Genomic DNA, 144,179 nt, shown 5'->3' with positions numbered 1-144,179 from the left:
TTGGAATAGTATTTCTGCCTTTGTAGTTGCTCCATGTGAATCAACATCACAGTTACATGTGAGGTGGTTTCCTCTGACTGGATCACAGTCCATTCTCAAAGCATCTCAAAGCATCTACCAACTGTAATATCATATTGTCAAACTCTAACTGATTCCAGTCGGATCTCCCAGAATGCATTTCAATGTCTGTGTAAATGGGGTATTCCATTCTCTTCCCACATATTCAGTTAGATGAATTGAAAGGCGCTACAAGTTTCAGAGCTGGATAATAATCCAAACATGATGATAATGAGTTATGATTACTACAGGAACACAACCCGGAAGTTGGACTCTGGCTGTGTGTGAGTTAATCAGTCCACAGGTATGCAGTGATCTCATTCAAGTTTCTCACTAACACTACTTATCGCCAGGTATCATTTCGCATTTAAGTACTTACGGTACGCATTTACGGTAAGAGTCCTGTGATAATGAATAATAATAAAAAAGGTTTCTGGTCAGATCAATAAATATCTGATCAAAAAATAAATTTTACGGTAAGAGTCCTGTGATAATGAATAATAATAAAAAAGGTTTCTGGTCAGATCAATAAATATCTGATCAAAAAATAAAAGACAAGTCTTCATTTCCAGCTGTTGAGACTTGACAGTTATTTATACTTCGTATCATTGACACATTTCAGGAAGGAAGTTTGCTACAAAGCTCCCAACTATGAAATAGCCTTTGAAACAATCTGAGGTACATGGAAAGGACTGTAGTGAGCAGTCAGGTAATAATAGATACAACTGTAAAATGCCTTCATCAACACATGACTCCAGTTGTAGAAACTATGCTGTTTATTCACAGTATTTGGTTATTAATAAAATAATTCCCTGTGAACTGTCACTCAACCCTGTATGGTTACAGCTTTGTCTTGTATGTGACTGAATTAATGAAATCATATCAAAGCTGAAATAGTCTTACATCAGAAGTTATTTTCATGTGGAACCACACTGTCTTTTCATTTGTTCTTGTTTAATAAATGTCGTCTCAGAATGAACAGAACAAGGTGGTTTTGTGTTCATTAAACATAAGTTCAGGTTCCGTCTTGTTATGAGGGCAGATCAGAGTGCAGTAGGTATAACTGAGGGCCGAGTTGCAGGTGTCGCAGCAGTGTGTGTGTTCCTCAGCGAGCGGTGGGAGTGCGGAGCTCCCGGCTGATGGATTACTCTGACATCTGCTTCATTCACTCCTCGACAACGTTGCTACAACAACCACACTGTGCCCCCCAAAAATGCTCCCCGTCTCATCGAGAGGCCAGGCTGCCCATTAACAAAATGGTAACCATGCAAAACCCAGATAAAATTTGGATGCTATTTATTTTGTGCAAATGGCAAATGAGAGGCGGGAAAGGAGGGGGGGGTCTTCACAATTGCAAGGGGATGATGTCAAGAAGGATTTCAGTCTGAGCAATAGAAAAGGTCTTAACTCCCGGAATAATCGGCAACAAAACATCCCGCGGCCAAACTCTGCCTCAATAGGGTGATGCTTTGAGAAGGCAGCTGGCCAAACAGCCCTGGTCAGAGCCACAGCAAGGCTCTGTCACTGAGAACTCAACAACATTCTGGCTCAGTCTCAGGCAGCACTGGCTCCTTACACTTCAAATCCCTCATGATACGGGTTTAAAGTTATTCTGTCGACATGGAGAACATATATATAAACAAATGTATAATATATTAATTCTGTGTCTAATCGTCCACTTCACTAACAGTTAGCTGAGTTAGCTCCATTTTTTAAGAATAAGCATTTGTGACTACAACAGTGTCATCTTAAAGGGATGGTTCACCTAAAATTGAAAATGTACTCATTATCTACTCAACACTATGCCGATGGAGGGTTGGGTGAAGTTTATAAGTGTGAACGCGCACCTATGGCATACCCTTGGAAAAGTGTGTGGCTAGAAGATAGAGGCTATCAGAGGACATTTAGGATGATGTACATGATGTAAATGATGCTGTTTCGAGTCAAATATGGATGCTTGCGGACACTTGGATGACACCACCCAAGCAGAATGGAGGCATGCTACGTTTTAGTTAAGGGGTCCATTCAATTGTATTGGATTCTGCTGCAACACTGCTTATCCCTGAGACTCCAAAAGTGTTTTGGCATAGTGGTGAGTAGTGAATTTAAATTTTTCGGTGAACTATCCCTTTAATGTCCGTTTAATAGTGATTAATAGTGGAGCTTATTCTGTTTATATAACAGTATATGTAGAGCAGTAACATCAATTACGATTCAATATTATAATGAGAATTTGGCTCTGATGGTTCCCTTAGAAGTGCAAAACTACTAGTACGCTAACTCTAACCATACTAGTACTTTTCAAATATCATAGTAATTGTCCTGTTATTCCAAAAGTACTGTGTGAATTCCTGTGTTATTCCTTTATTACCCTCACATATAGCTCAATAATTTCATAGGTACCTGCCTAATTACCACAGTACCTCATTTGGAACTACAATACTAAAGTAAATTTTTTCATCTTTATATGGTTTATAACTTGTTTTTTTTTGCTGAGTTTAAATCATAAACTATATAAACATAGACAACATGACGGCTCCCTAACAATGAATCCAAAGGCTTTTGATTGCCCCCTGGGGGTTGGCTGCAATATATGTCATAAACCCCCCCTCCTCCATGTTTACAGATTGGACATGGAAGTATTTGTTAAATTCACTTTTCCCAAAGATGGTTTCTGTCATTTGAGTAAATTCTTATCACAATGATGCATGATCAGTTTGGTTTTAAAAAGTGATTTGATCACAAGAAAATGAGTTGAAACATTATGATCAACAGCTGATACCTAGTTGCTATAAGTCAAATGCATTTATAGTTGGGACTTCTTGCATGTATTAAGAATTAGTTTACACTAAAAATTGCAAAATAGCATTGTACTATCGGAAAAACACTTTAAAATAAGTACATTTTTTAAATTGCAGAACACCTGCTAACATGTGCTGATGGCTCATTACAGTCAGATACCCATGTTTAAATTTTATTTCTGTATTAATAAAATGTCACAACAGTATCAATTCAAATTTTCCGAAGATCGAGGTAAGAAATTCAAAAAGCCACTTCAGTCTAACAATTGGTCCCAAAAAAATGCACATGAACAATTGTCATGTTTAGGCTTTCAAATCTTTTTTTGACAATTAACAGAATTACTCGATCTGCCAATTCACTTTTTTCAAGTCCGACTATGCAATAATGCACAGAATCTCACACTCTTTAACTCTCTATTAAACTCAAAGAACGAGAGTGACTCATCCTTCAGCAGCACCCACAGCAGATCATTGAAGCACTAATGATGTGCGTCATGGTGTTCTTCCTATAAATACTAGTGTGGAACTGCCAAGGTCCCTGGGGTTGAACGCCTCTGCTTGTTGTACGGAGCTGCTGGTGCCAGCCTCCGTCTGTCTGTGGGAAGTGCACCTGTGAACACCTGCACTGAGGTGGTACTCAGAGACCTACGACCATGCTGCTCGCTGCGTGAGCCGACTGCCACCCCTTCCCCTGTTCCTCGTGCGAGCAGCCTCCCACACCCTCTTCTGCGATCCAAAGTCAGCACCTAATTTATGCAACGCCTAATTCTTTAATGCCGAAAACATTGAGTGCAGTTATATTTCTTTCAGCATGAAGAAAAATGCTGGTTCCTTACGGCAAACAGCGCTGGAAGGCGTCATGCTTGGCTTGTGCAGGGGAGAGTCTTTGTCAGAGCACTGATTATTTAAGACAGGGGCTGCTTAATAACTACAATTATGGCAGGGAGGGCCAATCATGGTCCAAACTGTGCCAACGATGACATCATAGCCAAGGAATGCACCAGACACAAGGTACACATACTCTGGAAAACTAAACGCTGTTATGAAGATTTTAATTGAACAATCCATAAATCAAACGTTTCATATCTGGCACTTTAGACACTGTACAATAAATCTGAATTTGGCTGAGAAGTGATTGAATGAATGATGTGTTATTTGTTGGTGAAATCGGCCGAGGTTGGAGCATGCCAGATAATGATAAACCTACAGCCCTGAGGTAAACTTCTGCTGTCTGATCGTAAAATGCTTTTGAGTGCTGAGAAGGTCTTACCGGTAAAACAGATGCAATAAAATTGTCTGTGAGGATGCTTTGGCTGAATTGCATATGCATGGATTAAGGGATTTTAAAAGGTATGTCCATAGATCTTTTAATTGACAGGATGGGCTCAATAGACCAAAAAAACTTAATAAAAGAATCTCCTTGCTTACCTCCAGTGGTATCGAGCCAAGCACATAGTTTTGTTTTTATTTGATCAGGTTTTGAGATATGTTTCCGTGTAATTACTGGTTCCACCCAAACACATTTGAGGTTAATGGAATGTTGTTGGTACTCGCAAGATTAATAATGAAACTCAAGACTGAACTTCTCTGAGAATCAGTTGCTCTAACACAGAACACAATAGGTTCTTCGTTTTGTAGAAAGTATTTTTCAATCTATTACTGTAAATTCCCTGGTCAAAAACTCTAAAGGTGATCATAAACCAGCACTCACATGCCCAGATGTACATTTCAAATGGTACCACTGCATCACCGTACTAATCCCTGTTCATGGTCAGGTTCTTGGTTTGAATCCCAGTTTGGCCAGGAGTTTGTATGTTCTCACCCTATCTGCGTGGGTACTCCAGCTTCCTCCCACAATACAAAAACATTCAGATTGGGGTTAGGTTATCTAGAGACTCTTAATTGACCGTAGGTGTGAATGTGAGTGTCAATGGTTGTCTGTCTGCCCTGCGAGACAATGACAATTGGCTCCTTATGGATGGATTGCTTGTCTGCAATTATACTCTTTACATACTTTCTGTAGTTTTGAACAGAGACATTGCCATAATTGTTTTTTAATCAATACTTGAGCACAAACATGACCGTACCATGCATGTAACTGGAGTATACTTCTAGAGGAAACACCATACAGGGCTACTGAATTCACATCATGCAAACAATAAGCATGGTAACACCCCAGAGCGACAGCTGGGCTACCTCCATGTGAGGCCCCTAAATCAAGCATGTTGTGACAATGGTAAGGGTGTTTTCATCCTCCCACTGCAATTCAATTTTATTTGTATTGCGGCAAATTACAACATGCATTATCTCAAGGCACTTTACATAAAAGTCTCTAGAGCCTATAATTCTTATAGAGAACCCCAACAGTTCCCACAATGAGCCAACACTTGAGCACAGTGTTGATGAAGGCAAAAATACACTTTGTGTTTAGTCGGGATATAATTTGTTTCTGTCAACTAACCCACCAGTGACTATCAGACAATATTCATCTGTTCGCACACAGTCTGTGAGACTGTGAAGGGTAAATCGTCTGTATTTATTTATCACTTTTCTAGTCCTGATGACCTCTCAAAACAGTTTATAGTACTGTTTTGCCATTCAACCATTCTTTCATTCAGTGCCTCTATGGGCAACACTGTCTATCACTATGTCTATCACTCAAACACTGTCTGTAAAGCCCTCAGGGGAAAATTGGGGGTCAGTTCAGTTCTTGCCCAAAGACCGTGAACGGCGCAGAATAAGATTCAACCGTCTACCTCCTGTCTACCTCCATTTTGTAGGGTTAGGGTTTATTCAACCCGTCTTACACAAAGGAGTCGATCTTGAGGTGTGAGTTCAGAATTGACAACTCTTTAAATGCACATAATGTACAGAGAGCCAACAATATCTCCTGAACTTAATCAGTAAAAGTGTCACAATGTGGACATGATGTGCCTGTGATATTCGTGACAAAACAAATTCTGTAAACACTTCATAGAACTCTATATTTAAAGGATTACATGGGTTTTTAATTTTGTAGTCATGGCAACCATCTCCTAACTGGGATCAGTGGCTGCTGGAGGTCCCGGCCCCCCTTTGTTTCCTCATGTGATTGACAGAGCGCTCAATCCCAGAGAAGCCAAAGGAAATAACATCAAGATGCACTTAATTACACTTTTTTTCTCCTGCAGGCCTTTTTGCCACATGTGTGGCGTGTATCTGAAATTATACTCCACGTATTAAAAGGATTGGAAACGATTCTCGAGCTTGTGTTAGCTTGCAGCTCATACCAATTTGTGGAGTATATGGCGGAGGATCACGCTGTTATTAGAGCTTACAATGTGGGGCAAACCAAATTATGAGTTGTCCCTACACAGGTTTATATCAGACTGTTACACCCTCTGCTCCCTTGACTGTAAAAATGTGTGAAGAATGCAGTAATGACACATGGCGTGCACCGTATGAACCACTGTACTGACAGGACATGGGAGGTATGTCCCTGTGGCCATGCTGACATGAAAAAACAAATAAGCAATCATCATCTACACAAACGACTTCCTGCTTTACGCCCAGCAAGCTATAATTTTTTCTCCAAATAAAAGGATGCAAAAAGTTCTTGAAGCATATTGAGCCATTAAACGATGAGAAAACTCTCATGCCTAAAGCAACGTGGGTCCTGTTTCAGCTGAGTGCATGACCAGCTCTGGTTAGTAACAGCAGAGATGAGTCTTTATATATAGAGAGAGAGAGCAGGAACGCTCTCAGTGACGCAAAGATTCCTGTATAGAATTTGCTCATTCTTGATGGTTTCATCACCTCACACCTTTCTCAGTTGATTTAAGCTGAGGAATGTGGCGGATCATCCCGCAGCAGAGAGGGCAGCTGGAGGAACCTGCAAACAGTTGTGACAGTCATGCTAAAATAAGTTTGAGTAATGAACAGCCTGATGATAGACCAACACCACATCAGCCCAATATCCAAAACAACCCTCTTCAAATGCTGTGACTGGTGAATGAGAAGCATGTCTATGAACTTTTATTCACAATCCTTGTGCACGACTATTGAACTTCATCCATTGTTTATAGTTGTGTTCTCTGTTGCTGTTTCTGATTCACTCCTCCAGCATAATGAGTAAGACCAGGTCAACTGTTCGTGTTGGGTCGATGTGCCTATTAAGGATTTATTATACTGTTGTGGAATGCCAGTACATCAGATAACATGGTTATGATGTCATCACATTGTGTTTGCATTCTGCCATGGTATCAGCCTGTCTCAGCCCTTTATCTATTTGTTATTTATATATTGGCTCAAACAGAATTCATGCAAACTCTATTTGGCAGCTGGCAGAGTAAATGTCCGGTTCACCTGATTCAAACAAATTTCTCCAGGTGTCTTGAAAGGTTTAGGGGTTCAGTGCAGTGTGAAAGCAGTTCATCTGTCACAGCTTCCAATTGGGTAACCAACTGCTGCTCCACCTCTCCTACTCACTAAGCAGAGTAATGATCATAAAATTATAATACATTTTATTTACCAAGCACCTTTCATTCATAAAATGTAGCTCAAAGTGCTTTGCAATTAAATCAAAGACATGTAATAAAATTGAACAATAAAAACACGATAGCAGTAAAACAAAAAAAACCCCCATAAAACTAGGAAAAAGAATCAAATAAAGACAATGGCGTTAAAAGAAATTGCATAGCAAGAGAGAGCTGCGTCCCCAAACTTTTTGATGTTAATTTCTGGATATTGAGCAGACCGCGGTAGAAGACCAGAGGGAACGGTTTGGAACATATTCCGATAATCAGTCAGAGATTTATGAGGTTGCTGTATCATTAAGAGAAAACTTTTCTAAAATCAATCCTCAGTGATACTGGAAGCCGGTGTCAAGACGCTAAAACCAGATTAATGTGATTTATTTTCCTATTTTTCATTAAAACCCTGGCTGCTGAATTTTGAAAAGGTTGGAGCCGATCAATGGACTTTTTTTCGGTAATCCTGAATATAGTGCATTACAGTAGTCCAGACGAAAGAAATTACAAAAACATGAGTCAACTTTTTGGCATCTTCCAGAGTGAGGTACAGTCTTACTCTTGCAATATTTTTTTCATATGATAAAAGGCAATAAAGTAAGTAGACACAGAAACATAATGCTGCTCCCTGTCATCTACATGACAAAGTCAAAATTGGTCCAAAAGTACATTTTTCACTTTTGAAATAAAGTACTGAAGGGGTACGCCAATAGAAACGTTTGAAAGGTCTCTCAAGGACAGTAAGAGATTTGTCCTGCAGACACATTAGTGTTGCCCTGGTGTTTATACCTGGTGTTCTTCAGACAAAGTTTTTGGAGTTCTGCCCAAAGCTTTTTTTAGAGCAGAAAGCAATTTTTCCTTGTGCTCTCAAAATCCTTTTTATTGCCTTCAAGTCATCTCCAAGCAAACACTAATTTGTCTTTTACTCAAAGATTCCATCTATCCTCTTTACCATAATGATCCGATTGATGAAGAGCTGTTAGGATTGTCATCCTTTTGGAGTGTTTCCGAAGCTCTGTTAACATGACCACTTGGTTCTTGATCAGCTGCCTGTCCAAGGCTCTTGCTTGTTCACTCAGTTTGGCTTGAGGGTCAACTCTAGAAAGGGTGCTGGTACCGAAACACTCACAGTTTTAGAAATGGTTTTATATCCTCGCTCTGATCTTCAGTCTACCTCATCACAGTTTTCTCACTGAGGTTTACAGAGTTTCTTGGACGTCATGGTTTGTTTTTTGTCCTCACATAAAGTGTGAACTGTAGGACCTTATACACACAGGTGTGTGCTTCTCTAAACTATGTCCTGTAAATAAAGTTTGCCACAGGTAGACTACAGTCAGATTGTAGGCAAATCTCAACCATATTTGAAGGGAACAGGATGATCCTGACCACAGTTTGATTACTTGACCTTGATGAGTATAGATTAATGGACAAAAGTATACATTTGATCTATTTATCATTAGATATACGAAACAATAATGTGAGCAAAAATGTAATGGGTAAGAATATTTTTATGTAGCTACTGTAGGAGAGCGCAAATTGTTTAATTCCACAAGGCCTCAGTGGACCTCTTGTCACCTCTCGACCTTCTTCTCCTGAGAATCCGAAGCAGACAAGACGTCTGAACTTTGTTTTCCTCTCGGAGCTTGGGTGTGCTTACCTGTGCAGGACCTGGCCACATGTTATCTTTACTTCCAGACAGTCACTGGTATGTTTTCATGATTGCATTGCTTCAGTTAGGAAACTATTCTGCTCGCATTCATCGAGTACATATCTTTACGAGCTTCATGAGGAATTACTGAGATAAGACACTCTCATATTGTAAACGTGCATGACTCAGGAGTTTGCACCAAAACTGCATGCTTCAACAACCTCTGTGATAGAGCTCCAAATCACTGTTGAAGAAACTTAGTTTTTTTTGCCCAGATGTTGACTGTAGACGCAAATTTAACTCTGCATTATAAAAAATGTCTTTTGAGGTTTGGAGGTTCACAGTGAGGTCACTACAATGGCACAGCCCCATAAACTATGGAAACTTGAGGATTAGAATGATAATGATGAATGCAGGGCTTAGTCATTTGTGCTGGCAACATTAGCCCAGGATTGAATTGGTGAGCTCTCTGCTGTGTTGCTTTAAAACAACAAGTTTCAACAAGTGACAAGACATGGATTCTGAAGGGGAAAGAAGAAAAAAAGATCTCAGCTCTCTTCTGTGCCAGATGTCATGCTTTGGAGGCAGAATCAGCCCAGACTACTAGCTGTCTGGGAAAATTATGCTGATCCTATTCCAGGCACTATGATAGGTAGTGGGTTTATGTGACACATTAAAAGTCAGCTTGCATGTCAGCTGTCAGGATAATGATACTGCAAAGAAAACAATAGTGACAACAACATTACTGTACCTGTGGTGACCTTTCATCTGCAGCCTCTGATGTTCAGACAAAGTCTGGCAGAGGTAAAAAGAGAAATAGAGATCAAAACCCCTCTGAAGATCTGTAATGCAATTACACTCAGAAACATCTTTTTCAAGCTGAAAGAGGTTCCCTTGTAGTTTGTATGGGCCTCTGTACAAGAGACCTGCAACCAGTGATGCTAGTGTAGGCCCACTGCTTGTTATTGTTGAAAGAGCAATTACATAAATCTCTTAAGAAGAGTTGGACTCGGAGCCACGCTCGCTGTTCAACGCACCAGCTGCTCAGTTTACCAAGGAATTAATGTCAATGTGTAGCACATCCTTCAACTAGTGAGGTGGAAAAGAAAACACAAGGTGTGGAGGTCGCAATGACATTGAGATGAACTTGAAGGTGCCTTTGGAATTTTCTTGTAAAACTTGATATTCTTTATTATCGCAACACATTGAGTATCCATCTGTCATTTCCTTCCTCATAAAACATTTGCAGGGCTTATGTTTGAAAGTCATTTATCCAGCATAGCCAACATCTATGTTTTCACACTTTTCTTCTGTCTTTGTTGGGGCATTGCAGGATAATTTGACACGTTATTCTCACCTGTAGGTGGATAATAAACAACTCATGTGTATACACGTGCATGTGCATTCTTATGAAAAAATGGGGACCCATTTGAAAATAAATGACTCATTGGGCGCTACAAGATGTCTAAGGACATTTTCACAACTGAAAGTCTGATCAAAGGTCTGATCCAAATGTAAAAGTGGGACACTAGGACCCAGGCACAATTTGTCAAATCAAGGGAGAGCATCTCAGCAGTTAAAAGGCCGATCGAGCACAGGTGTGTGTCAGCATTCATTCTTGCTCTGGTGATCACGCCTGTGCACATGTCCTTGGTAAGCAAACAAACTTTTGTTTCAATCACAAAAGTGTGATTGTTGGGGGAATGTAAGGGTGCAAGTGCACCCTGAGGTATTGGAATTTTAATGTAAATATTGAATGTGTTGAGCATTTGCTATTTATATTATTGTTTTGCTTGTAAAGGGTCATAAAGGTGCAGAATTAGTGACAGTGCAGGTATGAAACTAAATTTTACTTTTAAACTGTGTTCAGCAATTAGACTGAAAATAACTTGCTGTTTATTTTATATTTCCTCTATTTTAAGCATATTGATCTGCCTTTTTGTGTTTCTGTGCTACAGCTGTTGTTTGCCCTCAGTCACAGGAGTGGCTGGTGCAGTGGAAGTTCACTTGTTGATTTGTGGTTTGGTGTGGCACTGGTATTAGTTTTGGTGTGTTTTCTGTTTGGGAAAAGGGTTTAATGTGTTTTATAGTTTGTTACTCATGAATGATAGCATACTTCCAGTGCACCAGCCTGCTGACTGGTGGGCCACACCACTGTAGCAACTTTTCACTAACTCTTGAATAAACCAGCCTGTTATGGCACTTTGACCCACACCGACTGTTGGCTTTATCATTGAAGTTCACCTGTACTGACATTTAACTGACTAAACAAGAGTCAAACAAAGTAAATGTTTGGTGATCTGGTTTCATATTGAGTTTTGGTTTCACATTGTAATTCAAGGAGCACACTCTGTATGACATGCGTACGATCTGATGGTAATATAAACTGTTCAACTTGCAGTCTATTAGTGTTTCCACACTGCAAATGAACCAAACCAAGGTTCAGTTCAATTCGGCTCCAGACCTCTGTTAGGTGGACAACATTTTGGTCCAAGGCACCTTTCACACCTGTTATGCTGAATAATCTGTTATCAGTGTACTTGTCTGACATCGGACTTAACATTTCTATACCAGGGCGGACTTTAAAATCTCAGCTGAACAGATGCATCTATTAATCACACAATCAATAGTCAGAACTGAGCTGATGATGAGTGTTAAATGAAAGTCAGGTGGTGACTTTAGTGACAGAATCACTTCTGAAATCCTTCAATTGCACACATTGCTACCGTCAAACCTCACCACTACAAACATCACAGGTTGTCTTCATTTTAATGTGGCTTATGGCAGTGTGTGTACATGTAAATAACACAATGTAGTGAGTCAGAGAAGCTCTGCACCTGGTGACTATAAAAAGTTGAGCAACCACATGTGGGACCTAAGTTCATATTTATCGGAATAAGAAAAATAAAGGCAGAGTCTTCCTCCTGCTCCCTAAGATGTGCGTCCTGCTTTCCCATGGCTGCCTCATGTTGCTTGTTGCTGTCCCCCCTCAGTCATTGTTTAGACAGCTTGAGGCCTCCTCCAGAAGGGAAAGTTGATATTTATGTTGAGGCCTTCAGGCTGACCATAGGCAGGAGGACTCTTTGTCAGGACACAGGCAGCCTGCCACTGATACATACTTTTCTTCATAGCAAATGGACAGGCTCATCCAGTGGCCCTCACATTTAACAGGTGAGGTCTTTAGTATCCCATGAGCACTGGCAGGTTGCATCAGCAGACACTCCACCAACACATATTTTCCATGGAGCTCCTTTGGATGCTCCTCCTTTTTTTTCCTATTGATCTGGATGGAAGTTCCATCTGGAGTTTAGCCCTCGGAGTTCTAGCTAACGGCAGGAGCGGACCTCTGCTGCCGCCTGATTGGCTGAGAGACTAGTTCAGCGTGAGGTCAGAGGTGTCTGTTGGTGTCATCCTCTGCTCAGAAAAACACAGCTGGCCAGACCAGTGATGTCAGAGAGGATGATAATTCAATAACTGATGCTGATTGACATGGGGCTTATATAAGGACAGGGAGTGAGTATGAAGAAGAGCTACATGAGAGGGTATCTCTCATTCACTTAAATTAACTGTTGGCCCTGATCAGTCAAAGGTCAAGGTCAACAATAATACACTCAGCAAAACTTATATTCTAAGATATCTTTACAACAAGAAACACATTTTTAAACTTCTCATCTTATTGGCGTCACACTTGGCATGTGTGTTGTTAGAGGCACAGGGAAGTGCAGTGTGAAATCTTGAATCAGTGATATGTTAAATATTAATCAACATTTAATAATCAGGTCCCGGGGCTCCTGTAGCAGTCAGTGGGGGCGGGGCCTTCATTCTGCGGATTGAGTAAAAACATTTCTTCTTCTACCTCCTCACATAAATTCCAGCAACTGCAGGTTCAGATCATTATCATCCACTCATTCCTTTTTCTTCACCATAACGGACTGACACAGATTTCACAGGTGTTGCTGGTTCTGATATCCATCATGACAAAGAACAATTTGTTTGAGTAGTAAATCACAACATTTGTTATGTTGCATCAATACTTTATATCCAGCTGAAACCTCTGAAACTGCTCACATGCAATGTATGAAAAAAACTGTAGTTAAGTAAATCACATGTAAATACTAATAAAGCAAATACTGTTTCATTTGTATGAAGAACATCAACAATAATATCTTTATTGCAGATAAACCAGGTAGGATAAACATGAAGTTTCTTTTCAGGGTTTCACAGTCTGCAACATAGAATTTTAATAAAACACATCATCCAGCACAGAAAGTGTCAGTATATTGTGGAACTGTTGAGGATGACTCTCTGAAAGCAAAGAAACATTCTGAAGTAGCTCCCGAGCATTAACACAGGTCAACAGAACATTTCATTACAAATGGGCAGGTTTAAAAATGGCACTACACTAGTTAAAACAATGAGGCTGCCAAACCAAACATGACCTTACAAATGCTAAAACTGCTACTTTCACGTCACACCTTGTCATTTGCTCTATTATTTTTGATAAAAGGTTTACACAAGCATTTATTTATAGATTTAGTCAGTTTAAAAGTTTGGTACAAAACTTAAATATCATCTCAGAATACTAAAATAGCATTTTATAAATTCAATATGGACATCTGTCTCCAGATCTCCTGTCTGGATTATCCTTCTCAGACTGGATAGATTACAAACCTCACAACAAACAGCTTTCATAGAAAAGAAAAGAGCTGCGCTGATCATACTGTGGGTCTCATTCTATTTGTTGGACCAGACACCTCCAGTGGTAAATGAGAACACATCTCCTGATAATGTGAAAGGTTTGGTGCAGTACATCACAATACTCCTGCAGATAAGGCCATCTAATCAAAGGTTGTATAATAAATTGTCCCATAAACACACTTCCATGCCATTGTGAGATTAGACCGTCTAACTACAAAACAAACTGTACACCTGCAAGAATGTTATCCCCGGTGGGTACCTGACTTGAAAGAGAGAATCAGATCAAATCCAGCCATTTACCAACTCATCCTTAATTCCTGGGCCACATGATAGGCTGACCTAACAGAGACACAATGGCCAGTCCTCCCTCCGGAATACTGTAGCGCTGCTCTGGAATGCTCTGCCAGTTCCTGGAGGCCATTCCCCATTCAGCAAACAATCACTGCCAGGTAATAAAAGGAGCATTTGTGTTTTATGTCAGCAGTGTGTGCGAGGCTTAAAAGCAGAGAGATGGTGTGGCGAGATTGCATTCGCTTCTTTCTCCCAAAGGGGAAAGCTATACTATTATTACCAGTGGCCACTGACACAACTACAGTACTTCACTGAAACAAAATGTGGCAAGGGCACTGTCAGATGATACTTGTGCGATCACAACCACAGTAAATTGCCGTTCCTGAGGTCCAGTGACTCTCTGGTTACAGGTGGAGGTACAACAAAGGATTTTCCCCAGTCGAAATCCTTCCTGGGTCTTAACAGCAACAATAACACAGAAAACCAGACAGAGAAAAATACATAATTCAGCCATTAAATCTTATTTGACAGCAAACTGTCTCTTTCAGAACTACAGAAGTCCAATTGATCTAAAACTTTATGAACCCAGTCGCAGCGCACACACTTTCAACAAGAAATGTGGTATGAAGAACAGGCTTCTCCTCGTTTGAACCACCATCACAGGCAGCCAGTGCAGAGACAGCCAGGGCTAAACCCTGTCTACAGAGCGCAGTGGTCCCAAGCCGCTCGAACCACGGGTGTCTGTCTCAGCCAGGGGTTCAAACAGTGTGTTGGACAGCCAAGTGGCAGGAGAGCATGTGGGGTGGTCTCTGAATGTTAAATAACGTGCTGGTTAAGGAGTTTAGTTTCAATATTGATCTGAATTTGAGTAGAGGTTTCCAGATTCACACTCACAAGTGGTTGCTGCTGGTCGGGGAGACATCCACCTTTGATTAGAGGGTGTTAACTTTTTCACACACACACACACACACACACACACACACACACACACACACACACACACACACACACACACACACACACACACACACACACACACACACACACACACACACACACACACACACATGTTTATATATACATGTGTATGTATATATATATATATGTTTATATACTTGTGTGTGTATCTGTAAAATTGAAAGATTTTCACTGATTTCTCAAAGACTTTTGATAGAATTTAGGCAGACAGTTGATACTTGGTGGAGGTATGCACCATTCTTCTTGCTGTTGTTTGTCCATTGCCCTTTCCATAAATCATCTGACTTTGGTTTTCTTTCTTGATATCGTTGGAGTTTTTGTAGTTTCTGTTATTTTTCTTTCTAGCCATGGTGACCATTGCTGTTTATGCTTATGCTTACTGCTGTTGTTAAGGCGTCTCAATGGATTTCTTGCGAAAAAAGTGACACTTGCTTCTCTGATTTATTATTCACTTATTATTTATTATGATATAAAGCAGCTGGTAAATTCTGAATACAATCTCTTAGCATCATAAGTTTATGTGAGACCTTGAAGTTCACAGGCTTGGGATCCATGAGTAGTCTGAGCAGACAGAAGAGCCATAAAGCCAGTCTGTGCATGTGTGTTTTCTCCATGCTCTTCAAAACACATAGAAACACATGTTTGTTTTGTCTCATCTGCCTGTGGTGTAACCGTGAGGTGAAACCTTATTAAAGCCATTCATCATTTCACCCAGTGCAGCCTGTCACAGCCAAGTGGTAGCTGGAGGACAGCACCAACGCAGATGTGGTTTGGAACAATCAGCGCTTGTTGATATTTCCTTTTATTCCGCCGTGATTCAGGTGAACATGTTAATCATTCTGCTGACTTCTCTCCATGAGCTGCTCTCGCACGTGACCTTTCCCTCCTCAAACAAGTGTTTCCACTGCTTAGGAAGTACTGTATATTTGAATGTGTTGAAATGTACACAACGTAATGAAACTCTTAAGCTGCTCTGTAGATCTTTTGGGATTTAAGCTTCTTGAGGAAGAACTCTTCATCTCAGAGATAACAGGGAAGGCGCATAATATATACATATATATACTGTATATATATACACATACTGTAGAGTTATTAGTCCACTGCATCACAATTTACTACTGAGCCTCCACATCTCCTAATGCCCTCATCACTCGGTCGGTATGCATTGTGTGTTTGGGAGATAAATGGTCAAATGTTATTGTGTTTATAACACACTCCTGATTTTCTTTACAGTTAAGTTTGACAAAGCTGTTTTCAGGCTCATATACTGTTATCAGTGGAACAAGCACATGCAGTGATTTATAGGCTGCAGCCAAATAAGGATGTAGAGGTGTAGAGCAGCAGAAATTCCTCCGACACTGTTGAAAATGGTCTTGAAACATCTCTACAAGGGTCGATTATTTACAGAATTGTGTTGAGATGTGCAACACAATGTTATTTTCCTATTTTTATTCAAAAGCGTGGTGTTCTGGTTTTTTTTCCCATACTTACCCCGTGCTTCCACTCAAATATAGATTTCCTGCGATCTAGTTTCAGCTTTTCTCCTGTGGAAGATATACATTGAAGATCCACATAATGCACCTCAACTCGGTCTGGATCTCTGGCATTCTATTGGTTGGGTAATTTTTATCAACTTGTTTCACAAAATAAATCCCAAGCCCAGAAGAAGAAAGGGGAAAACCAAGAGCAGACATTTCATGTGCTCACAGAATCAAAGGTGAGTGTGAGGAAGAGAGTTGAAGCTGCAGGCAGGAAATCTAAACTCTCAAAAATTTGAGTGTGAGCGCAGGGTTTTACAAAATCTGAATATGAAACCAATAAGTAATTTTCTCAAACTGAAAGACCACATCCAAATCTTAATCAAACATCTTTACATCATGTAACCCGGTTATTTCACTTACAGTATTCCACAGGGACAACTGTCCGGTTATTAAGGTTATAAAAGTTTTATATGAATGAATGTATGCACCTGTCGACTACTGGATTGTTGAAGTTAATCCTTTTCCTTAGCTATGTTTAACACTGACAATGAGTCTTCCTAATGGGGCTATCAGGAGCAATCGCATGGCTGTGGAGATGCTAAACAGCCTGCTGTGTTGGGTTAGGCCCCCAAAAGCAGAGCGCGCCTTGAAAGAGGCAATATTTTTCAAATTGTCTGGCTGGTGAGCAAATGATAGAGCTGCCTGTCACATTTTTCTCCTTGACTACAGGGGTTCCCTTTCAGAGGAGCTCACAGGCCCTCCGATGTGACACACAAGCACCCTTCCGGCCTTGTTTGCATTCAAATGTGATAAAACTAAGAGGTGACTTTCCCCCACAGCTGGGCCGAAAGCGGATTAGGTCAAAGTGACAGGCTTCTTGGAGATCCTGCCTCGTCGGCTCGTCACACTAAGGAAGAAAAGAGGCCTCACTAAGCTCGGCTTTGGAAGCCAATTGAGAGGCTTTGCTATCCCTTTCACACTTCCAGTGTTCCCAGTGGCAGCTCGCCAGCCATGGTGAGCGGCTCACAGACAAGGTTAGTCATTCAGTACAATCTGCTCCCAGCGCCAGGGTGCAAACCCTCCACAGCCCCGCGGTTTGACTGCACTGAATCAAGCTTTGATTTTTAGAAAAGCTATTGCTAATGCGATTGCTTTTGCATTCCATGTCTGTCTAGTTGCTACAGTCAAAATATAATGCTTCATCGGCAAGTCGGAATAGGTTCCTGTTGTTTCCATATGTTCCAAAAACTCTATGAACAACATCATATAGATGAGCTGCTGTTTTATTTTATATTGCACTGTTTATGTTTGCCAATGTAAAACTTTTCAAGGTGTCAAATATAATACGGTCAGGGCAGAATACTACAGAAATACTGCACTTGATTTTGATGCAGTCTCAAATATGTCAAGCAGCTGAGTAAATTTTAGTAGAAGTGTGACTACTCTGCTCTGTATGTGTTTGGTCCAAACTTTTCAAGTGTGAGGAGGGTTGGAGCTCTTCTATCAACAAAACTCTTTCTATGGAGATTCAAAGATTTTCTGCTCTACTAGGGATTTCAACAGATTTTCACCAAGTTTAGAACATGGTTTAAATTCATAGATATGTGTTAAGTTTTAACTCCCTCAGCATTGTTCTATTACCTGTCACCACTTTATTTTTATGGAAATTGGATTTGGCTCTTGGCTTCTTTGCAGCCAACTTTATATGGCACATAATATTGATATATATATATATATTGCTATATACATAGAAACACACACACACACACACACACACACACACACACTCACACTCACACTCACACTCACACTCACACTCACACTCACACACACACATATATATAGGGCCAACGTTTTTTCCCTCCACTGTTTCTATTAGTTACTCATTGTGTAATCTATTCCATTTACATTTTATAACAGATCCAGGTTCAAATGTAGCATTTGAGTAACAAATCTTTTCCTATGTTATGTTGTTTTCTCAATTAGTGAGACATGTAATAATATGACCGATCGCCACTCAGTGAGTAAGCATTTGTTTTCTAATAGACCGAACTCTACGGCTGTTGGTCCCAGATTAGAAGCAGTTGACTGTCCCTAAAGCAGAGTTTGTTTAAAGCTTAGCTCTCTGTTGACATTGGCTTAATCCACTGCAACACACAGGATGCTTCAATTTGAAAACAAGCAAACACAGTTAAATTTACATGCTATGGTCAGAAGTTCACATCACCACATGAACATCATTATTTTGTGTATTTCTTTTGTAACCATGTCAAATTCTATACAAATATTTACCTGAAGCCAGTAATAATGTTCTGACTGCAAATGTTGAAACGAACTATGATTTTAACAAGAACTTCTGGGTAAATGAATATATCAATCTGTGTGGTAGAACAAGACCAGACTTAAATGATCAGGTCTCTATGATGCCAGTATATGTTAATGTTTACAAGCTCCTCAGCACTGAAGAGCTCAGGAGCTGCAGCACCACCTGCAGGCTCATCCTATCTGACAGCATATGTTTGGACTGATGTGGGGTTTATAATAAGAACTTTCATTTGTTGTGTCAGTGCCTGATGGGTATGAAATGTGTGATATGCTCATTGATCATATTTTATTTTAATTGATCTCAGAAACCATGAAGACAAGTGAAGAGGATACAGCAGTGATTAGACAAGAGCTCTTCAAAAGGTTGATTTGTTAATCAACTGATCAATGATGAATCAGCTGATGAATTAATATTTTTGTTCATAAACCAAATTAAAATTCTCACCACATGTCGTTGATGTTGTTCTGTTTGTAGAGTTGTTTAATGACACCATCAAGCCAAGTGAAAAGTGTAATCTCAATCTCAACAATCTCCCAGATTAATTATGATGGTGTCTTTTTTATGAGGCTTCAAAAGCCTAATTAAACATTATTTAGTGCTGCTATTCAGGTGACATTAAATCTTAAGGGACAATCACACTGAGTTAACTCTCCATAGGGCATGATACTATAATCTGATATAATGATTAAGATAAATAAATAAAACATTGGACCACGACTGAAGGAAACACTATTCTCCATTAACCTTTGAGGCTGGAGGAGTTTGGCCTGTGTTTATTTGGGGCAGATGATGACATAAGTCTGTGTGTGAGTGTGTGTGTGTGTGTGTGTGTGTGTGTGTGTGTGTGTGAGATGACTAGGGCTATATAAACAAGAGCTCTTCAGTTTCCTCTTTCTTCTTCATTAAGTACATTGAGGAGGAGCATTTTGTCATTCAGACACTTACGCACATGTTTGTGAGTGAGCCATAAACCTTTATCCTCTGTGAACCATGTTTAAAGGTCTTAATTATTATCATGAGTGGAAGAAAGAAAACCTTAATAGGTGATTAAATAAAACACAGAAGATAGGTTTCAATCAATTTGTGCTTAACAATACATAAGTTAATAGATGATCGAATCATGCAGTCAAGGTTTGAATGTTCATTGTGTGTCTTTCAGCTTGGAGTTGTAGGTTATGAATTTATAAAACCTTAAACACCTGCTATAACACCAAACCTGCCAAATGTGTTGAAGTCAAAGCATTGTGATCACCAACTGCTGGCTGCCTGCAGTATCTATCATAAATTCCACCTCCACCATGTTAATTGATGGGACATTGGACCAAACTAACGAGAAATACCACACTCCTGTTGAATGCCCCCTGGAACCTGGGCAGATTTCTGATCAAAGGTTGAACAAATTCCTTCAAGGTGGTCTTGAGATATTATGTTCAAGGTGCCCTTGACCTTTTAACACCAAGATTCAATCAATAAACATGCCAGTTCAAGTAAGCATTTGTGCAAAATGTTAAAGAATTCCCTTGAGGTGTTCCTGAGATATCACGTTCAAAAGGCAAAACGTGTGTTTTGAGAGGTCACAGTGACCTTTGACCACCAAAGAGCCATTTTCAACACTAAACACCTTAGTGGTCGACTTCCAGATTTGGTGAATTTTATGTTACAATTCATCCAACAAGTTCCTTCTGTGATGTAATAAACCGTATAAGTGAATATTAGCGCATGTTAAAACCTGTTAAAGTGAAGTTTGAAATTTACCAGGCTATAATTGGCTGTCTCTGATCATGTTATTACTTCACCGTTTGCACCATAGCAAATATTAAGTCAATATAAAAACAAGGAGCGTTCTGAGAGATCAAGGTCACAGTTCACATCTGCACCTGGAGGAATTAATGACATAAATGAGGTGAATTATAGGGCAAGAGTTGTATCTATTCTATCATCACCTGCATATTGCTGCACCTTGAAGCTAAAATGTTGTCTTTATTATTGCATGTGCTGAGAGAAGGAAGCTCACAGGTGAACGCTGTTTAAAAGGAGTGACGCACCAAATAAAGAGCTTCACATCATCCCATCCACAACAATGAGGTGTTCCTCCACACCTGCTGTTCAAAGAGCAGTTAAAAGATGACATGTTTGTGGTGAGTGTCACAGTTTAAAACCAGTGTTTGCCCTTCATCTGATATCTATTAAGTTAATGATGTCTTCTTGTTCTCTGATGACTCAGGCAGCAGAACTGTCCCGTCTGGGTGTGACGCTAAACCACAGCTAACTGAGACGGACTTGGAGCACAGGCCCTCCTCCCGCTCCCTGCCAGGGGGCTGATGAAAGAACTGTCACTTTCCTAAAGCTTCTGGAAGAACAGTGGCTGAGAGATAAGTGATAGCAAAGACAGCGAGATAAACAGTTAGCACATCAGAGCTGCGTTACACTTCATGCAGACAGCAGACGAGATAAAGGCCAAGAGTTGATCTCAATCATCAGGCATTTAGAGGAAGGTGGAGGTTTCTCTTTGAAAACAGACACTTTCACGAAGATGTAGAAGGGTGATAATTAATAAGAGTGGTGAACACCAAGCAGTGGTTCACCACAAATGAACAACACAACAGATACAGCTGGGTTTGGGCTTGGAATCTGGGAGACTGTATGTTGCAGCACGGTAGCAGACAGAGGCAACCGTCTGTATGGAAGAAGTTTACATCCAGAGACAATACCTGTAATGGATGGTGGATTAGAGTTTATATTTCAGCCAAAACAAGGATTGAGTGTAAATAGTGGTGGAGGAAATATCTCAGCATTTTATTCAAAGTACAAAACCAATACACAAAAATGTATTAAAACAAATGAAAAGTAAAGGTACTTGAAGAGAGTAGCCTATTCCCTCATGCAACGATATACAACATCATAAACAGTATTCACTGTGTTTTTTGTTTAATACAAGGATTTTTCAGACGTAGGTATATATATATATATATATAAGTATCTGTATTACATACAATGAGCTATATCTAATGTCTGAGTCGTGGCCTCTTCTGAATCAATTTCAGATATTTGATTACAAGTAATGCTGCTGCTGCAGGAGGCGGGGCCGACTTTGCCTGCTCTCATTGAATCAGTGGACCAATTCCCTTGTTATTGATAACTTTTTAAAAATGTTGAAAAAAAACAATGAACATGTAATGCATTGTAAAATATAGTGGAGTAGAAAGTACAGATCACTGATATATGAAGTGGAGTAAAGGGGAAAAGTACACAGAAATTAATCAACTTTAGTGTTCTTAATTACAGTAACTAAGTAAACATACTTCATCACATCCCACCACTGGATAGAGATAATTCTGCTACAGGAATTTAAGACATGGTGGTGCAGTGGTTACCACTGCCTCCATATTCTCCTTTGACAAGGATTTTCTCTGCATGCCACTGACAACTTCCAAAACTGAAGCAGTAATGATATACTTCATAAAGAAGATAAATTAAATGAGGACTAATTTGTGTTTGATACATTTGGTATTGTATTGAGTTTGATTCAGGCAAATATAGTATATAGAATTTAGTTGAGACTGTTTGGTTGAGATTGATTAATTGAGGCTGCACTTACAAAGCATGTGACCTTAAAGTTGTGGTTTATGTTTTGTTCTGTGTCCTCTAACCATGAAGATTATTTCTAGACCCTAACCAGGTACCTACCTTTCAATAAACTTGACTATACCTCAAAGGTATAAAAATACACACTGTCAACAAAATACAGCTAACAGTGTAATTGGGAAATGATTTATCAATCAATCAAATAATCAATCAAAGTTTATTTGTATAGCCCATATTCACAAATCACAATTTGTCTCATAGGGCTTTAACAAGGTGTGACATCTTCTGTCCTTAACCCTCAAACTACTAAAAACCCTTTTAACAGGGTAAAGAATAACGTAGAAACCTCAGAGAGAGCCACACGTGAGGGATCCCTCTCCCAGGACGGACAGAAGTGCAATAGATGTCAAGTGTAAAGGAGAACATCATCAAGATAAAGGTTTATATTATATTTTATATGATACATTGAATAATTGCAGCTTAAGCTACTGGGAAATCAGATGTTTTAGATGCTCCGTGATGCTTCAGACTTGGAAAAAAGAGCTTCCAACAATTTCAATCACTACAAAGGAGACGTGAGCAGTTAAGTGCTCCCTGATCAGTTCACCAGGTGAATCATTTGTATGGATGAGGCACGTTTGATGCACAAAGCTCATAATCCAACTCACCATGTGTTGGTTTATGGATTGTCAGCCGGCAGGTAACTTGCTAACTCTGCATCTGGCAGTTTTAGGAGTTACCACAGGTGTGTTTGTGCCATGCTCTGGACTGGCCAACTCTGATTTGCACACAGTGGTAACAACACAGCTGTATATATGTGTCTCCACCTCTGGCTGGCCGGGCTAACCTGGAGGAGGTATTTGTGGGTAATGAGAGGGAGGGTGACGGCTGTTTCACAAGCATGCTGAGTGTCTCTATTCAGGAAGTTCAACACCTGTTCTCTGCAGTTCATTGCCACAGTGAGATCATGCAGACGACCTCCCTAAATGAACATGTCTTCAGAGACGTCACCTCACTGATCCAACCGACCTCCACATGAAGTCACTGAGGTCTTAACCTCTCCCAATGAGGTTATTAATAGACATAATTTGGACTTAATGACAGGTTTATAATTCAGCAGTAATGATAGGAAGCGCTGAGCCTCTCTTTGAAGTCAGATCCCAGTTTTCTAGAAGATGGATCCGCAGCAGCCCTCCAGATCAAGCTGATAGCTTCATGTCAGCAGCCGCAGCCATCATCAAGAGAAACGTCTGTTAATCTGTTCGCTGCTCCTTCAGTTTGTAAGATCACAGAGCAGCAAATATAGAAGAAACGGATATATTGCAAATAGCACTTTTATGTTCCTGTCCTTAGATCTTTGTTGGTCTTGGCATGCAGAGCCTTAAACTGACAAACCATGTTTGAACAATGCCTGGTATACATAATTCTTATTTTTTGATTTTAGATTTGCTGCATGTTTGAGCGGTTCAAAACGTCTCTATGTGTAAGACAGAGCAGTTTCATACACTTCAGGGAGGCTCAGAAGCTGTATTTCCACTGTCACCAGTTCATTTATAAACACAGATATACAATATGAGTGGCTGATTCGGAGGAACAATGTTCCCTTTATGTGTCCCCTCCTGTGATCATCTGTCAGCGCCCCCCCTCCCTCCCTCTCGTGTGGGTTTCCCAGCACTCAGACAGCCCCAGGTCAGTCTGTCAGGTAAGTTTTACCTGCAGCTGAACTCTGCACCACCTCCACCTGTAGCCAGCAGCACCGGCAGTGCTCTCTTATCCACTAAACAAATGGTGAATTCCAGGTTCATGTCCTCAGGCAGTAATATTTCCACCACACATACACTTAATATGTTTTTACACGAAGCTCCTAATAGTGACAAGGGAGGATTTGCTGCCGTGCTGCAGCTCATTTCTAGGAAAAGATCAGGCTGCTGGATGATTGTTTTTTTTGCTTAAAAAGGACATTTACATTCTTTTATTCACTGTTTCACACAACTGAAAATCACTGGTCATAGGATTCAATGTAATTTAACATTTAAGACAACTAAGCAAATTCATATTTCTGTAAAAAATATATAAATTTCATTTTATAATTTATATTACTTAGTTTAGAAACAAGTTAAATAATACTGTAAAGTTCTGTGAAACTTTTTTAACTGTTCTTTTAGCTGTCCATAAATGGTGAATTATATATAGTGATATAGAAATCTAATGGTTATTAAAAGAAGATCTCTGTTTAAAGGCCCTAAACAATTTTTTATGTAAATTTACAAAGATTAACAAGTGTGAGGACACTCAAATAAGTTTATTTATTTAATCTAATTTATCTATTTTATTTATTTATTTTATTAAATGTATCTTATTAAGCTTTTGACAGTGAGAATAAATTTACAAATAAAATAATCCAATGGGATTCTGATTCATATGTTGCTAAATTCTGAATGGTGCACTCCAAAGCAATGTGAGGCACTGAGAGAAAAACATAAAAATACTAATTGTAAAATCTTTCTTTTGAAGTAACGTTTTGTATTATTATTATTTATAATTTGGACGTGTATACGTAGAGGGTAAAGGAGATGTTGTTTTGCATTTATTATTAAGATTTTTGATGCTCTTTTTTGAACACTAATTCTGAGTGCTCAATATTTCAACTCAGTACATAAATATTAAAGTGACAACAATAACATTAGCAATAGTATAATAGTACAATATTAAAGTATTCTTTTGTTTATTCATTTGGGATTGTCTGACAAGTGTTCACTAAATCAAATACCTTTGCACCTAAAAGCTTTTGAAGGCATTTTCCATTAATCAAAATATCACAGACAGCACAAGGTTGACACCACAGTAATCCAAGGGAACAATTTCTGCTTGGTTGGCTTCCAGATATTTCATACATCAAATCATTGGCAGACATTCCTTTGACTGGGATTCATGAATGCTCCTCATCTTCATACAAACATCTAGACATGTCTGTTTACACAGTTTACAAGAGGGTATGTACACACCTGAACATTTAAGCTGCAGGTCATTTCAGTCTAGAATATGTCTATATCTCAGACCTAGGTCATGTTTATTTAAAGTTCAGACATGGGCTCAGTACATTGTCTGCATTATGCAAGAGTCAGATGACTGCTTCACATGATAGTAACTTAAAGTGCTCACTGATGGATTTTATACATTGATCTTCAAGGCCCTTCATTTCACATCTGGAATAAAGTGATGATGCAAGGGATAATAGATCTGTTATCCTGGAAACTATTAGCCTGGATGCCAGACAAACTTAGCCCCGCCCACAACATTTTTTGGTCGGGAAGTTCGGTCTGGAGTCGCTCCATTGGGGAGAAATTATGCTCCGAATAGAAGCTGTTCGGACCAATCGACCATAAGATTATGGACAGATGATCAACCATAGATATGTGATCAACAGTTACGTAATCAACTACATCACTAAAGAGCGCTTGGGTTGACTTTGCTTTCCACAGACATGCCTGCTGCTGGAGAGCTGAGATGTGTAGATGCTGCCATTGAGTCTGTTTTAGGAGACATCGACAGCGCAATAATTTTGAAAGAGGAACAGAGAAACGCGATCAAGGCATTTTTAGATGGAAAAGATGTTTTTGCCGTCCTTCCTATGGGATTCGGGAAAAGTTTATTTTATCAGCTGGCCCCGATGCGTCGCTCAACATACGTCACATACTACATTGCTCTGATTGGTTGTAGGTCTATCCAATTGAGTGAGGAGGCATTTTTTTTCCTAGTGCGGTTGAAACACGCCCCATAATCACAGCCCAATGGAACGGTCTCAGACTCATATTCTGACTAGAATTGAGTATGACAACGTCAGGCTAGGAAACTACACCAACCAGCGAGCTCATGTTCAATACCTCTCACAGACAAGTCTAACCCCCCTCGACACATTCAGACAAGTTTCCATTTGTTTTGAAACTGTCGGGGCCAATCACAGCCATTCATATGATCATATGGGCAGGTTTGGTAGGTGACAGAAGACAGATCAAAGCCTTTTTGTCACAACCAAGATGGCTGCCTCGGATGAGGAGATCTGTTGGATCAGCGATGAAGTCCGTAAACCTATAAAAAAAAGTGATGATATATTTTTTCTACAAGATGAGTAAAAAACTGCTCGCAAAATTAGTTCAAGACATTTTTCTGTCACTGTTAGTCAATGCATGACACGTAATTCATTCGTGGATTGAAGAGTTTGAACAATTGATGTTGCTCCGCTGGTCTGTGGAGCCTCCTCCTCTGTTGCAAACAGGTGAACCCACATATTTGTGAGTAAAGTAGATATATGGTACAAAGAAAAAAAGTGTGCTAGTGTCCATCATCAGCAAAACAACTTAACATTACTGACTTCCTTTACAGGTCAAGAAGAAATGGACTGGGTCAAGCTGACAATAAGCGCCCCGGCTCAACATGAATTGAGTTTGGCAACCAACTGTGTGCTGCTGTTTTCGAATTTGGTATTTTGTCCAGCGCTATCTTGTTTGTGACCATATTTGGAGCAGCTGGGGGTGCAGACTGACTGAAACCTGCATTCCATCCATGGTACTAGCTCTCCACCACACGGTCTCAATGCCCCAATCTATACAGTACTTTATCCACTATTTGACTGTAAATGGAACTGTAATTTAAAAAATAGACATCATGCTGTATTGAAGAAGACTTCAAACTACAGATTGAGACTATAAACTCAAATAACAGCAACCAGTAGTGCCGTTTTCTGCAGGTCATTCGAGAGAACAAGCACTTCCAATATGGATTCCCTTTTCAGATAATTCAGATCCACAGTTTACGTACATTTGTATGAAGCTAAAGTCTATGCTCTGAAGAGGCCTTTGACTTCAACCTTTTTATGCTTTTTATGACATCCAGAAACGAGAAGATTCCTTGGTTTTAATATCAAATAAATGGGCTGCATTTTTGTATAATTTTTCTCATTTTGTGACCACTTAAAGGGTTTTACCAAACAAGTTACATTCACCCATTCATACACAGCTCTTTCTCTATCACCCTTGAACAGTACAAGGATCAGTTTAGGGTTCAGTGTCTTGTGGTTTTGAACCATCAACCTTCCGGTTGGTGTACAACCTGCCCTACTTCCTGAACCACAGCCACCCATATAGGATAGTGCCCACCTCTGTACACAGAGTTTAACTGAACAGTCTTGGCACACACATAGGGACTCTTTCACGCAGAACCATTGTTACACACTGTAGGATTAAATTGCTCTGAACTGGCTGAGACCATAAAGTGTAGAGTTACGGTTGTGACACAGTTACCCAGTATGCCACACACAATGACAGGATTCATTATATTTACTCAGACAGGGTGGCATGACAATGAAAGGAGACCAAGAGCAATTTTTGAACCCTCACAAATGATCAGCAGGTAATTATCCATATTTAAAACGCAACACAAGGTGAAGAGATGGATACCATTTTTTCCAAACTGTCCTTCCACAAACTCTGACCTTTAAAAGCAACATTTCACTATCACGTGATGAATCATCAGCATGGAATCCTGTAACTGTCTGCAAAGCCTCTAGATTTCTACCAACTACTCCTGCAGTTGCATTTTGCTTTTTCCGAATTGACCCAGCCGGGGGAAGAGCACCTAGATCATGTGACAGTTGGAGAAAAAGAAGATGCTTGTGCTTTGCAGGCTCCTTCCACAGACAATTAAACACATGGCTGTTTGGAGCAGAGCACACAAGCAGGTTTTACTAGTGAAGACAGGACCGCACTGGAATTCCTGAGGTGTGCACTAAGTAGGCAGTAAAAACACTCCATGTATCTATCCCGGACTCCCACACACAGTCGGCCTAGTGTAAAGTGGTCATGCATCCCGACTGATCTGTCACCAGATGCTTAGTGTGCCCCACAGCCGCTGACGGCCGTGGCCCGGCTCTTTGTCTGTTTGACTGCTCCACAACAGAGCGAGTTCACATTCCCCACATCCACAGGCAGCACTCTGCACCGCTCTGTGGGAGAAGACTTTATGACGACCTGACACACATTTTGTCTCCTCAATTTGTCATCCAGTGAAAGGATGTTCATTAGCTGTGGATGGGAGCCATTTCCAGTCTGCAAAAGCAGAGGCAAGGAGCGTTTGGCCTTTGTGGTTTGGTCAAGTGCAGCCAGAAACCGCTCAGCGCCAGGTCAGGCTACATTTAGCCGCACTACCTGTTCATTTAGAGGGTTTTGTCTGCCGCACTCTGTGCCGGGGCCAGTGGAGGTGTAAATCACAGCAAGACAGAGCCATCAGCACAGCCTGGAGCTCCAGAAGAAATGCACTGTGTCTCTCAAGGTGGGAGCCAATTCTTCATCACTACGAAGATTGTCTATTACTTTGTTTTTGGAAAATTACTATTCCTAAATCCATTTTAAAAAGACAACTGCATTCCAGAGCTGATTTGTTACTTGACTTCAATAACTCATTAAAAAGATGACAGACTGAGGGGAAAACAGAGTTAGATACACCAATAGAGAGGGAGAGAGAAGGATGTGTAGGATGCTCAAAATGCAACTGTGGAATTCATAGAAGTGATGAGGATAAAGGATCCTTCTGTTTTTGTACACCATAATTTTAACCTCATTTTCACATATTCACATTCCAATTGTCTACCTGAATCAAAACAAGCTGCTTCAAATTGCACAAAATCAGAGGTAAGAGTCCCCTTAATGTGCCAGATTTTTTTCATTGAAGATCCATGAGATGATATCAGCGATGATGTCTCAATATCAAAGGGACAGAAGATTCCTGGATCTGTACCTTGTTTGGATCCGCCCAGACACTTAATGGGTTCTTTCTTGGCCCATTTCTTGGCCCATGTCCCATCCCACTACTAAGTTATGTGGGAATCTTCTCAGTATTTTTTTCGTGTAAACCCACTACACAGAAACAAACTAGACAACCAACAGACCTACCGACAGGGACGGAAATGTAGCCTTGTCTCAACTGTCCGCAAACCAAGCCTCTTTGGAACAGGGCTTTACTACAGTGGACATGGTGTTTGTGTGAAAAATACAGATCTGTAGGATTCCTTCAAAGTTCAGCTGGTCTGTGACAGGTCCATTAAGAAGTTCACCAAACATGACTCCAAAAACGTGTGAGGCTTCAAAAATCTTTCTGTATTAAATGGGGGTGTGGTCGTAAACATCCATTACAATTAAGACTATACTCATTGAAGCAGTGCCCACAATACTCACTAATTGTTTTACCTCCAGACTAAGTGTTTTAGTTCAAAGGTTCAAAAACTTTTCAGCCCCAACCTCCAAAACATTACCCCTTATTATAATATTTGGGCAACAATTCAAGAAATTCAAAACAAGGACCAAAAGACTTTATTTTTAGTCAAGCTTTGGCTGAGCCACAAAGTTGAGTGTATTTTAACCATGTATAAAATTAATTTTACTTGGACCAATGCTTGAATGTGGGAGAAAATGTCAGAGTATTCCCCAACTATCGATTTAAAAAGTTTTAAAATTGTTTGGGAATTCGCGTAAATGTGTACATAGAGTGGATGTGTTGCCAGGATATATTCAAGGCATCAGAAATGTATTCTAAGAGCCACTGACAAAATCGACTAGTAAAGCCATGAGAAACGTCTGATACTCAAATTAAACATTGGATGAATATTGTGAACACATACGTTTTTAATGTTTTGTCTGTCTGAAAAATGGAGGAGCTTCAAGTGCTGATGTGCAAAATGTGACATGTTGCACAGAAATTTCCCTATTATGATTCAAATTCCCAAAAATGCATTCTGCAACTATGAGTAACCGAGCCTGCCATTGCTTGCTGGTTTTCCTTGTGCATGTACGCACTTGGGCAAAACCCAAGCAAGTGTGATTCACTTGTTATCCATGGAGTCTGATAGAAGCCTTTTCACAGCCTAAATAAATCACCTTGAAACTGAGCTGATTTTGGCAGAGCCCAACAAGTAGCTTTGATGAGGCCTTAAAGAAGTGTTTGTGTGTGTGTGTGTGTGTGTGCATGTGCGTGTGTGTGTGCGTGTGTGCGTGTGTGTGGGTGGTGTCACAGAAGCAGCACAGGAGCAGACTGCATGCCACACAGTGAGACAGCACTGGGATCAGTCATCGGAACCATTATCCTTTGTTGTAGCCAGACCCACCTACGTCAGGCGATGAAAGTTCAGGTTAAAGTGCACTCGCTGGAGAAAAGCTCCCTGCTCTCTGCCTTCTCAAATCCCCACGTTGATGTGGCTTGATAGGACGGAGATGTTTGCCTCCAGTCCATGACTGTGTGACTCACTGTGCAGGGATCCTAATGAAGAGCTCATTAAAATACTTGCACAAGAGCTCAGGTTCATTCCCAGTTGCCGATTCCACTGCTTACACATTATTTGAAAGTAATTCAAAATGTTGCATTGGTCTTTAAATATATATTTTTCAATTCTATGTTTCAGAGAAAATGTATTGTGCATCATCATTTTTAAAGAGAAAGGAATCATGGAGCTCTATCTCCAAGAAGGAAGCACCATGGTTAACAGGAATTAACTATCCGTGGACAGAGGCATGGATTGAATACACTCAATTTACTCTCTCTCTCTCTCTCTCTCTCTCTCTCCATATAATTATTCTCGGATCAAATTCACTGCTTTAGATTCAGCAGCTGGCGAGATCATTTATTTCATGATTTTACAGAACTGTTGGATTGGTAACAAGGTCAATAACCTACTGATCTTATGTCTTCTAACTCTCTGGATTATACAACCCAGCTAATAAACTACACTTACTTTCTTGATTTGCACTCTGCAGATCTGTTCCCAGAAATGAAAGTCCAAGTCATTTCATGCATAAATCATTGTTCATTCACCCAAAGCTATTTATCATTCTTGTTTCCTGTCAGTGGGGTTTTTGCTTCTTGCAATATTGTGTTAAGTCTCTAAATTTTTTTAGACAGATTTTTAAAGTATTATTTCATTGCAGGGACAAAGAGCAGACGAGAACCTTGCACTTTCAAACACAATCTCTAGGTCTATTTTATTTATGGACTATATTATTTATTCCCTTACAACAACAGGATCTAAATTCACAGGAGGCTTCAGATAATTCCCTCCAAGCCTTGCAGCCTAACCACAAACACAGGAGAGGCCACCCACAAAAATGTTTCTAATAACAGCTCCAATCTGCACTGATAAGCCCAAAGCCAAGATAAATAAGAACACGCTCCTCTGCCAGCCTCCTAGTTTACACTGCAAATACTGCAGGAGTGTGCAAGGCAGTTGGTCAACACTTCCTCTTTTGAATCAGCACCACAGCAAATACAGGTTACAGGTTCTGATCTGCAGGGCTCGTCGAAGCTGCAGGTAAATATCCTGCTCTTGGAGTGTTTCATAAACCTGGTCCAGTGATTAGTTCAAACACCTCCTCTGAATAATGCTGTTCTTTACACTGATGAAGTCTTCATTCAGTTTGAGAAAAGGGTTTCTTTTTAAAAATTGCAGTCCTCTCTCAACTCTCCAAAGGGAAAAGTAATGACCGATTCAACTTTAAAATCTAAGTATCACCAATTCTTAACCACCTGTCTGTTAGATCTCCTAAAACTGCTTTCTCCTTGAATTTTGAAGTGTTTGAACTGACTGTGCACGTGCTAACACCCTAAATTCATTATCACCTATGATTTGTACTTGTTGAACGGATGAAACAGATCCTTGAACCCGTTTTGTTTATCAAACACAGAGCTTGGTAAAATATCTGCCACATCAGAGGGGGGAAAAAAACGTCTGGCCAGTCTGAGAGAGGAATTAACAGGAAACACAAAGTCGCGTGTCGAAAGACAACTGATGGAACGGAAGCAGAGCTGTGCTTTGTTGGCCGGTCAGGTGTCATCTCTCCCCTGACCCCTGGTTAAGCTTTAAGACAGCACACACCTTAACGTGGCCGATTAGAGAACATGTTCACACACACAGACACACACAGACATACACACACAAACACACCTGTTTCATTTGTTTGAAACATTGGCACTTAAGACAGACAACATTGTGTCTTCATAAATTAAAAATAATAAAATGTCTCTGTGAAGCTGAAAGACTCTTTGGATCATGTGGATTGAGTGTGTAGCCACACTGATGCAGTAGGTCTCCTGGTTTTACTTTGTTGGATAAATTGCCATATAGGTTTTCCAGACATTTATTGTCTCCTGAAGATGAATCCGACAGACTTTAGAGTAAATTTCATCCATCACCAGGTCAAAATGTCTCGTCCACTTGTATGTTAACATGCTAACATGTAGATCCTAAGCAGATCAGATCAAGTGCTTCTTCATTGTTTTAGGTCCAATTATGGTCCCTTTATATAACCTTATAGCTATGACCTTAAACAGAAAGAAGGATTTTAGACATCAGATGTATATTTATCAAGCCTTTTTTACCAGGTCCATTTTTCGTAGAGGAGTTGTCTTTACATTAAGTCGCCTCAACGATGAAAACTGAAGGAATGCTAACTGAAAAACGAGTTTAGTCCCTTAAAAACAAGCTGAGCCACTCTCCTAGGGTTGGGTATGTTTTTTTTTTTTTAAATAACGAACTGATATGTTTTTCTTTACAAAAAAGCACAAAAGGACAGTTGACGATAAAAAGCGCCTTTTTAATGCTAAGGCAAATTGGAAGTTTAACATATTAACAATTAACAGTTTGAAATATACTTAGATACTGTATATGAATAAGTGCATACCTCTTGATAAATTTAAATAACAAAATCTCATAAAAAATAACCCAACTACAATAATTTAACACTAAATAACAGTTTCAGTGCTTTACTCAGTCAAATACTCCAGCTCCAAACTCCCCATCGATTCTCTCCCCCAGCCGGGACCAGGGACGCCCACACTGTGTCGATGTGCTCGACATGGGGTCATGCAATCAGTCAAACAAGAAGCAACCCTCTGCTTTCATATGTTTACCGTGTGTCGGAAAATGCTTCATCAAATTTCTCGTGTTTCTCTTTTCACAGGGTATTGTTTTCAAACACTTACTTGACATCTCAGTGTCAGAATTCTTTCCCAGCCACACATTCGACTGTGTAGCTTTGGCATTTTGTTCTTGTGTCGACTGCAGTTTGAGGTAGCTACTAGCTGTAGGCTAATTTGACATGCTGCCAGAGCCATGTAGAGAGTATCATGCCACCAGAGTTGAGTGTTTAACTTGGCATGTGCATTTATGTTGCCTGTAAGCAGGAGCTATTTCAGCAAAGAGCTCAGACACCGAGATCTGTGCTATGATTAAGTCCAACTCGTACCAGCCTTGGAGGAACCTGTACATTGGATTTCCACACCCAGCCTTACTTCTGGTGTCTGCTGAAGAGAGTAGCCCTACTTCAATTTGAAATGCTACATAAAAAGTTAGACAAAATGTAAATGGAATAAGAAAAAAAAAAAGTCCTCTGAAGTGATGATAGACAACTCTGCGTGGTAGCACTTCAATCGGATTTGTTGAGTGATAAACTAAAGAATAAATAGAATCAAACAGATTATTTCAAACATATGGCAGACGTGCTACACCATGATAAGTAGTTTCAAACCCTAGAGACGTAATATCAAGTAAGCACAAGCAGGAGCATAAGCTCCCAAGAAGAAGCCCTTCATCTTTTCTGTATGCAGAGATAATGATCTGCAGAATCTTCGCATCAACGCAACAATGAGTCCCGGGAATGCCCAGACTTTCCAACACAGCATCGCATGTAAGAATCAATATGAAGTTTCTCTACGGTCTGTAGCTCACTACCTGTTTATCCCCCATCACACAGCACAGTCACTTTCATGATGGGACCCCTACCTTTGTGTCCCACAGCCACTCAACCATACACCTGACTGAGTATTCCACAACCTCTGGAGAACGCCGAGTGAAAACAACTCAGCTGGACAGAATCCCACATGTGATGAATTACATTTTGCTTTGCTCAAAGTATTTCATGGGAAAACAAATCCATCCATCTAGTTTCCTGCCTTAAAGAAACAAGCAACAGCTATAACAAAACACATCGACTGGGCTCTTTTAAAGGTTAAATGGCAGTTACCAACATGGGGGCTAATGCTGAAATTAGCCTGAAATAGGGAAAGTTCACTAGGTCTAGCTTTAGAAATGAATGTCTGACACACAGTTTAGCTGCAGATAAGTGAAAGAGAAAAAATAGGCTCGCCCCATTGTGATCTAAATGACCACTAGGGTTGCAAAATTCCGGGAATATTCAAACTTGGAAACTTTCCATGTGAATATACGGGAATTAACGGGAATTAACGGGAATAAACTGGAAATGTTGTTGGTAATTTATACTAACTGTATTTACCTTGTCATATACATAAATATAAACATTTTGTTTTGTAATAGGCTGATTTGAGCCCTGAGGAAACTTTGGGCACTTGACTATATGCTTCTGCATCGTTGTGTCATTCTTAACATAGGTCTTTGCACAGTATTTGCTAATGTACACAGCGTTTCCTTCTACATTGGATGGGGTGAAATGCCTCCACACATGAGATAGTGCACGTGGCATTGTTCTGTAGAATAAGATGAGAAAAAAGTTTGTAAAAAAACACTAATGCAATGCCAGAGATATAAATAGTTAGCCAAACAATTGGAATCGTCTGTAAAAATATTTTACAATTGATGGATAAATGTATGGAAATAGGCTAGATGAACAGATGAACAATCCTCAATCAGCATGCTAATATATTTTCCCCAGTAATATCATCGAAACTTACCTGACTAGTCCTGCACTCTACAGCAGGCCTCAATAGCCCTGCTGTAGTGTGAAGGATGCTGGGAATTATCTGTGCATGTGATGGAAGAATGCACAGTGGAGGGTTGAAACTCAACATGCAGCGTGTGCTGCATTCCATACATCTTTAAAATAGAGTTTTGAATGACGTCTTTATTGCTCAGCGTTTTAATTCGCTTATTTTTTTTCAAAATTCCCCAAATTTACTGGAAACTTGCCGCCCCTTTGTAACCCTAATGACCACACAACAAAATGAAGAGCTACAATATGATGATGTAATGTGTGAATTCTTTGTATTTATTTAGGTGTAAGGACAGAAATCAGGATTATTAGTGTTAGGATGTCTTGTGCTTTTTGTCACTGACTACGATTACATGGACACCAATATTCCTACAGTTGACTTATACCACCAGTTTTAAAACCCCACCCTGAATAATTTAAAGTAGGATGTTACTACATATATATATATATTTATTGCAATAGCTATAACCCTGAATAGTATGAAAACAGTCACTCCGCGGCAGGGGAGGTCTTTGACAATTATTCAGGCCGGGAATTCGACTCGTTTCCGGGCCACACTTCACGCAAAGGACCAGAAAAATATGATATTTCTAAACGCTTTTACTTTCAAAATTTAGATTGTCCTGATATTGTCTGGGTAAAAATCTGAGTTGGTGAACCATCATTGTGAAGTGAAATTAGTCTGTGAAAACAGGTCGTTTCTCAAATTCACATTGTTACACAAAAGATTCTGTGAGATCTTCAAGGTTTACAAAACAAATGGTTGTCTAATGTCGTGATTTTTAGCAAATAGTTCAGATAAATATGAAGACTAACTGATGACAAGGTAATTTGTTGTTATTGTTATTGTATTATTGTCATATTTAATATGTAAATAAAAGCAATCATAAAAACTTTAAGAAACATTGTTTGTCTTCTGTTGCTGTGTTGTGGGATTGGTAGCAAACTAAAACATTCACACTGATGTATTTCACTCAAACACTCTGATAATTGATCAGAGCCATGAATCCTGTATCTATATTCAGAAATACATACACAGGTAGATACTACTTTACTTGTTATATTTATTTACAAGATTTACCATATTTATAATATTTACGTCATTCAAATATTTATAATATTTACATGTGTTCAAAGAGCGATCGGGGTGAGGGGTTTGTTTTGAGATAAGTGAAAGAGAAAAAATAGGCTCGCCCCATTGTGATCTAAATGACCACTAGGGTTGCAAAATTCCGGGAATATTCAAACTTGGAAACTTTCCATGGGAATATACGGGAATTAACGGGAATTAACGGGAATAAACTGGAAATGTTGTTGGTAATTTATACTAACTGTATTTACCTTGTCATATACATAAATATAAACATTTTGTTTTGTAATAGGCTGATTTGAGCCCTGAGGAAACTTTGGGCACTTGACTATATGCTTCTGCATCGTTGTGTCATTCTTAACATAGGTCTTTGCACAGTATTTGCTAATGTACACAGCGTTTCCTTCTACATTGGATGGGGTGAAATGCCTCCACACATGAGATAGTGCACGTGGCATTGTTCTGTAGAATAAGATGAGAAAAAAGTTTGTAAAAAAACACTAATGCAATGCCAGAGATATAAATAGTTAGCCAAACAATTGGAATCGTCTGTAAAAATATTTTACAATTGATGGATAAATGTATGGAAATAGGCTAGATGAACAGATGAACAATCCTCAATCAGCATGCTAATATATTTTCCCCAGTAATATCATCGAAACTTACCTGACTAGTCCTGCACTCTACAGCAGGCCTCAATAGCCCTGCTGTAGTGTGAAGGATGCTGGGAATTATCTGTGCATGTGATGGAAGAATGCACAGTGGAGGGTTGAAACTCAACATGCAGCGTGTGCTGCATTCCATACATCTTTAAAATAGAGTTTTGAATGACGTCTTTATTGCTCAGCGTTTTAATTCGCTTATTTTTTTTCAAAATTCCCCAAATTTACCGGAAACTTGCCGCCCCTTTGTAACCCTAATGACCACACAACAAAATGAAGAGCTACAATATGATGATGTAATGTGTGAATTCTTTGTATTTATTTAGGTGTAAGGACAGAAATCAGGATTATTAGTGTTAGGATGTCTTGTGCTTTTTGTCACTGACTACGATTACATGGACACCAATATTCCTACAGTTGACTTATACCACCAGTTTTAAAACCCCACCCTGAATAATTTAAAGTAGGATGTTACTACATATATATATATATTTATTGCAATAGCTATAACCCTGAATAGTATGAAAACAGTCACTCCGCGGCAGGGGAGGTCTTTGACAATTATTCAGGCCGGGAATTCGACTCGTTTCCGGGCCACACTTCACGCAAAGGACCAGAAAAATATGATATTTCTAAACGCTTTTACTTTCAAAATTTAGATTGTCCTGATATTGTCTGGGTAAAAATCTGAGTTGGTGAACCATCATTGTGAAGTGAAATTAGTCTGTGAAAACAGGTCGTTTCTCAAATTCACATTGTTACACAAAAGATTCTGTGAGATCTTCAAGGTTTACAAAACAAATGGTTGTCTAATGTCGTGATTTTTAGCAAATAGTTCAGATAAATATGAAGACTAACTGATGACAAGGTAATTTGTTGTTATTGTTATTGTATTATTGTCATATTTAATATGTAAATAAAAGCAATCATAAAAACTTTAAGAAACATTGTTTGTCTTCTGTTGCTGTGTTGTGGGATTGGTAGCAAACTAAAACATTCACACTGATGTATTTCACTCAAACACTCTGATAATTGATCAGAGCCATGAATCCTGTATCTATATTCAGAAATACATACACAGGTAGATACTACTTTACTTGTTATATTTATTTACAAGATTTACCATATTTATAATATTTACGTCATTCAAATATTTGTAATATTTACATGTGTTCAAAGAGCGATCGGGGTGAGGGGTTTGTTTTGAGGAGGAGGTAAAGGGTGAGGGAGATGTGGGAGTGGGAGGCAGGGGCAAGGAGGGGAGGAGCTGGTGAGGTAAGAATGGGTGAAGGGAAAAGGTTGAGAGGTTTCAGAACAAACTACTCTCTCCACATCCCTCTATTCTTTGTACAATGATTGTCTGCTGGTTCAGGAGTTTGTCTTTGTTCAAGACCTTCACTGTCGCCAGCTGCTGCTCCTCTCTCCTCCACATCCGCACAACAGGATTTGGTGGACGCTTGTTTCTTCTTTGTTTCAATCTTTATCAGGTCGTCCTTCTGTCTCACTACCTCCTGGAGCTTCGTCCATTCACCTTTCAGTTGGGGAACCAGATCCTTTTCTTTGGCGGTGAGCACGGCCAGTCAGTCGTTGTAGACGTTGGTACGAGCTCTCTTTTTATTAGTTTCACTTATTATTAGCCGGTTCTTTTGTGAGCTCATCCTCCAGCCTCCTCGGTCCGACCTTCAGCAGGTTGACCTTCTCCTTCAGAGCCTGGTTCTCCTTCTCCACCTCCACCTCTCTGCTCCAGCTTGTCTAGGGCTAAGGTGGCTACTGGTGCAGACTTTCCTCCAGAGTCTGACACATGGGCTGACACTCAGTGAGCTCGACCAGGCAGTTCATGTAGGCTTTGCAAGGAGCAAGCCGTTTCTTGGTCTCTTTTTTTATGAGAGCATCTTTGTCTTTTAGCTGGTCCTGCAACTGCCCCACCTGCTCCTTCAGAGACGAGTTTCCATCTTTAAGAGTCTTAATCTCCCCCATGGCTCGGAGGAGTTCAGCTTTGAGGGTCATCACAAGGTCTTGTTGCTGCATGGTTCACAAAGGAGTCAAGATCTACTTCTTGATGAAGCTCTATAGAAACTCAAGCTCAAACAGTTGATGCATAGTTTTCTCTCGTCTGCTCAGTTGTTTGTTGTCTTCTTGGCGGTCGGTGGTTGTTGAGGATTTGTTCTCTCAAGAAACTTTTGCTCTCCTCTGGATCTTGGAGTCAAATGACGGTTGTCTGCAGGTGACAACATGAAATAGTGTGTAAGATTTTCATGAAATTCATCTATTGACAGACATTCAAGAGAGAGAGAGAGAGAGAGATATTTACTCAAATAAACGTCCCTCATCAGTAGCAACGTCCCTCATCAGTAGCAACCAGATGCTTTGATTTGAATTTGCATCTGAATTTGATTGACAGTGATAGCTGTTATCTTTTTGACTTTGCCTTAAATACTGTAGTAAGATACAACGGTTAATCTTCCCACTGTTACAAAAAAAACACTCACATTGAAGTCTGGTCGAAGTAAACCCTTAATCCATCCGGTAGTAAAGGGAGTTTTTCCACACTGCCTCACTCTGCCTTGCCTAGGCGAGCTGACACTGCTTAGCATCACGCTATCACGTATCACTCATTCATTTAAATAGGAACATAAAATGACAAGAGACCACATGAATCAAAGATAAGCAGCAGAAAAAACACAAGACAAGCCATCAGCAAATGTGTCATGAAAGCAACCACCCTCCTGAAAACGAGTTGGTGCAACTCAAGGGTTTTTCCCATTTGAATTAATACATTTCACAACAACCAGCACAGAAACCAGCACACTATCAATCCACATTTAACAGCAGCAGGAAACAGCAGCAGCTTCAAACTTTAAAGTAGCTTCATTTCAAATTTAAATTAGGAGCCTGAATTGTATAGGTTAGCATGCTGGATAAATACAGACTTCAAGAGAGTGAGACATCACTTACCTCACACACGGTCTGAGTGGAATAACACATTTTAACAGTATTTAAGGCAAAGTCAAAAAGACAACAGCCAATCAGAGGTCTCTTTCTGAAGATGTCCAATCAGATTCGTCCTGTTGTCACAGCCACAGTAGATTTATGATGGAATGTCACTGTCTATCAAAATCAAATTCAAATTCAAATTCAAATCTTAGCATCTGGTTGCTATGATGATGGAAACACCTACTGATGAAGGAAGTTTTCTCAATCATTTATTTCAGTTATTACTTTCTTTTACACTAACTCATGAAGATATTTTGATGACTACATTTGACTTACATTTGTAATAATAATAATAATGTTGTAAATAATGTTATTTATTACCATTTAATAATATATTTAAAACTCTTTAAAACACTTGTATTTGCTTTTGTATTTGTGTGTGTAAAATAATCCTTTATTAGCCCTTAGTCCCACAATTTGCCAGTTGCCATGAAGACAGTGTAACTTACTGTTCAGAAACATAACAGCTGGGTAGATGTGGCTGGTCTTCTACAGCTGTATCCAAACATAACAACGTGACTTTCAGCTGTGTTTACCAGAGAGATCGTCGCTGCACCTGAATCAGACCAATGAAAGGCCTGGTCGCTTGTCACTCAAAGTTCAGTCAGCCAATCAAAAGGAGGGGCTCAGAAATAATTAATGTGGTTGGCGAAAAACAACCCTTTTTGGTCTGGAGGGCCAGAGAGAGACAGAAGAGAAGACATGGAAATACATATTGCAGCAGTTTTTGGGACTTTAAACCACGGATATATCATCTTAGGGCTACCAATACCTCAAATTAACGCAAAGAAAGGTGTCAAATATGGGCCATTTAATGTCATTCATCAGAAACACCAGCCTCTTATAGACCTCTAGGTGAATCAGTGTCAGGGACCACTTAATAATTAATCTGCTCCCTTAATTGACTGAAATAGTCAATAAACCAAATGACCATGCCCCCTGAGTACTGAAGGCACTGGAGACTGACCAAACCCCAGAGTAGCATTTTAAGTGTCAACACTCATAAAGCCTAAGGCATCTCACAGAGTAAACACGGTTTTTAGTGGGGAGATCATCCATCATAGCAATTGGAAAACTGGGTCAGGAGAACCACTCTGATGGTCGATCAAATGACACAAACCTGCACAGAATATTGAGAACAACATTTAAAGTTATATTGCACATATAAGTCCTCAGCCATTAAGTCAGATATGAGAGACTAAAACCATACCTGGTCAATACACTCTCATTTTTGAGAGGATCTGCAACATTTGACCTTTTAGAGTAAATGATAAATCTTGGGCAGTTTAAAGGTGTTCAGAGAAATCAAACGACTGTTATTGCCATCGCTCTAAAGTCATATTTCGTACATCCTGTAAACTAAGAGATTCTGAAAAAGGAGCAGAGGGAATTACCACAGCGCCCCGGGGGCTAAGACAGAGCTGATAATAGCTGCGCTGCACTCATCATGGCATGCAGTGAGTAATTAAAAAGCTACCTGTAGTTTCTTGCTGCCGTACAAAAGGAATGAACCAGTCTGACGGTCAAGGTGAGGAGCTGTTAACCACTTCCAGTTTTTTTCTTTTTAAGAGATTAATACATTAAAATCTCCACTTTCAGAAGTTGCAAAAATGTTAGGATATGACACTGGGCATATTAGTAATGGGTTTATCACTAGTTAAACAGATAAACAGTCTGATGTGTGTGTTTCTCAGCGAGTTTCATATTTATTATGTCCTCAACTAAAATCAATCAGTGTCCCTTTAAAGCTTGAAGGATTTTAAAATGAATGGCTCCTTCTGGTAAATGACAAAAACAGATATATTGGTATAGACAACATATTTGTCACCCTCAGACTCAGAAATGTCAAGATGTGGAGGTTTTGAAGTTTAATGCTGAGATTTGACATGTGAACTATTGACCGTCTGATGCTGAGGTGAGACCTAACTCCCTGCATGGAGTATAGTGGCACACATCATGTATTACTTGTATTGTTCACTAAGTGGCGCTGGAGAACATACATCAAACAATAATTATGACTCTGCACATCAAGTGTAGACCACAACATGAAAACTTAATGCACATCAAATGATGATTGTCACACAAAGTTTGCTTCCTGTTCCCAGAGGGTGGCAGTATAACTATGACTGAATATTTGTATGCAAATGTCTTCTGGTTTGGGGCACAATGTTATCAAACATGACAGTATTTAGTTGTATTGCTGTAATTTCCTGTTTCATGATGGTACATGAAATTCCTCCACGCTACCTGGGCTGCACTGGGCAATGAAAACTCATAATTTTCAGAATAATGCATCATCTATGGCTTGACCAAATCAGAGGTGGAGCAGGTCAACCCACTACATCTAAGTATCATTATGATAATAGGGCATTTCCTGTTGCCACTAGGTTGAGCTATAGTTGTAACCGAATCTTAGCATTGATGTCTTCAGGCCATAAATCTTAATACAAATATGTGGTTTGGGGCAACAAGTACCTGTGTCAAGTCAAAATCCTGGAAATTTGCTATATCACCACAGACTGTGGTCAGCTGGTCAACAATAACTCAGAGACATCATAGTTTAGCACTGCAGAGGTCATATCATTAGAATTTTCCAATTTGCTTTAATTGTCTAGGAGGAGTTTGTTATAGTACAGCACCTGTAAATGGCAAAAACTGCATCAATATTGCATAGATAATAAAAAATGTCTGACTTCCTGTTTGATTCAGGGTATATATTATATTATCTTTAAAGTTATCAGGAATTGTGGTATCTTAAGAGAAGCTGTGATAAATTAAACTACAAGTAAAATGATGCCAACTCCATAATGCAATACAAAGAATCCAAAAGTCAATTTCTTGGCAGATGTGGACGCTTTGTTCCTGAAGACTGAAACATATCATGGTGAGTCCAGCTTTGAGCTTTCTAATCGCAGCTCTGGAGTGACCTGTGGCTGGTTCCGCTGACCTGAGGATCAAAGCAGCTCAGTGTACCTGCGTGAGCATCACTTGTTGAGTACAAAGGCCCACGCTGTCAGCCCGACCCTCGGTGGAGCTGACCTGAGGCATCCGAGCCGACTCAGACGTGAACCCACCCAGCCTCAACAAACACACTGTTGGGTAACTTCAAACACAGCTCTCAGTTCTGAACTTCATTACCTCACATGAAAGACAAAGATTTGTCTTCCCTTTGAGCCAGACACTCTGTTTGATGCAATGCACTGAACTATAAGGGCACAGTGCAGGTTTGATTCTTGACAATCCGACCCAGGTCTGTCACATTACATTATGTTATGTGTTTGTACAGTATGACACAATTTCAGTAAGCTCAGAATATTAATGATGCTCTTTCTGAAGAGATTTCTTTGGCTCCTGCAGGGATGTAGCTTTTATAAAGCCATCTGACAAAGGTAATGTCCTCATTACACACCGCTGTGGATATAAATGGGGGAGCCCACCTCCTGATGTTCCTGTTACAGCAGCTCTTACGAAGCAGTTACTCCTCAGTGAACGTGGGAAGCAAAACATTTCAGAGTTGGGCGGGAGGTCATTTTTCTCACTTAGCCAGAGGAGCAGTGCAGATCTGTGTGAAGCAGGATGGGGGTTTGAAAATGACCTGTCAAGCTACTAAAATCCAAAATAACACTTTTTGTTTGGACGTCATTGGAATGCACCATTCCCAGTCCTTTAGCTTCAAGACGTGGCTCTCACAAACACAATAACATGACATTCTGCATTCTGATAAAACAGAAGAAGGTTCCAAAGGCAAATGGCTCACAGCTTGATTTGCCAGCTTTCTTGATCCCTGTCTAATAGAACCTAAAGAAGAAAGCTTCAGGCTTCTAGACCCAGATATCTTCATCACAAATGTCCTGAAACCAAGGAGCTTCAACACTTTTGAATTTTCCTCTTTCTCTTGATGTTCGTCATCAACCTGGTTCAGCTTTAGAATGTACAAATTGATTATTCTCGAGTATTTTACTTTTTTCATGAGGCGATCTCTTTGACTTGTTTTCGGTTCATGTGATTTAAAAAAGGAAAAAGCTGCAATCCTAGGCATAAAACATTAGCATGACATCAGTGAAACGTCTTACCTACTTCGGGGTTAGTGGAACAAGCTGCAATTTACACACACACAAATGACATATAAAGTTGTTGTGCGGCAAATATGTTAGTTTCCAGCAGAAACAGAGCAATGTGAACAGTTCATATTTCTGCCCACATAATAAACTTTTAGCTCTGATTTGAAACTCCTGAGAAAGTTGTCGGCAGAAATATCTTTAGCAGCTGAATGCTTCACCAGGTTTCGTGGCTGGTCACCAAAGCTGCCATTCAGTCCGTCTGCTGCTGGAAACACGTTTTGATTAGAGCTGCAAGACTGAATCAAAACAAATGGTTGCAGGATGCAAATTTCAAAACAATGAGCTGAATTTCACTTAAGTCCTGCAGACCTCAGGGCAACTGCAGGTTCATTCACAGCAAGCAACTGACTTTCACATTACAGCTAGTAATTTAAAGCTAGGGTTGGTAATCCTGGAAAAGTTAGCAAGAGCAGGCTACACTTTTGAAATCATGCAACTGATCCCGTCCCCTCCCAGCATCGAAGCTACGACCCCAAAACACATAACTAAAAACTGCAGAAGAAGACTTTTCTGTGACTCACTCGCTGGTGTATCTCTGGCTGGACCCTCTAGCCACGCCTGTGGGAGCACGTGTCGTTTAGTGTTAGACATGTACACCGACCAGTCATTTCAATTGGTACGAATTAATGATTGGTCATGTTTATTAAAGTCCTGTGATGACGAAAGACATATTTTTTGAATATGGTTTCAACAAATAAGATGAAATGAAAAGTATTTCAAAAACAATTTACCAAACCTGCATTAAATCCCTTTTGACATGCAGTGATAACTGCAGCTTTAAAGAAAAATGAAAGTCTGCCACACACATTCCACTGAAACAGTTCACTTCAGGATAACTTCTCTTGTTTATGTCTGTAAGAGTTCTGTAAGTAAAGTGTCAGAATTAAATCTTCATCTGAGTTTTTTTCTCTCAACAGTCTCCAGAATGCTGCTCATTGTGGGAACTGTTGGGTTTCTCTATACATTTTAAGGTCTTGACCTTATTATTATTAATTTGGACCTTTTATTTTAGTTAACACTTTTTAACCTTGTTTTGATACTTGCTATACAAATAAAGTTACTATTATTATTATTATTATTAAATTATTATTATTCATTCTAACTAGCAAAATCGTTTTTATTTGTATTTTATCTGAGTTGTGATTCATACTCCTTTGGCATACTTTACCAATGTATATGGGAGGTTTTTGTGGTTTATACAGTTCATTTGAACAGCCCCGTTCATGTTGAAAACATGAAACTGAACCTAACAGTGATAAGCTACATGTCAGCCACATTCCCTTAAGGCCGGAAACAAGTATGTTAAGGAATGATGAAGTGAGCTTTCAAGTCTCTCGCCCTCTCTTTACTGTCAGTGCCGCAGGGAAAGTTAGTGCTTGGTATGTCAGGGAAAGTCTCTCCCTTCCTCTGGTCATATATCCATGTACATAATGTGTTGGCACTCATTCCTCTTGGTAACCAAAGCAGTTAACAGACAGGGATTTACATGTTTGACTCTTTTCAGCACAAACCACAAAGCCTCCACAATGTTTCATAGTTAAAGGTGCACTCAGTAATATTTTCTTGGTTCCCTGCACATGATGACCATAATCATCAGCGAGATTTTGCAAGTGTTGCCGATTGTAATCACTCCTCTATTTCCTCAAATTTTGGTCATTATATAAGAAGAAATGTATGTTTTTTTTCAAATTGACCGCCAGTGTGTTGTAACTGGGAATGGTCCAGTCGCCCATGCCCACTCAGTTCACTTAATACTCTCGAACCAAAAGAAACATTTGTGTTACAAAGTGGAGGGTTTTCAAAAATATCTGTAGCATTGTGGAGTTGGACTACAGAGTTGGCTACAGTGCAGCCGTGCCTCCACTTTGTCCCAGTAGTGAAGTACGGGACTGCAAAAACTAAAAATCTTCCCTGGTGCTCCCAAATATTCCAAAATGAGCAACACAAGGCAGCAACTTTCTCTCTGTTATGAACCCAGTAGAAAAGTCATTGTGATGGTGTCTACTTTTCTCTGAACATCAATTAGGTGGATATGTAAGCAATAAATGATGCAGCCGATGTTCCATGAGCCAGACACACAGACAGCTATGCCCGAACTTTTGCGGTTCTGTCAAAACCCTCAAGCCGCTGCACGGATTGTTAGTCATGTTTGTCACGATACAAGGTGCAAGCTGCTGCAACTGTCTACACAGGAGGTCAAAATGTGAGCATCATTATCCTGGCCCCTGTCTCCCCCCTCCCCGTACCTTCCCTCTCTTCCTCTGCCAGAGGTTTCTTCCACCTTCACAAAAGTGCTTGCTCATTGTGGAAACTGTTGGGTTTCTCTATAATTTTGTCTTTCTCAACCTTACTATGTGCCTTGAGATGGTGTATGCTGTGATTTAGCGCTCTACAAATAAGATTGAATTTGTCAAAAGTCTAAGCGAGCTCTAGAAAAATTAGTTCCGAACATGATCAGGAAGTCTGTTTTTGTAGCAATTCTTCTCATGTCAAGTCATTGTGCTTATTGTGATAATGAAAGTGATTCACAACCATTGCTGTTGGTAATTCTTACCATTAATGAAATTACAGTGATAGATTGCAGATGGTAGGCTATATCCTGGACTGATAAGGGAAGCATGTTTTACTTGATTTATTTCTTTATTTTATTGAACATCCAGGTAGATCCAGGTACAACTTGTGTTGTTACAGTTTATTCTCATAGCAGTTAGCTTACTGTTGTGCTTTTCTTTTCAATGCAGTTCTTTGAGTGAAAGACGATTCTCTTTTCACATTTTATGTTGATTTGTCAGCATTTTATTTAAAAAAGTGAACTTCCTCCCACTACGCAAATTTGAAGCCAATATATCCCTGATTGATCAATGACATCGTTGGAGCACAAGTTATCGGGGGAGAAACATCGGTCTCACCACTTGCAAATTAATCTCAGCTGTCATCTTACTACCTGACCTTCATTTTAAGGCATCAAATAACAAATTGAAGCCAAACTTATTGGAAACATAACAAAATGTCATCCACTAACATGGAGAGGGCAATCCGGATGTTTTAACTTCACTCCTGGGGAGCTGTCCATCTTAGTGTACTCTGAGATTACACATTCAAACCTTATTGTGATCTCTGTTATAACTTGTGTATGATGAATTTCCTCAAAATATAACAATGTTAGGCCTCTGTTGTGATATATTGAACATTTCCCATCTGGCAATTCTGTCAAGTTACCTGCAAGTTGGCACATCTCAGCAGTCACAAAGTTGCAAGCAGTTCAAATGGAAGTAAATAGACCTCCCTTGATTTTCATCATGTAAAAGTGAGAACATGATATATTATGTATATATATGTGAGCCATTACGGGGCATGTGTAGACAACTGGATTAATGAAAATAAGTGCATATCTGATCCATCAGATTCATAGGAGATGGATGTTTTTCAATCTGTGCACCTTTCCACCTACACTGAATAATTACGGAGAGCAGTGAGGAGTACTTATTATAAAAAATGAGGATAGGAACAGGCCTATCCAAGAAAAACACATTGGCACTTCAAATAGTATTTTATCATGATTGCAGTTATGACAGAGGGGAGTTAATCAAAATGAGGCGCTGCTTGTCACATCAAGGAATATTCCAAAGCACATATTTACCTGGGAAGACTCAGATAAGTATGACTAATCGTGAGTGTGCAGACAATTACGAGGTATGCCGCGCAGTAAACAAAAGTGGGATCTTGCGCAAACAGAAGCCGTTTGATTTCTGAGTTTGTTTTATAGACAAACACGGGCCTCACACACTGGCACGGTGCGATAAAAGAGGACTTGCGTGGCTCTATGATTAGACAGAGGTAGAACATCATATAATCAGCCAATGAGAGGATTCATTTAACTTCAGACAAGCCCTGGTGGCACAGAGGGAGTTCTCTTCTATGGAAGAAACACATCACACCTATCCATGGAAAAGCTGACTCATGATTTCACACTGAGTCTGCATGATAACCATCAAATAATAACTTGGACTGACAGCACTACAGTGTGTGTTGGGATTAGAGCGGGCATGGAATCAGTGGCGTGGCTGTGTGGTGAGGAAGCCCCTGTGAGAAGATGGGGAATGTGTTTGCTCTCACGTGCTGGAATGGAAAAAGTGGCCATGTATTTGATGTGCTGACGCTCAGACAGGTTACGCAAGTGTGTTGAGCAAGTGAACATTCTTTCAGCAGCACACTGTGGCTGCAGGATTCGTGCAGTGTGCTGCCCCCTGTTGTCAACCTGCAGCTCAATGGTGTCAGAGCAGAGAAAGATAACCTGAGGGGCCGTTGCATTAAGGGGCCAAACTGGGGCTAACAAATGAAAAATGAAAAACAAGTATTAAATGATATCGGTATATAGCTGCAATTTGTATCTCCTGATAGTCCACAGCCATCGAGATATTGTGACACATTAAACCACTGAACATTAAAACCTCCACCCCTCCTATATTATAGCAAGAGGCACTATCTGACAGAAACTCTGTTTATCTCTTCCATTCGTCTTTTTTGTAGTTTTAGTTTGTTCGCGTATCTTTGTCATTGTTTTGCACCTATTTCCTTGCACCTATATCATTTTAAATCTAATTGAAGTAATTTAGGATCCTTATTTAGTTGTTTTGCAGCACTTTATGGCCACAGTGCATATCAGTGGTGGTTTTGTGTGTTTTAGTGGTTGTTTGTTTTTCTCTTAATGCTCAGTTTGCATCAGATATGTTGTCACATATCATCCTTTTGTAGATTTTTCACTTCTTTTGATGTTCATCATGCATCTCTGTTGTCATTTCGGGTCTCATTTTGGTCACTAAGGTTTACTACAGTTACCTGTCACCCTCTGTTACGTGTGGCCAGGAGGTGGGGCTCTGTGTGAGAATGTGTGTTTGTGCCTCTCTCCACCTTTCTCTCTCTCTCCACGCAGCCAGTCCTCAGGTGAGACTCATCACCTCGTCAGCTGGAGCTGACTTAAGGAGGCTGTGAATTTCTTTCTCTCTCTCTATTCTTCCATGCAGGTGAACGGGTGAGGAGACCGAGGCTCCGTTTTCCCCCATGCCAGAAGTCCTTTTGAGCTTTTGTTATGTTGGTAGTTGGTTCGGGGGTTCCCGGTAGTCCTGTTTTCGGATAACCTTTTTCTTTCATTTAGGTAGTGGGTTATTTAGGCAGACTTAGTTCGGGGGTGAACACTGACTTCGACGGCCGATGGCTGGCTCAGTGTTCCCCTCTCTTTTGTTTGTTTTGGCCGGGAACCTCCAACCCTTTTGGTTTGTTGCCTTTCTAAATATTTGTTTGTTTCAACCAATAAACATTTGTTATTATTTAGTGGCAACAGTTGTTTCTGATTCGTTTATTTGATGTGTTCCGGGCCTCACGAGCCATTTCTTATAGGTCCGTAACACCCTCCGACTTTGGACTTGCATCCATGACTCAAGTGTTTCTGTTTTGTTATTGTGAGATTCAGGTCTGTTAAAGTCACAATACAAATACAAAGGGGTGAATCATATTTATAAAGAGACACCATAATATTCATAATGAGATCATTTATTTTCAGGCTTAATGATTGTTTATCTGAGTTTCTCTTACCAGAACTGAACAAACAAACTCCATCCACACTGAATGACTTGACTTACTGAGAAGAGAGAGGTAGTTTCAGCTGCGGCTCTGGTTGTTGGTGTGACATATGCAGGTTGTGATGTCAGAGCACGGTACACCAGAGTTACATAGTGCAGTACCAGGCCTCCAGAGGTTGTGTGACATCACAAGGATTTCAAAGCTGTTACCCCTATTTTAAGATATAACTCTGGGTCTTGTTCTCGTGGTTTCTTCCAGTTGATGAGGGAGTTTTGTGGCAACCCTACCCTTTTTCTATTGGCTCACAGATGTTGTCTACAGTGAGGGCCACAGTCAGTCCACTCTTCAACCAACAGCAGTCAGCACTGCACAATGGAAGCGAAATGAGCAAGAATAACAACACACTGCACCCCCCAGCCACAGCAGGTGCTGTCAGCATGCAGCTATGATGCTGAGATGTGTGGATTTTTGAGCCTGAAGCAGATTGAAGTTTGTCCACAGCACAGTGCTGCTGCTCCGAGCCACGTCTCCATCTACGAGTCAGAGCTGAGCTCCACTGTCTTCATGTCCATTTACAATCAAAGCACAGGACTGAATGCACAACTTCAAGGTAAATTATCACTTTGTGTAATGCACTGCTTTCATTTCATTGCCTAAGCTCTGATGTTTCTTTTCTCATTCCAGTTTTACTGATGTTTTACTTTTGATGGTCATCATGATATATTTGTAATAGAGCTGCCATGATTCTACAAGGAATCTGTCTATTGGTTTGTCTTTTGCACCTTAAGGCGATAAAATGTTCAGTTGACATTTATATTTCACGTATACCTTAATGGTCACCTTGAGATACTGCACTGAAACCCTCCAGTGAAATCAGACCAATTCAACTCTTTTTTAAAGGTTGGCAGCTCTATAAAGACGGATAACCTCATTGTACATTACATATTTGTTGGCAGATATTACCACTGTTTTATTCTTGTTGTTATTGTGAAACCAACAACACAGGGTGGTGCAGTACCAGTTAACTTAGACTGTGTATCAATGTAACCATCTAGATTGTCTGTCTGTCTGCGATACATCAGAAATGCCAGGAATCATTTTCTGAAAATTTCGCACAAAAAACAAATTAGATTTGAGGATTATCTTATACGAAAACACATCTTTGCCCATAAGTTCCAACTCACACACTCAGTATGACACACTGTTAAATACATGTCTAGTAGGATAAGTGTCTGCACTTTTGTCAAAAGGTCAACTTTATTGTGACAACACAGTGTTCTGCAGTCAGACGTTTCTGTTCCTGATTCAACACCATATCTCAGAAACAGAAGAGGAGAGTGTGACATGGCTATAATAATGATTATTAACCTGAAAAGGGGTAATATTGTTTGTAATATTGTGAGAAATAATTTAGCATCTGGACATTTCTGGACATTCTCATGCCGAGATTATAAAATTGGAAACTTAAAAAAAAAAAATCAGCAATTCAAAGTACAAATATACCTCTTGTGTTGTGAGAGAAAAACGACACTAATATGTTTTATATATTCATGGCTCTTCTGGTTTGAAACCTAACATCAAAATATTCTGAAGTAGTCGCTCTTTGGTGGATGTGGTGAAGTGAACCCAGGGCGTTAGCAGCACAATGTTCCCGGAGGCCTGCTTGTTCTCCTGTTACAGTGACGTGGTGGGACCTCCTTACATATATCTAGTTGTCTTGATAACCTTTTAAAGCTAAGACACCTAATCAGAGATCACACCCCAACATGCGTGGGATGCCCCCTCAATCACCGGATGTGTTTGGGCTTCAGCAGAGAGGGAGGGGGCCACCCAGTGCAGACCAGTGTCCCCACTGTCCTCGCTGAGCAGTTTCCTGGGCAAGCTCTGTATCATAAAACACAGCAGGCCACACCATCCACCGACTCCTGTGATAAATACCCCTCACAATGCTTCTGTACCGTCTGTTGAGGTAAACCGGTGATGATCATTTAAATATGTTCAGTTTCATTAATTGGTTAAAGTCTGACTGGGACTGGGAATCTGGTAGATCCCACAGGAAGTGCTGTGTTGGTTTGTAATAAAACAGAAAAACCTTGCATCAGCAGCACAAAGACAGAGCTGAGCAACACTGACACATGATCCTAAAAGGAGCTGCCATTGGCTCTGAGAAGGAAATGTCTTTTTTTTTTCTTGAAACATTTGAGTTATGTTACATTTTTTAGAATTTTGGATTTTCATCATCCCAGCCCAGTAAAACTCTAATGAGGAGGCAGTGCATGGAGACAAAACCAGAGCTAAAAGAAGAGTGAAAGAATCGCAGTGTTGTAAAAAAGACAAAGAAACAACAGGTATCATAATATATAGGCTAAATATTTAGTTTGGTCCACTGATTACAGACGGACATAAATATAAAAGTAGCTTAAAACAGGAGGCATTTTTTGTTATTGTTTTTCCATTTCAGTGATATTCAATCTTTTTAGGGGCTTTCTCCATTAAAACCTAACCCTCACAGTTAATGTTGAACACCAAACAATGGATGACAAACCTAAAACAACAGTTTGAAGAAAATAACAAGAGGGGGTGAAAGTGGAAGTGAAAACCAATGACATTGTGGAGCAGCCTTTCAGACAGCACTCTCCATCCTCAAAATCAAGTATCGGAATTCTCTTTGAATCATGGTGTCCATCCCTCCACTAGAGGAATGTGTCCTGTAAACTGCTGGTGGTGGAGAAGTAATTTATTAAGAAACTTAATTTACCCATTAATTTGTCACCCAGTAGCTTCTGCCCAAAAATATCTGCGCTAATAGTGTCTCACCAAACCTTGTATCACTCCGACTGTGGTGTTTATTTACACGGTGACCTGGGAGTGATTCAATCGGCCTACACTTTCCATCTGTTGGGATGTATTAATAGGCTGAGGTGGTGAAGCACACACACTTTCCGGGTGGGAATGTTGGAGGGTGTAACGCACACTAAATGTTCCTTGTGGAGCAGTGGAATCTGTGATAAATTAGGGTAAACACAGTAAAGATAAGAGGTGCTCAGACTTACTGTGAGCAGGTTATTTTTAAAATAACATCTAAATTCAACTTGTTGCAACACTGAGGGGAAAAATAGTGAGTATTGTTTTTTTTACAGTGTGGTGTATTAAAGGGATAGTTCACATAAAAATAAAATTCACACTTTATCTACTTTCTAATAAAACAGAAAAAACCCAACATGCCTCCAAACTGCTCATGTGTTGTCATCCGAGTGTCTGCAAGCCCCAATTTATATTCCATTGGAAACATGTTGTGTTTCTTCTGTTGTTTTATTATGTCTGAAAAAGTGGTCTTAATTGACTTCAATTGTATTGGATTCTGCTGCAACGCTGTTTACCCCTGTAACTCCAGAAGTGTATTGTGGACTCAGACACTTCACCCACCCCTCTGTCGGCATAGTGGTGAGTAGATAATGAGTGAATTTCAATTTTTCTGTGAACTACCCCTTTAGCTGACACTCTGACCACTAGATGGAGATGTTTCCTTATTGTTCAGAACAGAGATGAAAAGAACAGTACACCAGCAAGCAGCATTGATGTACGTATCTGTACTTAGACTGAGCCAGTGGCAACAGTTTGATCATGATTTATTGATTGGTTTATGGATATACATGTCATGGTACAGCTGAAACAGTACGTGTTGTGTGGGGCCAGTCTGGAGTTACAACAGCTGACTGAGTTCATTTCTGCACACGACACAGGAAATAGATCGCATGATTTTCACCCTGAGATAATCACAACATAGTAAAATAGAAAGATATGATATGTTCAGTAATACAGTAAGGAATATGACAGGTAACACTACAATGATCATCAGTATCACTACGTTGATACTCTCAGTGCTGAAGAGCACTTACAACACTTACATTTCATCAGGTCACATAACAAAAATAATATTTTATTACTATTATACTGATCAGCTACATTCTTCTAACCACATGAAAAGTGGGTGTTGATTGCTGAGGTTCAGCATTGACGAAAGTGAATCACAAGTCTGGTAGTATTGAAGTATTACATCAATAATGACTGAAATCATGTAAATGGAGATCTATAATGTTCCTTTCATCGCTGATCATTTGGTAATATTACTTTAAATTGTATACATTTCATTTAAAGTAAATAGAACGTATTTCACTTCCGTATTTAGCACCCACCTGCCCACAAGCACGCACACGCACACACACACACGCACACACACACACACACACACACACCTTTCCTTAGATAGATGAAAGTCAGATAGATACAGTTTTGGGGCTACACTGTGACAAGTGCCCTTAACTTCTAGTGCTGCAGAAATCATCGTAATGAAAACTGAGATTTACAAAGGGAGGTCAAAGAGTGGGGGGGTTTATAGACACTAGAGCAGAGCACAAACCACCAGCCCAGACCTGTGCAGCGACCTGTGCAGCACCATGCCGACAAACAACTCCAGCAGACCATAACAACACTGGTGCATTGTGGCGTGAGCAAGAGTTGAGCTGAAAATGACTTTGGTTTATCAGGAAACTATGATCGTCAGAGAAATTCTGCAGAAAAGCTATTTTACAAGATACTTGAACAAGTTTGAATATGGGGAGGCATTATAAAAAGAGTCTGCACATACATTTTTTCAAGCACCATACGAAATTGTCTGTGTCATGTTGGTGTTACATAGTGCTGGTTGTGATGAACACGTATATCCTGGCTAGGAAGGAGGTGTGCGTCCCCTGCCTCAGCAGCTTCATCTCCACATCTATTAGAAAGTCTTTGGGCTCTCGCACTTGCCTCTGCAGGTAGACGGCGCCCATGAAGCTGTTTAGCTTCCTGGTGCCGAAATAGCCCTCCCCGTTGCCCTTGGTGACGCTTATGGCAATTTGGTCGCCGGAGTAGGCGGGCGAGGGTCCAATTCGAAAGATCTGTGCTGGGATGATGATGTTGGTCTGGAAGCTGAGCTGGTAGTACGTGATCCGCACAGGAGTGTTCTGACAATCCAAGGAGTTGCTGGCACAGCTGGTCCGCTCACAGCGTCTGAGGACGAGAGAGAGGAATAGTAACAATAATTAGAGCTTGGTATTTCTGGAACATTAAGACTAAACATGTTTGTAAGTGCATTTCATTGACAACTAGAGTAACCACCATGTGGTTTTATGCCTCCGTCAACCAGTGCAGTTTCAGTGGACATACATTTTAATTCCAGGCTCCTATGAGGTCACCATGACCTTTGACCACTAAAATCCTATCAATTAATTCTTGAGTCCAAGCGACAATATCAATTTCAATCTGATCTTTCTTGAGTCAGAGTGAATGTTTGTGGCAGATATAATGACATTCCCTATCGGTCACCGTGACCTTGATCTTTGACCACCAAAATATAATCCGTTGGTCTTTTAAATTTTATGAAATTCCTTGAAGGTGATCCTCAGTATTGGTCGCCCTGGACTAAAACATGGGTTTGTAAGGTCACTGGAACCTTAACCTTTCACCACCAAACCATAAGTTCATCCTCTAGTCAAAATGAACATTTGTTTCAAATTTGAAGAACTTCCTTCAAACCGCTCTTGATATATTATGTTCACAAGAACAGGGCAGACGGACAAATGTCGCTCCGCACTAGCCCCAGCAAGTATTTAGCTTCTATCTACTCTTTGTGAGCCCTGCTACCTGCTGACCCACATGTGCTGTGTGTTTTCTCATGATGCTGGACTGATATGTGGATAGTTGACAAATAATGGTGAAACAGTACTTTTTTAATAAAGTTCCAATGAGGATTACAGTTGTATGAAATTATAATGTTCAAATGCAGAATTTTTTTAAACTGCTAGTTTTCCGTGGATTTTTTGCTGTCCTGTGGTGTGACGGGACGGACGTCACACCACAGGACATTTTCATCCTTGTGAGTCATTGCTATACAAGACTGACCTTAGCTATTATGCTAACTGAAGAATAACACAGTTTAACGTTAATATGTTTAATTAAATTAAAAAAAAAAAAATAATTGAAATTTTTTTTTACACTTTTTTTAAACAATTTTTTAACTACAGCCGTCACACTACAGGACTCTCAAAAAATCACACATTCATTGTCTGACAGAAAGAGTGACATTTATTAAATTAATCAGAGGTTAACAGTCACCTTTCAACATACACAGTACATTCCAACATCTGGGGGGCTTCCTGGTAGTGGGATAAACTGAGGGCCCCTATAGTTGTCCATGTAACTGCCATTTAAAAAATCTGATTTTCCATGTCACGCCACAGGACAGCATTTGTGTTACGAAAGTTATTTTGCTGTAAATACTAATATACTAGTTTTGTGCATATTAAAACCTAATATTAATAAAGTCATTATATACTATATAATGCCAAGGCAGTTAATACCTGCTCCAGATATTTCTGGTTTATTTTGTTAATATGTAAGTTTAATGCTTCACCTATGTTACGGTCACACCGCAGGACATTTTGCGTATTCAGCTTAAAATATAATCAAAACATAACAGATATTTCATACAAAATCATAAGTTTAAAACAAAGTACCATAATATGCATCACATCCATGTGTTGTTTAAGTGGTTAAATGCATCTAAATAAACATTCACACTTAATTACAGAAAAATCATGCGTCATGTCATCCACCCATATATATACATATATATATATATATAATATATATAATATATACACGTATATATGAGATACCATGAAATACCATGTTTCGGTATAAAACAAACACACAACTGGTATCATATGTGTGAAATATAATTAAATGGGCTTAAACTATTTGCATCATGATGCAATAACTCACATAACTACAGCCAAATCATCTTGATCGCCCCCTGGTGTAAGGTACAGGCCATATATTGGGAAAAAGTTTTTGAAAAGTTTTTTCTGTCAGTTACGGTAGTTCTATCACACTGATGTTTTAATGGTTTATTAGTTATTATGTGTTGTAAAACCAGGGTCAAATGGGCATATTGGCAGGACCTCTGCACAGCTTCTCCATGCTATGACCACTACCGGCAGACTCTGGGATATTTTCACTTCATTTTCATACAGTGAGAGGAAGTGGAGCTGCGTCGTCCATCTTTACACATGGTCATTGATCACTGCTGCCTGCTGTGAGGACTCAGTGAAAACTTTGCTGATGCAGACAGGGAGCATCCTGCTGTGTGCAGGACTGTTCCAATCTGTCTTCCAATGCACTGTGACTGCTTATCCATTGCAGATCAGAATTTACAGCCTGGACTCCAACTTGATAAAGTGCACTGTGAAATCTGCCAAACATGTTCTGATGAATTACATGAGTGGCAACTAAGGGGAGAGCAGGAGACGTTCTAATTCAGCCCCATGTCTCCGTGGCTGTCAGGTCCACTTACTTCATGAGAGAAAGATGTCTCTCTGAACTTGGCCAGGCCACGTCACATCACACCGAGGTTAATAAGGTGTCTCTTGATAATTCGGTTAAAAAATAACCTTTAACTGAGGGGAAGGCTGTGTGTGTGTGTGTGTGTGTGTGTGTGTGTGTGTGTGTGTGTGTGTGTGTGTGTGTGTGTGTGTGTGTGTGTGTGTGTGTGTGTGTGTGTGTGTGTGTGTGTGTGTGTGTGTGTGTGTGTGTGTGTGTGTGTGTGTGTGTGTGTGTGTGTGTGTGTGTGTGTGTGTGTGTGTGTGTGTGTCCACTGGAGCGCAGAGCGGGCAGCCCTGCAGACACAGCCCGAGGAAGCACCAGTCTGATCAAAGCCACCTGACTTCATCGCACAGCTCGATGGGAGTCATGTTCATTTACCGGCCAGCTTCTAAAGCTGCCACAGGTTCCCAACTAACAAGCCCTTCTGCAGTATGCTGCACTGTAACCACGTGGATGTACAGTTGTTCTAATAGGAAGTGAGGGGGAACCCAACGAAATAAAACCCTCCACAGATTCACGATGGTGCTTAAAGTGGAGGAATGTCAAGTTTTTCAATGCACAGGATATTGCTAATAATAATAATAATAATAATAATACACTACAGACTATTCCTCCTTATGAAAATATTTAACTTAATCTTACGCCAGGGTCTGATCATAGACTGTGAATAAAATTGATTGACGTGTCTCCACTTCCTCCCACTATCCACAAATGAAGCCAAAACATCCTGTATAAGAATGCTGCCATCTTGCGCAGATGATGTCATTTGGAGCCAGAGTCTGGGCAGTAGCAAGCTCCCACTGATACACACTCTCACCACTTCATAGTCAGTCTTAACCCCTTGTAGACGAATGTCGCGAATTTGCCTCAAACCCCATTCCGGTCTTTTTATCCCACTAATGCCTGATGGTGCAGATACTACACATACCATGAAGGTATTGGAAGTACTCTTCTTCTATCTAGTGGTCGGAGTGGGAAATACATACTAGCCCCTTGGTACTGTGCAGCAAAGTTATTTTGAAATACTGTGATGATGGAACAGCAATGATTGTACAGAAACATATGTGCTTATTCAATTTCAAGCAAAAGCAGCATTAGTATAATAATCTACATACCAGAGACTGGAAAATCTGATAAATTACGGTTATGCCCCATTCTGCCTAATGTCGCTAATTTGCCTCATACCTAAATTTTCTATCTATTGTATATGCAATATTGAAATCAACAATATCCACTTAATTTAGCATCTGTATGACAGCCAAAAACACAAATAATATTTTTTTATATATATTGGAAATTAATTCAGGCAATAAGGGGTTAAATGTCAATCATGATGTTTCGCCCCAAATCAAAATCGTAAACTGCAGCCACCCACTAGGGGGCGATCAAGATGCCTTGGCTTCACATTTGTGGAGCCATCATGTCGTCTATCTCTGCATATGGTCTATGGGTCCGACTTGTTTCTGCAGTGACAACATAACTCAGACAGGAAACAGGCACTTTTTATGCTTTTGAAGTAATTAAAAGAGAAATGAGACTCACGTGTCTGAAACCTTCTTGTAATTCGGAGGACAGCTGAAGGAGAGACATCTGAAGCCTCCCTGCAGGTTGTAGCAGGTCTGTGCATGTGAACAGTTGTTGGTTCCAGTTGTACATTCATCAATGTCTGGAAATAAAAAAAAGAGGAAAAATAAAAACTACATCAGTTATGTTTTTTTATTTAGGTTATTTTGATTCTGAACCCCCCCCCCCTTTTTTTTGGTTGAAATTCAATCATATAATTGAGTGTAGCTCATGATGCACTTCATTTGTGCAAACAGGGAAATTTGTGTTTCACTTATGAGAGAAGAGGGGTGTTCACTAACCTACAATCGTACCACCAGATGCCACTAAATCCTACACACAGTTGTTAAATAGCTCAGGTAAGTCGATATTTTTTAAAGTGGGTCAGACCGAGGGGAACTTCCCCTCTCCCTCCGGTGTCTGTGTTGAACCAAGCTAAGATAATAACCTCGTAGCTCGCCTGTAGTATAACTTGAAACCTACAGATATAGAGGGGCTTCAATCTCCTCATTTAACGGTAAGGTAGCTTCTCTTCTCAAAATGTCAAACCTTTCCTCCAGAGCGTTAATGTTAATTGCTTGGATGAAATTGAGGAACTTGAACTTTGCCTGAACATGAACAGATCCATCTCGTTTCCACTGAGGCATCTGCTAATCGAGACTGTGTGACATGACTCTGTCAAACCAAAACTTTAGACCTGACTCGACTTCCTTCATTATCAACCCAGAGTTGACAGATATAAAGTAAGGTTTCTTTAGTTTAATCCTCTGTTTCTTTTAACAAGCTTCAGGGCCATTTGAAATGATTTTTCACAGACACACGAAACATGAGAGGGCCTGAAGAAGGTCGAACTTCCTCTGGCAGACACAATAATCAGCTACGTACTGCATTTTTACCAGAGTTCTATTTAGTTTTTATTCCAAATAGAAGCAGGAATGACATACTGCAGGAGTTCATGATATCACAAATGAATCAGGTTTACACTTTACATTTTTAATTTGATCAATTACGAGTTGCTTTTAACCCTTACTCTCCAGTTTCCAAGTCGTGGCAAAATACAAGTGTTACCTCATAGCAATAGTGTTCCTAGTTTGAATCCCAGTTTGGCTGGGATCTTTCTCCAGGCCCACAGTCCAAAGATATGCAGATTGGGATGAGGGTTAAACGGAGACTCTGAATTGACCGTAGATGTGAATGTGAGAGAAAATGGTTGTTTGTCTCTGTATGTTGGCTCTACGATACTAATGTGACCTGTACTTGGTGTACCCGCCTCGCACCTTCAGTCAACCGGGATTGGATCCAGCAGGCCCCCCCCTCCATGACCCTCAAAGGATAATGGAGGGATGGTTGCCATGGACATTGAATTATGGGAGTTAAAATCTCTCAAGAAATGGGTTCAGTTTTCTCAGTTTTATTCAGGTATGTATATAAATGTTCATTGAAGCCTCACCTTTGCAGGTGCGTCCATTGGCCGACATGGTGTATCCAGTAGGAGGACAGGAACACTGATAACTGCCAGCAACATTAACACACTTGAAAGAGCAGAGGTTCCCAATGCTCTGAGAGCACTCATCAATGTCTGTTAAAACACACACACACACACACACACACACACACACACACACACACACACACACACACACACACACACACACACACACACACACACACACACACGTCAGATAGGAGCCCTGTGTAGAATCAAAGCCATGTTCAAATTAGCACTTTATGTGAGTTCTCTACACTTGTGTCCAGTCTGGGGGAAGAATGAAACAAGGCCCTGTTACCCCAGACTGAATACAACTTGAGAATCAAATGACATTTTATTATATTTGTATATTACCAAATCATAACATACATTGTCTCAAGGTACTTTACATAGAAGGTCAAGACCTTAAAAACTATAGAGAAACCCAAAAATTCCTATAATGAGAAGCAGTTTGTCAACTCTGGAGAGAAAAACTCCCTCATTTCCTGGAAGAAACCTCTAGAAGCAGACTCAATGTGGGCGGCCACCTGCCTCGACAGGTTGGGGTGAGAAGAAAAAACAATAAAAGTGATAATTATGGATGTAAGGATGTTATGAAAGATAGCAGCAACAATTCATATGATAATGATAATAATAACAATGAATGTTAGAACGTTCATTAAAATAATGTGACAAGTATTTTTAATATAACAACTTGAAGCTGAACTTCATACAAGATGTCCTGTTTTCTCTAAATCCGAAGGGTACACAGTAATGGATGCCACCAGACTACTAGCATATTTAGTTCACCCATAAATGAGCCAATAGTACTTACACATTGTTCCTCAATTACTGATGGAGATTTTGCATCAATACTGGGCCACAGACTTCAGGGTGACACAACTACATGATAATGCATTTTGAGTCATGGGCCAGTAGTGTCTTTCATAAATTGTCACTTACATCAGTTGATTTGCAATACACAGTGTAGGCCAGAGTGGGCCCCCATTATAAAATGATTATGATGTGTTATGGGGAAGTTTGCAAATATTACTGCATACATATTAATATATTAAATACAATTTTCAAATATCACTAATATTACTATATGAATAACTACACTACAGGGTATTCACATTATAAGCTTCTGCCATTACAAAGTTTTTCCTGGAGTTATACAAGAATGAGAATCCTTGTCGCCATCAGCATCTTCTCTGAGGAGGACGTGAGGGACGTTGAGGACATGGGGGACGGACGGAGCATGTACTGGTTCTGGGTCTGAACTACCATCACTAACCGAGCTGCACCGAGGAAGCAGCACAAGGTCGTTTCTGATGAAGTTTTTGTTTGGGGGGTTCGCTTCATGTTTGATAGGTGATATTTTTTTCCCAGGGAGACAAACACAGCAAAGCCACGCCCTACTCTGCTTCTGATTGGCTTACTCAGATAGTGTTATCCAACTAACCAATTACCACTCCTCATACCTGAACCAACCAAACCACCCAACAGCTTCCACTGTCCTAGGCAAAAAGGCTTGCAGGACACTACTGAATGATGCACACAATTTCCACCTGGTCACTGTAAGGCCATTATTTAATAGATCCCACTTCAATCTGTTCTGGTCTGCACCAGCAGTGCTGTGTAACCTTGGAAAATACCTTCACAGGTGTGTCCGTCCTCTTTCAGGTGGTAGCCTTGGCGACAGTAGCACTGGTAAGAGCCGTACATGTTGGCACACTCCTGGCCACAGGGATTTTTGTCGCATTCATTCACATCTAAGCACAGAAGAGAAAAGACACGATTGAATATTATCCGATGTCCTACAGACAAGGGTAGAGATGTCAGATAGTTTAGAGAACTCTCAGCCACAGGCCCATTGGTTTCTAATAAAGATTATGTACAGTACCTCATTTGATGGCAATTTTGTTAAATAGCAGGGCAGAGGAAGAAATAGTGCATTTGACTCTTAAGGAGTGGATTAGTGTGATATACTATTTCCTTGCAGCAATGTGTGTGCATTTGTGTGTGTGTGTGCGTGTGTGTGTGTGTGTGTGTGCGTGTGTGTTACTCTACGTATATCTTTGAGAGGACCATTTTAGGCACCTTGTTTTAGGGTTAGAATTAGGTTTAGAGTTAGGGTAAGGCATTAAGTTTTGATGGTTATGTTTAGGGTAAGGGGCTAGGGAATGAATTATGTAAATGAGTGTTCTCCCTAGGATAGAAGTACAAACTTACAAACAAAAATATATCATACAAGATTGTCACACATGCACATTTGAGTCTTTTTGACATTACAAAGATGATTTCCTGATGCCATCTGTTAATAAACTGCTTCAAGTGTCCGGAACAAATTAAACTGAAAAGCACGTCAGCACCTAATCATGCTGCTCAGACAAACTTTCATAATAAACCGTGAGAAATCTAAAGCTTCACCTTTGGATCGTGAATAGACACATTCACACCTTGATTAAGATCCCTGGATAATAGCTGTGACAAGCTTAACTAATGTGAATCATGCTCCTTGGTCGGCTGGGCTCCTTTAAGCCAGATGACAGACAGCACCTGAACCTGGACACCATTATGCAAGCACTGTCTGACAAAGTGACATTCCACCAGAAACCAGGTTTTTACTGATAACAAAGACTTCCAACGACTCATAAACACTTTTCCATCATTATATGATCCCAAAAAGTCTATGCCAAGCCTGCTTTTGTTCTCCCCACCCAAGTTCAAGGAAAGTACAACAGTCCATCTGAACAAGGTGGCATTTAAATCAATGTAAAACAAAAAAGGAAGAAGAAAAAAAACAGCTTACCTTCACAGTTCTTGCCATCGAATGCTAGCGAGAAGCCAGCCGTGCATGAGCAGTGGTAGGAGCCTGGGGTGTTTTCACAGGTCTGGGCACACAGCCTGCCGGGATAGCGCCAGCATTCATTCACGTCTGTCAGTGCAGGAGTAAGAGCTATTAGACAGCAGGCAGACCTCCGGGCCACCGAGGACTCTACGCCACTTCTCATTCAGACACAAACTCAGTGATGTGAGTGGAGACTTTTTCAACTGGTAGAAAATTTCTCATATTCCTAGTGTAATTGTGTGGGAATCCTTTACTTTGACACACAGCTGAAACCTCCTCAAGGTTTGATTGGCCAAGCCCTTCTCTTTTTAAATAATTCATAGACGATTACATTGTTTATTAATGATAATTAATAATCTGCACATCCATCAATAATCTAAAAACTATTACAGGCGTATTAATGTGGTGCATTTTTCATGTAGTGTTGTAAAGCCATCAGTCTGCCACGTCCTCTCCACCCCTGTCATCACACTATATAATGGATGCTTCCTCTTCACCAGTTTCTGCGCATCACCACCCACTTCCTTATTGAAATTACCAGATCTGTTTATACTAATGATGCCCCCTGAGCTAGTAGGAGTGTTTCTTATGTTGGATCATGAACATTTTTCGACTTAACATTTGCCATTAGTGTGGTTAATAGAACAAAAAGGACTTTGTATGTTGATCTAATTTATAATGTCACCATTCAAGTTTGTTTTTTCCTCCTGCACTATCTCGATGGACTTTCTCTTCCTCCTCCATGGTGATGGAGACCCACCCACAACTGAGTTTATTGCAATAAGAAATGTCAGTGAAGATTTTAGGATATGGTAATTATTAATGAGTGAAGGCGGGGCAGAAAAAACAAGCTGTAAACACAACACTGACCTGATGTCACCGGCAACATTATCATTCATTCGGATTCGATTTTCTTTCAACATGATGAATGTTACTCCATTACTCTCTCTGCTTTTAGCTCCGTTTTGGTCATCACCAACTCAATTTGACAGGTTGCTGCTAAATGCACCTCTTAGTTTACCAGTTCGTTGCTAATCTGATCTGTGTGCTGTTGTGAACAGGTGAGTGTGAAGCGGGTTTATCAGAGCTTTTAGCGGAGCTGTCCAAAGTGACCAGTAATTGTGTTGATGAGAGCAGAGACACTGACCCAAACAACAAAGCTGTGGTCCTTAAAGCTAAAAACAATGATCTGAAAAGGTGAGGAACATGAATTCTCCAGTTAAATCATGAAGACTTTCATAATGACTCATCTATTAACAACTCTATCACCTACTCCTCATCTCTTTTGCTATTCAACTCTCTGTGGGTGTATCACAATCAGATTTTGGCACAATATCAATAAGACAATCATGTTGTTGCTGTCGAACATTAAATCTGTTCACTCATTCCCTGTCAGCTGTCATTTAAGTCATTAGCTACAACCCTCCTCCACCCCGACCACTTCCACACTTAATATTCAGAGCCCAGCTGAGTCCACTCATCATCATATTCAGATCACATATTGTATAAAAAGATGGACCATGCATTTCCACTGCCTCTAGTAACTTAAGTATTAAGCTAAAATATCCTGTATACGTGTGCCACCATCTCGTACTCTTAAAGTAATTTCAAAACTTGTGTGGTAGCTATCGGGGGGTTGAGCTGTGGTACTGAAGTCTCGCCAATACACAGGCTCAACCAATCACGAGTTGGTCTTAGCTGTCAATCATTACGTTTCTAAATTACTTCTGCCTCACCCCCCTCAATCAACGGGGGTCTAATCACCTACAAGTCTTTAATATCTCATCACTTTCTCCTCTTGCTGTGCCTGGCAATAACAATTTGTTTAATTGTCAGCTGAAGTCTTTCCTGATTGAACTGCACATTTGGGTGATAATTGCTTTTGGGTCTGTCACTACAACTGTCATCTGTCACAAAAGACCAACTGAAGTTATTTTATTGATTGTTAATGTAACAAATTTGGTCATGCAGCTTTCATTTGGCCTGATGGTATTTTTCACTTGCTTACAATTATAGGACTATTGCTTTTTTGCAGGGTTGTAGTTCACCCACTGCTCTGCTTATTACCAAGACAAAGAGGCATGGCTACCTCATCCCTGTGCTTGCCTCTCTACATTAAGTCCCTGTTAGATTAGACTTTTAGGCCTTAGATGGCCCCACTCCTAAATAGTTCTCAGATTGATTGACCTGCTATGTGCCCTCTTGCTTGCTGAGATCGATGGGGGAGCCCTGCTGGTTACTCCCAGGTCACAGCTTGTGACAAAGGGTGACCAGGATTTTGCCATTAGAGCCCCAACACAATGGAGCTCTCTGCCTGCTATATATAAACACTGAGTCCCAAGTTGTTAAAATGTTTGACATAAGCTTTTATTCACGATAATTGTTTATATTGATTTCATCTTCTTCACAGTTTCTTCTGTTCGTTTAGGCACTCTGTAACATTGTTTCAATGCCGTATAATATAGTTTTTTATGATGATAATATTAATTACCATACCTATTCTAAAGTCCTTATTCTCTTTTGTTTTTTGGGGATTATTCTTTGTGAATGGAGTTTACTCAGGTGACAAAAGTTGAAATAGTGAGACCTGAGCAGAAGGAAGCTGTATGATAAATAGCTCGAGAAAAGCTAGGTTCGAAAGTGAACCTGGACTTTATATTTATCAAGAATAAGCCACCAATTCTAAAATACTTTCTTTATAAATAATATTAAATATATTTGACCAATACTTGGAATTAAATAGCACAGGATCAATAACCCCCATTTTAACTGATATGATTTTCAGAGCTAAATCTTACATTGTTATTACTCTGTCTACTGAAGTTGAACTTAGGAATTTAGATGTTTTTTGCATCCGCAGCATTTTGGCTTCAAAAACTGTTTAGACAACTGAACCTCCAATCTGTTTTTCATCATTTCCTAGACTTGACATTGGTATACGTACCACTGCAGACTTTGTGGAGCGCATCATACTGGTAGCCCGTCTGACAGTCACAGCGGTAGCTGCCAGGAAGGTTGTGACAGATCTGGCCCACTCCACAGCGGTGCGTCCCCATCTGACACTCATCAGTGTCTAGACAGGCAGAGAAAGAGAGAAAGCACTTCAGCAATGGCCCACTCTGCAGCCTTCTGGGTCTGGAGCCCAGGTAAACTCCCCTGCTCACTGCTCACCCTCCCTCTCTCTCTCTCACACACACACACACACTCTCTCTCTCAGAGCCATCTCAGTTTTAACTTAAGATGCCACCTTTGGACCTGGTAAATTGTAATGGGTTATTTTTTTGTAGTTTGTAGTATTCAAGATCAATTATGTACTAAACGGGTTTGACTTGGTTAAAGAGATCTAAATCTAAACTATTAAATACCTTAGGACAGACCTTCTTTTTGTATTTGGTGTTGTGAGAAGTTATGCCAAGCGATATGAGGCTTTTCTTCATTACTGAGTCTCTGGAAAGAAATCACATAAAAATGGTCGCTAAGGGCTCCAGCACATGAGCCAAGTAAACTTATGTGACACATTGTTCTAACTTAGCATTGTCTGAGAAGAGGCCCAGTCTCAGACACTAAAACCCTCTGGACTAAACAAGTGGTTGATCAGTCTAAAAAGACAAGAGTCTCCAGTCACATGTTACCATCTCTTTGAAGGCTATACGCAGGCAAGGCAGGGTTTTGTGTTAAAAACTAACATCAGCATTCTAGTGGTATGGTCTGACCCAACTGAAAGAAACTCCTTCCTTCGGTGTGATCACATATAAAACCAATGCATCGACACACATATCCACAGCAGATGATGCAAACAGAGCAAATGTATAAATGTCTATGCAAGTTGACAATGTTCAGCAAAAAAGTTGCGTGATGCTCTGTTTATCAGGGTTGAGAACCAGAAACGGAGGACAAACTTAGTCTACATATGTACATGTGGTCACCTGGAGTCAGAAAATACAATACAAATTCTGAAGCCAACTTTATATAAACAGAACAAACTAGGAAAGGGCTTGGAGCAAAATCGGTGGAACCAGTTAGCCAGTTAGCTATTCAGTTTCTAAATAAATCCAAAAACAGTCCAGCATCTGAAATTGGACCAGAAATTTGACTTTCTGTGGTATGTTCAGTCAATAAGATGAGCTCTATGACAACATTATCACTGATAAAGGAAAGCAACACACTCACTCACCGACACACTTGGCTCCATCGGGGCTGGCGTGGTATCCGTGGCTGCACATGATGAGCTTCTGCTGGCACGTGAAGGAGCCCACAGTGTTGATACAGTTAGAGCCGGAGCTGCACGGCTCACTCAGGCTCTTACACTCATTTATGTCTGCAGGAACAGGGTGAGAGGTAAACCTTACGACTGCTCAACATTATTACAGCTCCACAGGAGAGTGATTGAGGAGGTTTAATCCTGACTGACAGGTCTGAGTCTATTTCCTCACAGTTACTTCGACAGGACGACTATGGAGTTGTGTATTTACTTGTTGGTGGCAATTATGCCTTCTCAGTATGTAGTGGTTCCAATACTCTAGAAGGAGATTAAGAACTGTAGAAGTGTGGATGCTTGTAGTCATGGGGTTCCAAAAAACTGATCTCACTAAAAAAGCATTTGGACTTTTAAAGGCCCCTTAAAATTAAAAAATCTTATTCTCAGTTTTAATTCTGTGTAACAATAAAAGTAAAAAAGCAAACAAACAAAAACAGAATTTCTGTCGCTTCTCTTCCTTTAAAGTGACTCATCCTGCCCTTAGGGGCACTAAATATTTTTGCGTCTAACGGTAATGCTTTCTGGAATTTTGAACTCCCTCCATTTGACCACAAATTCTGCCAGTTAGCGACCGGAGCACACTTTCCGATTCATCTGTTAAATCTGCAGGCGCAGACTGTCATGGCCGACATGACTTTACATGTTGAGCTGTTAGTTACCTGTCAACTCCTGCCACCTGAAGCACATTCAGCGCTATTGACTACTGTAAACATCAATCAATTTCCACTACAGGTCCCTCCACAGGTTTGTGTTCTTACAGGACACATGTAGATTAAGTAGAGCTCTGACGTCTGTTTCACAAGGTCATTAAATAACTAAAGAAGAACCACAAAGACAGGAAGGTTGAATTACAGTTAGTGATGTCCTTCAGCCTTTAAGCAGCACTAAGAGTCGCAGACACATCTAAATGTTGATCTGGAAAAACAAGATGATTTACAGAACCTTTGTAGAAAGACTGATCAGTGCAGTTTCCAGAGCAATACATGCAGGGAGTCATTCAGACATATTCTATCTATACCTCAGACACATTATTTCCCTATTCCCAGATCAAAATGTTTCTACAAACACTGCAAGTCTTTTTAGGAACAGTGAGGTCTGAGTCTTTTAAAATATATGTATAAAAAAGGGTGAAAAAAGTGAAAAAAAGGAACTTCCTGGAGTCTGGTGACCAGGCAACTACTGAAAAAATCCATCACATCCATCTGTTATTTTTACATCCAAAATGTATAACATTAAAAAGGAAATCACAAAAGCCTGTAACAATTAATTTAATACAATTCAAATAACCTATTATCTTTGATGATAACATATCCCTGAACTATTAAAGCACATGAAATCTTTAAAAAAATAATAATAATAACAATATATCAAAAGGCAATTTGACAACATTTGCAAAGACAAAGAGAGTAAATCCTGGACCCAGACACATTGCTCCAGTCATGCTGCTCCATGTCTGCAGGCTGTTCCTGAAAAACAACCTCACAATGGAATGGAGGTGTTCAAAGAGGCAAAGCAGGACAAGGTGCACTGAATCTCCTCTGAAGATAATTTATTTTACTCCACTCTCTATTAGCTCTTTAATGGTCAAGTGTAATGAGTTTCTTTTAGCCAGAGGAGAGCAGCTCAGACAGTCTCTTACCAATGCAGTTTCCATGCGAGTCCTGTGTGAAGCCGCTGATGCACTTGTGTTTGGCATTGCACAGGAAGGAGCCCACTGTGTTCTCACACACGAAGCCCTTCCCACAGTTATGGGTCCGCAGCACACATTCATCAGTGTCTAAAAGAAAGAAAGAATAAACATGGCTGAAAAAAAACAGGAACCAAAACAATCCACATTCTATTCCACTGTAAGAGTTTCACATGAGCCCTCAGCTCACCAAGCTTCAGCCTCAGCTCCTGAGTTTTTAACAGGACAGTAGGTGGCACTGTGGCTCAAGCAGAGAATGAACACACGCAGCATTCCAGAAATTCAAACTTCCACTCTGTCAGTGTTTAACTCCAGGAAAAATACCCCTCCCATAAAAAGTATCGCTTGTTCCAACTCGGCAAATAACAGAAGTTGAAGCAAACTTCTTAAGTGACAGTTATTGGATCTTATGAGCGATGGATGGAGTTTAAATGGAAGATTCTTGCTTTTGTGCCGGGAGCCTATTTCTCTGCCGTTCATGTTATATTAGGTCCTGTGAGATTTGTCCCGAGGTGCAAAAGGCAGAGGGGCATTCATTAGGAACCTCTTTTACCAATCATCATCAGAGAGACACATCGCAACAGAGAGCTCTCCTTTCTTTTATGCAGCTAATTAGGTTCTTTTGCATGTTGGATGGTCGACTAAATATTACCTTCATTATCCAGCTACATTGATTAGTCCTCCCCTGGTGCAGAGAACTGAAGACACAAGTCAGAGAGTTGGAACGCACTTTCCTGCCTCTCTGAGAGATTATCTTGTCATGTGCTGAACCTGGAGCATCTGCTGAAACACTAACAGCGCCAGAAAAATATTGATCTTAATGAAGCTGAGGTTGTCATGGCTGCAGACATACAAGTGACACAGTATGGCAGGAATTGCAAAATTAAAACGAATGGAAATAGTGCGTATGATTGTCCATTTTCTTTCATTTCTACAGGCTATTTCACAGGTTTTTGTAGTTTTCTGTAACTCATGTTGATTACATTCATCTGAAAAATAGACTGAGGGGGGAATTGAGCCTCTTTGAAATCAACTTTGTTATCAACGATGCCACTGCTATTCATGATGTGCTACATGGTGATCATGTCCTCAGGGTTTGGTGAGTCATCAGGAGGCCTGTTCAGGACAAATTATTTGGGGTTTGCAGCGATACAATTAGAAAGGGCGACAGAGGGGACGTGATGATAAACGTTAGGACCAGAACAGCATGTGTCTGCGTACGTGAACATTTATTACACACAGCCTCAGTGACTTGTGTACTGTTCCCTGCTTTATCCTCTATAAACATTTGATAATCTGGCAACTATAAGAGAGACACTCCAACACAACGAGCTTCGGCCAAATGTAAATGTTGTGTGTAAGTGGTGTCATGAACTTGAAGATTGTGACCACGACTTAATATAAACGAATATCATGAGTTTTAACTTTATGTACTGCAGCCAAGTACCACCAGGAACGTGTATAGGAGGAGGGTATATATTGGACTAATTTCGTTCACTTCCAACCTTCAGTGTCAATGAAAGTAGGAGCTTAATGCACCCGTCATATATCTCAGGGGAAATTAAAGTGTGGAGGTCGAGGATGGTGTGTAGGCATGTAGCAAGTCTGTGTCATTGAATTTAACTGTTGCCATTTCACCATTGCGCTCATTTTCTAGCCTTAATCAAGTATTAAATCTAACTTTGAAAGTATAATCCCTCAAGATTAAAAGGCCTAGCTTTTGATGCAATCAGCATTTATCCAGCATCTGCCATTTAATAAACTGTATGTACATCCTGCAACTTCCTGTCTATTTGCTACTTAAGTAAGAGATGGGAATAGCATTCACATTTATTTAAATATTTAAAGGATGTGGGTTCAACAAAACATCACATAACGTTTAAAAAAGAGCAAAAATCTAATACTACCAGCAGGGCCCCCCCATCGATCTCGTTAAAGGATTTATTTGCCGGTGACATTTAAAGCACAAGGCTGTTCCTCAGAGTTCTGATTAAGAACAGTCGCCATTTTAAATACCCAGAATCCACTGGTAAGAGTAAGACCTGACACATATTTTTACTGATAACTACACAAAGTTAATAGTTAGTATTTATGACAACTATCTAGCCTGAACCTGTTATGGGATAACAACATGAGTTATAAATGTTGATGTTAATATATATATATATATACATACACATGTGGGTAATGATGACAGTATATATGATAACTTATGATATGATTTGCTCAAAATGTATTTTGGGTATTTAAGACTCCGTTCTTCATTAGAAGTCTGAGGAAGAGTTTTGTGCTAAAAACATCAATGGCAAATAAATCCTTGAACGGGAGCTTTAGGTGTGTGAATTATCACTTTTTCAACTATGATCGAGGCTGAGCACAAAGCGTTTCAGCATTGCTTATTCAGCAGGATTGTTTGTCATGTTCTCTTCATGTTCTTCTTCTCTCTTGCTGTTCACCACTTCCTTCAGCTGTGTCACAGCTGGTTCTTGATGACTGTTGATCATCATAAATGTGCCTTAAGATCATAAAACTGTCATTTTCTTTATTGAAACATCAGCAGTTTGTGAACAAACCAGTCAGCCTTTGGTTGTTTATCTGACTACTGTAGAATTCCACAACCTGCAGGAGGCCATTAAAGCACACTTGCTGTTACCAAGGTAACTATGGATACAGCCAAATTAACCCTAATTGAGATTGAATGATTATTAAGGCATACTTTAACCATATTCAATTTGCTTACTATGATTAATGATTAATACCTAACTAACCATGAGCAATTCATCCAAAAAGCAAGAGTTAGAAAAACAAAACTTTCTTTCTTATTTTTTGTTGTTTTACTTGTCTACTCAAAGAAAAACACAAATCTGTACTTCACCTCAAGAAAGACATCATCAGTATTTCCGCTGACTACCTTAGTGGCTCTGGAAATGACTGCTGGGTAAATTGTCTTAATGAAATATGTCGGGAACAATAAACTCACCCTCGCAAACACCGCTCCTCAGCTGGTAGCCTGCAGGACAAGTGACCTGCAGCTCGCATACAAATGAGCCCACTGTGTTCACACAGCGCTCGCTAGGCCGACAGCTGTGGGTGTTGGTCACGCACTCGTCCACATCTGCAGGAGAAGACAAACGGTGACTGTGTGAAATGACGTGTGGTGTGTATGTATGTAATTCCCCTTCCTCTGCACGAATGACACACTGATGGAGCTCAATAAATCAACACCAGATGGACCTAGGCAAATCAAGTTTTGGACACTAACAAAGTTGTTTCTCACATCTAGGAGTTGGAAGCTTAGCACAATTCTGGGTTTTGCCTCTGCCTGTGTGAAATGTGCCTGTTGGCTTCGGATTTCAGCTGAAAACACAAAGTCATTCACGTTGCACAGTCATAAGTCGTGGAAAAGAGGTTTTCAAATTAACAGCAAATGTTTTTCTGTTGTTAAAAGGAGAAGAAAAGCACTTTAGCGATAATCATACAAGCTGTTTTCAGATATGAACTCCGCACCGTTGGGTCCGGACTTGCCTCAGAGTTTTTCTTTCCCACCTGAACAGCGCAGCAGGAGATTCTCCGCTCTGTCTCACTCTGGAGTATTCAGATGAGGGGCTGTGCAGCCGGCACAGGCAGGACCTGACGTATAAAATCTGATAGAGACCACGTCTTCTTTTCATAGCCCATCGACACCAGGACCAGCCCTAATCACAGAAAGCTCTACTGACATCTTCATCTGTGTCTTCTGCACATGACACTGCTTTTTCATCCTGAGACATTTGTATTCTTTTTGTTTTTCAGTTTTGCCTCCGTTGTACACCAGGATCCGCTGTTGCTTTCTCACAGGCTCATTCAGACATTCTCCCAAGTACTTACTACAGGGCCAGAAAAAGTCTGGAGGCTGTGACTCGGACATTTGTGTTCTCACAAACATCCCCTCCTGAGAATGTTAGGAGATTATCCAGAGTTCAGAGCCCTAAGTGGGCAGGTCAATAGGGGCACAGAGACAATGCACAGGTATAGTTCTAGCTCACACGAAAATGGCAGATATGTTTACGTTGATGCTAAAGATTAAAGCTTCACTGATCAATGATTTATATTTACAATGGACCAAGTGACTGTATGCAATGTAAAAAATGTAACTCGTAGTGATTGACCCACGGAGATTTACTACCTGTATCAGTTCTCATCCTTGAAGCCCAGCAACTACACAGCACACTGACAATGTGAGCAAGTCATTGTTTAGCATTTAGCATCTAACAGGCCAGCTTGTAAAGGCCGGCACCCGAAACCAATGTGCCCAAAAACCACACAAGCAAATGAATTCTGATGTGGTTCAGTTTGTTAGGGATGGGTTATTGACAATAGTTTGTATTTGGCATACAAAGACTTATGAGGTCAGTGATTATATATCAATGACTTGTTCCACGATTGTTCTGCTGCCTACTGGCCAATAATATTGATTAAAACTGATCTGAGGACCACAGCATTTAGCATACCAATATTGATGTTCTCAGGTAAATGTTGAAGCTGTTCAATAAGTTCCAGCCGACTAACTTATTGGCAGCTAATCCTACAAGCTGATGATAGTGATTATTGTTTGGTCGTCGCTACAGTGAGCTCATGGATACCTGTCTCGCTGTTTAAAGATTAAAATAAATAAAAAATCAAGCCTAATATGGATTGAGGGTTTTTGGTGTGTTGCATTGTGTAGTGCAAGAGTAAATAGAATATATTAAAATGATTTGACTGTTCTCGAGCAAAAACAAAAAAAAGAAGCTTATTTGTGTCTGATAAAAGAGTAAACAAATGTGGATTTTATCAGTCAAACAGCAGCGTGGCTGTACAATCGCTGTTGATTTATGACACTTGTGGGCTCGGGCCAACACAGTGGTTCCGCGCTCGGTTCAGGCTCAACTTTATCAAACTGCTGCGTTCTCTTATCATGCATTGCAGTGAATGGATGATCATCTGGACACACTGATAGGAATGGACTGGGATTATACTGCATCTCTGCAAATGTGTGTGCATGTAAAAGATATTCAGATCAGAAGATCACCTCAAACTCACAGGGGGTACCTCACCAACTTGTTCTGGGACCAGTCACCAGGGTGACAGTCTACTACACCATGCATACTCATTACTACATTATTCCATACTGCTTATTTATATCATACCATCAGTGCTCAGTAGTTAGTAGTAGTTAGATACTGAATAAATTATTTCATGAGTATTCAGTATCCATTGCTAATTTATTACAGTAGCATTAGTAGTCATTAATTCCTTGTTACAATAGTGATGAGTACTCCTGCTGCTCTACTACATTATTACATTAGTCAGTAACAGTTGTGACCATACCCACAAAATCTGTGCACGGATAGAAGCAGACAGCTGTTAAGTTTCTCAAAACTGCCTCAGTACCACATTTTGCAATGAAGGCACCTGCGCACACACACTCGCACGAGGTATGTGAGTGAAAACAAACTCTGCCATGCTATGCGGCTGGTAAATATGACCCAATCCACAGGGAACCAGACAAAAAAGGTCTTGAACAAATCTGCATGAAGGACTCAAGGCTTACAGACAAAAACAAGAAGTAGAGGGGAACATATTCTCCTGTGTTGCCTGCGGATCTGCTGGCAGTCCCTTGTTGGAACGCCTTCCTCGACTCTCAGAGCTTTTGCCACAGGGAATCTGAATGAACTGTGTGCCTTACAACACTTCTGAATGGGGAGAAGGAGGAGGAAAAATACTGATCTGACGTTCTCAGCATGTACCTGGTGTGTGAGTAAAACCCTGCAGCTTATTTCCCTTGAGGTAATTCAGCTCAGAAAACTATACAGGCGTCACCCCTCAAAGTAGAGAACTTATTTAATTATATAAAACCCTCTGTGGAGCTACAGGAAAGACATTTGACTTACTCACTAGAATTAAGAGTTTTCCTTTTTGCCATTGTATCGTTGTGTAGAGTCTACAGATGCTGTGAAGGCAGTGCACTGATGACACACTCTTGATTTGGGGCCTGCCTTCTTAAATGTCCCAGAGAGACAGCGGTTGTCTTGGTTGTAGTGAGGATATTTTCAGGGGCGAATCCCACTGACTCCACCCTGTCCTCTGGGCCTTGTGCTCCGTCAAGCCTCGGGATAGATGGGACTGCTTCCAGTGTTTGCATATTGCCACTGGTGCAGAAAGTCGCCTTCGCCTTCCACCACAGGGTTTCTGGGGTCTGGCATTATATTCAGTGCGTCATTAAAGGAAGAAAAAAGAAAAAAGTATAGGAAAAAATGCCTATTGCCTTAAGGTCCCTACCTTCTCTGACTAGTCCCTGGGGACATCGACATTACACAGCTGTGAGGAGTGAAGCGATGCAATACAAAAACAAAGAAACATAGAGGAATACAAATGCTTAGCTGAACAGAGAATGGAGATTGTGTTAAAGGCATTCTATCAAGAGACAGGAAGAGGCTGTGCACAGGGACGCTTCTAACAGGCAGCACCATCAGACGCTGAAGGAAACACAAACACTGTTGTTCTCACACACTGGACCCCGCAGACGACAAGGTTCTTTAAAAAGTTCAAGCTGAGGTAGATGAAGTCAGACTTGGCTTATTAGAAGATCCAGTTTGCGACAGCTAGGTTAGGGTTACACAGATGCAGACCGGTGGGAGTCAAGTCCAGGCTGAGCATGATGTCTCTCTCATCAACTACAAGGGATGAATTGTGTCGAGTTCACGTCCAGAAGATACTTTTTTTAAGTTGTCAGGCTTTTAGAACCCCAAAAAAAGATCTTAGGCAGTATCCTACCTGCACTTCAAAGCCTGATGTCAAGTGCACATGAAAGAAGGGACGGCATATAGCTCACCTGGTGGAGCTGCACTCCAATGAGGCAAGGCATCAACCTGCAGAGGCCTGAGTTCGATTCCGACCTGCAGCCAAGTATGCATGTCCTCCCCCCCTGTCTCTCCATCCAAGTTTCACAAGCCTATCCATTAAAGATGATACAAAGCCTCCCAAAAATACATGAATGTGGGATAAGACAATCATTTCAAGTAAACATCTACATTTTCTTTATAGGCCTGCAGAATGCACTGGCTAAAGGGAAATACAAACCAGAAGGTGTGGTGATTAATTGTTATCCTTCACTGCCAGTCGCATTAACACTAATTACTTTTTAAACAATGGTTGTTGAAGCAATTCATACATTAAAAACAGAAATAAAATACAATTCTCCTGACTAAATCAGAAGAATTAATAATAAATAATAAATAAATAATATAACATTGAATGGTAGACAAACATATCCTTGAGGGTGGTCCTTCTGGATGTATGCCTGTCACGTCACAGTCAGAGAATATTATCTTTTTGTGTAAGAAAAACAAGCCAGCGTGTCTAGTTTTGAGAGGATTTGCTCACAGTGATATAAAGGCCAATCTCAGCTGGAATGCAATGGATGATTGAAAAAGACAAATGCTTTTAGATGAAGTTAAAACTCTTCCATGGAGTCTGGCTCCAACAATTAGCTTCTGCAGGACACATTCTGACAGAGACGGTGCTACACAAACAAGTCTAGTGTTGAGTGAGCTGATAGCTAAGAAGCTGAAACCTCGCCCTGAAGGAGCCAAAAAAGGACAAATTGTTCCAAAGTACCAGACACTGAATCACTACGAGCGATGAGGATTAGTTTGAGCAAATAGTTTTGGCTAAAACCAGCTGTGAGCAGCAGCATCATCATCACCATCAATACCATCTGACATCAGTTGACTCGCAGGAGCAAAGCAGCTCCAAGCATCGCATTAGAGACGTTTGTGTTGTATGCATTCCGTAATTTAATATGACCGTCAAAGCATGTTTTGAAAATGAAAATGGTCCTAGGTGGGAAAATGGTTCCTAAACTTTGCCCCAGTTAGTAACATATACATACAGTATAGTACGTATAGTAAATAGATGTAGAAGGAATGAATATAGCTAGATGGAAATCAAAGTGTGATGTGACTGTGATCTAAATGTGTCGCCTTGTGGAGAAACTGTGAAAAGCTCCTGCACCGCCATGGTCCAACCTCACAGGCGTTTTCACTTATGTGCCTGATTAGAGCTTTCAGTGGTCTGCAGTTCTCACTGGAGCTTCTCCAAAACAAGGTCATCAATTCGACACACAATACACCACTTAGCCACTTATACTGACACAATAGCAGAAATACCTACAGCAGTGTAAACAAGACGATCTAACGCGCACATATTTCACATGGCTCGTCATGGCTGAATCAAGTGGAAACTAATGCACTGTACCTTCTCTGCCAAAACTTAATAGTTAGGACAAAATGTAAGTTTGCAATTACTGCATATTCACAAATGTAGACGTGCCATAAAATATAACGCCTTTTGTGTATCCAGAGGGAGATGTGTGAAGTCTGATAATCTGCCTCAACACTTCATTTATACTTCACCCTATGTAATTTACAGCCTGATTTGCTGGTCACAGAGTTTTGCAACTTGCTGACAGAAGCCTCCAATCAGCAGCCGTTAATCACTGTGTGAACTCTTCAAAGATGTAATCAGAGAGGTCACGTCTAACCCTAACCCTACAACTCCAGCCAATCAGAGCGCAGGATGCGGTGAAGTTGGTGAAGGTACATGTAGTGGTGAGGTACCCCCTGATTATTTTTACACTGCACAAGACTATAATCAGGGAAATCAAGCAATAACCATGTTTGAGGTCCAGGACAACGGAAAGTCAGTGCAGCTGTCACTAACTGCATCAAGCTCGAGTCAGAAAAACTGAATTCCTGTTGGGTTCAGGTCTGGCTTGGTCAGTTTTTTCTAAGGTAAGGAATGGTGTGGACGAGGAAGTGCAGTCAGAGTTATTCTCTGATCTTTACAACTGTGACATCCACTGAAGTGTTTTACCTCTCCTGCAGCTAAATTTCTGTAAGCCGGATGACACAGAGGAGCAGGAGGATCATACAGATTCACTATGTTTCTTCTCTTCTGTGTTTTTGTGACAAAATGTAGTTTGAGGACAAGTTGAGGGTTTCTCCTGTTGTTGTTGGAACTAAGACTGCTGACTTTGAAAGTCATTTTATGTGAGCTCCTGTTAAGAAGGCCTTGGTTGAGTCTGAACACTTCAAGTGAATCCCTATCACAAAGAAGTGACTTTACCACACCCAGGCTAATCCTGCTCTTCATCCCGGCTGGAGGCTCGTGGCTCCAGGCTCCAGATTCTTCCCATTAGTGATCAGGGGATGTAGCCGCAGTAGCAAGATCCCATTGATACATGCACTCAAGCAATCAGGCTGGTTTTAGCTGTTGATCGTGACGTTTAACCCAGTTTTTATAGAATCACACAACCAATTAAAGGTCAACCTAGCAAACCAAAACGAGCAGCACACCCAAAAGGCCAAATGGAAAACTGAGGAGCTCACATAATTATCATCCTCAACCAAACTCAAAACAAGTGGTTCTTAACATTATTCGAATTATTTCACAGCTGCTGTACATTTATATATGGTTTCTGACTGATGGAATCAGTATATTATAGAGAGTGGTATCAGGTTTCTGTGAACATCAGTCATCAGTAGACAGCTGGAAAGATCCACTGGAGACTCAGAGAAGTTATGATGTTCACTTGTCTCCAAACAAGTGTTCTTTTATGTTTCTATTCCAGTTCGCAAGTATTTCATAACATGATTCCTGCTATATTCTATCATGGAGGTGCCTTGTCTTGCTTCATACAAAGAACGACTCAGTTGGCATTAAAGGAAATCATGACATTTTTATGAAATATAATCTTGGACTCTTGAGGCTCCAGGGAAAATGAGCACTGGTGCTCCATCACACGACAAGAGGCACAATTTCATTGACTGAGGTGATATTTAAAGACCCTGAAAACCTATTTTCCCAGTCGTACTAAGAGTAATTGGATCCCGCAGGACTAAACTATTCCATAGTTTTATTTTCCATTATTCCACTTGAGAGACTTCAGATTTTCTGCTTTTCCCTGTGCATTTCTTACTGCTTTAAAGCTGGAAGGACAAATTTAGAAAAAAGGTGATGTGTGCATCAATCAGGGGTTTATTACATTTACATCGCAATTTGATCAGTACGTTTGCGCACTGTAAAAAAAAAATGAGATGAAACCACACACACGCTGTGAATGTTAAAGATTTGATTGACCTTTCAGAGGCTTTAAACCATCGTTTAGTACATTAATAGGAAGATTAGGTTAATAAGGATCTGTGTGGACTGGATGAACACATTGTGTGGTCACTTAACCAAGACATCCAGTCCCCCAATAAACAATTCAGCAAAATGTTGAAAACTGAGAGGATAATCTTGAGATGTGATTCTGTGGACATCCTCTGGCGTTCATGTCTGAAAAGTATTTCACAGAAGAAGAAAAAAAATGCTTTCCCCTCGTCTGAAAATATCATCCAAACAAGTCTAACAACAAATTTCAAACATTGTCTTGAATCATCTTAATGTGGAACTCCTCACTCCTCAATCTTATTGTGTTACTCCACTCTACACCTTTACTCCTGTACACCAATTACAGTATTGAAACTCTTGCTAGAGTGATTAAATCAGCTTTAGTTTTATTTTGACTTCTCTCTGTTTAGCTGCATGGATCCATTACTCTGAAACCGATGAGGTCAATCGGCCTCTCGGTGGAGCAGAATAATATTTTCCCGCAACAATCCCAGTCATGTAAATCTTAAGAATGTGTTAGGTATATGACCACAGAGAGGTTAACACAGCAGGCCCTCATTGAAACTGGTCCATAGTTACTTCACTGCAATAAATGAAAACTGATCTCAATGCACCGCCCTGAGAAATCAAAACAAATCCAACCCTGCCTGCAAAGGTTGGTTTAGTCCTTAGAGTGAATTACATAAAGGGTGCAGGTGGCAAGCACATGAATTCCAGCTATAGTGTGCGTGTTTTTGTGTTTGCTTGGGAAACCTGAGGATATCCATTCACAGCCGACACAACATTAGAGTACTGATTAACTGTTGAGCCCACATATTGACTATTAAGTCTGCACATGAAGCCTTCATTACATTACCCCCCCCCCCCCCACACACACACACGTACACACTCTTCCATGGCTGCGATTGTGTGTTTATGAGAGCGTAGAGAGAAGCTGCTTTGCTTACCATGAAAACCTGTAAATTGAAATCTCACTCAGTGATCCTATCCAGGTAATATCGTCGGTGTTTCTGATACAAGAGCATGATAATACTTTTCAGGTCACTCCACACCAAACTGCCTATAGGTGTTTATAGACCCACAGTGTTTCCAAAGTCTGTATATCTGTCATAAGTCTTTCACAGTTTACTTCACAGTCTACTTACATCTCGGTCAAAGCTACAACCCCCCCCTTCTTGTAGCGCTATTTGCTCCGTTTGGTTCCAGTCTAATCCAAACGTTGCCCACCCACTGGTTGACATGTGGGAACAATTTAGGGGAGAAAGTGCTTCTTATGTTCACTGAACGACCTGATAGGAGGGGAAACACTAACTGTTATGTAATGCGTTTGCATCTAGAGGTATTATCCTGTCTGCTGAAAGACAGATTAAATAAACGGAGCCAGAACCGCACACTTCCAGTGTGTGTGTTCACTGGGTCTCAGCGACATGCGTTTTCACAGCAGGCCTTCAGCAGTAAGTAGCACATGATCTCATTAATATTACTCAATTTCTCCCCCCCCCCCTCCCCTCTATAATTCCATAATATGCATGTGCGTGTGCTGGAAGCAGGGATATGCTTTAGCAACACTTACTGAGCTGCTGTGTATTCAATTATATAGGTGAACCATATTTTTTACTTGTTTTCCACAAAGCAAAGCTGCAAAAGTTTTCCCCCTGTTGCAAATGAATGGATCAATTTACCATCTCCTGCAGCAAATGCATTACTGGAAGACCATCTATGGAAAAGGTGGACAGATGGTAACAATTACATTCTCTTCTCAGGAGACAGATATGCTGTGAAATGTTGACCATGAATCAACAAGCACTTCCAACACGTTGTTTCATGAGGATTGATCTTTAATTATCACATTTTTCTTTTAACAACAATGCCGCTCTTTGAATCTGTTATGTCTTTTAAAGAGATGTTTATAATATGGGTAGATACAATAAACACTATAACATTATTCAACAGCAGCTCCCACTATAGCCTCCAGAATGACCATAAAGTTGAATAAGCACCTCTCTGAAGCAACGACCATTACACTTGACTTAATGAAGGTAGGATTTATTGCAGCAATGATGCATTAGAGGGAAATTGTTTTGGTTAGATGTAGATGATAAACATCCAGCTGAGTGTATTATCACCCTATTAGGCTATGGAGGCTAACATGTTGGCAAACAATGTCCCATTTGCACATCCAGCAGACACACAGCAACATTAGATTTTATTTGAAGTTCTCATTTTATGTGAATTCTCAGCTCCAGGAGGGAAGGGGGTTACAAAAGACCTCATAACATTCGCCCTGAGTGTCCGATCACAAGGGGTTAGCGCCAAGTACAGGTGTGAACACCACACAAATATGTCCTCCTGACATCCGAACACTCCGACTAAATACACACACAAATTATGCTTGCGACTTTTTCATATATTTTCACAGGAACACATATACAGGACAGATTGTAATGCCTAGTGTGAACAGACGTACTTAATGCTGTCCACTTGTGATAAGAGGCCTCATTTATAACCTTTGCGTAAGAAACAAAAAAGGGCCTGAAACTTGACGGGAGAACGTTAGCACTTCTACGATAACTCTGACCAATGCGTTCCAATGCAGACGTGAAGAGGTGAACTGAAGCCAGATTATTGATCCACTTCATCATTTGCATTAAAAACAACAGCTTTAGTTGTGCCTGCGAGACATAACTGTTCCATAAGAACCATCAATTGAAAAATATAAAACAGCAAATTGCCTTCAGAAGCCATTAGCAGAGTTGCAGAGCTGAGTCATTAATAGTTTTTAACAATATCTCCTAACACTGTGCGTGTATCATCAAGAACGAGTATGTGTAAAATCACAATTATATGTTAAGAGAGACTATTCACTTTCATACTTCATATTTCCAAATTATATCCCAGAGTGGAGGTTAAGATCCATCGATGTGTGAAGTAATCGGTCCGATTGCTCTGAATATATAAATACTGCCGTGACACTCGTGCATAATGCTGCGTGATGGATTCACTGGCACTGATAGAGGAGTGTGCGAATGGAAGGATGAGAAGAAAACAAGTGTTTAGTGATCAATTTTTTTTTATATTTACTGTATATATATTTTTTTCCCCATGATGATGACTCTAGAGATCTTTGTGCTGAGTCCAGTATTACACAGACCGACCCGACGAGGCCGAACCATCCCAGTACAAAAACAAATACTCACCACTCTGGTTTATCAGCCGACAGGTACGTGTGTAGTGATTTACACTGTATAATATTAACATTTCTATGTAGAGTCTCTTATAATAATTTTAAAAAAAATATTCAGTTCAATTTCACAGATTGTGGACTTTATAGTTGTCTCGTAATTAAAAAATCCTGCAGTTTGGGATGATTTAAATGTGAACAGTCGATACAACAAGTTCCTTCACTGTCTGACAGTGTGAAGTGATTATTTTCTTGCCTCCACCTTTGAATTAGGTCTTTTTTTTGTTCATGCTCCATTCTCTCTATCATCTCAATGTATCATCAGCAGCAGCAGCAGCGTATCAATGCATTTTCTTTATTAATGACATCACTGCTGTCACATTATATCGCTCTTCACCTCCACCTCACCAACAAACTCCTCAATGTCTGTGTCAGAAAGTTTCCCTTCCTCTTCTCATTGCTTGATGCCATGACTCTCCGTGGAAAACAATTGGTCAGATGGAAAATGTAACATTCATTGAATGTGGATGTGTAGAGAACAGAATATGAGGCAGATCTCACCTAACCCTTTTTTTGGTACGCCATATTTGGCTTTTGTGCTCACATACACTTTTAGTATGAAAAAAAAGATTGCTTGGCCATGAAATATTAGTCAGAACTAGGGTTGCAAAGGGGTGGAAAGTTTCCATGGGAAGTTTAGCTCGGGAATTTTGGGAATTTTGAAAAAAATTTAAAAATACGCAAATTAAACCCTGAGCAATGAACACATCATTCAAAACTCTATTTTAAAGATGTATGGAATGCAGCACATGCTGCACGTTGAGTTTCAACCCTCCACTGTGCATTCTTCCATCACATGCACAGATAATTCCCAGCATCCTGCACACTACAGCAGGGCTACTGAGTTTCCATGATATTACTCTGGAAAATATATTAGCATGCTGATTGAGGATTGTTCATCTGTTCATCTAGCCTATTTCCATTCATTTATCCATCAATTGTAAAATATTTTCACAGACGATTCCAATTGTTTGGCTAACTATTTATATCTCTGGCATTGCATTAGTGTTTTTTTACAAACTTTTTTCTCATCTTATTCTACAGAACAATGCCACGTGCACTCTCTCATGTGTGGAGACATTTCACCCCATCCAATGTAGAAGGAAAGGCTGTGTACATTTGCAAATACTGTGCAAAGACCTATGTTAAGAATGACACAACGATGCAGAAGCATATAGTCAAGTGCCCAAAGTTTCCACAGGGCTCAAATCAGCCTATGACACAACAAAATGTTTATATTTATGTCTGTATATGACAAGGTAAATACAGTTAGTATAAATTACCCACAACATTTCCAGTTTATTCCCGTATATTCCCATTAATTCCCATGGAAAGTTTCCAACTTTGAATATTCCCGGAATTTTGCAACCCTAGTCAGAACAAGGTGATAAGTAGTGGCCACGAGAAATGAATATGAAAAGTCTTACTCACATGAAGTATCCTGTATAATGAGCTTTAGTTTGACCATGTCTGCACTGAGGCCACACGGTCATGTTTGCGATTACTGGTCAATAAAAACATAGGGCCCTACTTCAGTGCATGATGACTCACCGTACAGTGAGAGGTTAAATGAACAGTGTGCAGAGAGCGTTGCTGTGAGCATATGGTATTTCCCCGCACTTAATATCTTCTTGTCATGACTTATTATCTCATCCCCAGCATCATTATGGGTGGCCACGTAATATAGATTTTTACCCAAATGTCACCAGAGGGGTCTTGTAGAAAATGGCAATCACATAAGAGCAAGAAAATAAAGCAAAATTGTTGAGTTTATTATCATAGAAAACTGGTAAACTAGCAAACACTCAACTTAAAATGAATGAAAGTAAAATTAACAAAATTGTTTCCTATGTTTGTGTATACCTGGGAAAACAATATGCCATGTATAGAGAACCCAACAACACATTTTTGCATCAGGACCCTAAGGGGGGTTAATCCGACCATGGTCTTTAACCAACTCAGCTAATAAGTTTCTTGGGGACAAACCTCAATGTTTCACTTGTAATGTAATATTGTGCACGTTTGTGTGGACTAGCGTCTCCACTTCCGGTAGAGTATATTTAAGCTTAAAAAACGGTGTAAGGGACCTCTTTTCCCGTCGAATTTGAATGTCGGGGCTTGCGGACACTTGGATGACACCATCACATGTTGATTTGTTATGTCTGAAGAAGACATCACTTTGGCTGTAACACTGTTTACCCCTAAATGTTTTGTGGACTCAAACACCTCACACACGCCTTCATCAGCATAACATTGAGTAGATAATGAGTGAATTTTCATTTTTCTGTGAACCATCCTTTTAAGTCTGATTTGGAAGCACCAGGCAACACAGGTTTCAATCAAATTATAGTCATTAAAGGTGCAACAGCCCACAGATGTGAGTGAATGCTGACCTTCTGTCAGAGGAACCACTGTTATGTTGAATGAAGGAAGCGAGCAAGGTACACAGGCACTATGTGGAATGTTTTAAAGCCATTGCTGCTGTAGAGTAATTGGCTACGGCCAACATATGCTCCCATTAACGGCCTCCAGGAAGTGTGAGCTCAATCCGTCCATGCATTGTTGAGTATCATAAGACCTGCATTTTCCTGCTTCATGAGCGACTGCATCCAATTAAAATGTGTCCCAATCTGTGGACAACCTGCTCCAATGCACAGACGTTGTGCTGCCTTGGCTGTATGTGTTTGTTATTGTTCATTTGTGCAAGTGTTGTTGATGGTGTCAGCTTGTTTGTCGCCTTGTGCAAACCCAGCTTGAGGAAGACAGCTTAAGGGACACACATAGACGAGCTTTGTGAATTGCTCCAATTACTGCCAGGGGTAACATGACAAGAGGAAGCGGCAAACCTTACCTACACACATGCGTCCATCTGTCATCAGTGAGAAGCCTGGGAAGCAGGAGCAGCGAGCCTGGCCTGCCACTGCTGTACACTGCTGACTGCAGGGACCATTTTCTACAAGAGAGACAAAGAAAATTATGAGCAGCATGACCTCAGTCATCTTCAGATTGCATGTGGCTTTGTCTCCAGGACAGTCTTCCCTAATAATGTCTTCACTTTCTAATCTTCATGCTGTTTCCCTGCTATTTCAGTGCCTCTCATGACCTCTAGCATTCAACTCAACGGAATCAATTCTCGCTATTAAACAGCTCCGTGGTCCTGTCACAAAGAGGAACAGGAGCGGTTTCAACCACCATTTCTCACACATCCTTCACAAAAGCTCTGCAGCGGTGAAGTGCCAGAAGGCCGCTCCATACATTGATCAGGATATTCGTATGAGTAACAGGCAGAGACACTTTGAAGGAGCAAGGCTTTTGTACGATCCTGGTGTACACTCCAGGGGATTAAGGGTTTCTGGGCCTGATCCCTTCCTGACTTTATCACGATTCAGCTCATGAAGCTACAGCAGCGTAAACACAGCAGATTAACTATGGCTGGACAGTTTATCAGTGAAAGTTCATGCTGCAGTTGGTTTTACTGCAGGAGGGAGCCTTCACCCCCGTCAGGCAGCACTTGGACACATGTCAGCCCAGTCTACTTGCTTTGCTTCAATAAAAGCAGCTGATGTGTTGAGCAGATGTATCCGGCTTACTGGGCTCTAGACGAGTTGGAGACTGGAGACACCAGTGACTGCCTGCACACTTGACTGCCTTAAATTAAAAAGCCCCAAACGCTGTCATCACCCATTACACATAAAGCTGTTACACACAGCTTTACCTAGAGGAGTGATCCACGAAGAAGGAAGTCACAGCGGGAGGTGAATATCAGAAGCCAAAATCTACAAATCACATTTTATATTCTAAAGAGAACCTCCAACCTTGTTCACAGCTACCTTTTATAGGTGAAGTGATTTTGGCAGAATCTCTTAAAGCCTGAAAATGACGTCCCCGGGGCTTCCTTGAATACAATACATCACTTATTATTTTCAATGAGGTCAATTAGCATGGCATCTGGAGTTCAGTTACTTTCAAAATTCAAAAAGAACAGTTCACAGTGGCTTCATTGATTCACACACTTTACTGTGTTGTAAAAGTAAATGTATATGGATAAAATTGCTATTTTTGTTGAGGTCACTGTGCTCCTGGGATCATTCAAAGCTTTAGCTCTGGTTTTATAGCCTATCCCTGGTCTATGACATGCCACAGCTTGATCTCAGAGGTCTATGGAAGTTTCTGACACGCAGGGTGCACTGTGGGACTTAACATACACATGTGTGTTCTGAACTATGTCCAATTCAACCAGTCAGCCAAAGAACAGTTACGTTTTGGACACAAAATTAATAAAGCAAACAGTGGAAGACAACAAAGGGTCAGAATACTTTTGTTTAAGAGAGATTTTGACTTTAAATACGTTTGCTAATTATTCTACTTTGTCATTATAAACTGGGAACTTGAGCTCATATTGATGGCCACTGTATGTACTGCAGGAGTGACTGGTTGTTTCAAACGGCTTGAAGAGATGTTTATACCTGACATTACATGATGTGCATTATACCTGGATATTTTATCTTACTCGCTGAGATCAGTAACCCAACCCACACAGGTTTGTTTTTATATTATTCCTTTAATAAGAAGAGTAAATCCATTTGAGAGTTATACATATATATTTAGGTTTCTATATGGATTGTGTTATTAAGCTACTATAAGTATTTCCACATTTGCCATGGTCATGTATGCGCAGGGTTTAATGGAGACCTAATACAAAGTCACTGCCTCGTAGTTGTTGCCTCCATATTAATATATATATGTTTCCTCTAAATGCATACATTCCATGCAAACTGAAAAGTGCATTATAGTGTAATGTTGGCAATACCTGTACATGGATTGAGGCGGACAGGGCTGCTGGTGGTAGTACTGGTGGTAGTAGTCTGTGTTGGGACCACAGCAGGACCGTCCTCTCGGACTCTGTTGTCCTCATCAGGACTCACTGCACAAAGAAACACAATATCAGAAAACATAACAAACATGACCGTAAATGAAGGACCACAAGGGATGTTTATGTTTCTGATCTATGAAACCAGTTTGAAAAAACTGAAATTAAACTCATTATATGTTCCCAAAATGCAAGTCACATTTGACCTGAGCCGGATGCTTTTGTCGTTATTCTCTTTTATAGAGCACGGAGAGGTCTGGGAATAAATTATCTTTCATTTGTGGTTGCAGGGAATTTTGATGAGCAGGTTTAAATGGCTCTCGTTCAACTGCCATTAGAATGATGATGAACCCGAGCTATTGGTTTAACCACAGCATAATCATAGAGAAATGACCATGTAGGATAAAGACTCAAGTAGTTAAGCTTTAAATGGAAGTAAAATACTATAGTTTTATGGTACAGAAACTCCTTCATCTCCTTTGAGTGAATTCCAATCATCATCTACTTTAGTGTCACCGATGAAACACAAGGTCAAGTAGGGAACAACATTAACTGCATTTGAAAAACTATGAAGACGACTATACAGTATACAGGCTAAAGAACTAGTGTAGTGTTCTAAACCTTCCTGTTTGGAGTGGGCTATTTTATTGTCGTGTGTTAATGCTGTAAAGCTTCTTTAGAATTATTATAGGGAAGGTTTGTCATTAGACAGCTCTACAATACATCAATTTGTGTGCTGGATGTTGTGTGCAGATCGTTTTACAAATGGTCTGTGGTGCAGAGAAAAGTTAGGAAACTTTGTGTTTATCTGCAATAAAGATTTATAGTCAATGTTCATAACTGAATTTTCTTTATAACTGTTCATGTGTGTGGATTTGTATACATGTTTAAATTATTTACTGAACTGGTGTGGTGTTTTCATTAATTAAATATTGGCTATTTTACAGGTCTGTTAAGCATCGGCACAATGTTGCTTGTTCAGAACCCCTTTATATTTTTTCATAACAGAAACTCTGTAATTCAGCTAAAAATAAAAGCATTACAGCAACAAAACACAAATAATGCCTTTACTTTGAAGACAACTTGTTAAGGCAGTGATGTGAAGTGGAAGTGATTTTGAAAATGTTGTTGCTATGACGGAGATCAGCACAAGTGACTCCCATGATTATCTGTGTCAGTCTGATATGGTGAAATAAAAATAATCAGATTATCCATATCATCTGCCGTAACAGATATTAATCGACTGAGGCTGCCAATTGCCTACCACTGCTGTAGTTTATCTGAGGATGTGGAAGAAGACATGTTCAACTTGGTAAGCATGTTAACATGTTGTTACATTACAGATTCTGAATGTTGAAGAGACATTAAAACAGTTGCAAACATACAAGGTACTTCAAATTCACACAAACAATTTGACAAATGGCTGGAAAATCGCCACCAAAACTCTTCCATTGGCTTTGATAAAAATGTCTGCTGAAGAAAACTCAGTTAATGAAGATAACGCAGCTGAATGACCCTGTAGTGAAATGACAACAAACAACACTGTCAGTAAGTGCATGCACCTGTCTGTGCAAATGGGCCTTTTCAACATGTGGATATAAAAACCTTGAGTGAAAACACCAAAAATTAAATATCACAAAAAACCTTTTAGGCTTTAGTCAGGTGAAAAAAGCCGGCGTGGTGGATAAAAGCTAAATTTGACAGAGTGCAATGGAAACCGATTCTAAATCTAAACATCATGCAAGCTGAAGGGTTGAAAAGAGGTGATGGACAAACTCATCATGAAACAGATATTTCCTTTTTTTTTTGTTTGTTTAAAGTTTGATTGACTTTTAACCTTTTAAGTATGTAACCTTACCATACACTCTTCTTCCACAATGGTTTAAAGGATATAGTCTTGCTATCGCTGCATATAGCCATTGTAAGCATTAGCTTCTTTTGTCAATCCAGTGATGTTGCTTGTTCAGCATTGAACCTTTGGCCGTCACTTTATGCCAGCTCGTTCTGCATATTGGATATTCCCCTTCAATAGATACCCTGGTCATTTTTTAGATATCCATAATGCTCCCACACTGCAGATTTATTTCGTTTTTTTGCTGAATATAAGGCTGGTACATCAGTTCCCTCTGACTGATGCACACCAACAACTTGACTCGCGACATGCAGGACAACAAAGTTTTACAATTCTTACGATTATGAAACCGTGACATCATGAAACCGCGGTTATTGTATCGCCAGTTGAAATCTGAAAAATCCAATATGTAGCAATAGCATAACTTATTAACTAAGTCCTTTAGTCACGTAACAATAGTGATCAATGTAGTGTAAACCTGCATTCATTCTTTTTTTGCCATCATTCAGGAAATCCTCTTTAATACATCAAATTCTAATGGAAACTGTGGAATGAAAAGATATTTTTTTAAGATAGCCTGTGGTACAAACTACAAGCTTCAAATTTGATGTGGTCGTATACCGGACAATGAGCATTAAATAAAAGATGCAATAAAGTTGCTTTATGAGAATTGGAGGATTCAGCAGTAATCTGTCGTCTGTGGGTATTCCAACTTTAATTAATGAAGCACCTAGACTTACATTTGGTGAACTGTATAATGCTAATAAAAACAGGAAAGTTCAGTAGGTGTACTGCTCATTGCCAGGTTTTTGTTAACTTCAAATGCATGAATTATGAAAGCATAATAAGGGACCATTATGCATTTATGGCCCAAAAATCTGTTAAATACTGAAGTAAACCCCACTAGTTCACTGGGTTTTTCCAACTTAAAGTAAGAGGATGCCAGGCTTATTCTACCAAATTCTGGAATGTACAGCAAGAAGCTCATTATGTGAAAGTGACATTTCCCTCTGAAGGTGATTTACAGTACCTGGTGCACAGGAGTGTTGGTCTTTCTGCAGGATGTAACCCTGGTGGCAGTCACAGAGGTAGGAACCCCACATGTTGGTGCATTTGTGCTGGCACAGCTGGCCTGCATACAGCTGACACTCATCCACATCCTCCTGCTCATTCACCACGTTGGCAGCTTCATCTGTGGTACTGATGGAATAGGCCTCTTTGGGGTACTTGCTGTCTGAGACTGGAAGGAATGAGAGAAGAGGATTGGTGAGGTCTCAAATTGGAGACAACAGATTGGCTGGATAATTTATGCTGCACATGTACCTCATGAAACTGACTTGAAGACACAAAACAACATCTGCTCCTCTTTAACATTTACATCTACAGTGTTTTAAGTGACTCTTTTATCCTGAGTTTCAATACCCAAATTATCATAATTACAAGAAACCAGTTACACTTTTTACTTGGTAAGGGTCAAACCATCACGCATTTTTAGAGCTCTTGTGACCACAGCACGTTAATGTGAGAGTGAAGTACTGGGAAAAGAAATACACAAGATGGTAAAGTGTTTTTAAAAAGCTATCGGATTGAGAAGAGAGGGAATGGCATGATGTAATGAGTGAAAAACACTTTTTTGTTTACTGCTTATAATAGGGCACATATCACACCATGTCTATCACACTTTTAATGTGAGCTAACCAGGCACTGAAGCCTTTATTAGCCTGGAACATTGCATTACATCACACTTCTTTAAAGCATTGCCAAGCTTAGCCACTGGAACTAGACACAATAAGCTTTACAAACTTTGAATTTCTCTTAATGCCATAACAATCTCCATGGGTTTCCTAAACTTGAGCCACAGGAAAGCAATACATCATACCTAGATGGTTAAATTATCTTCAATCACGTTTTTAAAATCAAATAGTCAAGGGGAAATTTGTGAGGGATGGATTCCTATTTTTTATCAGCTCTAACCCAGGTCGCAAAAAACAGCATTGCAAGCTTACAAAACTGACCTTAAGCTGACTGTATCATCTAGGGTCACTGGCTATATTATAATAATTACTGTTCGAGACTGAATCAACCACTGTATTGGAGCCAAGGTAAAAGGATATTAGATTTGAAAGCAACAGTAGCTGCTCTTAACTGCTCTTTGTTTGGTTCAGGGAAGAATACACCTGCAATCAAAACCAATGAGGAAACAAATATGCACGGTTATCTGGGTATGTTTTATTATTATTATTATTATTCAAATATTGTAGGTCTCACTACAATTGTATTTATATAATAACAATATGGCTTAAAGGCTCTACGCTGCAGTACACAAACAATGCTCCTTTATTTCCATGTCCTCTAAACAGCTGGTGAGGCTGTAGCTTTAGTACATGTACAGTACTGAAGACCCTGAAAAAATGGGCTGTCTCTATTTTACTGCTATGTTTTAATTATATCACAGCAAAGCAAAGTTAAGCTACAAATTGTAAATGATGGGAAATCAGATTGAAGAACTTCTCACACTGCAAGACAGCAGGGACTAATTGCTGTCATGCCATAAATCCAACTGTCAGATCATAGATTATTTGTGCAATTAGTCAGGTGTCATGACTCCCCTCTAAAGCAATTTAGCATTTTACTAAAAGTGGAATGTTCAAAATGAAAAGAGCAGAGGCTGAAATTTCCTGATTTGTAGTCTCTAGTGTGTGTCATGCACAGGCACTTGGTCCTACATTTCCCATAACACCAATAGTTCAAGTCTCTCACTCAACCTTTCCTGACTGGTATGCATGAACCTGACATCCCTGGTTTATAGTTTCTCTTACACATTTTGTCTTTGTAAGCCGATACCTCAAGTCTTGTTACTTGTGTCATTTCCTCAGACTTTACGAAGCTCCGTGCAGATCCACAGAAAGCACTATACTAACAGTGAAGTGACATTGTGACCATGACTAGTAAACTGATTTTCATGAGTGACTTTGGAGGAGTATCCCTTTAATCTGTCAAGTAAAAACCTGAAGGCAAAAAGAAAACCACACTTTTTTGTTGGTTTGCCTAATCAAGACTATCCAAAAACTCACAGCACCCCCCTGCATGTTCATACCAATGCTTCACATGCACTGTCAAAAAGTCAGGGCACAAAGTTTACTGAAACAATCATGGTCCCACTCGTCTGTTTTAAGATTTCTCACAGTCATTACCTGGAGTTGAAATTCAGAGGAGCAGGGCGATTAAATGTTGTCTGTTTTAATTAAAAGGCAGTGAATCATAAGACTAAAAACATATCCCCCATGGAAATAATTACAATGCATCCTCATCCATTTTCTCATCCGTAAAACACTCACAAGGTAAAGGCATACTTCATGCATCTTGAGTACGTGTGTGTGTGTGTGTGTGTGTGTGTGTGTGTGCCTGAGAGCTTGAACAGTTCTTGTGCAGCTTCTAAACCTTTCACAGCTTTTAGAAGGTTAAACGATTCCCACTTCAGAATGACATCATTCAAATTTCCCATTTTAAAGCTGAAGGAAATGAGCTTCTGTCAATGGTTAGAGCCGAGTCGATTAAAAGGCAGGATTAGGAGGAATTCCTCTGATGTTGTGAACGAAATAACAGCAGGGAGGCAGCGTTGAGACTGACCTCACCTTACCATCATACCCACATTCAACAGTTCCCAATAAAGCACAGCCACGAGGGCTGACTCATAATGAACTGCCGATCCATGCTGTGCTTCCACTCCGAGACATGAACTGGAAAGATGAACAAAGGTTTCTCAAATCACATATCAGTGATTGGGGATGATACATGTGCTTTTCTGGGGGAGACTGATACTCAGAGAAAATAAGTAACTGACTTACAGACTTATAAATGTGTTGTCATACCAATACCAATCCATAATAATAAGTGTTATTTTCACCCATCGACGCTGTTGTCATTGATCAAAATCAACCCTTCTCAAGGCGTTTAAAGCTGGAAACAAGATATATGCATCAAATGCACCCAACTAAAGCACCAGTATTCAAACCGCTGTTCGGGAGATGTACAAACAAATGGATATTGCAATAATTAGCATGAAGCATGTTTATCCTCAACCTCATTTTCTTAAGAATTCATGGATGCAAATGTGGCTGGCATTATGTACGTGATGGATCAGAGACAGAGGGAAACTTTGCTGGCACAAGTAGAGAGATGACAGCCTGAGCAGCCATCTGTTCCTGATTCATCCCAGCTTGCATATATCTTTCCCCATTACTCCGAATGGCAACATGACTCCTGACCGATCAACCAAGAGCATCTGTCTCTTGGAAGATCAAACTCAGCCCCCGCTCCACCTCTGACATGCACTTCAACGAGGACAAAACAGCAATGGCTCCACCTCAGATGGCTTAAGTACGCTGCAAAGTCTGTTAAAGCCACAACAACCACAGTGACAACAAAAGTAGTTGGCAGACATGCTGAGGAGGCAAGTTAAAACTAGTGCAGAAGAAATACTCATTATATGTGTGTGTGTGTGTGTGTGTGTGTGTGTGTGTGTGTGTGTGTGTGGGGGGGGGGGGTTATATGTGGACACATGCAAAAGGTGTGTTAAATCCATAGACAGCATATAAAGATGGATGATGCATCCACACATCCTCCCATTGTACACAATTGAAGCCAAAATATCCCAGATATGAGTGTCACCAACTTGTCACCAGCTTGTCACCAGTTTGTTTCCAGCTTGCAATAATGATGTCATTTGGAGCCATAGCCCCAATCAGTAGTGATTTTGGTTTAAATTCATGGTATACAGGTGCCGCCAAATCACAAACTTGACCAATTCTTAGTCAGAGTCAGCTGTCAATCAAGACATTTCATGACTCTGATAATAATGGTAAATTGATTATATTTTGATATCACTTTTCCAGTCTTATCAACCACTCAAAGCATATGTCGACCCATTCACAAAAACACTCATGCATTCCATTTGCAGTCCCTTTTCTATCACACACTATACGTATACTTTTGCCACAGCTAATCAGGGGCAATTTGAGGGGCAGTATCTTGCCCAAGAACAATTCAGAACGCACACTGGAGGTGCCAGGAATCGAAAACACTGGTCTTCTGGTTAATGGCCAACCCTCTCTACCTCCTGAGCACAGCTGCCCATAGAACTACATAAAATGACGCACACCATCTTTGAGAACAATGTTTTAAATGTGTACTTTGACTTTTTGGTCAATATCCCTTCCACTAACATTGAGGAGGTGGTGTTTACTACCAGTTCTGCATCGAGCCACCCGGAAGAAATCAAGATCAAACTTGGCTTCACTCTTGGGAGCTGTAATGTCGTCCTTTTTTACACAGAGTCTATAGTGAAATGGGATAAATGTCCTTATCTGACGCCACCTGAGTCAGCATTGATGTATCTGAAGACTACAAGGTTGTGACAGTTCTTTATCTTGCGAGTCTATTGGCTCCAGTAGTTTTTATAGTGTAACATATTTTACAAGGAGGTTTACGTTGCTTTACATTGATGTTTATCTTTACATGTCACATATTGTGCATTGTGAGACTGTTATTGGAGTGCAATGCTAAATCAGTCGTGTACTCCTTTAACTGCAGCCAAATATTATTGTATATATCTAGTTCAGAGACATGTGTATTTGTCCCAGTTCCAGTCTACATACCAACTCCGAGCAGGTTTTGATTCTGTAGGATATTCACATAGAATCCCTGTCTGCAAAGGAGCTGTTCACAGCTGCAAAGTATCACACATTGGGACAATTGTGGTGAAGCAGCTTCAGGAAGATCCTTGAACACAACGTATTAAATCTCTTCCTTTATCTGACTCTGAGGATTGGTTCGCTTTCTTTTTGTTTGACATCAACTCAAAAGGTGTCAGTCAGGTTTTGGCCAGACTTTGACAACATCCAAAAATCGAGGTAGCTGCAAGTTCCCCTTGTTCTCTGCCAACTGTTAAACCACACTGCATGATGGGAACAGGCTGGCTTTCCATGAACTAAGAGCTCACTGGCTCAAATGTGTGTGTGTGTCCTTTGGTATATGATGGATTGAATGAATGTTGTGTGGTTAAGAACTTTGATTAGTCGAGAGAGGCTAAATAATCCACATACAGAACTTAACTGTGCTTAATTCTTGAAAACATGTTGGTAACAATTTGGAAATGAGAATTATTTTACAAAGCGTACACATGAAAGTGAGTTCTTCTGGATGTTTTAGTCACAACACATGATTTTCATGGGCAAAAACAGTTTTTCCAGACGTTATAGAAAAGATCTTGACATTTTTTTCTTCTTTTGATCACGAGAAATCCTCTTATTAATGCATCTTAAAATGTGACCTTTTTGGGGAACACCTCCATCTAGTTGTGAAGATCATGTGATATGACATAAAGCGTCAATACATCTTCTAAGAACAGCTCTGACTATTGAACTGAGTTTTATACTTTTCAATCAGTTAATCCTGACAGCAACTATGAATGTGATGAATCTCTTTTCCATGTCAAAAGCTCAGTGTCGAGACAAATTGCCGTGTGGTGGATAACAGGTACCTTTCTTTGGAATAGGAGTTGGTCTGGGTTTCTGCTTTCTCTTCAGCGGCATCTGGCTGGGACCTTCCTCTTCCTCGCAGCAGGTGAGAAAGACGTGACCACACGGGTAGCTCAGGTACTGGTGAGCATCACAGCCCCTTCCTTCGCCGCGCACTCGTAAGCCAAGGGCACAGCAGCTGCAGCACACCTGGACATCCAGACGCATTAGCAGAGCCTATTAGGAGTGTGTCAGTAACGTGCCCTTCACATCTCTAATCACTACCTCTCTTTATGGCACTCCACTTTTAGCCCTGATTAGCAAACAGCTGAGGAGGGGGACAGGTATCCGCCACACAGGCAAGTGGGCAAATTCAACCCTGTGAACACACTGCAAAGGATTTCAGCTGCAGCTTCAAGTTGAACCACATGTCATGCAAAGCAAAGCAGGCTTTCCCCCTTTTTTTTTTTAGCTTTCCTTAAAACACAATGACCTGGCACTGTGGTTTGGCTCTGCCGCCTCAACACATGAACAGTTGGCTCGAGGGCAAAACCACCAGGTTTGGAGAAACAATGAATGCTTTTTGAGCTGACACTGACCAAAGGAGTGACTCCAGTTTCCACATGGAAGTATTCACAGGTCTGAAGGGCACAAAGAGAAACAGGAGGTTTTTTGTTGGCAGTACTTTGCCAAATGTTTGAGCTGTTTGCCAATAAACACAAATAAGCTGTCTAACCTTTAGGAAAGCCTCCCTGCTGGTTTCTCAAACTGAAGTCTCACTCTGGCCGAAACACCAAAACATTCCTGGATATTTATATTTAGTTTAAAGGCTCAAATAGACAGACACAGTCAGTTCTTACTGTAGCCATTTTTCAGACAAGAACATTCTCCAATTGTAGGGACTTTCTTAGGAGTTTGCCTTTCCCATATGAACAACACAGCAGGAGAACCTCCACTTAGAGGCATTCACAACTACACAGAAATCTCCAGAGTGTTCAGGTGAGGGCTGGTGCAGCAGACAGGGGAAGAACGTAATGCTGCAGACATCACATGTTTACGATTACAGCCCAGATTTCATGGTCCTTAACACAAAAAGCTCTTCTGACATCTTTCTCTGTGTCCTCTACATGTGTGGCTCTGCTTTTGCTTCCCGTGTTAGAAAGGTCATCAACATAGATCTAGGTGAATCCTGCTGACGATCTCCTATTTTCCCACATTGCCTCATTGAGACTTTGTCCAGAGACATTGTGCATTGTCCCTCTACATGGGGGCTGGTCAGAGAAAGTCCAAAAAGTCCATGTATAAAAGCAGGTCATGTTACTGTGACAGTTCTACAGGATTCACAGCACCCAACCACAGCTGATGATTCACTCTTTTGTTGTTTTGAACTATCTGAAACCGTGAGTCCCACGCAACCTGACTCACAAAAACAGCTCATCGTCTATTCAAGAGGTAAAAGTAACAACCTGTAATCAGCTCAGTGTTTTCTACAAACCTTAGTGGGTAGAGAATGGGGGCATTATCATCCCTGATGACTCAGTCATCTTTCTCCCGCACTCTACACTGCGTGCCATCTAATTATAGTACTACTTTGTGGCAGACATCCTAACTGTTGCAAAACAGCACAGTGATGTACCTGGAAGGAGTCGTCTGAGCACTGGTCCTCCTGATCCACTTCACACGTGTCGCCTCGTCTGGCTGAAGTCATACCTGTGTCACACTGGCTCTCCTTCACTGAGCTGAGACAGCAGTGATTCTGTACCACACTGAGACACACACACACACACATACACACACGCACACACAAACACACACAGAAACACACATGTTAATCAATAAAACCTTTACAGTTACTGTACATGTTCTGCATCAAGCCACATACGAGTAACAAAATATTAAATATAAATATAAGTAAGGTTTTGCAAGACCTCTCTATCAACTTTAAAAAAATATTTTAACTATTACTTTTATTATGCTATTATTAATGATTATTAATTTATTAATGACAATATTTTGACTATAAGAGTCTCTACTTTCATCATTATAACCATTCTGACGGTACTTATATACAATTCAAACAAATGTTGTTAGGGCTACATCCATAGCACTAAGTGTCCGTTAGAAAACACTATTTTATAACTAAACGACCACTGTGCATATGCATATCATGTGACCAATCATATGCACTAGGCATGTGAGTGAGTGCCGGTCTTTACACAAATTGGGTGAACAATAGCTCACATTTTAAGCATGTAAGCAGTTGCATTATTGTAAAATGTAGAATTTAACAGCTGTTAGCAAAGACAACAGGCTCAGCAACATTTGTTATTGATTATTCATGTTCTGTTTTACACTGGTAGCTAAGGCAGATATTGGTTGTTTTCTTCCAGAGGGGGATCACGTGAAAGGAGACTGACGAATCAGAGAAGGCTAACCCTAGCTCTGTCTTAGGGTAGAGCTAATGGGGATCCTTCTAAATAAACAAATAAATAAACAAAAACCCTAACCCGAAACGACCCAATCAGCAAGCTCCTGTGTCTACATCATTGTTTCCAAAACATCTCTGTTTTCCGTCCATCCAGATCTGAAAGCATTGGTTTCAAACTTCTCTGTTTTAGCCGCTCTTAAAATGGAGAAGTGCGGACTCCAGGTGTTACTGTAGTTGACGTGCTTTGGAATGAAAACACAGTAATGTGAATGCAGCCTTAATGTCTCTCTTCATCCTTCCTCCTCTCGCCTCTCGCCCTAATGTTTCTCCCACCGGCCCAAAGGCAGGCTGCCCACCCTGACACTCTGGCCAACCTGTCTGCGTGAGCGGCCGTGTGAGTGGCATGTGTGCAACAGGGATTGTCTTTTAGACGCCAATGTTATCAGGTTGCAGCGGCCACACCGCTCTCACGGGAGCAGCGCTGGTCTTCTTGAGATTTGAGGTCTTGTCTATCGTCTCCGCATACATGTCTCTGGCATTTGTTAAGGTCTTGACCTTTTCTCTCTAAAGAGCCTTGGGATTTGGCACCATGTACAGAAAATACAGATCAAGAAGAATGTTAAAAATCGAAGCAGATGTAGAGATATCCTGACTGGGCCGCACAGTGTCCATATGACACCCAAATAACTTAACTGACTAAATAAACCTTAAATCTCAAAACTGTATGTGCTTTCTTTCTCTGTAAAACTAAGCTGTATTCTTCTCAGACTTTACAAGTACAAGGACTAATCTGTTGTGAAATTGGTGGCAGGCCCCTTTAAAATAATCTCATGTTAAGCTTTATTTCACTGGAAAAGTAACTGGGGCCTAGCACTTATGCTAACGCCTGGGATGGTGGACCTTTCCCATCCACCAACGTTTCATCCTACCAATTTGATTATTTATTTCCTCAAAGCAGCTTCCAAGGGTTTCTGTACAGCTGAAACTATTTGACACCTAAGGCCACGTCACTTACCTGCATACAGAGTGCTTGTCATTGGTCAGCAGAGGCATGAGGTTGCAGTGGAGGTTTTCAGCGAACCATCTCTGACCAGCAGCGCAGCAGCTCTGCAGCAGCTCCTCAGCAGAAGCACCTGGACCTGCGGCACAGAGACATGCAGGTATGCATACATCAGCACACACAAGACTGATGGAATAAAAACAGAAATGCAGTAAATCCATCCATGTCTGCTCTGCTACAGTGTATGGAACAGACGGAGGCTTGAGCAGTGCAGGGTGAGCAGTCTGACAGAAACATATGGTAGACTGCACCAGGCTCTAAAGGCGCCTGTAAGACTTCCACAGCTGAGTGAGGAGCTGCAGCCCTGTCACCAGAGTACAGTAGCCCATTTTATGATTGGAAACTTTTTACTCAGGTCTCAGTTTCTTCTATAAATAGTTCACACAAGTTGAATGTGAGTCCTCAGTGTGACAGAGTCAGTGTTTAACTTCTAGTGCCATGCAGATGAATCACCTCTGAGGTTTGGACAAACATGAAACTCTCCGGGATGAATCGTCTGAATGAACTGAAAACACCTGCATTGCATATGCTCGTGAATTTTTTAATAAAATATATCAGAAGTTATAATTTCTCAGGAAAGATTACTTTTTTTTAGGGATTAAATTATGTACATTGACAGTTATAAGAGGGATGTAAGTCAGCAAACTAATAATACATAGATAATGCCTCAATGAGATGAGATTGTAAGACCTGATGAATTGCGTATATTTATGTATGGGTATATGTGGTGTAACTATTAATGCAACACTAGGTAGTTGTAATACCTTAAAATAACAGCTTAGAAATCAGAAGCACAAATTAATAACAGGCATTTCTGTCATTGCCACAGCGCCCCCTGGACACCTAGAACTGGACTATGTAACTCTAGTGTACCATGCTGGAACATTACGACCTGCACACTTCACACACAAACAACCAAAGCCACTGCTACCTGCCAGCTATAAGAGACAACTCGCTCACCATTCTCAATGAAGACATCCTGGCAGAGCCACAGAAGAAAATGAATGGGAAGTTGTTGGACGAAATAAGGAAGAGTAAAAGAAAAGGTGGCAGAGTAACAGAGCTGGCGAGAGCTAAAAGAGGACAAAGGATGCAGGATTGATGTCGACCTGTTGTTGTTGGACAAGAAACTTTTACTTGTAAAAGTGCAGCTGGGGTAAGAATATCATTTGTTTGTGGTTTTGTCATTTACCAAATAACGTGACGTGACAATCAAATGTCACATCACCAAAATTGGAATGTTTCCAGAGCAACAGCTCAGACATGAACCTCACTTTTATTACCCTTTTCAGGTGTTGTTGACAGAATTAGAATAGGCTTTACTTAGTTTTTTGTGGGTGATTTGTCAAAAAACTTAATTATTGGCCGTAATTTGATTTGGTTTTGACATAATGCTTTTCATTTATTTTATTCACTCAATCACAGTTGATGATGAATCATCGTGAGAGCTCGACTGACTGGTTGATGAAGCTGGCATATGAAAGCCTTATGAATGGCTCTGTGAATTCAATCAACTGTCATTACTAAAAGGCCATTTCAGTCGTTCAGTGAAATTATTACCAAAATAAAATCTAAGCAATGACTTCTCTTCAAAACCATCTCCAATTTGCCGTCTACTTATTCAGAGGAAAAATGGCATCATTTCAATGTCATCATGCAAAGAAACGAGCATGGAACGTTTTAAGCCGCGATCCCATTAAATCTCTTAAAGAAATGAATGAATGCATTTCATATTTCTAAATCTCACATTTATGCTGATGCTTTTCAGAAAAATCCTTGTTTCTTCCAGTTATGCATTTTAAAGCAAACCTTGCCTACGTCAAGTGCTGATGTGGCAACCGTCATAGCAATCACTGACATTCTTCACTTCCTACAGACCAAAACGCCCCCCCCTCGCTGTCTGGCACTACTGAGAGCCACAAGCTCGTCAGCTTCCCCATCACCTCCACGTCAGACCCAAAGCCGTCTCACCCTGCTGCCTTTATCCACATACTAGCTCCAGCGCACGCACGCACGCACACACACACACACACACACACACACACACACACACACACACACACACACAGCAACATTACCTCTATGCCCTTTGAAGAAAAGCCACTGACAAAGAGCTTTTGTTTTTCATCTAAATAAACCATTGCTGGCTTATATACACAACAGAACATTTGCATATTGTTCAAACTAGTGCAGTGTTCGTTCTAAACATGCCTGTTCTCATGTCCTGTGTTAATGCTCTGGAGCTACTATACAGCATCATTCCTTGTCATTCATTGTCTTCCTCAAACGGTTTTACAATAAACTGTCACTTTGTATTGTTTGTGTGCAGGACGTTGTGTGCAGAGTGAAGTTTGACTTCATCCTACCTGGTTTATCTCCACTGAAGGTTTTATAGTGAACCTGTTTCATTAAATTAAAATGGATTTGCTTTTTTACTGATCACATGTGCGGTTCAAGTTTGAACTACTTACTCAACTGCTATTAGGTATAAATCATGGCTTGTCAGCTATTCCCGGTCTGTTAAGCAACTGACACAATGTTCAGACCCAAGATCACAACTTTTTTAAATAAAGCTCTTTATTTCAGTTCAACATGAAGCATTGCAAAAACAAAATGAACGTTGTAATTTTACTTTGAAGAAAACCTGCAACTAATGATGTGATTCTATAAATGTTGTTGTCACGATGGGGAGTAGCGCCTACATACGCGCTTGAATGAAAAAACAAAAAGAATAAAATTTATTAAGAAATAAACTAAAAAAAGTTTAAGATTCGTGGTTCGACCAAATTACTGCAATTTAACCAAGGACTAGGAAGGCAAGCTTCCTGTCGTTGTCTGACACACATACATTGCTACAGCGCACTGGTCACTTTTTATTAATATTGAACGCATCATTGCATGTCCAAATCACCACAATGACACTGCATATTCTCAGGCAATTCACAATAGACAATTAGATGAACGGTTCACAATAAGCGTTCAACATACAGACAGACAGACGCTTGTGGAATTAGACAGATTCACACTGCTTTGAAATGAAGCTATGTATGAAACTCAACTTTTTGTAGTTCGGTCTCTGCCATGACTCTTTTAAAGCTAAGTACACAATCCTTTACTATAACATAATATTATTCAATTCAATTCAATTATTCAATGCTTTGCTGGTAATGTAATTTAAAACATTTTCAAAAACATTGATGTCAGACACTGACATCAATGTTTTACTGTTGATGACTCACACAACATCTGAACTTTAATTTCACAGCCTCTGAAGCACATTAAATAAAGTAAACATTTGCTAACTTAAACATTTGGCTTTTACTGTGACTCATTGTCATTTCCCTAAACATTGTGAACAACAAATTTGAATTTTATTCATGGCTATATTCATTGTTTTTTTCTTCAATGAAACCCTCATGTAAAGGTATGTACACTCATGTTGCATCCAGTCTTAATGGGCTGATGCTACATCAGCTTCCTGATATTAGTTCCAAAGTCTGAACTATCCAAAAACAAATCTTTTCACACAGTAAATAAAGTGAACCGTGGTTTGTTTGATCCAGACCAAGACCACCTATTTTGGCGAGACCAAATTTGTGTTCCGTTGTTCCGATACATGGTCCCAGTCATCTTTCACACATGTTATTTTAGCAACAAGGTAGGTGTGAGAGATCCTGAGAAGCAGAAGCATTAGCTGTGTCTGAATTTGTACGGCGAAAAGGAAACTGCGGGGCTTTATTTCAAGTCACAACTGCACAGGGTTTTTCACATGGAGCCTGAACGAGAAAGTTAGAAGCGGTATATTTTCTCACTGTCGTGTAAAGTATGTTCCTTGGGTGCTTGCCAAAGGCCAAACATGAGGTTCAGCCGTAGTGTCCGACAAAGCCAAACACTGAGGAGTAGCCTGCTAATTACCTGAGACACAATGGAAACACGCAGATACATTTATATTCCAGAAACCTCACTTTTGTCAATAGCTATTGTTGAAAGAGTCAACACTCTTTCTGGGATGGCAGCACTGCCTCCCTTCTAAATTGGTCTGTTGTGCAGCAGACAGACCAAACCCAAGACACATCCTCCCACTTAAAGAACTCCCATGGGGTTTGTCTGGACTGATTAGCCTGGCCTCACTCCCCCTGCCCATCATTACTCAGCTAAACACAGACATGTCTCACACCACACTGAGACACATGGCCGACACATCTGCGCCTCATGGGAGTGCATGACAAAGCACCAACTGCAGCATGACAACATAATGTTTGCAGCGAGTAACGTCTCTGTAGCGTGGATGCCCTCGGTACAAATTAGGTGATAATAAACTGATTAACCTTGCTGATTTATCACATTGATAAGAGCTGTCCAAATCTGTTTTCCAATTAGTGTTGAGTATGATGGACGATGTTCTGAACTTACATGAAGTAAAAGTAGGTAAAAACTGAACTTTCCAAAAGACAATGATGTATTCCATTGTGCTTCTGCCATTAAAATAAATGGACTGGATAAGCCTTTAAGTTGTTCAAAACTAAATGTCTTTATATTGTAACTATGTGGATCGAATGACAGTGTGTTGAAGGAGATGGTTGTTGACAGTAAACAGCAGTAGATTATTATACAGCATTATGACAATATACAGTACAGTTAATTTAATTATTTAATCATCAGATGCCATTTTCCACATCCAGTTCCAAGTCCAGTTCACGCTTGCCTTTAAGATCAGTTTTTGGTATCCTCCAACTCCTACAAAAATATCTGTTGGCCAGTGAAACCAAAAAGACAGAGCTTAAAGTCACTCAAATGTGTTGTATGTTTAAGTAACAATTTTTAGGTAACATATATTAAATTTTGATAACAGCAGTTTAAAGATTGTTTTCTGATATCAGTGTCTTATCACTTCACAGTTTCAGGTGTTAAATAATCCTGTGGACTTTGCATCTTGTTAAATATAGAGTTCTGGGGGAAATGGAAACTCAACACTGGCAGCTTCAGTCCATTCATTTTAGAATCTGAATGACCATCAAACCTTACTCAGATTAAAATGCATGGAATTGAAGTACAATAGCGAGAAAGAGATATAAAGTGAAGTTGAATTCTAAGGATACCAGCTGAATATTACAAAACTACATGGTCTCCATTGTAATTGAGTAGAAAAACTCCCCAAGTTCCTAACAGACAAACAACATGATGGATTCTGCCTTTCCTGGCCCTGAATGTTTTCTTTTTCGATGTATTTATTTGTGCAGCCAGTATGAATGGACTGATGAGACACTCTGGGCATTCAGGAAATAATATGAGCAGGCCAGAGCGGGTAATGGTTTAGAACAATGCAAGGATGCTAACTTTCTTAACTCCCACCGCTCTGAATCCGTCATAAGCTTTTCTCACCCAGAAACACACAGTGACGGCCATTCATCAATATGCCTCCTAACAAAATAAACCAGACAGAGTGGAAGTAACTTTCTCTCTCTGCAGCAGATTGGCAGGAACAGTGTTCAATATTCAGAGGAGCATTGAGTCACCGCAATACAAAAATCTAGTAAAGGATGAAGAACTCTTTCAGTGTACAGTCATTTCGACCTGTTCACTCCAGCATGACCACAACAGAATGAGTTCTGGAGATGTAACACATATCTTCAATTCTATTGAGATATGAGCATAACATAAGAAAATGTGGAATTCATCAGTGTATCAACGTCACCTTATGATTCAGTTTCTCTGTGTCTCTAATCGTTGTCTATATATGTTTGGTTGTGTCTATTATCTTTTCTTTGTTTTGTCTCTGTTCATTAACATACTGGCTCAAATCCAAACTTTCACATAAATGTGTTTTGCACAGAATGGTCTGAGCTATGCGTTGATGGAATTGAAAACAAAGCCCCCCTCCCCTCCCTCGTGGAATCTTTTCCGCTCAGCCCATTACAGATGTTGGAAGCACCAGCAGCCTCGATGTCTTTCTGCTTTTTATTCTGTTTGTAATTTGGGTGGTTTCCATCAGGAATCAAATAACAATAAACCAGCCTTTATTGTTATGAGTCATTGTTATTGAGACCATTGGTTAGCATCAAAAACAAATATATTATTCATTTATATTAACGACAATGAAACTTTTTTATTGTTCATAATGTTACTCTATTAAAGCTTTGTGGTAAAGCACTTGTTTAAAGGTGCTGATTGATTTACTTTGAAGAACTGAGCTTTAAGGCTTTATTTACTATTAAAGTAATAAGTTCGTATAGGCACATTTGTGTACCTATGTATATGTGTACCTTAATATGGTGTGTTTCCATATTTTTATATTGGATCAAATCATGAGTAATGCACTAGTTAGACTTTAGCTATAAACCATGCTCCTGTTAATCCTCATACCAAACTCTGTAAGGAGAAAAGGCTGCTGCAGCTGCAGTTCAAACACGAGCAGCATTTCACTCACTAAGTTTTAATTTGCAGTTTCCTGTCAGTAAATAAACTTTTCCAGCCACAGATCAAACCCGACAAAGCCATTACATTTTTGCCAACAGGCCCCTTTTTTAAATTTTGCCTGGAAAGACAGGTGTATTTTTACATAAACGATTGCTCTTCCTGCTGCTGTAAAAATAGCCGCAGTGCTAAAATAATAGCAGGGTATCCTGGTCTCTGGTGGACGTGCAGTATCTCTATAAGTCATCTGGTGAACAGCAGCCTGTTTTCAGATCAGCCCGAGGATTGTTGAATTTCCCAAACCCTTACGAGCTTTTAACATGACCACATCGATACGTGAGCATCATCTTCATTTCAACTCTGCCCTCCTTCTCCCTCATCCCCCCAGGGTCCCATCTGTAAAGCAGATGGGAGTATAATGGACTGAAGGCTTGGAAGGACTGTGCTTACCCTGAGTAAGTGTAGAGGGTTCACCAAATAGAAAAAGAAAAGCTCTACAGTACAGCCATTCAACTGTCGCCGCAAAGCCAATAAATTAATGATGTTGAGTATTTACACTCACTATTTTCCCTTTTATTTGTGACACAACAGGGCTACCAGCTTTGTTGTTATACCTCTTTGTTTAGCAATGCCAGGCTCCTATAATGCCCAGTCAGCCCAGCTCATACACTAGTCAGACCAGCTCATACATGTCCCCAGCAACACCCCTGTGCCCAGCTCTTGTTGTCTTATGAGACGCCTCTGCCACAGCTTTCCTCCCAAAGATGACACAGCGGCGCAAAAACGAAATCTCGTCAACATCCCAAATTTGGACTGAGACAAGCATGATAGATTAATAAATTCTTAATCTGATTTAGCTTTATATTAACATGAAATATTACCATGCCTATATCAAATAAATGTTTTATTTATATAGCCTCATAGGGCTATACATTATGTACAAGGTACAACATCCTCTGCCTGTCACCCATGACAAGAAACAATTTCCAAAAAACATTTAACAGGGGAAAAAAGCAGAAACGTTGGGTTTGTTACACCAAATTAAGAGTAATGAGTCATTTCCCGTATTCTGTGACACCTGCTCTCTTCATACTTCATTATGTTTAAAGTTGTCAGCATCAGGCAAATTGATCGTGGTAAGAGTCCACCAACAGCAGCTACAGTTTGGATGAGATCTGATCTGTGGACGAGACATGGCCCTGAAAGCAGAGTGTAACAGAGCTGAATTCCTGGCAACAAAATCCAAGAGACTCTTTCAGACCGACATCTCTCCTCTGCCAGAGTTGAAACATTTAAATAAACCCCTTTTTGAACGCTTTTCCAACAGAAGGAAGAAGAAGCCATCAGCAGTCAATAAACACATGTCCTGGCATGCCCTTGAACTCATATTATTACTAATATAAAGGCAATATTGCGTACTGAGAAAGAGAGAAGATACTCAAGAATGATTTCTATGACGGGAAACCGGCTACAAAATCGGATTATCAATTGAGAAAAGCAGGAAATTGCATGAAGGTCCCAGACGTCCCAATATTCCCCATGTCTCACCGTGAGTAAGATGTGAAAATCAGTATCAATCCAAGTTGGAAGACTGGAAGAAGCTTGTATGTGAACATTCCAACAATCCTCCTTTCCAGTGTGGATCTCTCTTCGCTGCAGCACTGGCACCTTGTAGATTTAGTTTGGCCTTTGCTTTATTTCACTCATATAAACAGCCCCTTTTTACTCTGTCATTAGATCAGTAAGTCTCCTACACATTAATTGTAATAATTTCACATGTCTATTCTAAGAGCTTTAGCTTGTTGGCTCCCAGCCACTATAAAGCTCTTTCCAATATTTTTTTCATGGTCTTTATGCATTAGACTTTGGGTTGGTAGACCAAGGGTTGTTTCACCTTAAATGATAGTAAAGCCTACTGTGCTATCTCACAAACCTCCAGTGTTTCATGTGTTTTACTTCATGCAGACCAAAATATTTCCAATGAAAATTGTTCACTTCTTTTCTTGCACTATTCAGAGGAACAAAACACTGTTTCTGGAGATGTTGTTGAGGTTTTATAAATTCCTTTACAAAATTCCTCTGTCCATTGTATTCTGGTAAAGGCTGAAATGTCACTGAATGAACCAAATGAACCAAATGGGCAAATAAAACCAAAGCTATATGCATACCACAACCAATAGATAAAAGAGAGAAAGGATTTAGTTATTTGAATTTTTGTGAAGTGACCCGAGTTGCAATATGTTATATTAGATAGTTAAGTAAAGGCACAAAATGTCTCACTTTGTCTTCACTTCAGTTCAAACAGCTCTGGCAGCAGAATGCTCTTGGCTTTAAACCTCGACTTCCAACTCTTGCACATGATCCACTCATAAAACTGTTATTACAATAGGCCTTGTTGCCTTGATTAGATGCAAAATAACATTCTTTTGTTTCCCTAATTACGTCCACTGCTCAGAAGAAGAAACACCAAAGACATTTTTTTTAAAACAAGACAGCATATTCAAGTGTTTGTTGACTTTGACTCAAGCTTAACTCATTCAAGCACAGATAAAAATGTTGTTTTTTTGCACGATGAGCTATTTAATGCTCCACTTTACTGTAAAAGCAGCGTGACTGGGGTCATAAAAAAAGCAGACAGCCCGCTCTCATGACCCAGCTATCTCTGCACAGTCGCAGATAAGAGGAACAACCTCTGTGACAGATGAGGGACCCACTCTACATCATCATCCGCTTTTATTTGGAGGATTTGCTCTCTGCCAACGAGCCCCATGAGCAAAATGGCTCTGACATAGGCTGAGAACAAAGCAGGAGATTGCGCTGACAGGCTTCCACAGATCCAGTTAAGATATGTGGAAGAAAGCTATCAAGCGGAGTTATATGCAAGAAATATAACAGAAGATGAACATCAATCAATCGATTATTAGACCATATCTATGCTCGACTCGTAGATTTTAATGCAGACATCTTAAGAGACATTTTCTCCATTGTTGGGAATAACAAAGACGATAAAAAAAAAAACTGTCTCGGATTTTTTACGCACAGACAGATAGTGAGTCACATTCCATTCAAAGCTGAGGAAAAAAGCCGAAGGCAGTGGAAATAAAGGAGGTACACGTTCTTTTTGTGCCAAATTCTGCTTAGAGACAACAATACAGTGACACTAATGTGATCGGTCAAAGTTAGGATCAGTGTGTATTTCTAGGCCACTATGTAAACACTGGCGTACGCCTCTGGCTTGTGCACTGTGCATTGAAACACCAACATGTGAAGTCATCTGAGGTTCATATCTCCAGGTCGTCAACTGTGCAGTCTGTGTGTTTAGCTCCCTCCTCAGAGAATGCAGTATAGGTTGTATGATTGGGGTGATACAGAAGGCAGACCTTCACACCAACATAATTACCCAGGGACAGGTATGCGAGCAGTGTTGAGGCATGAGGGGTCAAACTAGCTTCCTATAGGGTCCGAGGTAATAATGAAACCCTACCATGTAGCACACGTTACACTGCTTTCACACCCAGTAAGAGAAAATATATCTTACCACTTGAAGATTTAGTGCTAGATCACAAGACTGGAGAGGGAGAGGTCGCAGGCTCACCTGAGGACCATCCATCTCTGGCTGATAATCAGAAAGAGCTTCCACTGACATCACAAATAACTGGGATGTGTCCCATTGCTCTGCCTATGAGTTACTGACACCCTGTCTCGGTCAAGTTGATACTGTTGGAAGCAATATTATACATCCTAATGGTTTGGGCCTGCTGCTGAGTCTGGTTGACTTCATTTGAAAGGTTTTCCTCCTGATGTTTTCACTTCAATAGCCTGATCTGGCAAAAATCCATCTACCAAGGTGAATCCTGCAGCAGCTCAAAAAGAATCCCCTGAACAGTATGCTGAAGCCAAGTGGCAGGTAGGAAAATAAACCATCACAGCTGAAACTTATCTTCCACAAGTAAGAAAATCTTTCAAATCCCACTGATATTTGCAGTAATGCAAAATGACAAAGCTAAGCCTACAACCTTGGTATGTCCTGTGGTTCCCCACCTCATTTTGTCAAGATAAGGATGAAGAATTAGTACTCACGTTGCACAGTGAGAGTGCACAGCAAGTAATAATATTGAAATAACAGGTTAGAAGTTGATTGTTTAACGATGAAATTTGCAAAAACAGTGTGGGTGACATTGCGTACCATGCAATAAACCAATAAATCGGCATCTCCCATTTCCTTTAAAACCCAGGTGTGCTTCCACCTTGGTGACTTGTTTTTAGAAGGGCTGTTTTGCCAGGCAGTAAGAGAATGATTATCTCAAACACGTATTTTATTTTTTAACATGTGTACATGCCTCGTGCACCTGCCTCTGTAGGCACATGAAGACATGTTACTATCTTCATAATACGCCCATATCATGGGCGCTGGAAAATAACAACAGTTTCTGTCTTAAACTAAATTGGCGGATAACTGCCCCATTACCCTGAAGATCTCTAAAATAATCGCAGATAAGAGCTCTAAGAAGACAATTCAAATATTGCACCTGTCTCGAAACTTCACCCTCACAATCTCCTGTACTAATTAAATTGCCCTTCTGAGATAGTCATTATAAATAATCACAATAAGAATGTTCCTAATCTATATCGTTAATGGAGGAAATATTTGGGTTATAGAGTTGGAGTTGGCTAAAATTGCACACAGCAGAGCCAAGGACAACGTACAAATGGCTTTAGCAACTTTAAATCCTCTGTTTGCTTGATCTTGTAATGTAAAAATAGCCTTTTGAAAGTTTTTTAAAGGTGACCTGGATGGGATCATTTAAATTGTATATAATTAGTAACTGGAAGCAGAAGCATTCAGAGCAGATGCCAGGGCTGTGCTGGGACAGGAGAGCATTATAGACACGATGAGTTTGTCTTGATGACATGGAGCTGGGCCAGAAACTCTCTGTGTCTCTCGAAGACCAACTGCAGGGAAATCTCTGCCGCCTTATCCTGTCCCAACGATGGATTTGTGAGCTAAATTACAGCAGACACTGCTGAGCTGATGAAGCAGGTGGTAAACAGCCATGCTGAAGTCATTTAGTGTAGGAAATACCACGTCTGTTCCAATGAACAACATTTGCTGTGTTTGGCACTAAAAGGGAAGTTAGGGTTTATCAGAAATTAGGTTTTTATATTTGACCATTATTTCTATCTGTAATAAAAGCAATGCACTAACCAAGTTAAAGGGCGGCAACCTGACAAGTTTACACATCTTCCGCCGAAAACTAAAAACACACCTCTTCCGACTGTACCTTGAATAAAAAAATAAAAAAATAAAAAAAACTAATCACTTTTTGAAACTAACACTTTGGTAGCACTAGAATGGCACTTACTTATAGCACTTTGTAGTTTTGCTTTATTTCGAAGAAATTGTACTGTCTTGATTCTTGTTGTTTTTGGTTTGTACCCTCGGGGTTGAATGTACTTATTGTAAGTCGCTTTGGATAAAAGCGTCAGCTAAATTAAATGTAATGTAATGTAATGTAACATGAGACGTCTTTGCTAAGTTTCACAGCAGGGCAAGAAACAAGTGACAGCTAGGTTCGTCAAAACATAGCAAAAGTCTATCTTAAGTGAAATGTCAACACAGTTTACACTACAACATCCATACTACAATAGTACATTAACAGTTGTCTACACTGACCAAACCAGATATGTCTTAATTCTTCAGCTTTCAATCAGAAGCATGATGGCTTCTTCCCTGACTCCAACTTCATACTTAGCACACAGAAAGTGACAAGCTATCAGAAAATGAAGACAAAGGCTTGCTGCTCAGCAAGTTAGTTAAAGTAATGAAGTTTGATGCTGAACTTTCAAGATTTCTGCTAGGCTTGTTAATAAACAGCAGTTAATGCTAACATCAGCTATGTGCTGATAGCAAAACATACAAATAGTTACGTTAACTTTGGCCAGCTGTGCATTTTATGGTGCACACTGTGCCATCAGAGCTTCAGTTGAAGTTCAGTGGTCACTTTCAGTTTCACATTCAAATTAAGTAATTGCTTACATGTGTTGCCCCACTAGACCTTTTGATGGCAAGGTTAATGCAAAAACACAGTAGCCTGATGCACACTGATCCTAATAGGGTGTCAACCCAGTAATCAGGGCTCAATAAGAAGCAAATTTGTTCAAATTTCATAAAATCATCAAATGTTTACATTATCAGACTAAATACTTGTATTTTATCTTTCAGATTTATAAAATGTGATAAATATGATGTTAACAAAGCAAATAAATGACAGGATTTGTGAGACAGTGATTTATAAAAACTGCAACAAAATGTTTTTTCTGATTGTCAATATCCCCAAAACTCAGTGACACAAAAAACTCAGATTCACTGTATTCTGTCTCACACAGTTAAAGGAAAATTCATTATCTAAAATCAATGTTGTTCCCTGCTCCAGGAAACAGACAACCTATAAATTTAGTGGACTCAGATAGTCCATTAATGACCTTGGAAATTAGTAGTAGAAAGTAGTGAAATCCCCAAAAAATTGATGTGAAAAGAACCGAGACACCATGAAGCCTTATCAAAGCTACATTTGCTTGTTGAAAAATTCTTCAACACAAATCTTATTATGGATATTACCATCATTATTATTCTGCCAAAGGCTTCAGTGATACAGAATCACAGCCTGGCAGCAAAGCAGCGATAGTCCTTATGTCCAATCAGAGAAGTCAAAGGTGGGAGGTCCTGGCTGTCAATCAATGCATGAATGCGCCTCTGGCTAGCAAGCTCCAGATTCCTGGATAAGACTTGTTGGTCTTAAATTGAGGTGCGGTCAGGCCAATTGTTGGTGCAGATGGTCTGCTAGTACATGAAGTGTAAGACCCAATCCACCAAGGTACGAGAACACCAAGCTTTTAAAGTGAATGGGAGATGGTACCCCAGAGTCCTGCACATGTCCATTATTGCAAACCTGCATCTGCATATGACACACCCCCTTCTGAACTGTCACCTGGGATAAAACACATGCAACATACACAGTCACTCATATCAAATGGAAACCTGCCTCCTTGTACTCCCGTTTTTGTGATTGTGTTACGCTCTTGGAGAGATTGTGGCAGCACCTGTGCTTTTACAGCTGTCAACGTGTATCCTCAGTGAATACATGCTGAGGCAGCTTGTTTATCAGAAGCTAATACTATTTGGCACTTTAAAGAGCAGCACAGCATCTGGCAACATCTTCACCACTTCCTAATGTAATAGATTTTGACCTACAACTAATTTCGCTGTCGGCAGGGACAGTTTTTTGGGCAGACGATTTTAACTGTGCCTGCACCAAATATTAGTTTTACCCGTTACACAACCATATCCAACCAGGTATAGGACACTATGGCACGCTGATTGATTGCTTGCATGTTAGACCTCAATTTGATCCATGTCTGATCCTGTTGAAGTGACTTTTTTTTTCAATGTTAAACCACAAAATTGGATAAATGCACTTGTGCCATGCCCTCTAGTCTAGACCTAGCAATTAACTGCGAGTGGCAGACCCTGTATATCTAAAATGAAAAAGATATGATATGAAGCATAAGTAAAACCCACTGCAGTGGTTTAGTGCTCTGTATGTGGTTTGAATCCTTTAATGCACGTGACGAGTGCTTCAACATGATACATGAGTATGTGATGTGATATAAGCCAAGAAATCCAGTCACTTGACCCAGCGTCATATGTGCTGCAGCATTTCCTCATTATACACACAGCTCACTTTGGCCTGTTTGTATGATAAGTCCTTTGAAGCTGCAAATCATTTCACTAATCCAGACATGCAGACACAGTTGTGTACATACTCCCCTGCTTGGATTGGCTCCAGATTTCTGATCAAAGTCTCATTTTTCCAGCTCAATGTTTGCTATTGTACAGTATATCCCAGAGGAAGAAGTGATTATAGATGAGCAGATGGAAACTTTTTGTCCGGCGTTTACTGAACACATGCAGACGACTTAAACGCAGGTCTGCCAGTCTGCTGGATGTTGATGGACTTGAAAGAGACACTGTATAAATGATCATTTGAAAATGTTTTCTTTTTTTCCATTTCTCTTTGAGGTGTAACAACATAGTCAGCCATTAGCTGGCAGTCCACATTGTGTAGGGCAGATTCCCCGACCATCCTATCTGTCAGATCCTGAAAGTGTGACAGGCCCTTTGATTGCACTTTTCCCCAGGGACTTTGTGGGACCTTGAATCCGATGGTTTCCAGAGGCACACAGAATCCAGATAGCACTCAGCGCTGTGTGGTTATGCCTCAAATTCTTTACCTCCATTACATTTAGTTTTGCACATACAGTGCTATAGGTAATTTTAAGACATCTTCAGATTATTTTCTCAGCTACAGCGTTTATATTTGTGCTGTCTATAAATCCCCTGTTTTATATTCTCCTTATAGAAAAATATGTATTTATATTTAAAATGTTTGGTACTTTGCTTTAGTAGTTCTGCATAAATTTAAAGGGATACCATTCCAGTGTTTGTACTCATAGACCATCCACAAGTCAAAGATGGTCCAACTCAGCCCTTCAATATGGTTTCACTGAGTGGACTACTGAAGTTAGCTTTTCATTAGCTGAGGGGTTCACATATTTTTCCAAACGACACTGTAAATGCTTGTGTGATGTGTTCAATGTGCACAAGAACAATGAACAACTACTTGCGTGTCTCACTGTTGTAGCTTCCCCATGTACAACTTGTTCTTTTGGTTTGACTGATGTGTTTCTTCAAAGGCCCTCAGAAAACGATCGACCATAACTGTACCATCGTGACTATGAAACTCACTGTGAAAAATGTAACTATAAACATTAAAGCTTGGTGATACATCTGTCTTGTTTCCATGTCCTAACAAATACTGAGTTCTTGGCATAACTCTGCAGCCACACATACATTAGATCCAGTAAGCAGCTTGAATTGCACCTCATTTGAATGTAGATGCATTCACTGTTCTTATACCCGTTCATGTGTGTAATATATCCAACACATAAAAACCAACAAAAATAGCATTTTCCTATTAAAGACATTGACAGAACAACCCCTGTATTGTTCCAATGACAATTGATAACATATCAATTTAATTCAATTTACAAAAGGAAGGTGAAACATTGTTTCTTTATCATTCTGTAACACTGAGGTACGTCTATCTAGGGGTGGGCGATATATCTACTATACTTGATGTATCGCGGCTTCAACCACTTGTAACAATGACTCTACATTTTCATGTGAATGTTTTAAGCTGTCAGCATGAAATTCTCTTTGAGTTTGGCTTCTCTCTTCTCATGGCCCTCTCACAGCAGAGTATATCAGTAGAGGAGGGGAGAGACTCAGACAGCACGGAGAGAAATAAAGTGAAGAGTCCTAGGGAGTTTACGAGAGTTCAGAGATGTTTTTTGACAGTTTGTTCATATTCTTTGTGAACGCTAAACTGAACGAATCAGTTTACGAATGATTCTTCCGATGAGGTGCATTCATGGACCGTCAGAAACGCTAACGTCCGCAAGCTTAGCCACTTCCCCTGGACTTTTATGGATTTAACATTTGTAGAGTGATTTAGATGAGATTAAAAAAAATATATCGTGTATCGGGATATAGATAATATAAATAAAATATTGCAGTATTACATCTCTCTGCTCAAGACATGTTTGTAGACATTTACGATTCACCCAAAATGGATAAAAAACAAATGCTGGTGTCTGTGTCACTCATTTCATTTGTGTTGCATTAATTGTTTTGAAAGGAAAATTGTACGTTTTTAAATTGGAATGTACTGTAACTGTGACACAAACCACTAGACTGTTAGACCTCACACATCAAATAATAAACATTATTATTATTATTAAACATTGACAAAAAGAAATTAAAACTCCCATATTTTAATACTAATCTATACATAAATGCAGGCTTTTACAAAATGTTAACTTGTGTTTTTTGTCCAGTACTCATCTGTCAGGTGTACTTATTATTTGATGTGTGAGATCTAACGGTCAAGTGGTTTGTGTCACAGTTAGAGTACATTCCGATTTAAAAACTTACAATTTTCATTTCAAAACAATTAATGCAACACAAATGAAATGAGTGACACAGAGACCAGCATTTGTTTTTTGTCCATTTTGGGTGAATCGTAAATGTCTACAAACATGTCTTGAGCAGAGAGATGTAACAGATGGAAATCTGGGCCCCACACAGGCTTCAGACAGCTGTTGCCATCATGGCTGATTTATGGTGACAGTAACGTCAGGACTGACTCACCTAAGTCCAGGGACATAGACTTTGAAGCAGCCACCTGACAGATAAATCATCCTCTTTAGATTGAGCAGCCACTCGATCACCCAGACAGACTGTTTAAGAATATCTGACCAGCTCAGTGCCATTTATTATAACGCCCTGTGGGCAGGGGGTGTACTACACTGCAAAAAGTTACTTTCTACAAACCAGGAAAATATTGTAGAATCTATAGAAAGTTGATGAGGCGCATCATAATGTAGATTGATAGGAGGGTTGACTCGCAGAAACTGAGATTCCACAATTTCCAGAAAAAAATCTAATACAATATAACCCACAGTAATCTGACACTCAAGGCAAATTCATAGTTTTGTCCACTGCAGTCAGCTATAGTTCTTGTGATGTAAAGGATGTAATCCACCCATGTCTGCTTGGGTACGCACTGACCCGTATACTAACGTCTGCCAGATATTTGTGACTGCGCTGACTGTACGGATTGACTGTGCATTCTGCAGGAGCAATATATCCACTTACTCGAATGGAGTGTGGGATCAGGTAAGCATGCCGGCAACACCAGTATGACTGGAACCATGGTTATGTTTGTGTGACCGGAATGAGAACGCAACTCTCAGCGGACACGGAAAGTAGAATATTTAGTCAACTCTTCATACTGCAAAAGCCGATTTAACCAACTAAAGAGCAAAACTACCTGAGAGTGACGTGGGTGACATGGCTTTCATAGCACTGCCATACAAGCCAGTAGTCAGTCGGATTTACCTTTAATCTCAGTGTACTCTCAAGGTCAGTCCGTATCATTCATCACTAAGACTGAAGTTATGTCCCTGAGTGACCCACCTCCAGCCCTTCACCACCTCAACTTAGAGCACCAGGTCATCTGCTCTAGTCATCCAAAAGCCCATCATATAAATCCCAGCTCCAAACTCCATCCCTCATCAGAACCAACAGTGTAAGGGAGGGTCTTCACCAAAGACTATTTCGATTACAATAAATTATTTTTCATTCCATTTTTACTTTCTCATTAGTTTCTCCTTAAATCTCTCCTGATTTATATGACCCCAAAAGACCCCTAAAATAGATCACCAAATTTTCATCCCCCCTCCCCAAAAATATCAGTGCCAGGATACTCTGACCAATGTGCAGATGTCTCATTGTGTCCTGTGGTGCTGTGAATTGACCTGCTTCAACCGATGCTGTCATCAATGATATACCCCTGTTCTGTGTTTATCTTAAGCCTACACTGTCAATTTTACAGTTTGACCCATTCCATCCCAATGTAAACATGTATTTCTTCTGCACGCTGACATTTAGCAATGACTCACACAGATGCTGTAACACGCTGCTGATCTATCCCGTACTCTTCCTTTACGATTTTATCATCCAAATTAACTATATTGATTCTCCCCTTTTTTTTTCACTGTAAAACCCCTGTGACATTTGTTGTGCATTACTCCTCACACCTTGTTTCCTTAATTTGACACATGCGAGAAAGGAATCACTCAAAGTAAGCAAAAGGAGGGTTTCCTCTAATGATTAGTCAATTAATCTGCTGATTATTTTTACAATCCTTTAAAATTAATTGCTTGGTCTATACATCATATGAAAATATGAAAAATGCAGATGAATGCCAATGAAAAAGCTCAAGATTCCCTCATTAGATGTCTTACACTGTGTAAGAAACAGTTATTAAATATGGTATGAGATACTTTTCCAATTAAAGAAGCATACACTTTTTACAACTGTAAAAAGTTAAACTGTACGGATTAAAAAATGACTATTAATCTATTATCAGACTACTTGATGATTCATTTCCTGTTGATCTGAACAAATTTACCTAAGGGTACAAATAAAGTAACCTATATTAACTTTTGTAGCTTTATTGTAAACCAGTTTGAACCTAGCAGGCAGAGAAAGTATGATTTTTCTAACTGTCGCAGTCTACATTCTAGTTATATCTAAGCAGCCATGAATAAGCAATGATTCCATTTTTCAACTTCCTAAAACAATAAAAGTATGGTATAAGCCCAAAGGTATAAAGACAAAAAATTAAAAAATATTTCAGTGCGACTTTATAAAAACTTCAAAAAGTGACACTGAGTAAACTATAATCAGGTAACTGTAGCTGTTACCTGTGAGACACACTTTGCCTATTCTCGTCTGAAAGATAAACCCAAGGCCAGCTTCAGGAAAACATTGGGAAGTTTCTATTAAGATGTTTAAGAGTTGACAAATCCTGCATAGAGGTTTGCCGGTGCTGCTCCGAGATGATGAGCCAGCTCTGTGACGAACTGACAGATAACTCTCTCTAAAGTTTAGAAAAGTTAAGAGGAAGGGTTTAGAGTCTAAACCCTTCCTCCTGCATAGGCTCCACAACACAAAGCAATGTGTCATTTTCGGGATGAAGCTTTATGATCAGGTCTTGATCCTCCAGCGGCTGAACAGAGGTTTCTCCTCATGTATCAATGTGCACACGGCCTCATAATAAATCAAAGCGGGCGGGCACACAGTGATTATGTAATTACATTATCTCATTAAAGGATTAATTGATTAACACCAGCCTCCTAATAGATTAAGAAGTCCTAATAGATAATTTTTCATCCACATGCTCTATTTAAAAAGCCCTTGATTCAATGTGTTGAGCGTGTATGTCCCACATGATTTTACTGGAGGGCCGGACACACAGAGTAAAACAACAGCTGTACAATCTCTGATTCAATACAATAGTGCTGCATTGGATCCTGCATTTACAATGGTTCAGACACATTATAAGATGCCTTTGATTGAACTCTATGATCAAGGTCCTTCAAAACCAAGATAATCCATTTACATTCTGGCAACATGATACTATGAGAATAATGAATGAGCTACTAGCAGGTCCTATACTGACAGCTGACAGCTATCACTTACTCTGAAAGAAAACTTAATGAAACGTGATGATTTTTAGACACGCTCTGGAGTTTAAAACAGCATCGGAGGGCGACTGTGGCTCAGGAGGTAAAGCGGGTCATCCTCAAACAGTTTGATCCCAATCTTCCCCTGTTGTACTTGTCAAAGTGTCCTTGGGCAAGATACTGAACCCCATATTGTCCCTGACAGCTGTGCAGTGTGTGAGTTATGTATGGTAGAGAAAGTGCTGCACATTCTGTAGATGCACTATATGAATTTGTGTGTGAATGGGTAAATGGTTAAAACTCTTCTATAAGGAGCTTTGAGATCTCATCAAGACTAGACATATACACATACAGACCATTTACCATTTTATTTCCCGTGATTTGAGAGGGAGATCAGAGATAATAATACCCTCCATGAGTGCAAGTCACCCTGAAATGAATTCTGACACTCATTTTAACCATCAGACGCCTCCGTGGGCTGCATGTCGAAGTCACTGCTGCGGGTACTGATGACAGTATTAGGGAGGAGTCCAAATTAAAGGGCTGACCTACAATAACTAACTTCCTGGTATTAGCAGAATGCTGGAATGCACCTTTCTCTTTCCTATCTTTGCTTCACGATGGCGCAAAAGTCAAGGGTCTGGATTTAATGCTTGACAGTGGACATGCCTGACACTTGGTGCTGATACGATCACCGTAATTACAACATCCAATCATAGGTCCCCACTTCAGACACACAACATAGCTGTCGAGTTAACATGCCATGATAGCTGTCCAAGTATTCCAAAAGGAAAAGAACACTTACAATAAAGAACCAGGGGTCTCATTTATAAAACACTGGTAGGATTCATACTAAAAGTGTACGTACGCACAAAAGCCGGAAATGGCGTACCCAAAAGAAAATTCAGATTTATAAAGCCCTGTGCACACACACCTGAACACAATGTTCGCTTTATAAATCACGGTCCACCTGGAAAAGTTCGTACGTGGATCTGCTTTCAAGTCCGCCCTCCACTCGCCCACTTTCAACCATAAATGGTCAATGCAAAGCACGGCATGAATATTAAATTTTGCTGCTGACCAATGGGTTTCCACCGTGAGGCCTGACAGAGTCACGGCATCAAGCGATGAGAAGAGGAAGTGAAACTTTTTGACACTGAAATTGAGGTGTTTGTCAGTGATGTGGACTCAGAGATGAAGAACGATTTTATGGGACAGCAGTGATGTCCTTAATAAAGAAAATACACTGATACTCTGCCGCTGCTGTGGATAACACACTGTGTGAGAGTGAAGACGATAAAAAGAACGGAGCCTGAAATAAAAAAAGGATCTAGTGTACACTGTCACGGCAGTATTTATTTATTCATCGGACCGATTCCCTCACATCAGTGGATCCTCACCTCCTCTGGGATATTATTATTTGTAAGGATATTATTTCTTGTAAGTCAGGGGTTTTCAACCGGGGGTCCGCGGCCCCCTGGTGGTCTGCGGCCCCCTGGTGGTTATTAATCACCGTTACTTTAACGTTCTTTCAACATGTCAGCTACATGTCTGTACATTTAAGTCATGAACGTTATATATTGATATACATATGGTTCTGAGATGCGGTACAACTACAAACTGCATTTAAATTTTGTTTTCAATTCTTAAGCACTGGAAATCAACCGTTTTTGTTGTTTTTTCACAGATTTTTCTAGATTTGTTTGAGGTTTTTAAACAAAACCAACATGGAAACCCAAATGTTAAAACTTCCTTCTATCCACATGCACGCACGTACACACACACGTAGGCACATCAGTGGGCCGCAAATTACTTTCTAGTCAGAATGGTGGTCCCTGGGACAAAACCAGTTGAAAACCCCTGTTGTAAGTGATCTCCTGTGCACCTGATGGCACAGTCCCGTTCACTGCAGTGATTTGATGATACACGCAAAGTGTTAGAAGATATTATTAAAACCTATTAATGACTCGGCTCTGTAACTCCGCTGTTAAATGGAATCTAAACGTAATTTGCTTAAAGTTGTTTTATATATTTTTTAATTAAAAGGTTTGTGTGCAACATACATGTCGCGCATTTTTCACATTTTCCTGTCAAGTTGTTTTTATAAATCCCAACGTTAGCCTACGAAGAGGCGTACGCACGTTTCAGGCCCCGTTTTGTGCGTACGCAACGGTTACAAATGAGACCCCAGATAAGGACATGCCAGCTACAGCAGCTCCTCTGTGTCAGGCAGGACCTGTGTTTGCATTATTGTGATCTGATTGGCTGGTACCTGTGCTTCCACCTTAACAGTTGAACTTTTAAAGCAACCGGACCACGATGAGGTTCGGAATTGTGAGACATCACCACATTCGAAGTGAAACTGCAGCTTTTCAATTGAAGCCTTCAAGGCATGTGTGGTTGTGTTCTCTTGCAGAAGTAAACAATTTACGGCCAATTTTTGTCTTGATCTCTCGCTGCGCCCCCGACAAATATTTGTTTGTAATTCAAACTGAAGCTTGAAGCCCCAACATGTGAAAATTGTTAAAACAGCCTTAGTAACTAGAGTGTACAGTGTAACTGTGTATTGCATATAGAGGCCCCCGGGGCACCAACATCTGGATCTGCTAATGCCTCATGTTGCACACAGTCATTTCTTATGCATCCGCAATGGATCACATAACTAATAGATATTCCATTTAAAGAGCATGGCCTGCTTTTCGTATATAGAACAATTGTTCGTATATTGACATTTTCAGCTAAATAAACCCTCCTTTTGCTTCACTCTACAATCAGTGTGTAGAACTCTCTCACACGTTCTACTGTGTACTTCTGGCTAACGACAGATGTTACATGAGCTGATTTAGAAAATGTATTTCTGATACATCTGTACAGGTGAATTGGGCTTTTCCAATTTCTTTTAAAGAAATAGAAGACATTTGTATTTATCATGAACAGTGACAAATCCCCCCTAACCCATGTGACTTTGAAGATGAAAAACCCTCTATAAATCCAAGAAGCAGATATCACAGCACCACTCACGATGTTGACACTGAGGGGCAGTAAAAAACAATAAAACATAGATTATAAATCTTTCAAATGAAAATCTTTCAATCTAAGACCCACCTCTGAGATAAAACTAGCTGAAGGCTGGAGGCCAGAGAGAATTTACTGCCGAATCCTAACTCAAGCCTGTCCGTCCGTCCGCCTGTCTCCTCTGGGAGAGCTGAGGCAATGTGCAGTAAAAACAGTGGCCGGGCCTTGTTCTCTGGGTGAGCGATGGCGGTGACTGCTGTGAGAGGATGTTCACTGCCGGGGCTCACTATTTATGTTCCCGCTCAGATACCTAGAGACTGGCGAGTGTCACCACTCCTTCCATACGCTCATGACATATGGCCTGACCTGGTGTTTATAACAGGACAGAGAGGGGAGAATTGGGCCTCATTCAACAACAGTTCTTAAGAGGAAACTTCTCCTTAAACCTCACTTACGCAGTTTTGAATAAGATTCTGACATTCACCAATGTTTTCTTATCTTGGATTTGTTCCTATGTAAGAACAGAATCTACTCTTACGCACGCTTGACAACTGAGATGCTTAGTTAAATAACAATTTGTACTTTTATTTAAAATAGATTTAAATTACCATATTATTTTATAATTTTTGTCTTAAAAAAGACAGACAAGTTGGAAATGGTTCAGAGGAGAACACGCACAGAATATTTGGTCTATACTGCAAAATATATCACCTTTAAAACACATGTTGAAGAGGAGAATAATTAGTCACCAAAATAGTCACCCATCTTTAGGTTTTACACACTGGTGTTTACATATTAAATAAGTCACATGTTGTATAGTTTGACTGATTCAGCTTTGAGTTAAAAGGTTCCATCCAAGTGAAGCCTGTTAACTCTGAAAACCAGGTTTATTTCTGTTCTGAGATGAGACAGCTCAGGAGATGCAACCGCACCACACCACTCCGAGCCGGGCCTGAATCCGAATATTATACAAAAGATTTTTTCTGAACCGGCATGTCCAGTCCTGATGTGTCCGTCAGGCTCAGGTCGAGTATCCACAGGCGCTCAGCTGAGGGCTCACCTGCAGGGCTGTGTTTCCAATGAGTCTCTACATACAGATAACTCTGTGCACCTTCCTTCTCTCTTTCCTTCCCCCTCTCTCTTCTGTGTTTTGACTAAAGCTCAAATCAAACTATTTTTTCTTCACTTTCTCCTAATAAAGCTTTCACTGAATGTGTTGTATCCCATGTAATGTTTTTGCGGTAATTTATGTTCACTGCTGACAAAAAAATGTTTACCGTTTGAGTCCGGTGCAGCGCCGTCTTTAGTTTTTCATTAATCTCAAACTTTAGAACAGCACGATTTGCTCAATATTATAAAACATATGCAAAGCTTTCAGCAGTTTAAGAACGTGACATGAATCTCTACGATTTCTTAGAAAACTTCAGAAGAACAAATTAAAGAAAATTCTTTCTAGACTGCATCGCAGAAATAACTCTTACAACTAAAGCAATGCATAAAAGAAAAAGGTTTAATAGTTTAAAAAATTGTGAAAACCCTCCATACACCACCTGCCTTTTATCAAAGGACCGAATCTGACGAACATGGAAAAACTTTACACAGACCCACAGATTTGACCCAAATTGATGCAGCTGTCAAAAAATATTTCCCAGTAACTCTCTCTGCACTTCTGAGCCACCAGCGTGGGCGGATATCAGACTGCTCCTTCCTGGAACCTCTGAAACACTCCAGTCTTCAAAATCCAACATTATCATGAAACACGCTGGGAAAAGTTGCTAATTTAAGAAGGTCTGTGCACTGACATTAAAGTTAGTGAGAGTTCACCCACACAGCATTACTGAAAATAACAAGTTCAGAAAGATGGCACTGACCCAGTATCCAATCTAACAGCATGAATGTGGAAAATCTAAGTATGCAGCGTCATGATTAGTGTCAAGGCTTTGACATACGCAATGAGGAAATCATGTATCTATTTTAGTCAAATCCCATCAAGTGTCTTTGGTTACAAATGTAACTTAGTTTTTATGTTCTTGCACTTGATCCTGAACTGTGCATCTGTGAATCAGCTGAGGGGGAGAGACACATATAACGATCTGCTAACTCTTGGGTTGTCATGCTACAGCTGTTTATCTGACTGCCATCTAGTGGCCAAATTAACAATTAATACATGTTTAAACGAGCTTGAGCGATCTGTCATTCTTACTTTTGAATCACTGTCTTACACCATTTGTTATGTTATTGTTCAAATGTCCATAATATACCTTTATTTAAATGTATCCAAGACCCTCTGATACATCATGGTTTTACACAGGGGTTGATATGCAATATGTGCCATTGTTTGAACCATTTCAAATCTCAATATCGCACCACTTACATTTATGTTGTTATTCGAGTGTACACAAGCAGAACAACAAAATATTACTTAAAAAACTACAGCTTACAGAGTAAAAACACAGGTGGATACATTTCACTACACTGCTACACACACTAGAATTTGACAATAAAACACTTAGCATTTCTGCACTGCAATGTCAATACTGTAAACTGGCCAGGTCATTTATCAATTTATTGCTTTACAACCAATAAAATGATGTTGCTGTGCTCCATGATGCCTCTGGAATATTATTTGTTTAGGCTGTCAACAATGGACAGCATCCTGACATGTTTTCTTCCACAACTGAAGAAGTAGAGGCAGGTACAGCAGTGTAGAAGTAGGTCGGAAATAATTGTTTCCATCAGCCTTCATCACATCTTTGATTTGTCCATATTTCAAACTCAGCCAGGTGTAACAACTACTTTGGGAAATGTCTGGCAACGTTACTTGATTTGTAACTCGAAAACTGAGCGTGCATCGATGAGTCAATTGTATTCATACCATCATATCATAAATAACGGCCTTTGATTCAAAATGAATAAATGAAAAGAAAAACTTGTTTGAACGGAGTGTGCACTGAGTGTGATGCTCCTGGTGTAAAAGCATCTTTACACTTACCTTCATCAGGTATGTTGAGGAAAACAGGCCGGTCGCTCTTGCCCTCCTCCTCTTCCTCCTCCTCCTTCACCTCCTTCACCTCCTCTCTGTCTTCACTGTGAAGGTCAAACAGCCTTTGACCTGGCTCTCCGCTCTCATGGAGGCTGACCCCAACCGGCAGCTGCATGGTGGTGGATGTGAGAGAAAGGGTCATAGGGGTTGTATGGTACTCAGGCCCCCTGGGGGAGATGGTGCCGGGCCTGGGTGTAATCTTCCTGTGCCTGTTGGTCGAGTCGCTGCTCTCTGACTCTTCGTGGCTTTTCTCCTCTTGTGCTGAGTTTGTCCTGTAGGGCACATTCTTTCCACCAGCCTCAGTTACACTCTGAAAAGTTGTCTTTTCTTCCTTTTCTCCTTCTTCTTCTTCTTCTTCTTCCTTTGCTTTCACCCCTTCCTCAGTGTCTGGTGCGACTGTACCCTGGAATTCCTTTTGACCATGTGAACTTCCCCGGGGACGGATTGGGATCTCTGGACTTTTGACTGTGTACATTGGAAATTTCACTTCATCTGATCGTCTCTGTTGATTGGATTGAATCTCGGTAGCTCTGACTGGTTGACTATCATTGATGTGACCGTTTGAACCTTTGGGCATAACCCTATCTAATGGATCTTGGTGATGCGTCTGAGTCTCAGAGCGTCTCTGATTATGTATTGGACTCTCTGAACTCATATCAGTATACTCCGGGTGTTTTTTAACCTCAAATCTATGGTTCAGTGGAAATTCGTCACTCCCAAATCTCCTGTGTGCATGCGATAGATTCTCTGAGTCTGTCTGTGTATTCTGATCACCGAATGAGACACTCTGCACACTCGTCAGACCCTGTGAGGGCTGCCAAGAAGTAGTGGTGTCCTCGTACATATGTGGCCTGACAGTGCTCTGCTGTTCTCCCAGGGGATCATCTGTCACTTCCTCTTTGTGTGCAGGATGGTCACGGACTCCATATCGCTCTCTCAGCTCCAGCTTGTTTGGTCTGTCAAAACTCGGATTTGCAGAGGGTCTGTCATGCGTGTCAGAGCCTTCAGACATAGGTATGACCTTGTCTGAGGAGAACGACTGGGTGGGGAAGACCAGAGATTGAGGGAAGGTCTCTGGAAGGTCTGTAGGAGCATAATCATAGTCTTCTGGCTCCTCCTTATCAAATGTTGATGGTTTGAAGAGAGGAAGATTTCCATTAGGCAGAAGGTGGTAGGGTGTTGACAGCTGATCGGTATGGCCTTGTTGGTCGTACTTGTAGGGGTAACCGTCCCGCCTGCTGGCTGTGTCCTCCTCTGTGGTCTCAGCTAACATGGGTTTATGGTCTTCCTTTGGATCACAGTCAGGCACAGGGTAGCAGATCAGCTCCCCCCCTTCGTTGGGGCAGTGGCAGACCCGGCAGGGGTCAACGTGGAATGAGTGTCCAGCCTCGTACTTTTGCCCGCTATGGGAACACCCGATGCGTTCGCACTGCATGCAGCCATCTGCAGGCTCTGAAATATCGATGCAGTTCGGTGGCATTTCAGGACAGCTGATGAAGTGGCAGATGATCCGGCCTCCTCCCGCAGGGCAGGAGCACTCTGTGCTGCCGTAGTCCACAAAGTAAGAATCTCCCTCTGGCACTTTGCCATTCTTGAATCCAGCATTGACACAATCATAGTATTGGTAACCCTCGCATGTGCATCCTTTCTGTAAGCAAGAAGCGCAACAGCTGCCACTTTCCAGCGCCTCTTCCATACAGTTGTCCAGCTGGGGACAGTCCACGCCGGTGCAGTCACGCTGACACAAGCAGACACTCACGTAGAGAAAAAGCAACGCACACCTCAGCAGTGCTACTTCAGCTCTTATGAGACAGGCCATGGCACCTGGTGCACGAACAACAATCAAAGGAGACCGGGTATCATCCAAGGCCTTCAGTCCGTCTTCAAGGATTCTGGCACATTCTGCTCGTCTGAATCACCTCAACTGCAAGAAATAGGAGACAGGGAGAGACAGACAGGCAGACAGAGGCTTAGTTCTCAAAATGAAAGCAGACCAAACATCTGGCTCCATAGTTGAGCACAAGGGAGTCCAATGCAAACAGCCTCATAGTTATCCTAACATTAAGACTACATCTCCCCATTAACATCCACTGCAGTACTGTTTAGCATCATTATGGAGACTGCCATCATGAAACCTGGAACCAGCTCTAATTTCTACCACATCCATGCATATCTCCATAAAACCTCTGTAACAATCCAGTGTGTCCAGTTCAGATACTGAACATGAAGGGGATGCTTTGTAATGCTTCAGCCGTTGAGCTTTGCTGGGAACTAAATACACTTTATGGAAGCAATTAGTGGAGCACAGACCAAAGGGCACAGTCTCCTTTGACTACTGTTTCTTGCTGTAAATGATGTGTTTAATAAGGGCTGCAGTTTCAGACTCAATGGAATTGGATTTACACAGTTCTGTGTCTGGATTCTTCTCATAAGATCAGTTCACCACCAGAAAGTAGAAATCAGAGATGATAATTCATTAATTAAATGAAAAAATCTATTGCTAATTGTGTAAATAAAATCAACTTTAGAAACAAAACCTCAAATTTGAAACAGATTTCTTGCTGCTCTGTGCAGGTATGAATGTGAATAAATGTGACAATATTTACAAAATGCCCCCCCCCCCCCCCCTTTGGACAGATCTAATGTAACATCAACCAAGTCGAGCAACACACGCTGACTTCCCTGCAGGTCCGCTGAAAGTAAACACACACCCCCACATCAAACTCCAGCTGAGCTGATATTCATGAAGTATCTGTGAAGTGCGGGATTTGACACCACTTTGTTATGACCAATCCTGTCAGACTCAGTAAATTCAGTAAGTTTACTGACTAAGTAAGCAGTTCAGTAAATCATTCAAACTTAAATATAAACCATACACATTAACAGCAATAAAGCAAATTTAGTTTAATTTTATGAAAAATGTAAACCAGGGAATCTGTGAAACAAAAAACTGGTTGATCATGGACACACAAAGGCTTCGTAGCAGATGAACCAGGTTCACATGGTTTTCTAACTTCACCCAAGCATCATAGACTATTTATATTAGCTCCACACTTAGCATCCACCAAAACTATTAAAGAGTATACATGTATGTATCGTGTCGTTACTGTTGTTTAGAAGTTTTTAATTTGAAAAGACTTGGGTTTGATTTTGGTAATATTTCCATTCTCATAAACTTTAAGCTGTATATAAACTCTGCAAATTTATACAGCTTTAATAATTTCCCTGTCTGATAATAATGTACTCAACACATTTCATAGCCTCATCGACATGTTGGAGAATGAAGGTGAAAAACACTCTGCTAGACCACAAATATCTTCACAAGCTCGATAACAGTCTTTTGGTGTGGAATTGATCATTCTAACAACAGAGACTGGTTTTGATATGTCAGAGCCAAAGAGTCTGAACCACAACATGTATAGTGAATGAAGAAGGACAGTTGGAATAGTTCACCTTTTTTCGCTCTAAACCTCTAACTCTCAGAGTTGGAGCTGCTGTGACAGCCTGCCTGAGGGGACACCCGGCCCCTGCCTGCCCCCGAGGTCTGCTCACGTTTCCAGCCTGAGAAGTGAACATTTGCTGCACTGCTCCCAGGGAAAGTGACATGCATCATTACTGCACCACACATAATAAAAGTTGGCAAGGTGTGGCTGGAACAGAATGCAAACGGAGAAGTATTGAGCCGCCTGGTGTTTCCCAGAGCAGTGAGGAATGGGGGGATTCCTCTCTTACTTTCTCTAAACACAAACACACACACACACACGCACACACACACACACACACACACACACACACGCGCGCGCGCGCGCGCGCGCGCACACACACACACACACACACACACAAACACACAAAGCTGAGGTCTAAACAGTCCCTGATGTAAGGCAGCTCTGCCAACACGCACAGAAAGGAGAGGATTTGTTTAATGAAAACAAACTGTAGCAGAACAACTTTTCTGAGTCCACACAAAAGACTCAGTGTGGAACACATGCAGGGACACACATCCACACAGGGAGAGAGAGGAGATGCAATTCTGCTGTGTGCTGTGGACAAGCTGGAAGCAACAGCACCAATATTACAATAACCTTTATACAAAAATCAAAAGTTTTTTTTTTTAGCTTTGGACAGAAAATGTGTGGAAACAGGGGCATTAACAACTTTCCTGTTGTGCACAAAAGTTCTGCAACCTGTCACCTCCTCCACCTGATCCCTGGAAACACTTCTCCTCTTCACCTCTGAGCACAGGACTGAGCAGGCAAAGTTTGAAAAAGTAACTCAAAGTAAAAATGACTCTTACAGTTCTCGCCAAAGCAGGCGAACACGGAGTCCGGTTCCCAGCAGAGAGCCGGCTGCGGGCCCTGGAGCGGTGTGTGTTACCTGGAGCTGCGCGCAGTGCCGGGCCGGAGAGCCGCCTGCTGTCCGTCCTGGGAGCGATGTCAGTGGGAACCTAGTGAGCATCGCAGCGCTGCTGGCAGCCAGACCGGCGGAAGAGGAGGTCCGAGCTGCGGTTTCCCTGCTGGAGACTCCGGAGGAGATCCAATCATGATGCATGGAGAAGGGCAGGCTGCACCGCAGGGCCGGCCCACGCCTCACACGCAACACGATCTGAAGAACTTTCAAACTGAAATACAAATCTTAGGTTTAAAAAAAAAAATGTATATATTACAAATGTATTTGGGTAAGTGCCTATGCAGACCAAAGCTATTGTTGAAAACAGCATTCACAGCTCATGCACAATATGTGTGAGACAAATATAAGATGTAGCTTATAACAGAATTTAACAGAATATATTTTTTTTAAATTACAATTAACTAGAGGAATTCCAACTCTGGACCGTTATTTAAACAATGGGAGACACAGCCATAGAGACAGATTTAACAGATTTTTAATCTTGTAATCTCGAGATCACACACGTCACACGTTACGTTTGTAGGGAACAATTTCAAAGTGGTAACCCCAGAGATTTGAAATCTCACAGAATCTCACGTGATTGTTTTTCTTCTTCCTGTAGTTTTTTTTAGGATCCGGTTTGAGACACTTCCAGGTAACCTTGCTCTCATTTGCTTGTCTGTAAGAAATGATTCGAGTTCGGAGAGGCTCCGACTCAATCGGATTATTTGGGCATATAACCTGGAGTCAGGAACGCCCCTGCGATTGTCGGAAGGGGCAAATCGGGTCTTAAATCTGCCCGATTATCCTCTAGTGTGCAGCAGCATCAATTGACTACAACAGCATTCACACCAGACGTAAAGGGAAATGTTGAGGCATTGAGATCAAACATAAAGTCAATCCAAAGGCACAAATAGATATCTATTCCGCAACAGTCATGCCAGGTTGTGCAGATCGTTTCACTCACTTAAGTTAAGATATTTGAACTTAAGCAAAAAAGTCACGTAATCCGTTGGCACAAACCCGAGCTAGCTGGGGATCAAACCGACCACTGGTTTCAGCCTGGAAGCAACAGTCATCCAGATACAGCTGGTAGATAAGATGGTGAAATTCCCTGAGCTGTGTTCAGCTCCGGGAAGTAGTAGACAAGGAAGGCAGTGAACTTCCAAGAGTCTCTGCAACAGTTTGGCCTCTAAGAAATTGATACAATGTGTCAACCGTGAGTTAAAATGTTGTATACAATTAAAAAATGTGCATAAAGCCACGCTAGTTGTTCAGCCTGTTTCCAGTGGTTATGCCTATTTATATTAAATTTTGTATTTTTGTCCAACAAATTCCGCACACACCACTGTGGTCAGCTACCTTAAGCTCACATAGGGCTTATATCAGTATACAGTCATGTCGCCGGGTTCACGGTGCTACTGCTCTCTCTTACATTTCCTTTAGAGCCTTGTCCTCAGCCCCCAGAGTAAACTTAAGCTGCTGTCCACTGCAGTAGTTTTAAGGATCTCGCATGTACCTTGTAAATGGAAGGCCGTGACCTTGGCTAAACAACAGCCTTGTGCTCACATCATTAGTCATGCTGCTGTCTGCCTCTGCCAGTTACAGCCCATGCGTGACACAAGGCCATAGGCTATCTCTACGGCCCACAAAGACTAAAACTCAACTACAGGCCTGCTTTTAATTACCTGTTTGATCCCACACTGAACACTACTCCCTTTTAAGTGAGCATGTCTCTGCATTCACATGTAGTGAAGAAATAATTTCATCCTCAGTTATTTTAATATGTTTCCACCTTTTGGAGGGATCTTAACCCCGTAACCACAAATGGCAGAGTGACTTTACGACTTCAGAACAACCCTGTGTCTCACTTTCACGACACCCTCCCTCTGTTTTGAAGTGGACCCTTTGGAGATCGTAAATCTGGCACAATGCAGCTCCTTCAGAAGACGTCTGAGTTCAAAGAGTCTGGGGAGGGTGACTGCAGTTTGGGATAAAATGTAGCATGCTCGGGGTTTAAATGGACTCACTCATCATGTTGAAGCGCAGTGGCCTGAGCGCCAGTCTGGATCCCACCCGGCCGCCTGCAGAATGGTCCTAATGAGAAGCTGCACGGGCCTCGGGTGAAGTGGTGGTCGGTGCCTTGATAAACATATCAGCTCTGATCGCAGATAAGAACACAGCCAGGGGAGTGGGCCAGCTTTCGGCCAGAGATGAGAGATGAGGTAAAACAATAGAGAGGACTCGGATTCAGAGTGTTCAGGGCTGGGTCAGTGGAAGGACATGTCAGAACCTGCTTGTAGGCCTACGTGTCGACTATACTGAGGGCCAGCTGCCTTACAAAAAGTATTTGCTGTCACAGCACGGCTCCCAGGAGTTAACTGCAATTTCAGGTTGAAATCGCACTGATGAAACAGTGTGAGATAAAACCATCAGAGAGGGGTTGCCATGGCGTAGTGAACAAATGTGGGCTTTGCATGTGCATAACAAGATCAGACTCAGCCCCACTATAAAATACAGAGTGAGACTCTACAACACATGGGTGAGATTTGTCGAATCCCAGTGCGATCTCCGGGGAAGGCCGTCACACGCAGACAAGGCTTTGAAATAGCCGGGGAGGCCTGAGGGAGTCAGGCTTCATGTGTGGGATCACCAGGGAGCATCTGGCTCAAGACTCACTGCTGTCCCTTCTTGTACGGTTCACTGAGGACAGGCCTCGGAATGGGGTCTCAAAAATGAATGTCTCATTACTGTATCAGTTCCACATATCTGTAGAATGATCGTTTAGGGTGGGTGTCAGTTCAGTATACGTATAAGAAAAGTTAAGCATGGAACAATCTGAAGATAACCTGTGTTCCCAGTTTTGGCCCAAAGTTTGGACTGCTATCACCATCCTCACCAGCTCCAGCTGGAACTGGAGGAAAGTGAGATCATGTTGTGCATGTGCAAGATGTACTTCAAGTTAATCACATCTTTGTCATTTGAGCAGCTGAGGTAAACGTTATCTCCTAAATAATAAGTTCTGGAAGTACACAAGCTGTATCCTGGCTGAATTCTCCAGACTATGATCAAAGATAACAGAAAACAACATGTCACGGTCAACAGAAGTATCAGTTTCATTGTTTAATGAGCTTGTTACACTGTTGGCAGAGGAATTGTGGGTAAAGAGCATTCACAAGGTATATTCCAGGTGGTTAAAATATCATATCATGAATTTATTATATTGAAAAAATATTGATCACCTTTTAATGCATATGTATAGATGCTGAGTCTGATAGAACTTTAATGTTTATTCTTGCTAAGCTTGTTCTTGGTTTTGGAAGCTGTAGAAATGTCTCTCAGTAAAGGTCATACCTCCACCAAGGCCCAGCAGTACCCTTACGTTTCTAGTTTTCTATATAAATTCTCTGCATCCAGATTTTTTTTTAGAAATGCACACACTCATAAGCATCAATCCGGATTATATCGGATATTTTTCGTAAAATAACAAATATTGCCTGGATCTGCTGCTTTGTCTGATTCCATGCCAACATGTGATTGGTTCTTCCTCGGCCCATGCTCACAAACAAACCAACAAACACACAAACAAATAATACCAGTAGAGCGCATACCACTCAACAGTCCCCTGAGGAAAACCTATTTAAATAAGCTGGATCCAGATTTTGAAAAATCTATAAAAAAACCTGGATCCACTCCTTTGTTGAAAACTTAGCCAAAATTGAATGCATTCTTTCTTGACTCATGTCTCATCCGCCCACCCATGCATGAGGAAATCCGTTTGGTAGTTTTTGTACAATCCTGTTCACAAATCAAACAAAATACTAACTAACAAATAGAAGGAAGTGGAAACAAAACCTCCTTGGCAGAGGTCATCATTTTGATTTCTTTTTTTGCCACTTGGGAGCAATGGAAACAAGTTTTGAACATGAACTCACCTTTAGTTGAAATAATGAAGAAACAGTTGCATATTCGCACATCCAGCAAACACAGAGCAACATTTTGATTCATCACAGTCATGTATCTGCTCACCTGACCAAATGTATTGTAATATTCACTCTCTTTAACCTTTTGGTTTAAATAAAGGATAATATCTGACTCTTTAGCTGCTTGTGGTGAACAATGCTTTGCTTTGTCCACCACCTGTTTGTCTGCTGTTTGCAAAATAAAGTCTGACACTAAGATAAAATCCAGATGCTTTCCAATACACTCTCATTTAGTCCACACTTGATAAATGCTTCTCCACATACCACATCACAACTCTGATTGCAACCCCTCTTGGTTTTACATGTAAATCAGCTTATCCCTCCAGTCCAGGAGAGCTGTGGTAATGAGCCTGAAGCTATTCATAAGCATGGCCAGAACCAGGATAACTGCAGCAGTGGAAGTAGCAGTAGGACTGCAGCCAGCTAGCTCATGATCAGGCAACACCTAACAACTGGACACTTGAATTGACAGGTATAAATGGCTCCCTTCATCCCTCTTAAGATGCATGGATGTGACAAAGTGTAATGGGGTAAATAGAGTCGGTTGATGAATTGGTCGAATGGGGATAACGGGCGCACACCTTCGCTTTCTCCTCCGAGTCATTCATAGTGTTGTCATGTGTACGTGCAAAGGAGATATAGCTTTGTGAGGAATGAAAACAGAGCCCGAGAGAGGAGCTCACGTACTGACCTCTGTACTTTTGCTGCATAATGAGTGACTCCGTTCAGAAAGGTGTGGGATGAGAGAGCTTCATGTGCCATTTGAAGATCCAGCCTGATCCAGGACTTAGCTTGAGGCCAACTGGGACCTTTACTGCCCCACAAACCACATCTCTTTGTTCTGTCTGGTAATGTTTGTTTTCACCTTGTCATTCAGAGTCTAACTGGCTGAAGTCCTGTTACAGTATTTTCCTATTTTGTTTGACTGAGCAGCGGAAAACAGACGGAACTGGGCACATTAGCCACCTAATGACACCGGCCCCTCATTACACGGGGTTGGACGCACACACATACCACCTCCAAGTGCTGAGCAGTTCACACACGGGTCACAGGATATCCTGTCTGGCTGCAGGTGAAACGATTAGCATGCAAATGATGTGCACACCCTATCTTTTTACATATGCTATGTTTCACAACAGTTATTTTCACAATGGAACACAGTCCATAATGCACTGTGGTAGGTGGTGGTATCATAATGCAATGCTCTTCATGGTAGCCTTTTATTTAACTGCATGAGGAAATCAACCCTGGTGAAATTTATTGTCTGGAATGTTCTCGATTCAGTGAATGTCTTATTGGCTGAAACATTCAGGTGAATAAATACATGAAATTACTTCCAGACTAATTCTATTCAGATAGGAATGTGTTCTGAGTGTAGAATATTCTGAGCAGTTTTTTCCCTAATCACTGAGAAACTGGTAGACTCAAACTTCAGACATGTCTGCCTCCTCTCTGTGAACAACCATGATATGTTCAGCATGTTGCATTCAACTTTTGGAATCAGCTCAACTGCAAATTCTCATCTCCTGCAGAGCTCTTATAGTCCACAGAATGTACATACTCTGTAGTTAATGATTTACAGGAGACGCGAATACCTGGTCAAAGCATCAGCGCACCGGCACTCATTCATTTTGCCAGCAGCACAGAACCATACCAACTCCTGTAAAAAGAGCAAACTGTCTCTGGTGCACTCGTCCATTTCATAGGAGAGGAGTGACCTTCACATGGGCCTCAGTCTGCCAGGTTATCTGAGGGATACAGAGCAGTGATTTGCAGGACAAAAGTGAACTCTGAAGAGAGAGAGGAGGGGAAATGGGTGGTGCAGTGCTCTGGAATCTCCATTAGGCCGGCACTGTAGGGGACAGAGCTGCCCTGCCGCACACCGCTGATTCTCTTAAAGCTGGGTCCACTAACCAAGGGTCTTTTTATAAGCAAATGCAAAGCACAGTGTCAGTGGAGTGTTTTATAACAATAATATATGTTGAAATCAAGACTTTAAAAGACTCAGGTAAACCCCACAGCCATCTAACACATGCTGAGTTCCATCTGTATTTGCCTGCGCACACATGCACTGCCTGTGTTTCATCTCTGTCTGAGAATGTGCTGCACGTGCACCAGCATTAAAGCCCCACTTAAATCATACCTGCTACTTACATGAGCACTTATAAAATAAAGCATAATGGCTCCATCACCTTTTTGCCCCCAGGTTGTTGTTTCGCATTAAACTGAGGGAAAACCTTCCTCTTGGATAGAATAAAAACACTGATTCATCAAAACAAATCTGAATTTATTTGGGAGTATCAAATTTGCCAAATTAGGCAAAGAGGCATTGTAATGCCTGGACTGAGTTTGCCAGGGTGTCAGCTTGTCTGGGTTACTGGCGGACTTGTCTTGTTTGGCAGAACTATGTGTTTGGACAGATCAGCATGAACAGAGAACAGGACCCGGACAGACGTGTGCTGTGACCGCTGCTTGGGCCAGTCAACAGGATGCTAAAGACTTTTTATCACTGCATGCTCAGATTAATAGTTTACTTCATATTGAGTGATTGTTTTGTTGAACGCAATTATTTGCACCCATCCAGTTAATCAGCTCCTGATTTCATGAAATATGCATTGGCTACCAGCAGGCGCTCGGCAGGGAGCTCTGCTTTCCAGGGGATGTTGCTCGATTCAGAGGAGGCATCCAAATTATGCTCTGCTCCAAATTGGCTTTCTGTGTCTTCAACCCTCTACACTGCAGCAGAAAACCACAGTCACAGCATCACAGACCAGAAGTTTCCGACTTCGAAACTCTCACACCAAGAGCTGCACGTTGCCTCAAATGTTCCTTCACACTGTTAACCCTTGTGCTTCCAAAGGCATGCTACAGCAACGTGGATCTAACCTCCAATGCTGGCTTCGGGACACATTCCTGTCGTCGGTGCATTCCTGTCCTGATGACGGCACCTTTAAGTCAAACGAACACCCAAGGCCTCTGTTGTCATTTCCCTTTGTTGTGTCTGTGCTAAGCCAGTGGACAAAGCCAGCCTTTAAACATAAGAAAAACCAAACCAGCACCTGGAGTAGAGTCAGCTGTTTTTCCTCTCAGCGAGGCGCCCTGCTTCAGGAAAAACAACACTCCGCTGCAATGTGGAACAGTTCATCATGTCATTATACTCCCACCTTTACCTCGGATTAGAAGGAAGATCAGTAAGTTATGCCGTTGGACAAGCTGTGTAAATGTCACATATTATCCTGTTTGCTTTGGAAAACTCCTCCACAGTTTGCAAAATGTACTACTGCCCCTTCCCGTTCTAAACCGACCGGTTCAGCATCTGTTCTCTTGTCCTGTGTTGATACTCAAGAGCTCCTTCAGAATGATTTCTTATCATTAGTGAGTCCAACTCAACAGTTCAACAATACACTGTCACTTTTTACTGTGTGTGTGCATAGCTTTTTATTAACAGTCTATAGTGAAGTTTGAAAATTTGTGGTCATCCCTCCTGGATTATTTGTAAAGAAGATGTTTTGGTCCATGAATCATTACAGTTCAGGTGTGTGGTATATATGTAACTTTGAATGATTCATTTAATACATTTTTTACAGCTTTTCAAAATAAAAGCCCTGTAATGCTGCTCAGTATAAAGCATTACAATAACAAAATAAATGCTATGCCTTTACTGGACAAACACAAACAACATCCTCAGGGAATTTAAAACAGACATGGCAAGTGTGAAGTGGATTAGTTGAATGGTTCACAAGAGACCCATTCCACATACAGTACCGACATACGTTTGTGGAATTAATAAGTAGATACAGAGGGTACGGTCTAGAGCACTGAGTAGAGAATAACTATTTGCTAAAAATGGGTTAAGTTCTCAAATTAAGCCACGCCGTTTTGTCTTGTTTGTAAAAAAATCCACTTTCTTCCTTTGTTTTTTCTTCCATCATTTAATGATTAAACCTATATTAACGAGTGGCCATTGAACTCAGTAAATGTCAACCCAATCAGCAGTCCCGCTGAATGACGACAGTGCACCATTGTTTTTTCTTCACTCCAGGAGGTCGTCTGATGGAAGCAGCGATTGGGTTTAAAATAGGAAAAAGGATCTCTTCCCATATGGACAGCAGATCCACATGAGCTGGCCCCCAGCGCTACATCTCCGCCCTGCCACGGAGCATCCAGCAGGATCTGCAGGGAAGAAAAAGAACATATCTGCTTCAAGCTGCTGCTGTTAGCACCACACGTCATGTTATAACACCAGCATGTGTTGCTGCATCACGTTTTCTTTTCCCCAGACAGCACAACTCCAAGTCCCCAGAGTACTTGGCATTCTGCATGTCCCCTTTTCTCAAACTGTTTGGGAATGTGCGGTGCAAAGTTTGGTGTTTTACAATGAAACCAAATGGGGCAGATCGTCTCTTCCTGACCGGTCCCCCGGGCCACAGTTTGTCTATGTTCCTCGTAATGGTGTGTGAAATTAGTAGAGCTGTCCCATGTCATCCCTGATGGATGCAAGTGATGTGAGATGCCTGCACAAAAACATCTGTCTCATTTTGCTCATACCATTAGAATAAAGGGCTGTTAGTGGGTGCTGTAAATTCAAAACATGTTGATGTGACGTCTTTGCTCCAGGACATTTAAACATGATGATTAAAAATGGGCTTTCAGATGACATAATGCAACCCCAGGTGGTCATAGTGAAGGTCCTCAGGTCCGGAGCAGTAAAACACAGAACATCTGCTCATGTCTCTGCACAGACACTTGAGTTTTCTCAGTAGGATTACAGAGACGTGACTGAGATTTCCTCTGGTTTAGAGTGGGAGCTCATTATTACTAATGAGACACAAGACATTTTAATGTCTCAGCAAGTTAGCTTACATTAAAGTGAATTTGGTAATTGGCTAATTAGTAAATGAAAAGGTCAATTCACCAAATATAATACAGAAATGTTTTATCGAGTTTCATTCAGAACATTTTAGATTTTATGTGTCTAGGATTTCAGTGGCAAGTAAAGGAAACTTGTTAAAGCCTCTAAACACATTGTTTTAAATATTAGCACTTCTTGATTACAAATATGAACACAAAATATGCAAAACTGAGAAAAAAAACATTAAATATACCTTTAAAGAAGTTAACACTTATTACTAACCTGTTCTGCGTAGGTAAGGTTTAAACACATGTGATCAGAGTGGCATCTCCCTCATGCTGGTAAACAAACCAACAAATTCAGGCAGGAGTGTAAAATTGATTCACATAAGAATCTAGATACTTATCTTACTATTCTGCATAATGTGCAGGGTACACTATTCATAAGAACAACTGGCCACTGTTTAATTTAAAAACAACTTGTTCTCAAACCTCTGCACTTCTAAACTGACAGAAACAAGGCTACTGACCTTTATTTGACAAGATTTGTGCTTTTGGATGTTTTATTAGAGGAATTCAGTAGCAAAACAGCCATACATTGTGTCAGTGTGCTGCTAACAGATGACATTTTTGTATTTTTTTGCGACGGACCTCAAAGAACTACTCAAGGACCTTTAAGGGCCCCAGACCCCAGTTTGGGGACCCCTGATTAAGATGCTGGTGGTATCAGGAAAATGACAATTTGAAAACTGTAGCATGGTTTCAAATAAATAAAACGTTTGTATGATTTAAAGGTATTGTAACTTTTTCACAGCCAAAGGATGATTGAGAACATAGGCTTTCAGGGCCTTTAAAATATGAAGTGTAGAATTTGTCTGGAACAGTGTTTATATTACTCTGGGTAATTCACAGACCTCACTGTTGTGAGGTGAAGATTTCATTGGGACTATTTTGGCATTCTGTGTAGGTAAAAAGTGGTTCCACTTTGTGTGTGTACACATTTACAGGAACACACACTATGCAAAAAAGTTGCATCTGGGCCTTGTTCCATCGGCCCTCACTCCTGTGAATGGGCTGACTGTCCACGGAGCTGGAGCCACGAGCCTGAGGCAGGGTGCCAACCATGTGTTACATTACGAGCTGAGCTTTATACATTACTCATATGTCACTGTAGTCTGCTGGGGCCGCCTTGGCAGGCCTGCGCATCTGAGACAATTTCAAACATTATGAATTGGCTGTGAAACCCTACAAATCGCTGTGTGCATTTTCATGAAGAATCACCCAATAAAATTCAAGAGTAACAAGGACCGATTCAAGACACACATCCCTGAGCCCTGGGACAAAGGAAACAAGCAGTGTTGTATTCAACATGTGTTTTCACAGCAGCTTATGCAGCAGCCTCTCACAGGGCCTCGGTTCCTGATGGAACTGCTTGTTCCGATGGGGAAGAGCTGTTGACAGCACTGGGGTAACCAAGGTTATTCAAACATACAGACCTGCCTCTAACTGACAGGTTCATCTGTATATTTGTGTATCAACTTACCTTTATTTGAATAGCACTTACACAACACAAAAACTAGTACCTGTCAAAAAAAGCACTGACAATAGCTATGACAATTTAATGAAAACAAGACATAAGACCAACAAAACCAGTAAAACCAACTGTAAGGGAAAAACAAACGAAAACAGCTTTGCGTTGGGAGTAAAAAAATCTCTGAGATGTTACAAAGATTTTAAAGCCACATATACAATCATAATATTTGAGACTTTGGCCATTTTCAGACATTGGGTCAGGACCTTCCCTGGAGTTTGACACATTAACAACTCATGAGGAGATTTTCAGCTCACAACATCACAGAAATCTCTGCAGCATTCAGGTGAGGAGTGGGGCAGCAGGCAGAGGAAGGATCTATAGCCTATTCATTCTGCTGGGGGATCACACGTTTTTCTTCACAGCAAAACTGACAGGAGGGTCGGTGCTTATCACCAAAACCTCTCTTGACATCGTTGTCGGTGTCCTAAAATATATGGCACCACATTTTTATCTTGAGATATTCATATCCTTTTTGTTTTGAATTTTCTTGTATTTCACATATAAGAAACGTCATCAACACTCTTACTCGCTCGCTGTGATTCCTGGGCATGATCTCCTGCTGTGTTCTCACGTTTATACATTATCCAGAGTTTTCTGTAATGTAATGAACGGGCCGGCAGGAACAAATCTTTCCTGAGATTATATGGAGTTCGTTGTAGGTCTAAATGGAGCCTGAAGTGCTCCATGGTGGCAGTGTCAAAAAGACAGGCAGCAATGTATGCCCCTGCTTTGGAGCATGCTCTTTATTTCAGAATTTCCACAGCTGTTGGTTGCAAGTACAGTATCTTAGCAGAAAAGGTGCAACATTTAGTGAACGTGTATCAGATCTTTAAAAAGAAAACCTTAAAATAGTTTAAAACCCATTGGATTTTCTCATAAATGTTTGGTTAGAGACAATCTGAACCATTCTGGAGGAACTTTGTGTCTTCATCCATCCCTCGTATAGCAGTGTCTGTTTGAAGGACATACGCTTGTACAAAGTGCTGTTTGACCACAACAAAAGTGATAATATTTGGTCCAAAGAGCGACACTGGCAGGCGTTTTCATAAAGAGGGCTGAAAAATAATTGTTGAAATGGTGCAGACTTGAAGGCATTCACCACGTTGCCCTCTGCTCTAGGCGACACATGGGAACTGTATGGATAAAACATATGCATAAGAGAGACCTCCGACCAGGAAAGATGTTTTCTTAACTAAGTGTGGAACAGGAGATACAGTCAAGTCATTGTCGTAGTCCCTGGAACCTATGGTGGTGAGAGGAAACCGCCTTGTGGTATGTTCTCAGAGTGACTCCTGGTGATCCAGAGCCCCACCGAGGCCCCTGGGAACCGAGGCTACGGGCAGTCTGCAGGATTTCACTGGAAACACAGCTAACTCCATCTGTCCCAGCAGCTAATCAGCGTCCCACAACTTCCTGCGCTCTCTGCAGAGTGTTCTCCTTTCTTCAGTGAGTTGAAAGCAGAGACATACAGGAAGTCTGTAGAGCCCATGAAACCTTTCAAGATGCTATTGTCCCTCAAGAAATGCTTTTTTACCTCAGCTTATAGCATGATAACACACAGACCATCTGAGACTCTGTATTCAACTCCAACTTTAAAGATGTTAAATCTACGTGTCTGTGGGGGGAGAAGTTTGGATGCATCAGCGGAGAACTGTGGTACAAAGGAAAGTTCAAACACCTCGGAGGATGTGCCGCAGAATGACAAAGCGCTGGAAGCATTCATTTTTCAGAACAGGAGCACATGCTGTCTCATTTGATCTCTTCCTCAAAGGTATCCAGGCATCCGCAGTGACTTTGGTAACCCTTGTTAAAGTCCCTGACTGCCCCTTCATTCCAGCCAATATAAGGGATTTTTCAAAGATGGCAGACACAGCAAGGTGCATGTGCTGCTTTTATGGTTTCACTCCAGGGGCAGCTGAGTCAGGAGCACAGCCAGTCTGTTGTTTAATCCCCCCTTTATTCTTAAATGGGAAGTAATAAATGAAGATGTATGTATCATGTAACTGTGAGCGGCAGGGGACTCATTTTCACTGCCTACAAATGCTTCATGCACTTTTTCTTCATTAATATAATACTGTAAAATATGTGATTGGTTTTCTCACATCATCTTAAAAATAAAAAGCCTCCTGACCACTTGTCTTCATAAACAATAGCCCAGAATCAGCTGATTCTTGCTGCTTTTATTTTGTATAATTTCAATTTTCAGGCTCATCCCAGAAAAATGTGTCCTTTACACATTTTTGTCAAGAACAGAAATCTCTGTCGACTCTTGGAGGCAGAAACAGGACTCCAGTATTTAAACAGCTTTAATAACAACTTCAATAAGTGAATGTACATAAAATGTGCAAGATCCACTAATACTAAAAACGAAATAACAAAGAGGGAGTGAGAGTTGAGTCCACTGGGAGGTGGGAGCACAGGGGTGAGGGGGGGAACTCAGGGTTCAGAGCGAGGGATTTCCAGATGATGAGTCTGTGTGAGGACGAAACAAGTGAATGATCCACTTGGTACCACAGACAAGATGGAGGACTTGCCAGTAAAAGTGAAGCCAAAGTGTCTTGATTGTAGATAATAATAGTTCTCAAAATTCAAATTCTCGAAGCTGGTGTCTGTCATATCTCTAGAGCAGGGGTCTTCAACGTTTTTCAGGCCAAGACCCCCAATCTGATGGAGAGATGGAGCAGGGACCCCCTACTATATATATTATATAAAAGTGTGTTTTATATTAATCTGGTCCTAGTGCCATATATAAACATAGCTACCCTGTTATTGTGCATTCAATACTAAGCTATTCAAATATTACACTGGTTCATATATTCATGTTTTTAATTTAAAGATGTGCAAGGTACAGGGTGGCCATGCCACTGCCATTTATAAACAAACATCTTGCATACAACACTGAGCTATTAAAGTAATTCACAGATTCATGTTTTTATTCTAAACATACATGTAGAAGAGACAGTGAATCCTCAAGCCATCTGTGGATGCCACACATACTCCCACATTAGTGAGATGTCAGACCCTGATGAGTAGCACACAACTTATCTAACCTTGGACGGGTGGAGGTTGTCAGGCAGAGGTTCAAATCAGCCTCTCAATATGTTGTATGCATGTTAATGTGTATTTAAAGACATTTCAACACACAGAGAGGATTGGTAAATAAGCAGCGCAAGGCAAAAAATAAGTACAAAAATGTTACACTGCATTGGTCCACTGATGTGGAGGCTGACTAATGGCAACTTGATATTCTGTGATGATGAGCCCCATCCTTGCAATCTATGGGAAACCACCATCTTCCAAGCATTGCAACACAACCAAAGAGCATAAATGCATGTGAATAGAGGAGATTCCCTCTTCAACAGTGGGTGTAAGGCATATAGCTTCATATCATATAGGCTTATTTTACACAAATGGTTGTTCCAGGTGTCAGTTACTTTTCGATTGGCAGGAGTTTTGTATGAAAAGTCAAAATTCTTTAATTTATTTATTTTTTATTTTTTTAAATCAACATCTGTCCTTAAGTCTTGATCAGCCTATGTAGTGTCTGTAAAATGATGGCAGGACTAACACAGAGCACAGAAACATCCCCTGGTTTAGTCGAATCCTTTGGCCCTGCACACTGGGTGCACACGGATGTTGAGCTGTGCAGACTTGGAACACAGGTCAGCCTTGACGCTAATCATCGGCCTCTGGTCAGCATAATATCCTTACGAGACATTTGAATCCATGCCCTGCTTTGATTAAAATCCTTGAGAAATTCAAATAATCCCCTGATAGCCAGCATGTATTCAACGGTGAATGCTAAACTGCATTTAAATCCTGAGCCTCAGTCCAGCTCATTTGTGAGTCTTGCCGTTGTGTAACTTGAATCCATCACAGGACTTTCATGCTCAGGTTTTGTTGTTATGTTTTGTTCTGCCAGGAGTTCCTGAGATGGAAGCTGTGAATCAGCGTCAGCAGCAGGGCTGTGGATGAGACTCCAGGCAGCACCATCTGGATGTGCTCGCCTCAATCCTTGACGAACCAGATCAAAAACACACTGACTGGAAGAACAGCTTCCCAAAGTTGAAATGAGATTTTTCCTTTTTCTTTTATGCCAATATGTGAGTCAATCAAATACAAAATGCTGAGTGCTAGAGCAGATGTTCAGCTGCAGTGTGAATGGCAGGCAGAGAGGAGAGTGGGACTCGTGGAGGAACTTTTGAACATAATTATCAAACAAAGACTGTAAGTGTTTCAGAAATGCTCAAAAATCACAATAAAGTAAAAAAACACAGTCCACTTTATGTCTCTGTGATGGGTTCATCTGCTTCATTGGTTAATTATTATTACTATTATTACTAGTATTATTATTATTATTATTATTATTACTATGCTTAGTATACTACCAAACAGCCCTTCATAGCACGTATGTGGCACTTTCAGGCTTGTAGGATAAGTTGTTCTGGATGCATGCAGTGACCCAAACCTTACTAACACACTCCGTTTGTTTTTCCTTTATTTCATCATCTGTCTCTATACAACCAGGTCCAAAAGACAAATTTCAATGGTGTCATAACACTGGGCTCTGAACTCTATTTTTCTGTAGAGCTTTTGGATTTTTTGTTGGACACTTTTGCTGTCGGACATTTATCTTGTGATTGGATTTGTGTTGTGTGTCTGGTTGATCTACCCTGAGTTCTCTGTTCTCTGTTTCCTGTTTTAATTATTAGTTTGTA

At 40.5% G+C, this 144,179-nt stretch overlaps 1 protein-coding gene across 1 annotated transcript; it reads right to left on the bottom strand.

Moving 5' to 3' along the window:
- Positions 1-54,296: 54,296 nt before the first annotated feature.
- On the bottom strand, positions 54,297-126,466 carry fbln2 (fibulin 2). Its single transcript, XM_061070519.1, has 16 exons — positions 124,597-126,466; positions 98,979-99,102; positions 97,172-97,301; positions 95,559-95,745; positions 90,048-90,257; positions 87,106-87,219; positions 85,147-85,248; positions 71,841-71,975; positions 68,813-68,950; positions 67,090-67,233; positions 65,860-65,988; positions 62,877-63,002; positions 61,720-61,836; positions 60,044-60,172; positions 58,573-58,696; positions 54,297-54,657 (listed from the first exon to the last, which is right to left on the bottom strand). Exons 1-16 carry the CDS (start codon positions 126,464-126,466, stop codon positions 54,297-54,299), a joined length of 4,140 nt encoding a protein of 1,379 aa, XP_060926502.1.
- Positions 126,467-144,179: the final 17,713 nt, after the last annotated feature.

This window comes from Limanda limanda, chromosome 4, assembly GCF_963576545.1.
Source record: "Limanda limanda chromosome 4, fLimLim1.1, whole genome shotgun sequence".
In the NCBI taxonomy this organism is placed as follows: Eukaryota; Metazoa; Chordata; class Actinopteri; order Pleuronectiformes; family Pleuronectidae; genus Limanda; species Limanda limanda.
Note: the sequence above shows the minus strand (reverse complement) of the source record. Positions and strands in the feature narration are given on the sequence as shown.

Excerpts from the sequence above, each read along its gene's own strand:
- fbln2 (XM_061070519.1), bottom strand. The coding sequence starts at position 126,466 with ATGGCCTGTCTCATAAGAGCTGAAGTAGCACTGCTGAGGTGTGCGTTG. Across the intron at positions 85,249-87,105 it reads CCGCCTCAATCCATGTACAG|AAAATGGTCCCTGCAGTCAG; the intron begins GTATTGCCAACA and ends TCTCTCTTGTAG. Across the intron at positions 54,658-58,572 it reads TACAAGAAGGTTTCAGACAC|ACGCTGTGAGCGGACCAGCT; the intron begins GTGAGTCTCATT and ends TCTCGTCCTCAG.